Source organism: Eleutherodactylus coqui, chromosome 3 (assembly GCF_035609145.1).
Source record: "Eleutherodactylus coqui strain aEleCoq1 chromosome 3, aEleCoq1.hap1, whole genome shotgun sequence".
In the NCBI taxonomy this organism is placed as follows: Eukaryota; Metazoa; Chordata; class Amphibia; order Anura; family Eleutherodactylidae; genus Eleutherodactylus; species Eleutherodactylus coqui.
This window is the reverse complement of record NC_089839.1, coordinates 253,663,152-253,774,374: the sequence shown is the minus strand read 5'-3', so window position 1 is coordinate 253,774,374 and position 111,223 is coordinate 253,663,152. Positions and strand designations below refer to the sequence as shown.

The 111,223-nt window shown below is 44.8% G+C and overlaps 1 protein-coding gene across 1 annotated transcript; it reads right to left on the bottom strand.

Annotated features, from left to right (window-relative positions):
* Window positions 1-27,682: 27,682 nt before the first annotated feature.
* Window positions 27,683-105,965, bottom strand: LOC136620004 (calcium-activated chloride channel regulator 1-like). The gene is made up of 14 exons (XM_066594736.1): window positions 105,807-105,965; window positions 86,487-86,627; window positions 84,172-84,322; window positions 82,025-82,133; window positions 81,301-81,469; window positions 74,573-74,797; window positions 71,122-71,346; window positions 61,820-62,003; window positions 58,147-58,253; window positions 52,879-53,100; window positions 51,303-51,573; window positions 36,736-36,900; window positions 29,776-30,006; window positions 27,683-28,125 (listed from the first exon to the last, which is right to left on the bottom strand). Exons 1-14 carry the CDS (start codon window positions 105,963-105,965, stop codon window positions 27,683-27,685), a joined length of 2,802 nt encoding a protein of 933 aa, XP_066450833.1.
* Window positions 105,966-111,223: the final 5,258 nt, after the last annotated feature.

Sequence of the window (111,223 nt, the reverse complement as noted above, 5' to 3'; positions counted from 1 at the left end):
TAAATGGGCAGTGGTTTCAGCGCTGCTAAAAATGTAGCACAAGTTGGTACCACGTTTTTGGCAGCACTAGCCTCACTACCTAAAAAAAAAATCAATACTCACCTAGTTGGCACCTTCCAGGTCCCTGCTGCTGCTCTTTAGTGCTGCAGGCAGGCTGCCGGGCACTTGTCATCGCCAACAATGCATCTTTTGCTAGTGACGAGGTTTAAAGACCCTGCCTCCAGCAAGAGATTGCTCTGATTGGTTCCTTGAGCGCTGGCTGAGTCAATCAGAGCCAGCACTCAATGTACCAATCCCAGCCGTTCAATGAATGGCTGTGATTAGTGCATCCAGCGCTGGCTATGATTGGCAAAGCCCGCTGACTTAGCAGGCTCAGCCAATCAGAGCAATGTCTTGCTGGAGGCAGGGTCTTCAAACTCCGTCAGTAACAAAACATCCTCTGTCGGCAATGACAAGTGCCCGGAGCTCCAGAAAGCAGCGGCGGGGACCCAGACGGCGCAAGCTAGGTGAGTATGCAGCAACTTCTATTTTACCACATATTAGGTCTGTAAGAGCCCTATTGTTCACTATAAGTGCATACGAAACACTGTACATATGCAATCTACATTGTGTATTTGCAGCGTTTTTATGCAACATTGTTAAGGCCATGGTCAGACGAGGGATTTTTTTTGTACATGTATAGGTGCAATAAAAAATTGGCTCTACTAGAACCAATGCTTTCTAATGAAAGCAGTCACATGTACGATTTTTACAAGCGCAAAAAAAAAATCACACCTGCAAAAGATAGGACATGCGATTTTTTTACACACAATGTGCGAATTTTTTTTCCGCGCACCTATTTATGCATGAAAAAAACTCTTGTCTGACCGAGCCCTGAGAGACAATAGAAGAAAAGTAAAAAGAAACCTGGAAGACGTCCTTCTGTATTTCCATACTGCAATAAAAAGATTAGCTGTTTTTTAACACTGATGCTATAACTAACAGAAATAAATACCGTATTACAGTGAATTAGAATTTGAAGCTTAGCTTTAATATATGACCTTGTGAATAGTGTTATATATCTTAAGCTCCCTGCTCCCTGCTTCTTTTCCTATTGCTTTCTTTGGTATGTGACCCAAGACCTAAGTAAAAAAAAGAATCACATCAAAACAGTAACATCTCCTCTAGTAGTGCTAAATATCATGGTCAGACACAGAAAAGTTCTCAGGAATACTTTCCAATAGGAGTGCAAATATACTGCAAATGTATCACTATTTGGCTGAACGCTAACCATACCTCAGTAGATCTGATAAAGTACTACTGCTATATAATGCAAATATTGTGTAGGGTTGAAATACAGTATACGTGTAAAACTGCTGTAATAATGCCGATATGATTTACAAAGTCAGTAAGCAATGAGCAGATCCACCAAACACTTCCTGTAGCTGTAAATAAGATTTCACAGGGTAGAGGGGGAAGTTTAAACAATTCCTCCCTGCGAATATGTTTCAGTTCATATATATGGTGATGATTTTTGGTGCCTTTAGTGGCTGTGTATCTCCACCTGTCCCTGTAAATTCAATACCACTTCCTCTCTGTATTGTTCTACTTCCCTCTGTGTTGCCTGCTTCCTACCCTTAGGTTTTCCCTGATATATCACGAATCAACCCATTTTTCGGGGTGCAGGAGTGTACATAATTTCCCAAATCCTTTCCAGTTGCCCTCATCTGACTGGCCCTATTTCCTTTCCACCTGACTGTGCTGCCTGTCCCTGAGTGCTGATTGTCGATACAGCGATATATCTCTAATGAGCCCCTTTTTATAACCCTCAAGTTCTTCCTACAGATGTAGAACCGTTTAAACTGTGGGGATGGTAATTTTTTGCAACAAGTTATCTTATCTTAACCCGTTCCAATCCAATTTTGGATTCAGGGTTTCCTAAAAGGCTTTCTCTTTTTGCTGTTATACAACGGTGCCATCTGCTGGCTAAAGCCAGTGTGTGCACGCCAGAGAGGCTCCGACAGCAGAGTGGCTGGCAATAGATGGTAAAAATACCCTGTCGGACGTCTTTTGACATTGGAGCTGTACAAGCCTCAATCAGAATTTAGGAAGACGTCAGACAGTGGATTAGAAAGAGCTAAGCCACTGAAAAGCTACTATCTTAACACAACCAAGATAATTGAAAGGGCAAATAAACTGTGTAACAGGAAGTTATCTTAACTCATTGAGTCTCAAGTTAAACTTTGTAACATCCCTAACTGCCCTGCACACACGTCCCATATCCCCCATCCCTCTTAGGGTGAACACCCACTTGCGTTTTTCTTACGTGTTTTTTTGCTCGCGATATCGCAGCATTTTTTTAATGCGATTATCAATGGGACTTTCTAATGTTAAAAACGCATCGCACAAAATCGCAAAGCACAAACTTGTGATGCGTTTTTAATAGAGATTAGCGAGCACCAAAATGCTCGGGTGCTCGTTACTCGGGACGAAAATTTTGCGATGCTCGAGGGTTCGTTTCGAATAACGAACCCTATTGAAGTCAATGGGCGACCCGAGCATTTTTGTATATCGCCGATGCTCCCTAAGGTTTCCATTTGTGAAAATCTGGGCAATTCAAGAAAGTGATGGGAACGACACAGCAACGGATAGGGCAGGCGAGGGGCTACATGTTGGGCTGCATCTCAAGTTCCCAGGTCCCACTATTAAGCCACAATAGCGGCAAGAGTAGCCCCCCCCCCACCCCCCAACAATTTTTACTTCTGAAAAGCCCTCATTAGCAATGCATACCTTAGCTAAGCACCACACTACCTCCAACAAAGCACAATCACTGCCTGCATGACACTCCGCTGCCACTTCTCCTGCGTTACATGCTGCCCAACCCCCCCTCCCCCCCGGATGACCCAGTGTCCACAGCACACACCAAAGTGTCCCTGCGCAGCCTTCAGCTGCCCTCATGCCACAGCACCCTCATGTCTATTTATAAGTGCGTCTGCCATGAGGAGGAACCGCAGGCAGACACTGCAGAGGGTTGGCACGGCTAGGCAGCGACCCTCTTTAAAAGGGGCGGGGCGATAGCCCACAATGCTGTACAGAAGCAATGAGAAATCCAATCCAGTGCCACCTCCATCTGGAGCTGCACACGTGGGCATAGCAATGGGGAACCTATGTGCCACACACTATTCATTCTGTCAAGGTGTCTGCATGCCCCAGTCAGACCGCGTTTTTTTATAAATAGTCACAGGCAGGTACAACTCTGCAATGGGAATTCCGTGTGCACCCACAGCATGGGTGGCTCCCTGGAATCCAGCGGCTGTACATAAATGTATCCCATTGCAGTGCCCTGGACAGCAGACCTAACGTCAGATTAAATGCAGGTGGGCTTCGGCCCACACTGCATGCCCCAACCTGACCGGGGTTTTTAATTCATAGACACAGGCAGGTACAACTCCCAATTGTGAAGTCCCTGTGGACCGACAGCATGGGTGGGTGCCAGGAAGCCACCGGCGGTACATAAATATATCCCACTGCAGTGCCCAGCACAGCTGAGGTAATGTCATGTTTAATGCAGGTGGGCTTCGGCCCACACTGCATGCCCCAGTCAGACTGGGGTTCTATAGAAGTGGACACATGCAGTTACAACTCCGTGTGGACCGACAGCACGGGTGGCTCCCTGGAACCCACCGGCGGTACATAAATATATCCCATTGCATTGCCCAGCACAGCTGAAGTAATGTCATGTTTAATGCAGGTGGGCTTCGGCCCACACTGCATACCCCAGTCAGACTGGGGTTCTTTAGAAGTGGACACATGCAGTTACAACTCCGTGTGGACCGACAGCATGGGTGGCTCCCTGGAACCCACCGGCGGTACATAAATATATCCCATTGCATTGCCCAGCACAGCTGAAGTAATGTCATGTTTAATGCAGGTGGGCTTCGGCCCACACTGCATGCCCCAGTCAGACTGGGGTTCTTTAGAAGTGGACACATGCAGTTACAACTCCGTGTGGACCGACAGCATGGGTGGATGCCAGGAAGCCACCGGCGGTACATAAATATATCCCATTGCAGTGCCCAGCACAGCTGAGGTAATGTCATGTTTAATGCAGGTGGGCTTTGGCCCACACTGCATGCCCCAGTCAGACTGGGGTTCTTTAGAAGTGGACACATGCAGTTACAACTCCGTGTGGACCGACAGCATGGGTGGGTGCCAGGAAGCCACCGGCGGTACATAAATATATCCCATTGCAGTGCCCAGCACAGCTGAGGTAATGTCATGTTTAATGTAGGTGGGCTTCGGCCCACACTGCATGCCCCAGTCAGACTGGGGTTCTTTAGAAGTGGACACATGCAGTTACAACTCCCTGTGGACCGACAGCATGGGTGGGTGCCAGGAAGCCACCGGCGGTACATAAATATATCCCATTGCAGTGCCCAGCACAGCTGAGGTAATGTCATGTTTAATGCAGGTGGGCTTCGGCCCACACTGCATGCCCCAGTCAGACTGGGGTTCTTTAGAAGTGGACACATGCAGTTACAACTCCCTGTGGACCGACAGCATGGGTGGGTGCCAGGAAGCCACCGGCGGTACATAAATATATCCCACTGCAGTGCCCAGCACAGCTGAGGTAATGTCATGTTTAATGCAGGTGGCCTTTGGCCCACACTGCATGCCCCAGTCAGACTGGGGTTCTTTAGAAGTGGACACATGCAGTTACAACTCTGTGTGGACCGACAGCATGGGTGGGTGCCAGGAAGCCACCGGCGGTACATAAATATATCCCATGGCAGTGCCCAGCACAGCTGATGTAATGTCAGCTTTAATGCAGGTGGGCAAAAAATTAATTGGATTACACTGTAGGCGAGGGCCCAAAAAAATTGGTGTACCAACAGTACTAATGTACCTCAGAAAAATTGCCCATGCCCAACCAAGAGGGTAGGTGAAACCCATTAATCGCTTTGGTTAATGTGGCTTAATTTGTAACTAGGCCTGGAGGCAGCCCAGTTAAAATAAAAATTGGTTGAGGTGCAAGTTTCAACGCTTTAATGAGCATTGAAACGTATAAAAATTGTTTACAAAAATTATATGAGTGAGCCTTGTGGGCCTAAGAAAAATTGCCCGTTCGGCGTCATTACGTGAGGTTTCAGGAGGAGGAGCAGGAGCAGGAGGAGGAGGATGAATAGAATACACAGATTGATGAAGCTAAAAGGTCCCCGTTTTTGATGGTGATAGAGAATGATGCTTCCATCCGCGGGTGCAGCCTACGTATTGCTTAGATATCGCTGATGTCCGCTGGTGGAGAAGAGAAGTCTGGGGAAATCCAGGCTTTGTTCATCTTGATGAGTGTAAGCCTGTCAGCACTGTCGATTGACAGGCGGGTATGCTTATCTGTGATGATTCCCCCAGCCGCACTAAACACCCTCTCTGACAAGACGCTAGCCGCAGGACAAGCAAGCACCTCCAGGGCATACAGTGCGAGTTCAGGCCACGTGTCCAGCTTCGACACCCAGTAGTTGTAGGGGGCAGAGGCGTCACGGAGGACGGTCGTGCGATCGGCTACGTACTCCCTCACCATCCTTTTACAGTGCTCCCGCCGACTCAGCCTTGACTGGGGAGCGGTGACACAGTCTTGCTGGGGAGCCAGAAAGCTGTCAAAGGCCTTAGAGAGTGTTACCCTGCCTGTGCTGTACATGCTGCCTGATCTCCGCGCCTCCCCTGCAACCTGGCCCTCGGAACTGCACCTTCTGCCACTAGCGCTGTCGGATGGGAATTTTACCATCAGCTTGTCCGCCAGGGTCCTGTGGTATAGCATCACTCTTGAACCCCTTTCCTCTTCGGGTATGAGAGTGCAAAGGTTCTCCTTATACCGTGGGTCAAGCAGTATGTACACCCAGTAATCCGTAGTGGCCAGAATGCGTGTAACGCGAGGGTCACGAGAAAGGCATCCTAACATGAAGTCAGCCATGTGTGCCAGGGTACCTGTACGCAACACATGGCTGTCCTCATCAGAAGATCACTTTCAGGATCCTCCTCCTCCTCCTCAGGCCATACACGCTGAAAGGATGACAGGCAAGCAGCATGGGTACCCTCAGCAGTGGGCCAAGCTGTCTCTTCACCCTCCTCCTCATTCTCCTCCACCTCCTCCTCCTCCTCAATGCGCTGAGATATAGACAGGAGGGTACTCTGACTATCCAGCGACATACTGTCTTCCCCCGCCTCTGCTTCTGAGCGCAAAGCATCTGCCTTTATGCTTTGCAGGGAACTTCTCAAGAGGCATAGCAGAGGAATGGTGACGCTAATGATTGCAGCATCCCCGCTCACCATCTGGGTAGACTCCTCAAAGTTTCCAAGGACCTGGCAGATGTCTGCCAACCAGGCCCACTCTTCTGTAATGAATTGAGGAGGCTGACTCCCACTGCGCCGCCCATGTTGGAGTTGGTATTCCACTATAGCTCTACGCTGCTCATAGAGCCTGGCCAACATGTGGAGCGTAGAGTTCCACCGTGTTGGCACGTCGCACAGCAGTCGGTGCACTGGCAGATTAAACCGATGTTGCAGGGTGCGCAGGGTGGCAGCGTCCGTGTGGGACTTGCGGAAATGTGCGCAGAGCCGGCGCACCTTTCCGAGCAGGTCTGACAAGCGTGGGTAGCTTTTCAGAAACCGCTGAACCACCAAATTAAAGACGTGGGCCAGGCATGGCACGTGCGTGAGGCTGCCGTGCTGCAGAACCACCACCAGGTTACGTCCATTGTCACACACAACCATGCCTGGTTGCAGGCTCAGCGGCGCAAGCCAGCGGTCGGTCTGCTCTGTCAGACCCTGCAGCAGTTCGTGGGCCGTGTGCCTCTTCTCTCCTAAGCTGAGTAGTTTCAGCACGGCCTGCTGACGCTTGCCCACCGCTGTGCTGCCACGCCGCGCGACACCGACTGCTGCCGACGTGCTGCTGCTGACACATCTTGATTGCGAGACAGAGGTTGCGTAGGAGGAGGAGGAGGAGGAGGAGGAGGAGGGTGGTTTAGTGGAGGAAGCATACACCGCCGCAGATACCAGCACCGAGCTGGGGCCCGCAATTCTGGGGGTGGGTAGGACGTGAGCGGTCCCAGGCTCTGACTCTGTCCCAGCCTCCACTAAATTCACCCAATGTGCCGTCAGGGAGATATAGTGGCCCTGCCCGCCTGTGCTTGTCCACGTGTCCGTTGTTAAGTGGACCTTGGCAGTAACCGCGTTGGTGAGGGCGCGTACAATGTTGCAGGAGACGTGGTCGTGCAGGGCTGGGACGGCACATCGGGAAAAGTAGTGGCGACTGGGAAACGAGTAGCGCGGGGCCGCCGCCGCCATCCTATGTTTGAAAGCCTCCGTTTCCACAAGCCTATACGGCAGCATCTCCAGGCTTATCAATTTGGCTATGTGCACGTTTAATGCTTGAGCGTGCGGGTGTGTGGCGGCGTACTTGCGCTTGTGCTCTAACACTTGTGCTAGCGACGGCTGGACGGTGCGCTGAGAGACATTGGTGGATGGGGCCGAGGACAGCGGAGGTGAGGGTGTGGGTGCAGGCCAGGAGACGGTAGTGCCTGTGTCCTGAGAGGGGGGTTGGATCTCAGTGGCAGGTTGGGGCACAGGGGGAGAGGCAGTGGTGCAAACCGGAGGCGATGAACGGCCTTCGTCCCACCTTGTGGGGTGCTTGGCCATCATATGTCTGCGCATGCTGGTGGTGGTGAGGCTGGTGGTGGTGGCTCCCCGGCTGATCTTGGCGCGACAAAGGTTGCACACCACTGTTCATCGGTCGTCTGCACTCTCAGTGAAAAACTGCCAGACCTTTGAGCATCTCGGCCTCTGCAGGGTGGCATAGCGCGAGGGGGCGCTTTGGGAAACAGTTGGTGGTCTGACCCTGCCTCTACCCCTGGACACCGCACTGCCTCTTGCAACCTGCCCTGCTGCTGCCCTTGCCTCCCCCTCTGAAGACCTGTCCTCAGTAGGCGTAGCAAACCAGGTGGGGTCAGTCACCTCATCGTCCTGCTGCTCTTCCTCCGAATCCTCTGTGCGCTCGTTCCTTGGACTTACTCCAATTACTACTACCTGAGTGATAGACAACTGTGTCTCATCGTTATCGTCCTCCTCACCCACTGAAAGCTCTTGAGACAGTTGCCGGAAGTCCCCAGCCTCATCCCCCGGACCCCGGGAACTTTCCAAAGGTTGGGCATCGGTCACGACAAACTCCTCCAGTGGAAGAGGATTCGGAACCATTGCTGCCCATTCTGGGCAGGGGCCCGAGAACAGTTCCTGGGAGTCTGCCTGCTCCTCAGAATGTGTCATTGTAATGGAGTGAGGAGGCTGGGAGGAAGGAGGAGCAGCAGCCAGAGGATTCAGAGTTGCAGCAGTGGACGGCGCAGAACTCTGGGTGGTCGATAGATTGCTGGATGCACTTTCTGCCATCCACGACAGGACCTGCTCACACTACTCATTTTCTAATAAAGGTCTACCGCGTGGACCCATTAATTGTGAGATGAATGTGGGGAGGCCAGAAACGTGCCTCTCTCCTAATCCCGCAGCAGTCGGCTGTGATACACCTGGATCAAGAGCTCGGCCTGTGCCCACACCCTGACTTGGGCCTCCGCGTCCTCGCCCGCGTCCACGTCCTCTAGGCCTACCCCTACCCCTCAGCATGGTGTATTACCAGTAGTGCAGAAACAGAACGCTGTAATTAAATTGTGCCGCTTATTGGCCTGTGGTTGGAGGCTGACTTCGCTTACGGAACGCACAGCAGAGCCAGGAAAGAATTTTGCGCAAGCCTGCTGTAACACTTAGCTGGCTGCGTATAAATTAGGACTACTACCCCCAGCAGAGATGCAGTACACTCAGGACGGTCACAGGCAGCCCAAATAGAATGTTTTTTCCAAAATTTTTTTGGGAAAGCCCACTGCCTATATAGACAGTATATCTCTTTCACTGTCCCTGCCTCACCACTACTGGCCCTGGACTATGTAAAATTACTGCAGACTGTTTTCCTCTGGACAGGATGACAGCGGTGATGTGACGGGCAATGCAGAGCCAGGAAAGAATTTTGCGCAAGCCTGCTGTAACACTTAGCTGGCTGCGTATTAATTAGGACTACTACCCCCAGCAGAGACGCAGTACACTCAGGACGGTCACCGGCAGCCCAAATAGAATGTTTTTTCCCAAATTTTTTTAGAAAAGCCCACTGCCTATATAGACAGTATATCTCTTTCACTGTCCCTGCCTCACCACTACTGACCCTGGACTATGTAAAATTACTGCAGACTGTTTCCCTCTGGACAGGATAACAGCGGTGATGTGACGGGCAACGCAGAGCCAGGAAAGAATTTTGCGCAAGGCTGCTGTAACACTTAGCTGGCTGCGTATTAATTAGGACTACTACCCCCAGCAGAGACGCAGTACACTCAGGACGGTCACAGGCAGCCCAAATAGAATGTTTTTTCCCAATTTTTTTTTGGAAAAGCCCACTGCCTATATAGACAGTATATCTCTTTCACTGTCCCTGCCTCACCACTACTGACCCTGGACTATGTAAAATTACTGCAGACTGAGGACGCAATGCTCTGCACGGCCGATATACAAAAAGAAAAAAAAATGTGCAACACTGCAAAAAGCAGCCTCAACAGTACTGCACACGGTCAGATGTGGCCCTAAGAAGGACCGTTGGGGTTCTTGAAGCCTAAAATAACTCCTAACACTCTCCCTATAGCAACTCCAGCAAGACAGCACTTTCCCTGAACTATGTCAGAATGCATCTGTGGCGAGCCGCGGGAGGGGCCGATTTATATACTCGGGTGACACCTGATCTCGCCAGCCACTCACTGCAGGGGGGTGGTATAGGGCTTGAACGTCGCAGGGGGAAGTTGTAATGCCTTCCCTGTCTTTCTATTGGCCAGAAAAGCGCGCTAACGTCTCACAGATGAAAGTGAAAGTAACTCGAACATCGCGTGGTGTTCGCCTCTAGTAACGAGCATCTCGAACATGCTAATACTCGAACGAGTATCAAGCTCAGACGAGTACGTTCGCTCATCTCTAGTTTTTAACATTAGAAAGTCTCATTGACATTCGCGTTAAAAAAACGCAGCAATATTGCAGGGTTAAAAAAACGCAAGTGGGTAGGGGCCCTAACTGTGCTGCTGCCCATCAGTGCTGATCAATGATTAGCATCTATTTTTTATTTGTCTTGGAGTGTTTTTCTTTTACTTATTTATTTTTCACACCAACAAGCTCTCCTTGTATAACTACTGAGGCCACTAATCTTCTAGAAGTGACACTTATCAATAATCAGCATCTGTGCTCATTTTTTATCTTTTTTTTCTTACTATAATTGCTCATCCACACGGGCATGAGTGTATTTTGGTCCGTGAATATGCAGCGTATTCACAGACCAAAAAACCATTTATTCCCTGTGTATTTTACTGATTTTTTGCTCACATGAATGGCAGCATAACAGGACAAAACGAAACCAATGATTTCAATGGTTTCATTTTCACTAGCCGGATTCTCACCCGTTAATAGTATGGATGAGAAATTATAGGACTCGCCCTATCTTTCCCGCATGTTGTTAATACAACATGCAGGAAAGATAGGGCAAGACCTATCTTCCCGCAGTTTTTTTCAAACTCTTGCAATATGGCGTGGAGTTAGAACGGCCAATGAAAAAAAACATTCATGTGCAACTACACTCTGTAGCGGCAAGAGTAGTTGTGCATACAGCCATGTGAAACCGCCCTTCCACGCACAGAAAAAATATGCAGAAGGGCCTATTGTTTTTATGCACAAATATGCAATGAATATGCATGTTTCATGCATATTCACTGTGTATTCCTGCTAGCCCATTCACTTCTATGGCATGGTTCAATACATAAACATACCACTGTAGACATGTGGCAGAAGTACTAGAAGGGGTGTATATTTCACCCAGATGCCTAAGCTTGGTGAAATAAGCAAACTTAGGCTGCTGAGCCATTATTTAAGTGTTTTACGAGCTAGATTTTTATTGGAGTGATGGGTAGGTTGGTAGTGGAGATCCTTCCCTCCCTCTCCCAGTCCAATATGGGACTTTCCAGGTTACCCAATTAGTTCAGCTTTCGCGATTTTTGTGCGATTCGATTTTAACATTAGAAAGTCCCATTGAAAAAAATTGCAGCGTTTAAAAAAAACTCTACTGGGCAAAAGCCCTGAAAGCGAAAAAATTAGCCTTTACCTGAATTTAAAGAAGACAAAAATCATGACAACTGCAAAAAATGTCAAAATTCAAATCAAAGCGTGCGAGACTTCATAGTAACATAGTATGTTAGGCTGAAAGATAACAATGTCCGTCCAGTTCAGCCTGTTTCTTCCCCCTCCCTTGTTGATCCAGAGGAAGGCAAAAAAAAAAAAAGCCCCAATGAGGCAGAAGCCAATTAAGCCCATTGTGGGGGGAAAAAAAATCCTTCCCGACTCCATAATGGCAGTCAGAATAATCCCTGGATCATCTTCCTTGGTTCAAAAATTGACCAGGATTGAAAATCTATGCCACAGATAAAACGTAGGATAGCATTTGGGTGAAGCACAATGCTAAACCTGGACAAGATCTGGAAAAGTAGGGATATCGGCATAGCAACTAAACGCAGGATAGTGCAAACCATTGTTTTCCCCATAGCCATGTATGGATGGGAAATCTGGACTGCGAAGAAAACTGATAGAAGGAGGATTGATGCGTTCGAGTTGTGGTGCTGGCGAAAGCTGCTGCATATACCCTGGACGGCGAGAGTAACAAACAGAGAAGTCCTGAATCGTATAAGACCCGATATATCACTGGAGGACAAGATAGATGGGCTCAGGCTCACGGATTTTGGCCATATAATGTGAGCAGAGTTGCTAGAAAAATCAGTAATACTTAGACAGATCAGTGGCAAAAGAAGACCCGGCCGCCAAAGAACACGATGGCTGATACTGGCATGGATATCACACAACTGAAAGAAGGACTGCAAAACCAAAAAGCAAGGAGGGAGCTCACATTTACGGTTGCTGAAGGTCATGAACGACTAAACGGCTAACAACAACAATTGTTGGGTGAGTGAAGCACTGTTTAGCTAGTGCCCAGCCGGACAGGCGTTTCATTTCTGTTTATTACACAACGTTTATATGCTTCAAGTGTCTGTTTCTCCGCTGATCTTCTGCTACTTATATAAAATAAAGCTGGATGGACTTTATGTGGACTGTGTGAGTAACCATGTCCTTGTTGAACCTCGCCCCCAATGCAGACATTGCTACATCACCAAAATTGGACATGCTGAGTATTTTTTCACACAAACGGAAATTGTGTGAAAAATATGCAGATGTGAATAAACTTATTGAAATCAATGGGTTTTATTCACTGTGTATTATGCGTGAAAAATTGTGAAAGAGTTTTTAAAATTTTGATTAAAATAGTAGTTAGGGAAGCTCCCATTCATTTTTTTTAACTGAAGTTCATTCAGAGTTAAAATTTTTCTAGCTGTATTGTGATTTTTTTTTACTGAGGGTTATTCATTAACTTTTATATAGTCAAGCTGTGATTTTATTTGTTGTGTAAATTTACTGTAGTAATTTTTTTTTTTACTGGTGTTTTTTTCTTGTAAATGTTTTATTGTCGTTTTTAGCTTCTCTTTTTTGTTCTTTTGTTCTTTTCTTTTTATAATCTATTTGTACCCCACACGTACCACTGTGTAAAAAGAAATGGGATTACATTACGTGTACAAACGCCTGTGTAAATAATAATAGTTTCCAAAACATTTTAATAGTCTCAAAGGCTCTACTCAGTTCACAATAGCCACTGACACTGATAAGGCAAGTAAGCTAAAAAAGGAAGATAACTCATTCTGCTATTACTCCTCCTATATGGTGATCAGGAACCCCCACAAAGGTGCGCCAGGCACTCCCCACCTTGACCCTTTCCAGTCCGATGTCGGGCCTGCCCTGACATCATCATTTTCCTCCACAGCTCCAATGTCGGGGCAGGCCCGACACTGCAGTGCAGGAGTGCATCTGCACCCGATCGGCAGACACATTGGGTGCAGATACACTTGTGCACTGGTCCCCATCGAGGACCCCCTAGGAGAAGGCAGAGAGGGTTTTTAACCCTTTCTGCCTTCTCCTTTACACATTACATAGCGCTCAATTAGCGCTATGTAATGCATAGAGATTCCGGCCGACCGGCGATCATGTGACCGCCGGTGTTACCTGACCCCCGGCGGTCACATGAATGCCGAGCCGGGAGCCTGCACTGTGGGACCTGCTTACCTGACCGGCATCTTGCGCGTTCTCCTTCTGTCTCCCGGCCCGGCGATCATGTGACCACCATGTGCCACCTGACCCCAGCGGTCACATGATCGCCGAGCCGGGAGGCAGAAGGAGAATGCGGAAGACGCCTGACAGGTAAGCAGGTCCCCCCCCCCCCCACACACAGTGCAGTGAGCACCTGCACCCTCTGAACTCTGTCAGTTCAGGAGGGTGCAGGGAAAATGTATTTTTTTCTCACCCATTTTCCCCAGCTCCAATTTATTTGGAGCTGGGGAGAATGGGTGAGAAAAAATAAATGGATTGGAAAGGGTTAAGCCTTAAGTTCCTGATGTCATACACAGCTCAGGAATCAAGTTTGAGTTTGCAAGTCTAAGGCTTCATTCACATGAGCGCATATATGGCATGTTTTTATGGCCGACTGATATATGCAATCATCTGAGGCATGGGTTTCCAATGCATTCGTTCACATGGGCTGTCAAGACTCTTCAGTCTTACAGAACACCAGCCATTCCCACTAATACATGTAGGGACAAATGACACTGCAAAAAAGGATCTTGCAACTATCTGCAGAGACTTTAAAGACCTCAGAAAGAAAGTGAAGGAACTAGGAGCACAAGTGGTCTTCTCATGCATCCTCCCAGTGGATGGCCATGGAATAAGAAGATGGAACAGGATTCTAGAGGTGAACAACTGCCTACGTCAATAATGCAGTCAGCAAAGATTTGGATTTCTAGATCATAGAGTAAATTACCTATATGATGGACTGCTTGCAAGAGATGGGTTTCGCCTTACAAAAACAGGTATGCATATATTTGGTGGATGCCTTGCTTCACTCATTAGGAGAGCTTTAAACTAGAATAGGGGAAGGGAAGTGAAAGGCCAGGTAAAAATATACAGCTCATTAATACATTTGAGAACCTTGCTATTATAAGTAGAAACAAAGAACAAAGACAAAAATTTCTGAAGGAAAATAGAGAAGCAAGAGACACCGATCTCAAACTAAAATGTATTTACACAAATACACAGAGCATGGGAAACAAAGAAGGAGAATTGGAGCTCCTAACACAGGAAGAGAAATATGATGTCATAGGCATCACGGAAACTTGGTGGAATGATACACATGATTGGAATACAAGTCTTGAAGGATACAAACTTATTTATAAAAATCAGACATAGAAAAAGAAAAGGAGGTATTGGGTTGTATGTTAGGAAAACATTCATCTCCACAGAGATTCAAGCTTCAGAGCATGGTAGTTCTGTAGAAACTGTTTGGGTAAAAATACAAGCAGAGAACAACAGAAAGGACACCATTGTAGGCATTTACTATAGCCTGCCTGGGCAAACAGAAGATATTGATGAACGTTCTCTACATCAGATGGCCAAGCTCTCAAAAAGGCATGACATAGTGATTATGGGAGATTTTAACCATCCAGGCATTTGTTGGGAATCTCTCTCAGGTAAAAGTAATGGATCCAACAAATTCTTATCCGCTCTTGCTGACATATTTATCTTCCAAAAGGTAGAAGAGAAAACAAGGGGATCTGCTATTTTGGACCTAATTCTTACCAGCAGGGAGGGAATGGTTGAGGAAGTAAGGGTGTCTGGACCTTAGGAGGCAGTCCTTGAATTTTGCATAAAAAGGGGAGGAAGACCTTAGAAAACTCAGACCTCAAGGTTGGATTTCAGAAAGGCAGATTTTAATGAACTCAGAAAAAGGGTAGGAAGAATCCAATGACTGGATGTTCTTAAGGACAGAAATGTCCAAGAAGGTTGAGAAACATTGTGAAATGAGATTCTCGAAGCACAATCGGTAACAATCCCTAAAAAAAGAAAGAATGAGAAGCATTTAGAGACCAGGATGGATGAACACAGAACTTGCACACATGTTAAAAAGGAAGAAAAATATTTTTATCAAATGGAAAATGGGGGGAATATCTAAAGAAGAATATAATGTGGTCTGCAGAAACTGTAGGGCAAGTGTCAGAAAAACTAAAGCTAATAAGGAATTGAGGCTTGCAACAGAGGACAAAAGCAATAAAAAGGATTTTCGGAGTATGTCAAAAGAAAAAGTAAAGTCAAAGACACTATTGGATGCTTACAAGATGAAAAAGGTGAATTGGTTAAGAAAGATGTTGAGAAGGCCAAACTTTTAAATTCCTATATTGTATCTTTTTTGTCTCCGAAAGTAATTGTAACATCAACTGATCTTCTCTGTGCTATTGGGGGATTAAAGGAATGCAGACTATCTATAAGCAGAGAGATGGTGAGGGAACACATGGCTAACTTAAATGAATTCAAGTCTCAAGGTCCAGATGAATTACATCCTAAGATACTAAAGTAAGCAGCAGAGGTAGTTGTTGAAGCACTCGCCATAATCTTTGAAAATTCCTGGAGAACGGGAGAAGTCCCAGAAAATTGGAAAAAGTGCAAATGTTGTCCCTATCTTCAAAAAAGGGAAGAAGGTGCATCTAGGAAACTACAGGCTTGTGAGCCAGACTTCTATACCAGGAAAGGTCTTTTTACAAATTTATTAAACAGCATCAATGCAAGTACTTAAATAAAATGTAAGTAAGTAATTAACCAGAGCCAGCAAGGGTTGGTAACAAACAAGTCATGTCAGACAAATCTAATTTCCTTCTATGACAGAAACACTGACTAGGTTGATCAGGGAAAAGCAGTGGATATAGTATATCTTGACTTTAGTAAGCATTTGACAAAGTATCTCATACCATACTTATTGAAAAAATGACCAAATATGGGATTGACAAGGCAACTGTTAGGTGGATTCACAACTAGTTGAATGATCATACTCAAAGAGTGGTCATAAATGGCTGCACATCCAAGTGGAAGAATGTAACAAGTGGCCACAAGGCTCTGTCCTAGATCCAGTGTTGTTAAACATTTTTATAAATGATCTGGAGGAGGGAATTGATGGGAAACTGATCAAATTTACCAACTACACAAAGCTAGGAGGGATAGCTAATGCTAGGGATGAGAGAGAGAGAGAGTATTCAAAAAGATCTAGCAAAGCTTGAACAGTGGGTGGCAACTAACATAATGGTTTTTAACAAGGAGAAATGCAAAGTCCTACATCTGGGCAAGAAAATAAAAACACATACAGAATGGGAGGAATTGGGCTAAGCAGCAGCACATGTGAAAAAGACTTGGGTATACTAATAGATCACAGATTGAACATGAGTCAACAATGTGATGAAGCAGCCAAAAAGGCAAATGCAATTCTGGGATGTATTAAGAGAGGTATAGAGTCTAGATCACGTGAGGTAATTATCCCCCTCTATTCTTCCTTGGTCAGACCTCATCTAGAATATTGTGTCCAGTTCTTTAAAAAAGACATAAACAAACTGAAGCAAGTTGGAGGAGTTACCAAGATGGTGAGCGGTCTGCAAATCATGTCCTTTGAGGAAGGGTTAAAGGATCTAGGAATGTTTATCTAGCAAAAAAGAAGGCTGAGAGGAGACTTAATAGCTGTCTAGAAACATTTGAAGGGCTGTCACAGTGCAGAGGCATCAGCCCTATTCTCATTTACAGAAGGAAAGACTAGAAGCAATGAGATGAAACTGAGGCCTCAGTCACAAGGGCATTTTGACGCACAAATCTTTGAACGCATCAGTTATGACGGAAACGGCAGAAACAACGCTGCTGTTTCACCTTTAGTCAGCTGCATCGGCCCCATTAACATACAGAGAACATCGCGATCCTCTGCTACAGCTATGACAGCTGTGGCGGAGGATTTCTTTATCCCCGCGGGGAGTCCCATTGTCACGGGACACTGTGACAGCAGCTGCAGACAGGTGAGTATATATATATATATTTTAATTTTTTACACATTTTTGAATTGGTTTTCAGGGAAGGGCTTATATTTGAAGCCCTTCCCTGAAAATCACTGCAGCGCTTGCCGGCAGCTCATTACTTTCAATGGAACCGGCTGTATTGCCGACTCCATTGACTTCAATGGGAGAACATCGCTGTGACAGCTGTGGCAGAGGATCGCGATCTTCACCATATGTTCTCAATGGCATTGGCGCTGAGGCCGCCGGCCCCATTGAGCACAAGGTGAAACCCCTGGATGCAACAGCATCGAGGGGTTTCACATACACAGAAAACCGGTTTGCTGCAGAACGCAGTTCTGCGAACCGGTGTCCTATGATTTTCGCCGCAGGCGGTTTTCCACATGTAACATTTGCATATGTGACCGCTGCTATTGAAAAGCACTGGTTCTATCTAGTACGAATTTTTTGACGTGCGGAAAACGCCCATTACAAACACCGGTGTGACTGAGCCCTGAAAGGGAGGAAACACAAATTAGATATTAGAAAAAACTTTTTGACACTGAGGTTGATCAATGAGTGGAACAGGTTACAACGGGAGGGGGTGAGTTCTTCTTCAATGGAAATTTTTAAGCAAAGGCTGGACAAATATCTGTCTGGGATGATTTAGTGAATCCTGCACTGAGCAGGGGGTTGGACCAAACTACCCTGGAGGTCCCTTCCAACTCTACCTATTCTATGAATATACTTCGCACAAATAGGTTGCACCATGAAAAATTGAACATACGAGATTGAAATTCGACGGCGCATATACGATGAGAAAAAAGGTAGTTCTGGAACTTGTTTTTTAATATCCTATGGGAGCTGAAAAAAAAGGGGAGGAGGAGGCATTTTAGCAGCATCCAACGCTGCGAAAGCTTACAGGTGCCTCTATTTAAGTTTTTGAAGGCATCCCGAGGATTTATGCCGAGCGAGGATTTTCTGGGGTGCGACGTATTTTTTCCATAAAAACGTCACTCACAGTCTGGTGAATGGACAAGAAACGGTTAATCCGTGATCGCAGAAAATCATTCATTCATGCGAATATACGGTGCGGATAAGAAAAGGTGAAAACGCATACGCCCGTGTGAAATAGCCCCAACATAAATAGACTTTTATAAAGTATTTTCTTCTGATGGCTTTGGATCTGGAATGGAGTCTGGTTTAATGTTTGTGGCTGGTCTGGGGTCTATATTTAGTTTAGCATCTGCCCTAGGTTTAAATTAATAATAATGCTTTCCCAAAAACCCCAATAGTCTCAATTGCTCTGTTCAGCTCACAACTGCCTCTGACACTGTTCTCCCTTGGAGAATATCAGCAGTAATCAGTCAGCATTGCAGGCATCTACTTTCCTTCATACCATTTTTCAATTGCCTGTATGTCCTGATAAAATCTTTAACCATGCTCATCTGATAAGTCACAGTATTAAGGCTTATTCAGACAGGCGTATATTGGCGAGGTTTCATTACCGGCTGATATACGCTGTCCCTCTCTGCAAGGGGAAGATGCGGGCCTGGCCAGGAGCTAGTGCACTGAGCTTCCGCCCCTTCTCCACCCTCTCTCCGCCCCTTGCCGCTTTTTGCAATGGAATCTTGGCTCCGCCTCCTCCCATTGCAAGCAGTGGCGAGGGCAAGAGAGAGGGCAGGAGCTCAGTGAACTAGCTCCCGGCCAGGCTTGCCTCCTCCCCTTGCAGACAGGAACAGCGTATATCGTCCGAGCGTGAAAACCCGGCCAATATACGCCTGTCTGAATAAGCCCTAAGTCATAGCATGATAAGATAGACAGTTTTGATAAATGAGGCCCATGTTTTTAATGGTCAATAAACTGTAACAAAATGGTACGATATTGAACATCCTACTTTCTTATGGTGTCCATAGCTTCATTGTCTTCCTGAGAAACAATTTTGGTTGCCATATTTGGATTCAGCACCCTGAAAACAGGTAAGAAAGCTGATTTTTATACAGGAAAATATCCCCTTATAACACAATGTTATAATTAAATCTGTTGAGCTTTGGTGGCCACATTCCCCAGACAAGTCCCACCCTCTTTTAGCATAAGTAGTATGAGCCACGTACAATGTAAAAAAGTCTACATTTTTGCTCAATCAGTTTGATTTAATAAATGAATGAATGGAGGCTGGAAGCAAGAGGACAGAGAGGATACTAGCAACAACCAGTGCACTGGAGGAGCAGGAAGCTGCTAACTTTTAGTCTATAGTATTCAGGTCAAAACTTGCATTTGGGTTGTACGCTAGTAACGGCGTTCTACTTAAAGGGGTTATCGTACCAGAAATTCCAAAAAATTGTTAGAGAAAGCCTTGGTATCTTTTGCACGGACTTTCTGTTCACTTTGGTTTGTGCACTAAGCACCAATGGTACTTTGGATTTCACTTGTGCCAGTCTGTATAGACACGCCCTTCACAATCAGAGTGTTTCAAACTTATACTATGTGTTCAGTGAACCTTATACTATGTGTTCAGTGAACCTTATATTATGTGTTCAGTGAACCTTATATTATGTGTTCAGTGAACCTTATACTATGTGTTTCCTGATACACAGGAACTTATTTTTGAAGAGGTATTTATAGCCCATTTATTGTTAATTGGAAACTGGATATCTGCCCCTTATCAGAGGTTCATGCTTTACCCCAGACTACTCTATTCTGATTAACTGCAGTATCTTCATTTTGACGTCTTACCTCCAGTATCTTTACAGCTTAATGATATATAGTTTCCCCAGAAGTCTTCTAGTGTTTTACTTCGTACATGGAAGCAGCCCAACCTAGAGGCAGAGTACATCATGAATTGCCCTGCTCTGAAAAACAAAATGTTTCCTTGTTCCTTAAGGCCCCCTGTCCACGGGCGTTACGATATCCCACGGCGGATCTCCGGCGCGGGAGCCCACGCTCAGGAGCAGGAGCCAGCAGATGGATCTCCACCAGTCAGCCTATCTGACAGATGCTGCAATTCAAACCTGCCCATTGACAGGCAGCTAACATTTTTTCTGACATTATCAAAACACTGTAAGGGTGCCTGTCCACGGGCAGGTTTGAATTACGCTCCCCGCGGCGATAATCCGGCCGCGGGAAATGCAGTGACAGCGTTGCTATGGAGAGCGCGTTTCCCCCCGTCCACGAGCGGAGAATAATTGCGATTCTCCGCTCGCGGGCGGCAAACCGCAGCATGCTGTGATTTGCCGCGATTCTCCGCGGTCAGCCTATCTTTCAGATAGGCTGACAGCGGAGATGCGTCTGCCGACTCCTGCTCCTGGGTGGCAGATCTCCACTGTGGGATACCGCAACGCCAGTGGACAGGCAGACTAACATTGTTCTGATCTTGCAATTTAAGTAAATAATGAAAACTGTTTAAAGTAAACAATACTTTGCATATTACATAAAAATTTTCAGCATTTTTGCTTTAAAAGTGTTGTGCCAAGATGCACCACCCCTTTAGCCCCTCAATGACGCGGCCCCTTTTTCTTTTTCCATTTTCATTTTTTCCTCCCCCCTTCAAAAAAATCGTATCTCCTTTATTTATCAATCAACGTCGCTGTATGAGGACTTGTTTTTTGCGGGACGAGTTGTATTTTTCAATGGTGCTATTTAAAGTTCCATATAATGTACTGAAAAACTTTTAAAAAATTCTAAGTGGAGTAAAATGAAAAAAAAACAACACATTTCGCCATTTTCAGTGCATCTTGCTTCTACGGCGCACAAACGTCAACAAAAGCAACATGATAACTTTATTCTACGGGTCGGTACAATTACTATAATAGCAAACTTGTATAGGGTTTTTTTTACTGTACTACTCTTTTTTTTCAAAGACATTTAATTTTTTTCAATTATTTTCTGCGGTCATTTTGTGCGCGCAATAACTTTTTTATTTTTCTGTCGACGTAGTTCAACGAGGGCTGATTTTTTGCAGGATGTCCTGTAGTTTCCGATAGTATCAATTTGGAATACATACGACTTTTTGATCGCTTTTTTATTGCGTTTTTTCTGGGAGACAGGGAAACTGAAAAAATGCATTTCTGGTGTTCTTTCTTTTTTTTTCGGATGACGTTCACCGTGCGGGAAAAATAATGCACTACTTTGATAGATCGGACTTTTACAGACGCGGCGATACCAAATACAAATTTTTTTATTTTATGATTTAGATTTTATGAATAATAGATATGGCAAAAGGGGGGTGATTTAAACTTTTATAACTTTTTTCTTTTTTTTACAATTAAAAAAGCTTTATTGATTTTTTTTACTTTACTTTGCTTTGATCGCTCCTGCAGTATGACGTAATGCTATAGCATTACGTCATACTGCCATTTAACAGGCAGTCTATCAAGCCACTCCACGTGGATGGCTTGATAGGCAGTCTGGTAAGGCAGCCCTGGGGCCTTTCAGAAGGCCCCCGGCTGCCATGACACCTGCACGGCTCCCCTGAACTCACCACGCGGGGGGGGGGGGGGCGTACAGGACCCCCAAACATCATTTGGGGGATTTAAATGCCGCTGTCAGAATCGACTGCGGCATTTAAATACTTCATAGCCACGAACAGCCGATAGAGGCTATTGCCAGTGGGTGTCAGCTGTAACAAACAGCTGACGCCCGCACTGTATGAAGAGAGGTTGCCCCGAGAGGGAAGGGGTTAAAGGGACACTCCAGCGAAAACATGTTAGTCTCCTCTGTGTATTCCAGCCACTTCCATGTAGTGCAGACCCTGTCTTGCTTGACACCACAGCAGCAAAGGCATTGCATATGGTGATCTTAGGTTTGTGTAGAGGTGGTCGACCATGGAAAACCATCTCATGCTGCTCCTTTAACAGTTCTTGTACGCAGAGATATTGCATGAAAAAAATGCGCAAGAAAAACGCAAATGTGGAAGAGCCCTTAGAGTTGACCAGAACAGATTTAGCAGATAAGGTATTTCACCAACTCACTTGTAGCCAAGGTAGCACCCTATAGGCCACCTTCACACAAAGTGGTAATTCCCACAGTGGTTTTTGCTGCGCAAATTCCGGAGCAATTACACTGCAAGCCGTGTGCAGGAGAGTTTAAAAATCCTCTTCATGTAGACCAGATATTCTCTACAATGAATCCGCAGTGTTTTTTAAAAGCGCTGTAGTTTTTAAATCAGCAGCATTCTTATGTTTGCAGTGGATTTCTTTTATGGATTTCAATCCTTGAAATACGAGCATTAAAATTCACAGCAGATCTGCAAGAAAAACCTCAGCAAAATCCACATTGTTTAGGTGCAGATGTGACCACTGCAGATTTGCTTCAGGTTTACCACTGTGTAGATTCTGTAGTATATACATGCCATGTTAAAGCAGCCTTAAGGCCTTATTCACACAAACGTTTTATCGCAGCTATATTGCCGCGATAAAACGTTGGCCAAACATCGCGACCATCTTAAGCATTGGATTCAAATGCATTAGTTCAGATGGGTGATTTTCCACGTGTAAAATTGGCTAGCCAGAAAAGATAGCTCATGCAATGATGATACCGGCCGCCTGCAATCAGCCAGCAGTTTCCATAGAGGAAAAAGGGAGGGGGAGGGACTTCGGCACAGCTAGCGCTGCTAAGCTCCCTCCCCTTCTCTTTGCCAGGAGCTCCCATAGGCTTCTATGGGAGCTTCTATTGCTGCGATCAGCTGACAAAGGGAGGGGGAGTAAGCTACAGTACTGCAGGTAAAGTTTGACTAAAATTCAGCTGGATGGGAAGCGTATTAGTTTAATGTAAATAACATGGTCAAAATATATGGAGATCCATCTATTATTTAGAAATTGGCTTATCGACGTCTTAGGGCGCCCACCCACTGGCGATTTTTTTCCCTGCGAAATTCGCAGCATTTTTTTCTCTGCAGGGGTCTATGGGACTTGTAATGTTAAAATCGCGATCGCGCAAAATCGCGATTTCGCGGTAAATTGCGATTTTGCGCGATCGCGATTTTAACATTACAAGTCCCATAGACCCCTGCAGAGAAAAAAATGCTGCGAATTTCGCAGGGAAAAAAAATCGCCAGTGGGTGGGCGCCCTTATTCTAAAACCATATGCATTGTCTAAAGGTGTTTTTTCTGTGACCCTCCTGACAATACTTGGCTTTATACACAGTGATTATACGGCTCCATAAAAAAACTAATAGATGAAGGTACTAAGAAACGTTTTCGTTTTGTAGTTGTTGCTTCTTGTGACAGTGTAAAGTATTGTGTAATTCATGTTTCCCAATGAACATAGTTGACCAAGGTAACTCAGGACAAACACGTGGCAAACATAACACTGCTATATTGCAGTCTCTGAATTCTTTGTTACAGCCAATTTTACTGCTGGCTGTTTATGGACATTACTAAATTATAAATGTTATGTACTCATGAGCAATAGGTGTGATTAAATTTCCAAAATCACTAGTTATATGGGAAAGCTAGATACTTATTGCAATTAAAGAGACTCTGTCACCAAATTGATGAGACCCTCTCCGAGACCACCATAAGGTAGTGACAGACATGTTGATTTCAGCATTGTGTCTGTTATCTCTGCTTGTGGTGTACGTCTTGTGAAATGTACAGTTTAGTAGTTGTAGCACTTGCATTGTGCTGTGAGCTTGGAGTTCTTGGTATTCTTGGACGCCGTGCTCACTCCGCTTACCCCTGACTTCCCTGCGCTGATTGACAGAATAGCGCTGGCAGGCATTCTATTAGGCCCTGCCTCTTCATATTCCTAATATGTGTTCTAAGATAGCAGAGCTGGGGGCTCTAGCAACCCATTGGCATCCTATAATTGCATCAGAGGTTTATGGAATAACAGAGGGAGCCCGTTTAAGGGGTTAAATACCAACAATCAGAGTTTTCTTCAATCCCAGGCATTGCAGCATAGTGTCAGCTACAATATACTTACAGTAGAACACATGACAGAAATTAACCTCTCGCATGCCACCTGCATAACAACTAACAGCACTGCTGCAAACTATGTAAGCAGTAAATACAGTATTTATTGGGGATGTATTAATACAGTGAAGACAAGATAGTAAAATAGTATGTAAGGCCGAATGAAGACAATGTCCACCTAGTTCAGCCTGTTTAACCTCCTTGTTGATCCAGAGGAAGGCAATATACTCCAAGAGGCAGAAGCCAATTAGCCCTTTGAGGGGAAACATTCCTTCCCGACTCCCTAATGGCAGTCAGACTAATCCCTGGATCAACCTCTAGTAGTTCCTACCTGTCTGTGTACCAGGATCAACAACCCGCTGATCACCTAAAATTTATATTCTGTAATATCCTTCCCCTCTAGAAAGACATCAAGTCCCCTTTTAAACTCCTCTATGGATGTTGCCATCACCACATCCTCAGGCAGAGGGTTCCACAGTCTCACTGCTCTTACAGTAAATAACCCTTTTCTGTGTGGGCGATGAAACCTGCTTTATTCTAGACGTAGCAGATGCCCTCTTGTTACAGTCGCAGTCCTGGGTATAAACAGATCCTGGGAGAGATCCTTGTATTGTCCCCTCATGTACTTATACATGGTTATTTGATCACCCCTTAACCTTCTTTTTTCCAGAGTAAATAGTCCCAATTTGGATATCCTCTCTGGGTATTCCAGTCCCATCATTCCATGTATTAGTTTAGTTGCCCTTCTTTGAACCCCCTCAAGCACTGTAACAAGCTGGATAGTGTTACAGTATTTATAGACTGACATTAGACTGATGGGTTGGAATATTTTATTAGCTAATCCACAACAGAGCGTTTAAGAAGTTGGGGATCAGAAAACATAGCGAAACTATAATACTGTCCATAAAAAGAACTGATGCACAAAAGGGCTGTAAGACAAGGCACGGCACGTGGAAAAGGTTGCTCACATCTTCTTTCTTCAATATTGGTAAAATATAGATGGTAATAATTAAAAATAATCTACAGCTGTAACAAAGTTTAGCTTAAAGTGTAACTGTACTTTCTAAAAAGTTTAAAAATGTCATAGGGACTGGTCAAAGGTTTTGATCGATGGGGGTTCGGGTGCTGAAAACCTCTCCGACCCTTAGGCCTCAGTCACACAAGCACTGTTTTCGCACATTAGAGGAGCGTGAAAAGGGCGCCTCTATATGAACTAATGCTTTTCTATAGAAGCATTCACATGAAGGAATTTAAGACGTGCTAAATTCTCCCACCAACCAAAGATAGGACATGCGACTGCAAAGCTCACATCTAAGGTCTGTGGTGTGAGAAAAGATTGGACTTGACCTATCTTTGGTGCGTGCTTTCCATAGACTTCTATGGGAGGAGGAGTCTATGGAAACTCCTGAACAGGAAAATGAGATTACATATCTCATTAGGAGGATTTCTGCCAAGAAGCCCTATAACCTAGCCCCTCTCTCTAGCCCCACTCACTCTCCCTGCACTATGGGGATATCCAGGGGCGTACCTAAAGACTCAGGGGCCTCGGGTGCAAAAGTTCCCTGCCTGTAGTTTCCCACAGCTTGGGTGCCTGGCTCTGTCCTGACGTCATCTTGCATGTGCGGCGCGTCATGTGATCGGAACACAGTGTGTTCCCTGAGTAGCCGGTATGCATTTGTGTATTGTATTTCAATTCAAAATAGGGCCTGTAGTGACTATAATGTAATAAACCCCTTCCATGGCTCCATAGTGAGCATGCAGAGTACTTTGCTGGCGTTTCTTCTGGTCTCATGACCTGGAGGGGTGGGTCTTTTTGGATGATGGGACTCATTGTGCATTCCATATAATGCTAAGTATAGGGGAGTTTGTATAAGTGGGAGAGAGAGAGTGGAACTATGGGTAAATCCCCCATCACGTGAATAGGCAGCTGCTCACTGGAGCAGCTGCCCTAAAAAAAAGATCAGCTGCTCTAGGAGGGGAGAGAGAAGAAACTCTGCAGGTCTTTGGGATTTCCCCATAGCAGGGAGAGAGAGCGGGGCTATGGAGGATTAACCCATAGCAGGGAGAGACAGAGTAGGGCTATAGGTTAATTCCCCATAGCACCACTCTCTCTCCCTGCTATGGGGAAATCCCAAAGCCCTGCAGGGCTTCTTCTCTCTCCTACTGGCGCGGCTGCTTTTTTTTTAGGACAGCTGCTCCAGTGAGTGACAGCTAGCTGAGATCTTGGAAATTCTGAGATAAATAATTTGATTACAATTGATGAAGTTTATTGCATAAGCATAATTTTTAATTACATTGTGTAGCAAACTTTTTGTTCCAAATTTGTAACAATTAGTTTCTGATGTCTTATGTCACAAACATTTAGAAAATATCTATCAGTACCTTAAAACTTTGTGTTTGTCACCCGAAAAACGATTTATACAAAAAATTCCTACTATGCAATAAAACATGTGTTTTTTCCTTATTAGTGTTTGCATAAAATCAGTAAACGTACTGCCAATCAAGTAACAACATTTATTCATATACAAATAAGACAAGGCATCAAAAAATATATATTTTTAGTTCTTTGGAAAAAAACGCTGTGCTTGCTATGTCACATGTAACTGATAATGAACTTTTATTGAGTAATAACTATGGTATTCTACCAATTGTGACATGTCATTGTGCACTGCAGGTGCAGACTTTGCAAGTCTGCACCTACCAACAGAAAGTATGCCTCAGATTTCCAGGCAGTTCTAGACTAGCAAAACAAACTGATGCATTGATCGTGAGCAATTACATATCTGCTTGCAATCTGCCATGATTGGGTGTGATACATGCAGTGATATGTTGCATTGGATATAAGGCCAGCTAAAATGCTGGCTCAATTGGTACAAAACCAAACTTCTAACTCAATAAAAACACATTACAACTTAAAGGCTTATTCAGACGGGTGTATATCGGTTGTGAGGGGCAAAGAGAGGGTTGGAGAGGGGCGAGAGCTCAATGCACTAGCTCCCAGCCTATCCTCCCTTCTCCCCTTCCACAGAGGGGCAGCGTATATCGGCAAGGCGTGAAAACCCGACTGATATACGCCCGTCTAAATAAGCCCTAAATGTTATACGAGCAACACAAAATTGACATTAAATTCCTGGTAACAAAAAAATATGTTTTTGATACTTAGTGTTGTTTGTGTATAAATAAATGTTATTCTTACTTGATTTGGATTAGGTGTACGGATTTTGTTTTTGTTACCTGGTGTTATACAATGAATAAGTTTTATTTGCTAAAGGAAGAATACCACTTTAAGTGGAGTTTAAAGGCTTATTTTCATCTCAGGCAATTATGGCCAAATTCTAAATGCCCATGTGTATGAGGAGGCTAGATGTGGCCAGGATAACGGAAGCAGCTAAGCTGTAACTCTCATAAAAATTAATGGGAGTTATGGAAGCCATGTAGCACCGCAAGGTACATTCTTTCCATAGCTTCAGAGTTACAGTCACAGCATGGCTATTGGTGCTACACTGTTTTCCTAATGCCCATTAACTTCTATGAGAATTACAGATAATGAGTAGCACAGCCAGCTTGGCTGTTTCCACAGTCCGGTCCACCTCTGGAAGCTACATACAGACAGGTTTTCCCAATTCACTCATTATTATCTGAGCTGAGAATAACCCTTTACTATGGGAGTTACAATGTAATGTTTATTCCCTACTAGCAAATACAATGCTTATGTTCTCATACTCTTATTTGCGGATTCTTCTTTCTTTGGCTGCTGACAATGCAGGTAGTGATACTTATAATGATGCAGATAATAATTACCGATGAACATACTATCAGTGTAAGTGTAGTTATATTCAGCTGATCTGAACTGGCACTTGTAGGTCCCGGTGTGGGAGCCGGGGTGGGAGCAGCTGTGGGAGCTGGTGTTGGTGGAATGATGAGAGCGGCCTGGGCTATATTAGAGACATCTGAACTTTTAGCAGCTTTATCAATAGCTACCAAAGCAAAGAATAAAATGGTTCCATTTTCTATAACAACATTTTCTGGCACGAATGAGAATGTTTCTCTGTTTCCTGCTTCTTGTGGGGAGATACCAGAAATGTTTACTTGAGTTGATCCAACAAAGTTGTCTCGAAGGTCTTTAGGGTTAATGCTCATCCGTAAGTCATAGCTCTTAGCTGGTGACAGAAATGTAAAAATATATCAGGTCAATCATTCAAATAACCACAAAAACTTTTTATTTTAGGATAAGCAAGTCATATTGAAGTAGAAACTTTCTAAAACACATGAAAGACCTATCCATGTCGGAAATAATGAGGAAATCACAAGACTAAACTTTTTTTTACATTAAAAATTATTGTGGTTTTGTCAGAGATTAAAGAAAATATATTCTTATCTGGATCGTCATAGTTATAGGAGAAGAAAAGTTACCTCAAAAGCAAAATATTGTCCACTTTAGACATTCTAGACTTATTAGAAGGGTGTCCTGATGACCTCTCATAGAATCTACCATGATCAGCTGTTATCGGGGAACCATGAAGCATTTGACAGTTCTCATTAAAGGGAATCTGTGAACACTTTTACGTAGTGCTCCCTGATGGCAGCATAAGACAGTGACAGGCATGCTGATTACACTGATATGTCTGTTTTATGAATCTATGAAGAAGTATGTCATGAATTTAAAATGTATCTGTAATAACAGACAGAGGACTACAGGAAGTAGTCCTTGAAATTAATGAGCTGATGGCTAGAAACTGGCCACACCACCTTTTAACCACTGATTGTCAGCTGTCTTCTTATTACTGTGCCTAGGGAGATACAGTAGCTGTCAATCAGTGGCTGGAGGATGGGATTGGCTGATGCTAGTCTGTAGATCATGAATATTCGGGACTACTTCCTGTACTTCTCTATGTATATGCTGCTACTGATAAATTGTAAATTTATTACAGCATAAAGGTAATGACTGATTTTCTTTTAATCAGTGGTTTGTGATGTAATGAATGGATATGTTCAATACATCAGAGAAAGATGGTATCTGTAGCTTCTCTTACAGTAGCTCTGGCTAAGGCGACCCATACACATTAGCTATAGATAGGCTGAACTCATCAATTTTGGTGGAGCCAGCCAATCATCTAATGTGCATGACTATGGCAGGTTCCCAACTCTTCCATGATAACAGATGTCAGGCAAGATAAGGATTGAGTAGTTGGATTTCAATTTTCAATCCTTTTGTTCTTTGGACATAAGAAGCTGCCATAGGTGTCTGGCCAAGGTTTCTCCCCTCACTGCACATGTATGCTTGGCTGAGCGTGCTTGTGTATAGAAGGGATCAGCTGTCAGTTGAAGAAGTGTCCAGCCAATAGCTATACAATGTGTATGGACAGCCTAAAGGATGGAGGTTGTGAATAGGAAACGCCTCCAACTACAATCACAGAATTTCCTGATTTCAAAATGGTTGCTAAACCCGACAACCTGTTAAAAAGGATACAAAAATTTCTTCTTCCATCTACATGTGGTTGTTTAACTAGTTCCATGAAATAAACACTTCTAATTCTTCTAAGATTAGTTTTTTGTCATTACCAAAGCTCTACATATTGATTTGTGTAGGTTAATCATCCTCACAGCGAAAGTTTGTGGTGAAAATATTTTTCTAGAGTTGTGGTTGGTGACCAAGATCACCCATTCTTCTAAATAAAGCTTGATGTATTTCACCATAAATGAGTGATTTTTATTTCCCTTGGCAAGCCAATGTATGAATACAGAAGGATGGTAATGCCAATACACTGGTCATCTTCGCTTGAAAACTATATTGCATAGAAATGTCTCACCAGTTCCCTGGTCCAGTTCATCCCCGGTGGCTGTCCAGGATAAAACAATACTTTCATTCACTATCTTTGCCTCTAAGTCAGTTATTTTATCTGGGTTATAAATGTCTGTTGGGCGTACAGCCGGTACATTAGTTATCTCAAAAGATCCCCCAGAAGCAGTTCTGCTAAACGTGTCCACAACAAGTTGTTCTTCATTGACTACAGGTCTTGGTGGATTCATGGCGACCACCCCTAAATAAATGAAAGAATACATATACGTGTTAAATTGATTTTTTGGTGTGTATCATCTTTAGTTTGTGTTAATTCCTCCTTTAAACACATATTAGTAATAGTCAATGCAATTCAATTATTTGCTGCACCATTCTGCTATCATTGCGGAATTCCTTGTAAATGTAAAATGTAACGTTTAATAAATGATAAATAAAAATGTCTCTAAGGACAAACAACATCCAACAAACACTACTTCTCGCCTGGTTACCCAGATGGAATAGCTGAAGTAGTAAGAACTAAAGAAATCTTCAAGAGCGGCACAAAATAGGCAGCCTATGTTGACAAACAGCCACACCAAATGTATGTACCCTCAGTGTAATCAAGTCTGTTCGGTCAGAAACGATAGGTAAGTATTGTTTAGGTGAGGTGCAGTAATTCCACCAACACCTATTACTCCGTACTGTAATGTACTCCATGATAATTCCCTGCCTTTCAATATTATTCTCTAAAGGCAGAAACTCTTTTGTAACAACCGGTTCATTCGTAACAACTGGTTTGACGCGTTTCTGCCGTGTGACCGGCTCTTAAGGAACCAAGACAAACCTATCTATCAATTCGTAGTGCTAACCGAAAGATAGCGAAGGACCTTTAACCCCTTGAGTGGTACGCCCGGAAATTTTCCGGGACCAGCTCCACTGCCCATAGCAATATAGCCCGGAAGATTTCCAGGCTGCTTCACTATGGGAGCTGCAGAACACACTTCCATAAGCTGTGGCAGTGTGCTCTGCCTGTACAGACCCACACAGAGCAGTGCAGGACTTTGAAAAACAGAAGCAGGAAGATATTGCCGATCTGCCGTCAATCTCCTGCTTCTATTTTCAAAGTCCTGCACTGCTTTGTTTACAGGTTGCCATAGAGACCATCGGCTTGTCAGAAGCCAGCTGATGGTCTCTGTGGCAGGGAGAGCTGGTGCTTGGCTGTCAGAGGATAGCCAGGCACCATCTCTACACAGCAGAGAATGGAGAAAACCTCAGATCTCTGCTGTGTTAAACCTTTACATGCCGTGGTCTATACGACCACAGCAAGTAAAGGGCTGACAGAGGGAGGGGGCTCCCTCTGTCAGAGGATAGCTGGGCACCAGCTCTTACACAGCAGAGAATGGAGAAAACCTCCGATCTCTGTTGTGTTAACCCTTGAAATGCTGCGGTCTATGCGACTGCAGCATGTAAAAGACTGTCACCATCGGACCCCCGGAATGTGATCAGGGGGTCCTGATGGTTCTCTGTGGAAGTCCCCTAAAGGGACAAAAAAAAGAAAAAGAGTTAAAAAAAAAAAAAGTTAAAAAAATTGTTAAAAAAATAAAAACACTTGTCTGCCTTTACTTTGTAAAAAAATAAAAACAATATTACACATGTGGTATCCCTGCATCGTAATGACCCAGAGGAGGAAGTTAGTACATTATTTAACCCCTTAATGACACGGACCCTTTTTTTCCTTTTTCCCCTTTTCTTTTTTTCCTCCCCCATTTAAAAAATCATAACTCCTTTATTTATTCATCGACGTCGCTGTATGAGAGCTTGTTTTTTGTGGGACAAGTTGTATTTTTCAATGGTGCTATTTAAAGTTCCATATAATGTACTGAAAAACTTTTACAAAATTCTAAGTGGAGTAAAATGAAAAAAATGACATTCCGCCATCGTTCAGTGTGTTTTGTTTCCACAGCACACAAACTGCAACAAAAATGACCTGATAACTTTATTCTATGGGTCAGTACAATTACTATGATACCAAATTTGTATAGTTTTTTTTTTTGCTGTAGTACTTGTATTTTTTTTCAAAGACATTTAATTTTTTAAAATTTTCTGCTGCATCTTCTGTGCGCAATAACCTTTTTATTTTCTCATCGATGTACTTGAGCAAGGGCTCATTTTTTGCGAGATGTCCTGTAGTTTACGTTAGTACCAATTCGGAATACATATGACTTTTTGATTGCTTTTTATTGAATTTTTCAGGGAGACAGGGTGACTGAAAAAGTGCATTTGTGGCGTTTCTTATTTTTTTTTCGGACTACGTTCACCGTGTGGGGTAAATAATGCACTACTTTGATAGATCGGACTTTTACGGACGTGGTGATATGAAATATGTATTTTTCTTTTATGATTTAGATTTTTTTATTATAGATACGGCAAAAGGAAGGTGATTTAAACTTTTATTACTTTTTTTTTTTTAACTGTGAAAAAGTTGCGAAAAAGAAAAAAACTATTACAATGTGGTATTGGCATAATCGTACTGGCCTGTAGGATGATTTTAATATATTATTTATACTGCTCAGAGAATGCAGTGAAAAATAAAAATAAAAAACATGCCAGAATTACAGATTTTGTTAATCTTGCCACAAGAAAAAATGGAATAGAAAGCGATTAAAATTTTACATGTTCCAAAAAATTGGATAAATGAAGACTAGAGTTCATCACGCAAAAAACAAGGCCTTCTAGAACTCTGGCAATGGGAAAATAAAATGATATGGGTATCGGACACATGAGCGCTTTTTATGCGCTCGTCCGATAAATTATAGAACAAAAAATCGCAGATCGCACCTATCTGCGATCTGCGATTCCTGTTCGCTTCTGTATATGCGCTCAATGGGGCCAGCGGCAGCAGCGCCGACCCCATTGAGAACATATAGAAGACAAATCATTCTTCTCTGCCACAGCTGTAACAGCTGTGGCAGAGAAGAACGATGTTTGCCCATTGAATTCAATGGAGCGGCAATACAGCCGCTCCATTGAAAGCAATGGGCTGCCGGCGTGCGCGGGGTGAATTGTCGGGAAGGGGTTAAATATATAAACCCTTCCCTGCAATTCATTCTAAAATGTGTTAAAATAAAAAAAAATTGTATACTCACCTTTCCGCTGCAGCCGGAGTCCAGCCGCGGCCGCTGTCAGTTCTCCTGAACTGCTTCTCTGCACTATTCAGCCGGCGGGGCTTTAAAATCCCCGCCTGCTGAATGATCTGCCTCTGATTGGTCACAGCCTGACCAATCAGAGGCCGGTTTCACTCACACACCCATTCATGAATTCATGAATGGGTGAGTGACTGCTGCCTCTCAGCGCTGAGCCAATCAGGGGCAGGTCTGACTCACATCCATTCATGAATTCATGAATGGGTGTGAGTGAGGCATGCCTCTGATTGGCTCAGCGCTGAGCCAATCAGGGGGCAGGTCTGACTCACACCCCCTTCACACCCACTGCAGGACGGCCGCTCGGAGCTGCCGGCAGAATGTGAGTATGCAATTTTTTTTTATTTTAACACATTTTAGGATGAATTGCAGGTAAGGGCTTATATATTTAAGCCCTTACCGACAATTTATCCCGGGCTCGCCCGCAGCGCATTGCTTTCAATGGAGACGGCTGTATTGCCATCTCCATTGAATGCAATGCGCTGGACAGCTCCGGCCCGTTTCTAATGAAACGCGGCTAGGAGCAGATTTTCGGGCGATTTGCGGGCGACTTGCGCGCACCGGTCACGCGATTTGTGGATGCGCATCCGTCATGCGATCCGCAAATCGCGGCAAAAAACGCCCGTCTGACTAAGCCCTAAATGTACAAAAATAGCAAACCATAAAAAACTGTATAAACTCGGTATCGCCGGGATCATGCCAACTCAGAGAATAATGTTATCACACTATTTATTCTGCACGCTGAATGCCGTAAAAATGAAATCCAAAAAACAAATGGCAGAATTTCTTTTTTTTCCCCCAATCTTCCTACAATTTTTTCTACAAAAGCTATGCAATACATTATATATACCCAAAAATTACGCCATCAAAACGTACAACTTGTCCCGCAAAAAATAAGCCCTCATATGGCCGTGTCAATGAAAAAATGAAGAAGTTATGGCTCTTGGAACGTGACTGCAAAATTAGTTGAAATTAAATTAGACCATTTAAAAAACCGGCCCTGGTGGGTCTGACAGGGTGGTAAGAAACCCGCCACTCAAGGGCTTAAGGGAGGTAAAGGAGTCACTAAAAGTACCCCACATACAGAAGAGCTGCGTTAGAGCTCCTGCACACTTGCGTTTTTCTTGCGCGTTTTTTTCACGCGATATCGCTGCATTTTTTTCAGGCGATTGTCAATGGGACTTCCTAATGTTAAAAACGCATGGCACAAAAATTGCAAAGCACAAACTTGCGATGCGTTTTTAACATTAGAAAGTCCAATTGACAATCGTGTGAAAAAAAACGCAGCGATATCTCGTGAAAAAAACGCGCAAAAAAAACGGAAGTGGATATTCACCCTTAAGTAGGGATTATGGCTATATAGTAAATTGGAGGTATACCCCCATTGAATTGGATTAGTTCACACCCAAATTGGGCAGCCCTCCAATGCTAGCCATGATGATCTTTCCAAAATGAAGGGCTAGATCATCATATGGAAACTTAATAATCTATATACTGATGTCAATAGATACTGTATATGAGCCTGCAAAGCCGAGTAATATAGCCTAGAGTAATGCCCTAAAGGTTGAGTGGTGCTACATCTATCCCTATACTGCTATCAAAATACAAGGGACAGGCTGAGTAACAAAAATTGGAAAAGGTTGGGGTGAGGTACACCAAAATAATAAAGCAGCAGACAAAGCCTGTAGCCTCCAGTCTTGATGGTAGACCAGTCTGCTACAATCATTATGCAAGCAACATCTCTTTATGATGGTTTAGGGGTTTGGAGTGTATGATCAAACTATAACCAACTCCAAATGAATTGCTAAATGAAGATGCATGAAGAAGACTACTTCAGCTCAACCCCTTAATGAGATGGCCTATTTTGGGCTTAAAGGGGTTGTCCCGCGGCAGAAATGTAAATTTTTTCTCTTCCCAGTCCCCCTTCTAAAGCAAACATACTACACTACCCCTGGAAAGCGTTTTTAAAAAGCGTTTCTACTCACCATTAGCTCGTTTCGTGAACTTATAAAAATTCTTCTTTCAAGATGGCCGCCGGTCCTTTCCCAAGGTGCACCGCGGTTTTCTCCCATGGTGCACTGCGGGTCTTCTCCCATGGTGCACTGTGGATGTTCTTCAGCTGTCTGAGCTCCATTGCCGATTCCAGCCACCTCATTGGCTAATCGGCACCATGTGACGGGGGCGGAGCTACGCGATGACGCTGAGAAGGGGGAGGAGCCAGGACGCAGCTCGTGAGAAAGGACCTTACAGAAGGGGATTCCTGTCTGCGCAAGCCCGACTGTTCGTGCGACCAGACAAGCAGTTTGCTCGTCGCCATGGAGATGGGGACGCCAGCACCAGGAGGGCGTAAGTGTATAACTTCTGTATGGCCAATATTTAATGCATGATGTATATTACAAAGTGCATTAATATGGCCATACAGAAGTCCTTAACGCCACTTGCTTCTGCGGGACAACACCTTTAAGGCCACAACGATTTTTGGCGGATTTCATCTCCATTATTCAAAAGTCATAACTTTTTTACTTTTCTGTCGATGCGGTCGTATAAGGGCTTGTTTTTTGCGTGGCGAACTGTAGTTTTTGGTGCCATTTTTGGGTACATAGACTATATTGTAAAACTTTTATTATTTCTTTTATGATAACAGGGAGAGAAAACGCATCAATTCTTCCATAGATTTTTGGGTAGTTTTTTCAGCGTTAATCATGCAGCATAAATGGCAGAATCTATTTTTTTCTGCAGGGCGGTGCGATTACAATGATACCAAAATTCTCACTTTTTGTGTTTTTTTTCCACTTTTCTGCAATAAAAACCTTTTTTTTGGAATTTTATTTTTTTCTAAATCTCTGCATTCAAAGTCCTGTAACTTTTTTATTTTTCTATGTACGTAGCTCTGTGAGGGCTTGTTTTTTGCAGGACGAGTTGTAGCTTTTATTGGTACCATTTTGGGGTACATATGGCTTTTTGATCACTTTTATTGCGTTTTTAGAGAGGCAAAACGCTTAAAATTTGCATTTTGCCTCAGTTTTTTAAGCGTTTTTTTACGCTTTTTTGTGCAGAATAAAAAGCATGTGCAACTTATTGTACACGTCGTTACGAATGTGACAATACCATATATGTGGGATTTTAATTTTTTTTTTTTACTTTTTTTAATGCTAATATGAGAAAAAACATTTTTTCTTTTTTGTACATTTTTATTGCCTTTTTTTACACTATTTGTGTCCCTCTGGGGGACTTACAGCACTGATGATCGCTGTGATAAGGCATTGCAGGACTACTGTCCTGTAATCCCTTATCGCTTATACAGCAATCACAGGCTCTGGCAATACAGGACGCCAGTATCTGCCATCCTGTTGCCATGAAAAGCAGCCAGGCTCTCTGCGATAACATCGCGAGAGCCCGGCAACTTAACAGAGGGATTGCGCTCCCTCTGTGAACCCTTTCCGTGCCGCGATCTACATGGGAAAGGGTTAACAGCAGGGGCGCATCCCCGCTGCTACAGCAGGAGGCCAGCTATCACTGACAGCCGGCTCCCGCTGCTGGATAGTACAAGATCTATTATGATCTCGTGCTATCCCCAGGACGTAAGTGTACGCCCTGTTGCGGGAAGTACCCTGCTGCCAGGACGTAAACGTATGCCCTGGAGCAGGGAGGGGTTAATTCCATGTTACACTTGTTCTCCAGTAAATATTGTAATTTTGAATGGAAGACAGTGAGCAATAAGAATATAAAATATAACAATACAATACATAACTGAACATCTAAAACGCAGCAGTAATGATATGTTTTCCTACCATTCTCCACATAGCCTGGTACATAAAGAGCTCGGTTTCGGGGAAGTATCAAACGACTCTTTTTTTGGCTGCTTTCTACATGCACTTTTAAGTTGTATCTTCCATTAAGTGAGAAGGATGTAAAGTATCTTGAGTAGATCCCATCATTCATTGCAATATCAGCACCTTGGAGAGAACATAAAATATCTTCAATAGTACAAAAAATGAAAGTACACAAATGTTCATTGAAGGGGTACTTCATGTAAATGTTGAAAGTTGGCGCATCTACAATTCCCATGTTTGGAAACAAAAATTAAATTACAAATATTTATTGTATCTCTCTAAATATAAGACTCACTTTTAAAAGAAACGGGCTTGTTTGTAGCAATTTGTCTTATTGCTTCAGTGCATTTAACATGAAAAGAATGGGCACAGCTGCACCCACCCCTGAATAATAGTGGGGTGTTCAGCAAATATATATCATACAGGTTATACAAATATCATCTAATCTGTCCATTCAACTACACTATTAACCCCTTCAAAACAGCTTGTTTGTGCCTTATGACCAGGCCAAATTTTGGTAATCTAGTATGGGTCACTTTAACAGATAATAAATGTTTTACACATTCAAGTAATCCTGAAATTGTTTGTTTTTCATCACATAATGTACTTTATTTAGGTGGTGAAAGTAGACTGACACAATGTGAATATATTTCTTAAAAAAAACACCAAAAGTGTATTTTTTGCATAGTTTCAACTGCCTGTCTGCAGGTCTGCAAAAAAAAATAATTTAAGAGCTGTTTTGGTTATTCCAGTTAATCTTTATATTTTCAGTATGCTGAATTCGAAAATGACCTCCGTTTTTTCATAGGACATCACGTTTCCAGCGAGCATTGCCTTTAGCGAGTACCTGCCCGCTCGAGACCAAAGGTTCGGGTGCCGGCGCGGGGGAGCGGTAAGTAGCGGCAGTCAGCAGGAGGGATCGGGGTCTCGAATGGGCAGGTACTCGCAAAAGGCAATGCTCGCTCGAGCAATTGCCTTTAGCGAGTATACTCGCTCATCTCTATTCTTTAGCTCTCACCATATCATAGGAATCCCATAACGGAAAACCTTTTTCTTACCCTTGAACCAAGTTCAGAGGTCCTCAACACACTGTTTGAACACTTTATGAGGCGCCCAAACTTTATCTTGATCCCCAAGTTTTAGTCCGAAGTATGCGAAGTATACTTTTTTCACAAAGTCTGTAATATTCAGCTGTTGCTTCAACACTATATATTCACCACATATGAAATAGAAACTGTTATGCGAATTAATACACTTCCGCGGAGCCATAACGCTAACTTGGGGAAACACGATTTAAGAATGACGAGCTAACACAAAGAGATTGTGGGAGTTACTCCTTCTCTTTCCGTTTATCAGCGGCCGCAGCAGCAGGGAGCCGGTGTCACTGGCAGTGGCGGCAGACACTGAGCGGGGGAGAGAGATGTCAGCAGCCACAGCAGCAGAGACGGCGTCTGGGACAGAGTTGAGAGGCGGCACAGCAGCACAGACACGTCTGCGGAGGGAGCTATGAGGGAGCAGATAGCCAGAGGAGATGCTCTGCGGCTTCGTAGGTCACAGCCCAAGGGCTTCACCAGGGGAGATGGGAGGACACAGCCTCACAGCAGGGGGATTCCTAGAGCGGCTGCAGTATCACACTGTCAGCGCAGGTGCCGCCTAGCAGTTCGCAACGGGGAGAAGGAAGGGGGATGGCTGCTCCAGGGAGAGTGATTGCTACGGTGTGCTAGGACCTTGCTCATGGTAGCCAATCAGTTTTTCTTCCTGTCTTACATTAAGGCCGGTTGCAGACGGCCGAGTTGTATCCCTCTGCGAGAATTCTCACAGCAGGACCCAACCCGAGCCCCTGCAGGGAGCAGTGCTGTGTTCACCTCTCCCGTGGCTCCAGCTCTTTGATGTGTCGGCTGCCGGCCAGCTGGCGCATGCACAGAGCGGAGCCGGAAGCCCGAGAGTGACATTTCTGTGCAGGCCTCTGCGAGACCCGCACAGAAATAGAGTATGCCGCGATTTGTTTTCCGTGTGTGATTACACGCGGACAAATTGCGGCCGTCTGCCAGGGATTTTTTATGCAATCCTATGGCAGCTTCCACGGGCAGAAATTCTGCAGGAAATCCCGCCACAGAATTTCCGCCCGTGTGCAGGGGGCCTAACAGTAGAGTTGGAGACAGACTGAATTGGCAAGAAAGTTTCTTACTACAACAAACTTTTCTGGTCAGCGTTACGAGCAGCAGTCACTCTGATGACATCATTGAGACCTAAGCAAATCAGGTCCTGATGACGGTACCTGAGCCACAGACTGTTAGTAACAGCCTGTTTCAGGGAATTCACCCACTCAGGGGGACACGATTGCCCGCTGAGAGAAGAATATAAATTTACATCGCTGCTGCACAGAGCCCGGCAAGCAGCAATGTAAATTTACGGTGGGCGGTCATGAAGTGGTTAACGTAACAGAGGGTAAATGTGAACTCCAATGCATTGGAAAAACCACAAAGACATTGCCTGGTAGTATGAATGTACACCTTTCTAGCATAAATGCTGCATTTTTAAACATTATGTTCCTAGGTGTGCACTGGTCCATATTGAAGAACCAAACAGCATCAACATTAAGGCTTTTACCCACTAGCGTTTTTTTAACGCTGCGATATAGCTGCGTTTTTTTCAATGGGACTTTCTAATATGAAAATCACATTGCACAAAAAACGAACGTTTGTGCATTTGCGATTTTTGTGTGATGCGATTTTAACATTAAAAAGTCCCATAAAAAAAAAATGCAGCAATATCGCAGTGTTAAAAAAAGTGCTAGTAGGTAAAAGCCCTTGGGGCTCAGTCAGACGAGCAGATATACACGTGTTTTTCCGCCTGTGCGGACAAAAATTCGCACCTGTCGGAGAAAGAACATATGGGTGGCAATGGACTTGGTCATGCAGCCTTTTGTCCGCACATGCGGTGCGTTTTTTTCCGCGTGGAAAAACGCGCGTATATCCACTTGTGTGACTGAGCTCTTATAGCAATTGTTCACATTCTGCATATAGTTTATAACTAGAGATGAGCGAGCACCCAAGTGCTCGGGTCCTCGTTATTCAAGTCGAGCTTTTCGTAAAATTCGAGAGCTCTACTCGAGTAACGAACCCCATTGACTTCAATGGGAGATTTGAGCATTTTTGTACGTGGGCCGCCGGGTGGCGAGCTTTTTTTTTTTTTTGATTCGTGATGCTCGCTCGAGTAACGAGCACCATCGAGTATGCTAATACTCGAACGGGCATCAAGCTCGGAAGAGTATGTTCGCTCAACTCTATTTATAACAGGTCTGAAATACTTAATAAAAAGCAGTCTTCCGCATGTAGCAACCAGATTGAATAAATATCTGAAAATATCATAAAATAAAGGAAAAAAATAATATAGTGACATCTAGTGGCCAAATCACACAATTACAGGCTGAAAATGGTTTGTACAAGACCATAGGAAAAACCTGAAACAGTGACATCCTATGGTGAACTGAAATATTACACTGAAAATGGTCTATACTTTTCTTTGTAAACAGCTTTTTCTCCCTCCTGGACTTTTGAGGTTGTTTACTATGTGCAGCCCTATTCCAATTAATATTGCTACATTGCGTAAGTTGAATGTTACCAAGTAGTGTTCATCTTAACCCAATAACGACCAAGCACTGTAAATTTACGGCGCTTGGTCCCGGTCTTAAAACCCAGCCATATGTAAAATTACGGCGGGGATTAAAGCCTCTTGCTTCTGCAATCAATTAGAAGCAGGTTGGGTTGTCAGCTGCTAGTCACAGCTGATAACCCAGAGGAGAAGGGAGAAGTGGTTTTTAACCCTTTCTGCCTTCTTCTTTTCCAGGTACATAGCACTCAATGAGCGATATGTACTAAAAAAGTGAAAGTGGAAGTATAACCCACTACACGAGCCGGCAGTCACGTGACTGACGCGATTCCCTGCTACAGCAGAGCTACAAGGTCCCAGGAGATCCTGATCAGTTCTGCCAGTGACTAATGGCACTACAGGGAATGTTTCTCCTTGTAACTGAGGCTCCTAGGAATGCCTCAGCTATGAAGGGGAAAATGTCAAATACAAAAAAAAACAAAAACATGTGAATGTCCCCCAGAGGTCTTATATGACATCATGGGGGACATAAATAGTAAAAAACATAATTCCATACATAAGTAAAACAAAATTGCAGAATAAGAAAGAAAATAACCCAAAGCTGACGCCAACCAAAATCATCGCTATATGCACCCTGTAGTCCAAAACCATACATATTATATATCAAAACGTCCGAAACAAAATGAGAAACCCATTCCTATACTTTATTTTAGCGTAAATATACTAATTTAAAAAAAAATAACGATAGACGTTAAAATAATAAGTTTTTTAGCTTTTTATGCCCAATAAAAAACTGGAAAAAAAAGTCAATGAAAAAGATATTTAAAAAATAGCCCTATATGTCATGGGTAATAAAAGGCAGCTAAAGGAAAAATAATAGGACAGTAAAACCACCACATGGGTATAACCCCTAAAAAGTGTCTGGTCTCTAAGGTACAAAACAGCCTGGTTCTTCAGGGGTTAAAGTAAATTTGTCACCATTTCTCTGCAGCTCTGAGGGCAGTATAAGGTAGTGATGAGCACACTGATTACCGTGATATGTCTTCTGTATGTATCTGTAGTGACTTCCATATATTAATGTATCTCTAAAAATATAGTTGCATTGAATTACTGGATGCCTTTTTATTATATAGCACTCGAAGGCCTCGTTCAGACAATCTTGCCGCTATCAGCACTAAAAAAGCGCTTGAACGGGCAGCTGGCTCTTTCTCTCCCTGCTCTGGGAATCCTCGAGGGATATCCCCATAGCATGGAGAAAGAGGGCGGGGCTATAGGGCCTCTCATAGAGAACCCCCATAGCAATTATATAGGGGGTTCGATTAGGGTGCAGGATCCCTCTAGCTATGCCCTTCTCTCCCACGCTCTCTGGGGAAGCCCTGTAACCCGGCTCCCGTCTCTTTCCACGCTATAGGAAAAATCCCTTGGGGAGAGATCTGGTGGGAGTCCCTTACTGCCCCCTCCCCCCACTTCTGGGCGGGAGGAATAACTTGCTACTTCAAGCAGGGCATTTAAAAAGTGCAGCCGAGAAGCACATTATGAATGTCCTGTTGTAAACTATTGTTAGTCCCCACAGGGATTAAGGGAACCCCCAGGAGGTCCTCTCATCCGCGAGGGGACTAACAGACGTTTACAGCGGGACATTTAAAATGTGCTTCCGGGCAGCATTTAAACTCCCTTATGTAAGCAGATGAGAATCTATTCCCTGCGCAGGAGTTTCCATAAACTCCTGCTCCTATATGAGTCTATGGAAACACTTGCACAGCGCACAGCAGGGACATGCAATGCGGGCATTGTAGCCATGTATGTTCTATCTTTGTTAGATGTGCTAATTTAGCTTGTCTAACAATCGTCCACATGAACACTTCTATAGGAACTAGAGATGAGCGAACGCGTTCGTCCGAGCTTGATATTCGTGCGAATATTAGGGTGTTCGGGATGTTCGTTATTCGTAACGAACACCATGCGTTGTTCGGGTTACTTTCACTTCCTTCCCTGAGACGTTAGCGCGCTTTTCTGGCCAATTGAAAGACAGGGAAGGCATTACAACTTCCCCCTGCAACGTTTAAGCCCTATACCACCCCCCTGCTGTGAGTGGCTGGCGAGATCAGGTGTTCGCCTAATATAAAAGTCGGCCCCTCCCGCGGCTCGCCTCAGATGCGGTGTGAGTTAGATGAGGGACAGTGCTGTTTATACCGGAGCTGCTGTAGGGAAAGAATTGGTAGTTAGTGTAGGCTTCAAGACCCCCCAAAGGTCCTTATTAGGGCCACTGATAGCTGTGTGTTGGCTGCTGTTAGCAGTGGGATTTTTTTTTTTCTCAAAATCGCCTCTGCAGACCGTTGCACCTGGCATTAGGGACAGAAGTGCTGCATAGGCAGGGAGAGTGTTAGGAGTGAGTGTAGCCTTCAAGAACCTCAACGGTCCTTTCTAGGGCCATATTTATCCGTGTGCAGTACTGTCCAGGCTGCTGTTAGCTGTGCTGCATTTTTTTGGGGCTTCTCAAAATCGCCTCTGCAGAGCATTCCACCCTCCATTGATTCTGCAGGGAAAGAATTGTATAGGCAGGGCCACAACACAGTTATTATTCATAGAATATACGCAGTGCTGCCTTTTGGTGGAAAAAAACTGAAAACAAATCTATTTGTCCAGCCTCTGTCCGTCCTTACGGGCGGTGGACACGTGTGAGCTGCGTGAAAAACATTGCTAAATCATATGCACCCAGCTACGCTTTACTGCTGGCTTCGCCATTTGCTTTCCTTAATTGGGAAAAAAAATACCTGCTCTGCCAGAGTTATAATAACTCTGCTACCCTCACGTTCTGTGACACATAAGCAGGGACACAGCACAGTTATTAAACTTCTCATGTTCATAGAATATACGCAGTGCTGCCTGTTGGTGGGAAAAAACTGAAAACAAATCTATTTGTCCAGCCTCTGTCCGTCCTAACGCCTGTGGACACGTGTGAGCTGCGTGAAAAACATTGCTAAATCATACGCAGCCAGCTACGCTTTACTGCTGGCTTCGCCATTTGCTTTCCTTAATTGGGAAAAAAATACCTGCTCTGCCAGAGTTATAATAACTCTGCTACCCTCACGTTCTGTGACACATAAGCAGGGACACAGCACAGTTATTAAACTTCTCATGTTCATTGAATATACGCAGTGCTGCCTGTTGGTGGGAAAAAACTGAAAACAAATCTATTTGTCCAGCCTCTGTCCGTCCTTACGCCTGTGGAGACGTGTGAGCTGCGTGAAAAACATTGCTAAATCATACGCACCCAGCTACGCTTTACTGCTGGCTTCGCCATTTGCTTTCCTTAATTGGGAAAAAAATACCTGCTCTGCCAGAGTTATAATAACTCTGCTACCCTCACGTTCTGTGACACATAAGCAGGGACACAGCACAGTTATTAAACTTCTCATGTTCATTGAATATACGCAGTGCTGCCTGTTGGTGGGAAAAAACTGAAAACAAATCTATTTGTCCAGCCTCTGTCCGTCCTTACGCCTGTGGAGACGTGTGAGCTGCGTGAAAAACATTGCTAAATCATACGCACCCAGCTACGCTTTACTGCTGGCTTCGCCATTTGCTTTCCTTAATTGGGAAAAAAATACCTGCTCTGCCAGAGTTATAATAACTCTGCTACCCTCACGTTCTGTGACACATAAGCAGGGACACAGCACAGTTATTAAACTTCTCATGTTCATTGAATATACGCAGTGCTGCCTGTTGGTGGGAAAAAACTGAAAACAAATCTATTTGTCCAGCCTCTGTCCGTCCTTACGCCTGTGGAGACGTGTGAGCTGCGTGAAAAACATTGCTAAATCATACGCACCCAGCTACGCTTTACTGCTGGCTTCGCCATTTGCTTTCCTTAATTGGGAAAAAAATACCTGCTCTCCAAGAGTTATAATAACTCTGCTACCCTCACGTTCTGTGACACATAAGCAGGGACACAGCACAGTTATTAAACTTCTCATGTTCATTGAATATACGCAGTGCTGCCTGTTGGTGGGAAAAAACTGAAAACAAATCTATTTGTCCAGCCTCTGTCCGTCCTTACGCCTGTGGAGATGTGTGAGCTGCGTGAAAAACATTGCTAAATCATACGCACCCAGCTACGCTTTACTGCTGGCTTCGCCATTTGCTTTCCTTAATTGGGAAAAAAATACCTGCTCTCCAAGAGTTATAATAACTCTGCTACCCTCACGTTCTGTGACACATAAGCAGGGACACAGCACAGTTATTAAACTTAGATAATTCATTCACTAGAGGCAGTGGGGCCTTTCGTTTTCCAAAAAGGGCAAAAATTATATTTGGCCTGCAGTCTTGCGCCAATTTATTTCCTGCCTGTGAAATCAAATCACTGGTAATACAGCATGCTGAGGGGTAGGGGTAGGCCTAGAGGACGTGGACGCGGCCGAGGACGCGGAGGGCCAAGTCAGGGTGTGGGCACAGGCCAAGCTCCTGATCCAGGTGTGTCGCAGCCGACTACTGCGCGATTAGGAGAGAGGCACGTTTCTGGCGTCCCCACATTCATCGCCCAATTAATGGGTCCACGCGGGAGACGGTTATTAGAAAATGAGCAGTGTGAGCAGGTCCTGTCCTGGATGGCAGAAAGTGCTTCGAGCAACCTATCGTCTACCCGCAGTTCTGCGCCGTCCACTGCTGCCAATCCGAATCCTCTGTCTGCTGCTCCTCCTTCCTCCCAGCCTCCTCACTCCACTACAATAACACCTGCTCAGGAGCGGGAGCACTCCCAGGAACTGTTCTCGGGCCCCTGCTTAGATTGGGCAGCAGCGGTTCCTCTCCCACCAGAGGAGTTTATCGTCACTGATGCCCAACCATTCGAAAGTTCCCGGGGTCCGGGGGAAGAGGCTGGGGACTTCCGCCAACTGTCTCAACAACTTTCTGTGGGTCAGGAGGACGATGACGATCAGACACAGTTGTCTTGCAGTGAGGTAGTAGTAAGGGCAGTAAGTCCCAGGGAGCAGCGCACAGAGGATTCGGAGGAAGAGCAGCAGGACGATGAGGTGACTGACCCCACCTGGTGTGCAACGCTTACTCAGGAGGACAGGTCTTCAGAGGGGGAGTCAAGGGCATCAGCAGGGCAGGTTGCAAGAGGCAGTGCGGTGTCCAGGGCCAGGGGTAGAGGCAGGGCCAGACCGAATAATCCACCAAGTGTTTCCCAAAGCGCCCCCTCGCGCCATGCCACCCTGCGGAGGCCGAGGTGCTCTAAGGTCTGGCAGTTTTTCACAGAGACGCCTGACGACCGACGAACAGTGGTGTGCAACCTTTGTCGCGCAAAGCTCAGCCGGGGAGCCAACACCAACAGCCTCACCACCACCACCATGCGCAGACATATGATGGCCAAGCACCCCGCAAGGTGGGACAAAGGCCGTTCACCGCCTCCGGTTTGCACCCCTGCCTCTCCCCCTGTGCCCCAACCTGCCACTGAGATGCAACCCCCCTCTCAGGACACAGGCACTACCGCCTCATGGCCTGCACCCACACCCTCATCTCCGCTGTCCTCGGCCCCATCCAGCAGTGTAGTTCAGCGCACCGTTCAGCCGTCGCTTGCGCAAGTGTTCGAGCGCAAGCGCAAGTACGCCGCCACGCACCCGCACGCTCAAACGTTAACCGTCCGCATCGCAAAATTCATCAGCCTTGAGATGCTGCCGTATAGGGTTGTGGAAACGGAGTCCTTCAAAAGTATCATGGAGGCGGCGGCCCCGCGCTACTCAGTTCCCAGTCGCCACTACTTTTCCCGATGTGCCGTCCCAGCCCTGCACGACCACGTCTCCCGCAACATTGTGCGCGCCCTCACCAACGCGGTTACTGCCACGGTCCACTTAACTACGGACACGTGGACAAGCACAGGCGGGCAGGGCCACTACATCTCCCTGACGGCACATTGGGTGAATTTAGTGGAGGCTGGGACAGAGTCAGAGCCTGGGACCGCTCACGTCCTACCCACCCCCAGAATTGCGGGCCCCAGCTCGGTGCTGGTATCTGCGGAGGTGTATGCTTCCTCCACTAAAGCACCCTCCTCCTCCTCCTCCTCTGTCTCACAATCAAGATGTGTTAGCAGCAGCATGTCGCCAGCAGTCGGTGTCGCGCGGTGTGGCAGCACAGCGGTGGGCAAGCGTCAGCAGGCCGTGCTGAAACTACTCAGCTTAGGCGATAAGAGGCACACGGCCCACGAACTGCTGCAGGGTCTGACACAGCAGACCGACCGCTGGCTTGCGCCGCTGAGCCTCCAACCGGGCATGGTCGTGTGTGACAACGGCCGTAACCTGGTGGCGGCTCTGCAGCTCGGCAGCCTCACGCACGTGCCATGCCTGGCCCACGTCTTTAATTTGGTGGTTCAGCGCTTTCTGAAAAGCTACCCACGCTTGTCAGACCTGCTCGTAAAGGCGCGCCGGCTCTGCGCACATTTCCGCAAGTCCCACACGGACGCTGCCACCCTGCGCACCCTGCAACATCACTTTAAGCTGCCAGTGCACCGACTGCTGTGCGACGTGCCCACACGGTGGAACTCTACGCTCCACATGTTGGCCAGGCTCTATGAACAGCGTAGAGCTATAGTCGAATACCAACTCCAACATGGGCGGCGCAGTGGGAGTCAGCCTCCTCAATTCCTTTCAGAAGAGTGGGCCTGGTTGGCAGACATCTGCCATGTCCTTGGTAATTTTGAGGAGTCTACCCAGGTGGTGAGCGGCGATGCTACAATCATTAGCGTCACCATTCCTCTGCTATGCATCTTGAGAAATTCCCTGCAAACCATAAAGGCAGCTGCTTTGCGCTCGGAAACGGGGGCGGGGGAAGACAGTATGCCGCTGGATAGTCAGGGCACCCTCCTGTCTATTTCTCAGCGCGTACAGGAGGAGGAGGAGGAGCATGAGGAGGATGAGGAGGAGGGGGAAGAGACAGCTTGGGCCGCTGCTGACGGTACACCGGCTGATTGCCTGTCATCCTTTCAGCGTGTATGGCCTGAGGAGGAGGAGGAGGAGGAGGAGGAGGAGGAGGAGGATCCTGAAAGTGATCTTCCTAGTGAAGACAGCCATGTGTTGCGTACAGGTACCCTGGCACACATGGCTGACTTCATGTTAGGATGCCTTTCTCGTGACCCTCGCGTTGCACGCATTCTGGCCACTACGGATTACTGGGTGTACACACTGCTCGATCCACGGTATAAGGAGAACCTGCCCACTCTGATTCCCGAAGAGGAAAGGGGTTCGAGAGTGTTGCTATACCACAGGACCCTTGCGGACAAGCTGATGGTAAAATTCCCAGCCGACAGCGCTAGTGGCAGAAGGCGCAGTTCCGAGGGCCATGTTGCAGGGGATGTGCGTAGATCGAGCAGCATGTACATCCCAGGCAGTGCAACAGTCTTTAAGGGCCTGGCCAGCTTTATGGCTCCCCACCAAGACTGTGTCACCGCTCCCCAGTCACGGCTGAGTCGGCGGGAGCACTGCAAAAGGATGGTGAGGGAGTACGTAGCGGATCGCACGACCATCCTTGGTGACGCCTCTGCCCCCTACAACTACTGGGTGTCGAAGCTGGACACGTGGCCTGAACTAGCCCTGTATGCCCTTGAGGTGCTTGCTTGTCCTGCGGCTAGCGTGTTGTCGGAGAGGGTGTTTAGTGCGGCTGGGGGAATCATCACAGATAAGCGTAGCCGCTTGTCAACCGACAGTGCCGACAGGCTAACACTCATCAAGATGAACAAAGGCTGGATTTCCCCAGACTTCTGTTCTCCACCAGCGGACAGCAGCGATACGTAAGCAATACGTAGGCTGCACCCGCGGATGGAAGCTACGTTCTCTCTCACCATCCAAAACGGGGACATTTCTGCTTCATCAATCTGTGTCTAATATTCCTCCTCCTCCTCCTCCTGCTCCTCCTCCTGAAACCTCACGTAATCACGCTGAACGGGCAATTTTTCTTAGGGCCACAAGGCTCACTCAAATAATTTTTTTTTGCGCTTAAAAGCATTGGAACTTTAACTTGAACCAATTTTTCGTTACACTGGGCTGCCTCCAGGCCTAGTTACCACTTAAGCCACATTAACCAAAGCGATTAATGGGTTTCACCTGCCCTCTTGGCTGGCCATGGCCAATTTTTGGGATGTACATTAGTACTGTTGATACAGCAATTTTTGTGGGCCCTCGCCTACAGTGTAATCAAATTAATTTTTAGCCCACCTGCATTACAGCTGACGTTACCTCAGCTGTGTTGGGCAATGCAATGGGATATTTCTATGTACCGCCGGTGGCTTCCTGGCACCCACCCAGGCAGTGGGTCCACAGGGAGTTAAACCTACATGTGTCCACTTGTAAAGAACCCCAGTCTGACTGGGGCATGCAGTGTGGGCCGAAGCCCACCTGTATTACGCACGACATTACTACCTCAGCTGTGTTGGGCAATGCAATGGGATATTTTTGTGTACCGCCGGTGGGTTCCAGGGAGCCACCCATGCTGTAGGTGCACACTGAGTTTTTAATACATCTGTACACTTCTAAAGAACCCGTCTGACTGGGGCATGCAGTGTGGGCCGAAGCCCACCTGTATTACGCACGACATTACTACCTCAGCTGTGTTGGGCAATGCAATGGGATATTTCTATGTACCGCCGGTGGCTTCCTGGCACCCACCCAGGCAGTGGGTCCACAGGGAGTTAAACCTACATGTGTCCACTTGTAAAGAACCCCAGTCTGACTGGAGCATGCAGTGTGGGCCGAAACCCACCTGCATTAACCCTTTCCAGTCCACTGTGTGACCTGTGAAGACATTAGGGTTTAAGGCTGTACAGCTCCGTTGTTGGTAGACGTCCGTCGGGGTTCTCTTACTGTATATCGCCAGCCTCTCTGCTGTCGGAGCCTATCCTACGTGTCAGCTCATGCAGTACTGGCTTTAGCCAGCATATAGCGCCGTTGTATAACGGCAGAAAAAGAGTAAGCCCCCTAGGAAAACCATATACAAATTGGATTGGAAAGGGTTAAGCACAACATTACTACCTCAGCTGTGTTGGGCAATGCAATGGGATATTTCTATGTACCGCCGGTGGCTTCCTGGCACCCACCCATGCTGTAGGTGCACACGGAGTTTTTACTACATCTGTACACTTATAAAGAACCCCAGTCAGACTGGGGCATGCAGTGTGGGCCGAAGCCCACCTGCATTAAGCACGACATTACTACCTCAGCTGTGTTGGGCAATGCAATGGGATATTTCTGTGTACCGCCGGTGGGTTCCAGGGAGCCACCCATGATGTGGGTCGACAGGGACTTCACAATAGGGAGTTGTACCTGCCTGTGTCTATGAATTAAAAAGCCCGGTCTGACTGGGGCATGCAGACACCTTGACAGAATGAATAGTGTGTGGCACATAGGTTCCCCATTGCTATGCCCACGTGTGCAGCTCCTGATGGCGGTGGCACAGGATTCTATTTCTCATTGCTTCTGTACAGCATTGTGGGCTATCGCCCCGCCCCTTTTAAAGAGGTCGCTGCCTAGCCGTGCCAACCTCTGCAGTGTGTGCCTGCGGTCCCTCGTCATGGCAGACGCAATTCTAAATAGACATGAGCGTGGTGTGGCATGAGGGCAGCTGAAGGCTGCGCAGGGACACTTTGGTGTGCGCTGTGGGGGGGAGGGGGGGCGGTTGGGCAGCATGTAACCCAGGAGAAGTGTCAGTGGAGTGTCATGCAGGCAGTGATTGTGCTTTGTTGGAGGTAGTGTGGTGCTTAGCAAAGGTATGCCATGCTAATGAGGGCTTTTCAGAAGTAAAAGTTGTTGGGAGGGGGGGGGCCCACTCTTGCCGGTATTGTGGCTTAATAGTGGGACCTGGGAACTTGAGATGCAGCCCAACATGTAGCCCCTCGCCTGCCCTATCCGTCACTGTGTCATTCCCATCACTTTCCTGAATTGCCCAGATTTTCACACATGAAAACCTTAGCGAGCATCGGCGAAATACAAAAATGTTCTGGTCGCCCATTGACTTCAATGGGGTTCGTTGTTCGAAACGAACCCTCGAGCATCACGGGAAGTTCGTTACGAATAACGAACACCCGAACATTTTGGTGTTCGCTCATCTCTAATAGGAACCTAAAAACACGCTCGTCTGAATGAGATCTAAATCCAAGAATGTTTGCGCCCCAGCAGCTTTTTCTGTGTTCTTGCCCCTCATCAGTGCACAATAGTGTTTTGGTTGACCTGATAAGAAGACATTAATGTAGGCCAGGGAGTTAATGTTTCTCCTTGTGGAGAATACCACACTGTTGTAGTGAGTCTTATAAGCCATACAATGCTCTTGGGATAAAAAACTATGCAAACGAGTGTTGGAATAAAACGTCCACAGTGTCAGCTGTTGGAAGGTAGCTACTAGAGATGGGCAGATACTTGAGCGAATATCGTCCTTTTTGAGTTCCTGCCTGCTCGTCAGAAAAGATTCGGGTGCCGGCGGGGGGCGGCGGGAGGGAACGGGGGGGGGGGGAGATCTATCTCTCTCCCCCGCTCACCCCTGCTCACTCTCGCAACCCTCCGCTCACCCCCGCCGGCGCCCGAATCTTTTCTCACGAGCGGGCAGGTACTCGCAAAGGACGATACCCGCTCGAGTATCTGCCCATAACGAGTATGCTCGCTCATCTCTAGTAGCTACCCTATGTTGATCATAACAATATCTGTCTATACCTCAATCACAAACTATACGAACTACGCCAATTTATAAAAAAATCATGGGACAAAAATCTAAATTCCTGGCAATCCTAATAATAACTTTAAAAGGTTAAAGCTTATGAATTACACTGTTAGATAATTTTCATGAATTTACATTACTTTGTAGGTATTTGCTTTCACTTTGACATTCAACAGTACATTTCTTCTGAACTATATATATGTTTTTCATTACAATATTACCTGCTCCATTGTCTAGAAGTTCCAAGGTCTCTGAATTTCCATTGGTTGCCTCGATGATGGCGGTAACTTTTACATTAATCACGGGTAGTAGACCTTGACTAACAGTGGCATACACTACTATTGGATTTGGATAGTTAATAGTGTCTTGATTCATATGGGCAATTACAGCAACAGGGGGAACATTTGCATCCGCAGCCTTGGAGGTTACAGTTATTCCTATTGCTTCAGGTGATGACCAACCATTACAAAGACTGTACTGCCAGGGTCCTCTCTAGAAGTGAACATTAAGCACGTTAACATTTTAATGTGTTTTTAAAAGTTTTAGTCAAAGTTGACATCGCAGAAATAAGCCATCGCCATACAAGGTAACACAGTTCTGAATTTTTCATTACAGTTAGTAATGTCTTTATGCTTGAAAAGTGACCCTCCGGTTTCAGGACAAAATTTTGACTTGGGACAAAAGAGGGCACGAGGGTACATTATCTGCAGTTGTATTTTTCTGCCGCTGCTCCAATCCACCGGTTTTGGACTTTGTTTTCAGCCATGCAAGTTGGCTGCAGCAATTTTCTAACCAACTACCTAATGCACACTATGCACTGCTCTCTGATTGGCCAGTGCTGATCATGTGAATAACACTGGCCAATTAGAGAGTAGGTATAGTGCATTGGTAGTCTAACATTACTAGCCTTCTTGGATGTACGAAAACATAACCTAGAATCGATGAATCGGAGGTCCCAGGACAGAATTTTGTATATCATTTCAATGAAAAAAAGAAAATATTAGCTTCATTTCCACTTTTGCAACCACATTTTTTTAATTTCTCAGTGTATCTACAGGGGTGGACCAAAATATGGAAACACTTTTTAATCATTAGACCTGAGCTGTCCTTTTGATCCCCGCTTGACTGAGAGCTTTCCACCAAATTTGCATTTACTTCACCTCTTGCCCTGCTCTGTGTGGTTTTGGGAGCCAGCTGGTAACAGCAGCTGAGTGGCTCAAACCCCTGACTAATGGTACCCTGTTGCTCGAGCAGATGTTCACATCATTTTGACATATGATTTATAATCCAATGTAATTTAAGGCATTCATTTCGTATGGTGTTTCCATATTTTTGTCCACCCACTGTATTTGCAATAATTTAAGAACAGATGAAAGAGAGCATGACTTGTGTTTTAACTTGGAGAGACATTCTGCAAAGGATCTGTAGATATAGAATAATAGAATATTTTAACCCTTTCCAATCCAATTTGTATCCTGGTTTTCCTAGGGGGCTTACTCTTTTTCTGCCGTTATACAGCGGCGCTATCTGCTGGCTAAAGCCAGTACTGCATGAGGTGACACATTGGAAAGGCTCCGACAGCAGAGTGGCTGGCAATATACAGTAAGAGAACCCTGGCGGACGTCTTCCAATATCGGAGCTGTACAGCCTTAAATCATAATGTCTTTATACGTCAGACAATGGATTGGAAAGGGTTAATCATAACCTATTTAGATACATTGGGGGTAGAAAACGAAAAATATGCCTGCAGAGCTGGACATGACTTATAGCTATTCAACACAGTCACAACTGGCTTACCTCAGCTGTTCCTGGGATTACAAGTCTGGAGGATTTGGTAGTCTGATCAGTAATAAAATTTGTTTCTGTATACTTTTGTCCTTTTGGGTCCTGCAGAATAATTTTAGGCACTGAAAGCTGCCAAGTGACCAGGAAGAAGGTGTCATTCCCCACAGTTTTATCAATGAACACTGTGCCTTTTAAACAATCACTGCTTGCAACTGTTGATGCTGTACTCTCAAGCTGTTTGTGGATTGAAACAATTAGTCCAAGTTATTAGATTGATTTAAGTTGTACAAATACATCAAACATTAAACATAATGAATGAGCTTTAACAGTTAAACTTCCAAACCCTAAAAAATGCAGACAAGGAGGATAAGACCATCTAAAATTTCTATTCTTTATTCATATCATATTAAGGGCTTAGGGTGGCTGCACCATAGTGAATGCATGCATTGTCTTCAATGGAGCTAAGTTCCGCCCCCGTCCCTCCCATCCCTTTGCAAATAGTAGCGAGGGGCGGAGAGGGGGAGGCAGCTCAGTGCACTGCTCCCGTCCCACCTCCTCCCCTTGCAGAGAGGAACAGCGTATATCAGCCGGGCATGAAAACCAGACCGATATACGCCCATCTGAATGAGCCCTAAAATCATAAATATAGCTTATCAATTAACAAGATGTACAAAATGCATCTTAACCCCTTAAACACACTGCCAATTTTGGGCTTAAGGTCGCAATGATTTTTGGCAGATTTTCATCTCCATTTTTCAAAAGCCATAACTTCCCTATTTTTCCACCGACACGGCTGTATAGGGGCTTGTTGTTTTACATTATGAACTGTAGTTTTTATTTGTGCCATTTTTGGGTACATAGACTATATTGTAAACTTTTATTAATTTTTTTATGATAGCGGGGAGAGAAAACACAGCGTTAATCAAACAGCATAAATGACACAATACATTTTTTCTGCATGTTGGTACGATTACAACGATATCAAAATTCTTATTTTTTAGGTTTTTCCACTTTTCCGCAATAAAAACTTATTTTTTAAATGATTTTTTTTCTAAATCGCTGCATTCAAAGTCCTAGAACTTTTTTGTTTTTCCATTGACAGAGCTCTGTGAGGACTTATTTTCTGCGAGACGAGCTGTAGTTTTTATTGGTACCATTTTGAAGTACATACGGCTTTTTTGACCACTTTTATTGCGTTTTTTTGGGAGGCAAAATGAAAAAACTAAGCATTTTCCCTCAGTTTTTTAGTTTTTTTACGCTTTTTGCCATGCAGGATAAAAAATGTGTTCAATGTATTGTACGCAGCGTTAGGGATGCGATGATACCAAATGTGTGGGATTTTAATTTTTAAAAACTTTTTTATGGTAATATGGGAAGAAGCACAAAAAAGTTGTTTTTTTTCTTGTTTTTTTACATTTTTCTTTTTTTTACTTTATTTTTATCTCTTTGCTACACTTCTTATGGCCTTGTAGGGGACTTGTACAATCACACATATGATCGCTATGATAAAGCATTACAGGACTTCTTTTCTGCAATGCCTTATCGCTTGTATTAGCAATCACAGGCACTGGCAATGTAGGACGCCTGTAGCTGGCATCAAGTTGCCATAGCAACCCATTGTGCTCTCCGGGATTACATCATGAGAGTCCATTGACGTCACAAATGAAGCGCCTCTGTGAACTCTTTACATGCCGCAATCTACATAGAATGGGGTTAACAGCGGGGATTGCTGTCCCGATGCACCCCTGCTGCTGCAGCAGGAGGCTGGCTATCAGTGACAGCCAGTTCCCGCTGATGGACAGTGCGAGATCTCTTATGATCTCGTGCTATCCCCAGGGCGTAACTGTAAGTCCTGTTGCGTTAAGTACCCCTCTGCCAGGATGTACAGTTACGCCCTGTGGCTGGAAGTGCTTAAATATTTAATAGCATATATAGCCTATATAAATCACCAAAATGTATATATGTACACTGTTTGTAAAAAGAAAAATTCACCAAGAAGGAGTTGACTTTTTCTACAAAACTTGGGAATGGTATTCTTTCTCCTTAAGGAGAGCGCCTAGAAGGTGTGTGAGGAGAAATATGCAAATAAAGACGATGGAACAACAGCAGAGGTATTGTTCAATCTTCCTTATTTGCCTATTTCCCAGAGGAGCATGGATGGCCTTATAAGTTTCCTCACTGACCTCCTAGGTGTCTCCTCACACACCTTCTAAGTGCTCTCCGTAAGGAGAAAGGATACCCTCTACAACCCACATCATAGACCTCTCACTAGCCAAGCCAAAAACCCACTCTATACTTAGGAAGGGCAAAAACTCCAAAACAGCTGTCTGTGTGTGCTATCCTGGCTTTGGTTTTCAATGACCAGTCAGTGTTATAAAGCTTATATAAAAAGTCTAACATTGACTTGCAGAAATGCTGTTTTCCAATAGGTGGCACTACAGAGGTATTGTTCCTTCTCCCTTAGCTGCAAAACTCAGCATGCAGTTACATCTCAGACAGATATGCAAATAATTAATGTTGTAGTATGATTAGATAAATGGTCTTGCCACCTGAGGCCCTAAAAGTGGTCCCTCTCATCGCCTATAAAAAGGCTCGCAGAGGCTTACTTGTGTGTAGTGGATCTCTTTATCCGCTTGTGTAGAGCTTGTTGACCACTAAGCATGCCTCTACAATGCAATCAAAGAGATTTCACAGAGTTAACAGAGTTCGAGGGGGGCACATTATTGGAATGCAGGAAGCTAGATGGTCGTATCGATGAATCGCCCGCCACCTGGGTCGTTCTGACCAGACTGTTATGAGTTGTTGGAACCAGTGGTCACAATGTGACCGGGCTCAGGACGCCTTTGATAGACCACCAGTAAAGAGGATCATCTAATCAGCCGACAAGTACGAGCAGCTCCAACTGTTTCGTTATCCAGAGACAGGTGGCACCATCGTTACAGGCCCCTACATCTGTCAGAACCATTTCCAGATGATTAGCTGAAGAACATTTGGTCTCACGACTCCCATTTTGTGTACTGCTTTTGACTCCTGCCCACCGTCATCTCCATTTGCTGTGGTGTCATGAATGACAAAACAAGACTGCTACAGAGTGGAACTGGGTTGTCTTGAGTGATGAATCCAGGTTTAGGTTGGGCACTGACAATGGCTGTGTTCATGCCTGGAAAGCTAAGACCGAGCGCCTCTATCTTGCCTTTGCTGTGGAGCAGCACACTGCCCCCTGGTAGTGTGGTGGTCTGGGGGTCATCGCATACAACAGTCGGTCAACCCTAGTAGTGGTATGAGGGACAATGACAGCTCAGCGATATGCTCAGGACATCCTGCAGCCACATGTGTTCCTCTCATGGCGGCTTCCGAGAGGCATTTTCCAGCAGGATAATGTTCGGCCGCACACAGCAAGGGTGTCACAGGAACGCCTCCACAACATTGCCACACTTCCTTCGCCTGCCCGCTCACTAGTTTATTACCAATAAAACATGTATGGGATTATCTGGCACACCAACTTCGACAGTCCACGAGTTTGCCCGATCTAGAGGCTCAGTTACAGCAAATCTGGACCGCTATGCCACAGGATATCATATGGAATCTGTATGCCTCCATGCACACCTGTATCACATCTTGTATCCAAGCTAGAGGGGGCCCAACAGGATACTAGAGCCTCTATGCGCACCTGTATCACATCTTGTATCCAAGCTAGAGGCAGTACAACAGGATACTAGAGCCTTCATGCCCACCTGTATCACATCTTGTATTCAAGCTTGAGGCAGCCCAAAAAGATACTAGAATCTCCCTTTTCAGTTTTCCACAATGAATTATCCTTTTGCTCTGTTATTGGACTCACTTACTTATATCAACCTTACAATCACACAGAGAAAGTTTTGTTTGATTCCGACAACTCCTTCTAGGTGCTTTATGTTTTTCACAATGAGTGTATATGACAAACCCATAAGTCTGTCATCACAGATCCAAAATATCACATACTTACTATTTAGTCGATACGCAGCACCTTTGTATTTGACAAGTGGCATAGCAATTACAGTTGTGGAGTTTCTCACTCTGGAAGACGCAGCATGCGTATGCATTCAATGGACAGCCCATTGATTTCATTAAGCACAATGTATGCTTTTTTGTTCTGCACTAGAGACGAGCGAATATACTAGTTTTGAGTAATTACTCGATCGAGCACCGCGATTTTCGAATACTTCCGTACTCGGTTGAAAAGATTCGGGGGGCGCCGGGGGGCGGGGGAGGCGTGGCGGAGCGGGGGGTAGCAGCGGGGAACAGGGGGGGAGCCCTCTCCCTCTCCCCCCCACTCCCTGCTGCAACCCCCCCCCCCCCCACTCACCCACGGCGCCCCCCGAATCTTTTCGCCCGAGTACGGAAGTACTCGAAAATCGCGGCACTCGGGGGAAAAAGGGGCGTGTCCGAGTAGGCTCGCTCATCTCTATTCTGCAGTGACAACAGAATACTTTCTACCAGATTTCCAAGGATTATAGTTCATCGCTGGAGGCCCAATAATGGGACATCCTGTGATCCCCTGATCATTGGGAACCTCTCTAAAAAAATTGTTAGCCCAAATCCTAAAATTAAAGGAATTGTACGACTTATATTTTATTAAAGTAAAATAACAATATGAGGTAATGCACACCTCTCCTGCTTCAGCGTATGTCCCCAGCCGGCAGCTCTGCGTCTATGCTCTGTCATATTGTTTGCAGGCTGTAGGACTCTGCGTAAGGGATGTCACAGGTTGCTGCAGCCAATGACAGACCTCAGTGATCAATTGCGAAGCTGGGAGAGGTGAGTATTACCTTATTTGTTATTTTATTCTATGGGAAAGCTGCACAGCTGCTAAAATAACAAGTCCAGCAGTACTTACCTGTCCTCAGCCCCAGCGATTCAGTGCTGCAGCCCCGCTGATCTCCCACTCTTTGTTGTGAAATGGACACCACATAGCCACTGCAGTCAATTGCCCATTCTCCTGGCAGCCAGTGGTCACTTCCTGGGTGCCATGATGCCAGGAGCTCGAAATGGTGATGCTGCGGCATCTCATTAGCTGCAGTGGTCACAGGGTGTTCGTTTCACTACAAAGACCAGGAGTACAGCAGGGCTGCAGCGCTGGATCACCAGGGCTTAGTACAGGTAAGTATCACTAGATTTGTTATTTCTTATATTAACCACAAAATCCCTTTAAGACAATACATGCATAATGTCTAATGTCTAATAAAGTCTCATTTGCCACAACCGAACAGTGCATACCATATCTAATAAATAATACAATACCTGAATAGTCTGTTTCCCGATGTCCCCACTTCCAGATGAGATTGAAGTAAAAGCATCAATCAAACCATTTGCATTAAAGCTGTCTGTAGCAAAAAATCTTAAGCCACCTGAAAGATATACCGTAAGTTCAATTTAATATAGGGCCATCAATAATATTGCAGTGAAAAAATGTGTTAAACTGTCAGACTAATGTTTTTATCACCCTGTGACATTTATAATACTGGAGTCTTCCTATATGGCACAAGGGTCCTCAGGCTCCCTTAAGGACAAGCGTCTGACGCAACAGTCCTTCTCCCTCTATAAATACATCCCTCAAGAGTGTGAACAAAAATCACAGGGTTCCAAAGTAGAAGTCAGAAGGAAGTAGTACAGCTTTGCACACTGTTCACTTCAATGGGCTGAGCTTGCAGTACCATTCCTGGTTGCTGCACAATAAGAAGTATTGTATTGAAAAGAGGGGTCTCTGGATGGTGTTTGAGCCTTCCTATAGGTTGGGGGATGAGGGTCTTAAGGCCCTCTTACACGCAACAATTATCGTTAAAATGACTGCACAATTTTATAAATAAAATTACACGTACAGATAATGGCTTTTAATCATCTGCATTTCCTCTACGAGTTGTTTGCTCAGCTGGGCATGTGTTTATGCCAGCCAGAATTATCTGGCAGGCAGAATTTCTTTGTTCTCCTCCAGCCAGAGTAAATAGCGTACTCATTATGTATGCAAACCAAACACAATAAGTACACTGTTAAGAATGTCTTTTGAACATCCAAGCACTGGGTTTTATGTGGGCTAAAAACCAACGCTAAATGACAACTGAACGAAAAGTGCATGACTGCCCACGTTTACATGTAACGATTATCGCTCACTTTTGGATGTTTAAATAAATTTTGAGCGATAATCATTGCATGTAAAAGGGCCTTAAAGGGGTTGTCTCGCGGCAGCAAGTGGGGTTATACACTTCTGTATGGCCATATTAATGCACTTTGTAATATACATCGTGCATTAATTATGAGCCATACAGAAGTTATTCACTTACCTGCTCCGTTGCTGGCGTCCCCGTTGCCATGGTGCCGTCTAACTTCAGTGTCTTCTTGCTTTTTTAGACGCGCTTGCGCAGATGGATCTTCTCCCTTCGGCTGGTCTCGGAAGCATCGGCGTTTTGGCTCCGCCCCCTTGACGCATCATCACGTAGCTCCGCCCCCATCACGTGCCGATTCCAGCCAATCAGGAGACTGGAACCGGCACACGTCATGGGGCGGAGCTACGCGATGCCGCGACAAGGGGGCGGAGCCAAAACGCCGATGCTTCCGAGACCAGCCGAAGGGAGAAGATCCATCTGCGCAAGCGCATCTAAAAAAGCAAGAAGACACTGAAGTTAGACGGCACCATGGCGACGGGGACGCCAGCAACGGAGCAGGTAAGTGAATAACTTCTGTATGGCTCATAATTAATGCACGATGTATATTACAAAGTGCATTAATATGGCCATACAGAAGTGTATAACCCCACTTGCTGCCGCGAGACAACCCCTTTAACTGAAAAAATGTTGTTGTTATTTGGAAAGCTGACAGGTATTGCCAGATGGGAAAAGAGGCTCCTCTCTTCCCAGGGCGTGAGCTCAGGCACCACCACTCATTCTTTAGACTTGGGAACATATTTGGTCCCACCCTTGCAACATGGCGGAGAGCAGTTTATGCCATAAAGGAATGCTTGAGCCAGCAATATTGCTGCAACAACTAGTTTAATGAACAGAAGACCAATTATGCGACTTTTGCGTCCGGGATGATCAGAGGCAATTAGGTTTAAACATTTCTATAACACAAAGTCCCTTTTGTTACTGCCCGAGAAACTGAATATAACAGTGCCCATATAAACCATTTACATGGTTATTTATATGTCAATCCAAGCTAACAGAGTCAAATCCTTGGTATTGAGTTCAATAAGGTCGGCAATAGGGAGCCATGAGTATGGTCACGACACTTGCGGTGGATCCTGTATTAGCAGACAGTGTGAAGATACCCTAAGAGGTCCCCTACACAGCGTTCTTTCTCATTAGGCCAGAAGCTGTATCACACTGGGCCATGCCAAGGGGCCTGGTATAGGTCGTTAACCGTCAGCCATCTTTATATAAAAAAAAAGCTGGAGTAAACTGCGTTCTTACATATATACATGCACCTTTTATAGCACCAGTCTGTCGCAAGCATCCCAACGCCCCTCGTGACCACTGCAGCCAATCATATAGCTCCGGTAGGAAACTATATAACAGAATACAGAAAGTGACCGCCATCATTGAACAATCAACGAACATAATATCAAGAGCCTGTTATGTTCACAGACCGCAGGCAATGAAATCACAACAGAACGCTTTTTTAATACGTTAGCACAAACTTTAGACCTAGAAATAAAATGCTGTTTAGCATTGGAACAATACTTAGAGATAGAATTAACATCTATGGGTTGTACAGACTCAAAAACAAAGCACCTACCTTTTGAGTATTATACTGTATAATTAATAAAAATATAGAAATAAACGAGACACATTGAGGCCTTAGTCACACGGGCGTTTTTTCACGCGATTTGCGGATCGCATGACGGATGCGCATCCACAAATCGCGTGACCGGTGCGCGCAAGTCGCCCGCAAATCACCCGAAAATGTGCTCTTAGCCGCGTTTCATTAGAAACGGGCAGGAGCTGTCCAGCGCATTGCATTCAATGGAGACGGCAATAGAGCCGGCTCCATTTAAAGCAATGCGCTGCGGGCGAGCCCGGGATGAATTGTCGGGAAGGGCTTAGATATATAAGCCCTTCCCTGCAATTCATCCTAAAATGTGTAAAAATAAAAAATATATATATACTCACCTTCTCCCGGCAGCCGGAGCTCCGCGCGGCCATCCTGCAGTGGGTGTGAAGGGGGTGTGAGTCAGACCTGCCCCCTGATTGGCTCAGCGCTGAGCCAATCAGAGGCATGTCTCACTCACACCCATTCATGAATTCATGAATGGATGTGAGTCAGACCTGCCCCTGATTGGCTCAGCGCTGAGAGGCAGCAGTCACTCACCCATTCATGAATTCATGAATGGGTGTGTGAGTGAAACCTGCCTCTGATTGGTCAGGGCTGTGACCAATCAGAGGCAGATCATTCAGCAGGCGGGGATTTTAAAGCCCCGCCGGCTGAATAGTGCAGAGAAGCAGTTCAGGAGAACTGACAGCGGCCGCGGCTGGACTCCGGCTGCAGCGGAAAGGTGAGTATACAATTTTTTTAAATTTTAACACATTTTAGGATGAATTGCAGGGAAGGGCTTATATATTTAAGCCCTTCCCGACAATTCACCCCGCGCACGCCGGCAGCCCATTGCTTTCAATGGAGCGGCTGTATTGCCGGCTCCATTGAATTCAATGGGCAAACATCGTTCTTGTCTTCTATATGTTCTCAATGGGGTCGGCGCTGCTTCCGCCGGCCCCATTGAGCGCATATAGAGAAGAGAACAGGAATCGCAGATCGCAGATAGGTGCGATCTGCGATTTCTGTTCTATATTTGTTCTATAATGTGTCCGATACGATTGCAAAGCAATGGTTTTATAAAATCGCCGGACGCATGCGCATGCGCAAATCGCGGCAAAAAACGCCCGTCTGACTAAGGCCTTAGGGATTACACTTTTATACAACCTACCTGTTTCTAATGCTATTTTTTCAAGGCCCGCTGCTGCATTAGGTCCAAGAGCGATTACATGAATGATTGCTCCACTGCTTATTATGTCCTTATAGCAAGCTGATGGAAAACTGCTATCTTCTCCATCTGATAGTAATACTATTTCAGTGCCATATGTGGATTTATCCTTAGATCCTCTGTTTACCTGGAATACACCATATGTTTCATGATCGATGTACAAGGGATAATTTCTAACCTTTCAATGCAGAGTATGTATATTCTTCAACTAAGCCACAAGGAGTACCATAGATACTTGAGTATAAGGGCGCCCACCCACTGGCGATTTTTTTTTCTTTGCGTTTTGCGTTTTTTCTCAAGAGCAATTAGAATTGAATGTACTCCTGTCCACTGGCGTTTTTTTTGCGTTGCGTTGCGTTTTTTAACATAGGAACTGTCAGTTGCATATGTGTCCTTATTTTTCTCCTAATGCACCCATGAAAGTCAATGGAAATTAATGGAAAAGCCACGAAAACGCCGCGAAAACGCGGCGTTTTTCACGCACGAAAATCGCAAACGCCAGTGGGTGGGCGCCCTAAGTCTAGTTTTTCAGCACATTTTTTAATGCTGAAAAAGCCCCCCTCGGCTTATACTCCAGTGAGGTAAAAAAAAAAAAAAAAAAACACCCCGAAATACTTACCTCTCAGCCCGTGTCTGTTTCACCGGCGTGATGGTCTCCCTGGCGGTGCGGCAAGCTGCTTGAGAATTCTCACCGCTGTCATTTCCATGCTCAGCTTTGAATTCCCCCACCGTCAGCGCTGTGTAGGTAAGCGCTGTGATTGGATTGAGGGCCAGCCAATCATAACCTACGCTCGATCATTCACAGCCATTCAGTGGATGACATCACTGAATGGCTGTGATTGGTTTATCGAGCGCCGGCTGTGATTTGGCTGGCACTCGATCCAATCACAGCGCTTACTTACACAGGGCTGACAGTGGGGGAATTCAAAGCTGAGCAGGGAGATGACAGTGGGGAGAATTCTCAAGCAGCTTGCCGCACCGCTGGGGAAACCATCATGTCGGGGACACAGACGCCGGAGTATTGCATTTTTTCTTTACCTAGTATATACTTGAGTATAGCTCGGCTTATATTCGAGTCAATAAGTTTTACCAGTTTTTTGTGGTAAAACTTATTGACTCGGCTTATACTCGGGTCGGCTAATACTCGAGTATATACGGTAATTTTGCAGAATATGCAAGTATACAGTGAAATGCAAATGAATAGAGTTTAATGGAACTGAAGTCACATGCTACGAAAAAACTACAAAAGAGACAGTCAGGACTAGGCAAGATATATAGGGTCATATCCAGAGTTCAGGCACTTTTAGTGTGCATGCCTTTGGTGTGCCAAGCTAGTCTCACTCCCCTCCCTAATCAAATCGAAAGCTCTTGGCTTGGTTATGGACCTTTTACTCAGCCCAATTGTCAGGCACAAGAATAAGCGAATGCTCATTCATTGGCTAATTGTTGAAATTTGCAATCGAAGGGGGCAGGACAGGGGCAGAGCTAAGTTTCGAAACATAGCTCTGCCCCCTCCCATTACAAATAGTGGCGGGGGGCGGAGAGCAGGCGGGAGCTCTGTGCATTGCTCTTCCAGCCTCCTCCCCCTGTAGAAAGGGATGTTGTATATCGGCCGGACGTGAGAACCCGGCCAATATACGGTCGTCTGAAGGCGCCCTAAAACCAATGATCGTTTATCCCCATAAGCGATTCTCGTCCCATGAAAGAAAAAATAAATGACGTTTGTCAATTGGTGCTTATTACATCACATTGAGAAATTGACCTTTGTAGAACCCCCCTTAGGGCTCCTTCACATAGGCACAATTGTGTGTGCAAAACTTGCGCACAAAATATGCAGAAAACAAAACCCCTTGATTTAAACGGATTTTTTTCTTGCTTTGTGTTTTTGTGCAAGATTTTCGCTCACGGCAAAAAAGAATCGCAGCATGTTCTACTTTTGTCCACATTTGCATACCAAAGTTCACCACAGACGTCTATGGGGGTGTGCAAATGCACATGAATTTCGCAACACGCTGCACAATTCCGTGAGAAAAGGCACACATCTGGAACTCATTAGGCTAAAGAGCTATTAAAATCAGGGAACGGTTGTGTGCAAAAAACCTTGCTCTGAGAGCGCAAAACGCACAGTAAAATATGTTCATGCGTGCGCAAAAAAGACTCATTCATAATGCAAATACATTGCGCTGAGTTGCGTGCAATTGAGCATACTCTCGTGGGAAAGAACTCTTTGTCTCACCCTCCTTTCTATTAAATCGCCACAGTGGACTGGTTTTTCGATCCCCAAACCCACCAAATAAGATCAAAAAATCCAAGTTGAACTCAGCCACTAACTAACACATCTAACTAATAACGCAATACGGTACTAATAAATATTTCCACCACCTCACACTCATAAATAGAGATGAGCGAGCATACTCGATAAGGTAAACTACTCGAGCGAGTAGTGCCTTATTCGAGTACCTGCCCGCTCGTCTCTAAAGATTCGGCTGCCAGCGCGGGTGACAGGTGAGTTGCGGAAGTGAGCAGGGGGAGCGGGGGGGGGGGGGGGAGAGAGATCTCCCCTCCCTTCCTCCCCACTCTCCGCCGCTGCTCCCCGCCCCCTGCCGACACATAAGTAATACCACCATCCTCTACACTTAGATAATGTCACCATTCAGTACTAATAAATAATGCCCTTCAATGATGAGGCAGTTTTTTCCATTTTTTTTTTCAGTCGCCAAGAACCATAACATTTTAATTTTTTGGGCCATCTCGCTATATTAGAGCTTGTTTTGAAGGCTTGTTTTCAGCGGTACAAGCTGTATTTTTAATGACAGCACTTTGGGATACATATAATGTATTATCTAACTTTTATTACATTTTCTTGGATGAGGGAAGACAGAAAAAAAAAACTGAAATTCCACTGTTGTTTTTTTTGTTACAATTTTCACCATACAGTATAACTGATGTTTGTTATTGTCAATGCAATTACTGCAATACCAAATTTATATAGTTGAACAAAAAACAGCAATGCTAGCACTGTTTTTTTGCACTTAATTACTTTTATTTTCTTAACGGCGCTCATCGTGTGTTATAAATAATAACCTTTTTGTTTAGGGCAATACAATTACGGCAATAGGAAATTTATATATTTAAATTGTGTACTACTTTTCCACAAAACAAAAACACTTAAAAAATTATATTCGCATTGCCAGATTTCACAACCCCTAAAATTTTAATTTTTTTGCCATATGAGCTGTATGAATTCTTGTCTAGGGCAAGACGAGTGTTAGTTTTTATTGTTAACATTTTGTGGTGCATGAAGCTTTTTGATTGCTTTTTATTGTGTTTTTTTTGTGGACTATGAATGACAAATAGTAATTCTGGCATTGTTTTTTATAATGTTTTAATGCCATTCAGTGTCCAGGATAACAGACATAATACTTATATTCAAGTGTGGTAGTACCTAATAGAAATCACATAGGTTCTAGCAGAGACTACTGTGAGGGCTCAGTCACACGGGCGCATTGGCGCCCGTGTTACTGCAGTTAGAAGACGGCCGTACCTGAAGACGGACGTCTCTCTGCAGCGCTGGAGGAAAGAACATGTGATCGGCTTCATTGCCGGTCATGTGTTCTTTCACAAGCGCTGCAGAGAGACGTCCGTCTTCAGGTATGGCCGTCTTCTAACTGTCAGTCACACGGGTGCATCGGCGCCGGTGTATGGGTGCCGATGCGCCCGTGTGACTGAGCCCTCATGGAAAGGAAAATCTAAAACGTTGCTTTTATCGATATTGGATTAAAAAGAAAGAGAAGGCACCATTGACAATGTGAATAAGCTACACTGAATAATGTCAGCAAACTAAAAAAAGCTCATAATCAGGGAGGTTACTGCAGTAGACGGCTCGCTCACTTAGGGCTCAGTCACATGGTCGTTTTTATGTGCGTATAGAAACACTCTTTTCTCCTTAGGGAGAGCAACTATATACTATAAACTAAGTGAGGAGACTCAAATGGCCACGCACGCTCCTCTGGGTAATATGCAAATAAGGGAGATGGAATAACTCCTCCACAGTGCCACCTATTGAAAGGCAGCATTCCTTCAAGTCAAAGGCCGACTTTTTATACAAGTCTTCTTACAATGACTGGGAATTAAAAGCAAAGCCAGACCCCATGTACATACAGCTGTTTCCGGGTTATTGCCCATCATCAGTGTACAGTAGGAGTCTGGCTTTTGCTAGTGAGAGGCCTGGGACGGGGGTCAGAAACACTCTTTTCTCCTTAGGGAGAGCAACTATATACTATAAACTAAGTGAGGAGACTCAAATGGCCACACACGCTCCTCTGGGTAATATGCAAATAAGGGAGATGGAATAACTCCTCCACAGTGCCACCTATTGAAAGGCAGCATTCCTTCAAGTCAAAGGCCGACTTTTTATACAAGTCTTCTTACAATGACTGGGAATTAAAAGCAAAGCCAGACCCCATGTACATACAGCTGTTTCCGGGTTATTGCCCATCATCAGTGTACAGTAGGAGTCTGGCTTTTGCTAGTGAGAGGCCTGGGACGGGGGTCAGAAACACTCTTTTCTCCTTAGGGAGAGCAACTATATACTATAAACTAAGTGAGGAGACTCAAATGGCCACGCACGCTCCTCTGGGTAATATGCAAATAAGGGAGATGGAATAACTCCTCCACAGTGCCACCTATTGAAAGGCAGCATTCCTTCAAGTCAAAGGCCGACTGTATGTACATGGGGTCTGGCTTTGCTTTTAATTCCCAGTCATTGTAAGAAGACTTGTATAAAAAGTCGGCCTTTGACTTGAAGGAATGCTGCCTTTCAATAGGTGGCACTGTGGAGGAGTTATTCCATCTCCCTTATTTGCATATTACCCAGAGGAGCGTGCGTGGCCATTTGAGTCTCCTCACTTAGTTTATAGTATATAGTTGCTCTCCCTAAGGAGAAAAGAGTGTTTCTGACCCCCGTCCCAGGCCTCTCACTAGCAAAAGCCAGACTCCTACTGTACACTGATGATGGGCAATAACCCGGAAACAGCTGTATGTACATGGGGTCTGGCTTTGCTTTTAATTCCCAGTCATTGTAAGAAGACTTGTATAAAAAGTCGGCCTTTGACTTGAAGGAATGCTGCCTTTCAATAGGTGGCACTGTGGAGGAGTTATTCCATCTCCCTTATTTGTATGTGCGTATATACGCATATAAACGTTCATACTGCGTTCGTCAAAAAAAAAAAGATCACACCTACAAATGATAGAACATATGTGTGGCAATGGACATGGTCACGCGTTTTTTTTACGCGCGTATAAACGCCCGTGTGACTGAGCCCTTAGGGTAATGCTAATCCAAACACCATCAGAACACTTCTATTTTTCACAGCAACTGGCACCTCAATATAACTGTTTGCATCAAGGACTAATAAGTCACATTCATCTCTGTGTGTATATTAGAGAGAAATGTTTCTGTGTATCACTGGAGCCGAATGTCTCATCTGACCAACTGACTAATTATTGTGTTCCGTTGGTCTTGTGATTAACATTGAAATAATCAATGTTGTTTTCACTCACATAGTGTGAATGTATTTTTATATCTACCAATACTCTATACGAGTGGTGGCGCACCTATGGCACGCGTGCCAGAGGCGGCACGCAGAGCTCTCCCTACTGGCACGTGCCGGCATCGGCCGCCCACCACTTGTAAATACCGGCAGGGGCCACGGCTCCCCTGCCGGCATTCACTCAGCTGCTGTGCTGACATCGTCGATCCCCGGCGCACACTGTGACGTCAGTGTGCAGCCAGGATCGGACGGCACTGGAAGTATTATGTCACCACAGGAAGTAAGGGGTGGCGACATAATACACCTGTCAGAGAACTGGTTCACGCCCCCAGCTTCTGATTGGCTGGGGGCGGAGGACTGCTCGAGCCTGAGAGCTGCGGACCCGAGGCTGGGGGAGCTGGCACGGGCAGTGCAGGGCCCGGCCAGCGGCCCCAGCATGGAGAACAGCAGTGAGGCAGGGAGCGCCAGGACAGAGGACAGCGTTGACCCTGGGAGCTGCGGCAGAGGTTGAGACGCAGGAGGAGAGCACACCACAACTGAGGTGAGTGAGTGGGGGAGGGCGCAATGAGATGTCACTATTGCTCTGGGGGACACTATGGGATGTCACTATTAGGCTGTGGGCCGCTGTGGGCCGCTGTGGGATGTCGCTTATACGCTGGGGGATGTCACTATTATGCTTGGGGGCCTCTGTGAGATGTTGCTATTATGCTTTGGGCGCTACTGTGGGATGTTGCTTTTATGCTTTGGGCGCCGCTGTGGGATGTCGCTTTTATGCTTTAGGGGCAGCTGTGGGGTGTCGCTGTTGTACTGGTGGCCGCTGTGGGGTGTCGCTGTTGTGCTGGGGGCGGCTGTAGGGTGTCGCTGTTGTGCTGAGGGCCGCTATGGGGTGTCGCTGTTACGCTGGGGGCCGCTGTGGGGTGTCGCTGTTACGCTAGGAGCCGCTGTGGGGTGTCGCTGTTACGCTGGGTTGGGGGTCATTATGATCGCTGGGGTGGGGGTCATTATTATCGCTGGGGTGGGGGTCACTATTACTGCTGGGGGGCGGGTTACAATTACCGCTGGCATATGATTACATTTGGCATTTGGCAGAAATGGGCAGGGCCGCTTCAAAATAGACAGGGTGCAGATTTTGACTGCTTTTTGGATGCGGAAATGCTGCAGAATTTGCAACAGAAATTTCTGTTGAGGACATTCTGCAGTATTTCCGCATCCAAAAAGCAGTTAAAATCTGCACTCTGTCTATTTTGAAGCGGCCCTGTCCTTTTTAGAACGACGGAGATAAAATCATATGTCGTGATAAGCCCTGGTTAGCACTTTGCGATAAATGTGTGGGTTTTGGATTGCAGTTTGGGCACTCGGGCTCTAAAAGGTTCGCCATCACTGCTCTATACCGTTCACAATCTGTGGGTGAAACTTGATTCACACTTAGGCCTTAGTCACACGGGCGTAAATACGCGCATAAAAACCCACGGGCGTATTTACGCGCGTAAAAACGCACCTACAAAAGATAGAACATATTGGTGGCAATGGACATGGTCACGCGTTTTTTTTACGCGCGTATATACGCGCATATTTACGCCCGTGTGACTAAGGCCTTACCCTGTATATCCATGGGTTTGATGTATTGTAGTTTAATGCAGCTATGTGTTCTTTCTTTTTAATCCAATACCAATAAAAGTTAAGTTCTTAAGTTCTTCTTTCTGTTGTCTATGTCTCCATAAAAAAAGAGCATTTTGCAGGGAAATTTTTTTTTTGGCAAACTTTATTTCACTTTTTTATATATTTTTTGTCTTTCAAGGAAACTTGAAGATGCAATCACTCAATTGCTAATATAAGTGCAATAATATAATCCCTTTGCATGTATGCTATTGTGGCATATAGACATTGTATCAGCCTGAGGGTGCGTTCACACGAGCGTGTTTTTGTGCATACATACGCACGCACAAAAACACGCTTCTATTTGCAGCAATTCATTCCCTATGGTGTGTGCACATGTCCGTACTTTGCAGGTGAGTGCCTGCAAAGATAGGACATGCGTGCACCATAGGGAATGCACTCATTGTTTTCAATGGAGCCGCGGCTGCTGCCGGCCACCTGTGTTCTTTTTCAGGGAAGGGCTTTACATTTTAGTGTAAAAAAAAAATCCAATCATTCACTTGATCGGAGCCGCTGCCGCTGCTGGCGGCTCCATTGAAGACAATGGTCTGCTGGCACACCTGAATTGTTTTTCAGGGACTTCTGTGCTTCAGTCAATCACAATCAGAGCTACCAGCAGGCGGGGATTTAAAATCCCCGGCTGCTGATAGCTCATAACTACGGCAGCTGAAGGGAGGTGAGTTTGGTTTTTTTTTAATACACTTTTTCAAATGGCTTTTCAGGGAAGTGCTTATGAAGTCCTTCCCTGAAAAGCCATTGAGGCGATGCCAGCAGCAGGATTCTCTACCGCAGCTGTCATGTGTTACAGCTGCGGTTGAGAATTGAAGAATTCCCTTTGCTGTGGCAGATGTAACAGCAGGGAATTCTTTTAACTAGCGGGGGTGCAGGACACATCTGCCGCATGCGGCAGATGTGTTCTTCATGCCCGCGGGGGTCACGGCAGCAGCGGAGAGGTAAGTTTTTTTATTTATTTTTTTTTTTGCACTAAAATGTTTCTTTTTTAGGGAAGGGCTTGTATGTAAAGCCCTTCCCTGAAAAAAAAAATGCAGAGGGCCGGCAGAGCATTGTTTTCAATGGAGACGCCGGCAGCAGCTGCGGCTCCATTGACAACAAGTACACAGCTGTGTTTACGCCTGTTTTTGCTCGTACCTAGGTGCGGACGTATGTATGCACCTAAGTACGCACAAAAACACGCTCGTGTGAACACACCCTGAGTTGAGATCTACCGTGTTTCCCCAAAAATAAGTCCTACCCCGATAATAAGAACTACTGAGTATTTGGGAGAGGCTTGAAATATAAGGCCTCCCTCAAAAATAAGACCTAGCTATTATGCCCCTCCCCAAAAAATCAATACTCACTTCGTCTGCAGTGTCCCGATGGTCTCCGGCAGTGCTGCAGCAAACTGCTGACTCCTCCCTGTCTGCTATCTCACAGTGATGTCCTTCACTAAATGGCTGTGATTCGCTCATCGAGCGCTGGCTGTGATTGGCTGATGGCGCTCGATTAGCCAATCACAGCACTCGTTTTGCTGAAGGGGGGGGGTATTCAAAGCCCCATCACCAGGAAGAAGCTCAGCTGTGAGACAAGGAGGATGCAGTTTACCGCAGCACCGATGAAGACCATCGGGACGCCGCGGACTGGCTGAGTATAAGGTACCCCCCCCCCAAAAAAAAAGACACTGTGCCTTTTTTGGGGCAAAAATTAATATAAGACAGTGTCTTATTTTAAGGGTAACACGGTACTAACAAAGAGCAGTTCTTATTCTGATGTACTTGGTCAGCTATGTATTATAATCTTCAAGTAATATTACATTTCCCTGCAATGAAATGTCAGAGGTAAACCAGTTGCCTACTACATTCATCTAGATGGAAACTGTGCTATAGAATTTAAAGAAATTTGAGTTCTCTTAGCAATTCTGGTCTTATCACCACTACTCATAATAGCAAATAGTCTAAAGGGTAATGTACTGAACGTTACACAAAACTACTTCAAAAAAGTGTAAATACACTTTATCTGTAAAAATATATTGTTAATTACCTCAAGACCTTTCCGAATGCCGTCACATATATTTGTTCCTCCATCCGCTTTCTTTTTAAGGAGAGCTTTTAGTTGCTGACGCTGGGCATCACTGAAAACTTGCACCAGGTTTGAAATGATTGTAGCAGCACCATGAAACTCCACAAGTCCAACATATGATCCGTCTTCAACTATCTGCATGATAAATACTTCTGCAGCCTGTACCAGTCTTAAATCTCGTTCACTCTGTGAATTTAGCAATTATTGGAAAGTTTTAACAAAAGCAATAAAGATATAGAAGAAATAATGCAAGAGGAAAATTAGGGTAAAATACATTGTGCAAGTCCAAAATGGTTGGCGGAATAATAGTTAAGTAGAACTATATATATAAAGTGTTAACAAACTGGGATGACACCAAATCCATAAATGTGGTTGCGGTTAATAGTTAAAGAAATAGAAAACTAATTAGGAAAAAAAAAACTGTAAAGCTTTATGCAAGAATTAGTAGACATGGTGTAAGGGTGCATTCACATGGGCAAGAGTGAGCCGTGCCCGACATTCTCAGACGCAACTCACATCGCAAGAATATCGATCGGCTGTGTAAATATGGCCTTAGCGATTTACGTTTCAGATTCATAACTGAAGCTGAAATCACACGTGTAGATTTTGATGCCTTTTGAGGTGAAGGTTTTTATGCAAATTTTTAAAACAAAGCCAGAAGCGGATCTAACAGGAAAGTAAAGTAAATTCCTTTATATTTCCACATTTTTTTAATACACTTTGGATTTTGCTCAAAAAACTGCCACAAAAACTGCATTATGATTCCAGGCTACCTGCGCAAGAAAAAGTCAATAAATCCTTTGCAATTACCTTGACTGATGCATTGACTACTAATAAATATGGTCTGATTGGTATCTAAGTCACAATGATTGACAAATGCAATGTAACAAACTAATAACACATAACAGTTGTACCATTCACGTCTTTCATTGAGCATATTGAGCACATATCTATAGTGTAAGGAGAAAAAGTATATAAACTCTGGAGTTTAATAACTTGAAGATCATCCTTCTGCAGTAATCCCCTCCACCAAACATTTCCTGTAGTTGCAAATAAGATTTGCACAATGTTGACGTGGAACTTTGTATCATTCCTTCCTGCAGATGTGTTCGTCAATAGTTCTAGGATGTCTAGTGTGCACAGCCATCATCAGGTGAGCATCAGCATCTCGATAGGGTTAAGGTCAGGACTCTGACTTGACCGTTTTAAACCACAAATCTGCTTTTTAAACCATTCTTCAGTTGATTTACTTGTATGCTTTGGGTCATTGTCTTGTTGCATCATCCAACATCTCTTCAGCTTGAGATCATGGGCTTCTGCCCTTACATTCTCCAGCAAAATGTTTTGATATACCTTAGAATTCATTGTCCCTTCACTGATTGCAAGTTGTCGAGACCCTAAGGCAACTAGGCAGGCCCAAACCATGATGCTCTCTCCACCATACTTCGCAGTTGGGATGAGGTATACATGTTCTGTACTGTTCTTTTTCTTTCAAACACAGCATTTTGCACTTGTGTTAAAAACGTCCGCTTTTGTCTTGTCTGACCTCAGAACTTTTCCCAAAAGAATTATGTATCATTCACATGATCACATGATCATCCAGATTCACCGCAGAGGATTGAACTGTGGCGTCACAAGTGACAAAGAACTGTAAGATTACCCCTGGTTTGCTTTCCCTGTGATCTCCCCCAGTAGTAACTTGGACGGGTCCGAAGCTACCCCCAAGGAAGGAGATGGTAGAGCCACCGTGACATAGTTATCCTTATCTACCCTACCATCTCCTTGGTTGCCGGCCTGCTCCTCGGATGCTGCATCAGCATGACCACAAGATGATTGCATAATGGTTTATTTTGTTCTGTAGAAGGTAAACTTCGTGATAACATCTCTGGGCTTACCATCTGCCCTTTTTGGAACTATTGATTGGGGATTCTATGCATTTCCAGGCGTTCAATGCAAATGGAGGGAATGGATGGTTAAGCAGAAATAAAAAGAGGGTAGAAAGTCCTTCTAACAGAACATTATAATGGCAGCCCATCTATTATAGCTCACTTCTAAATCTGCAGATAAAGCTCCCATAGGAATGCAGGAGGTAATGGGGCAGACTCAACCAGTGATGTAGAAAGATGGCGCTAGCCTCCTTGTTGATGTAAGCCATCAGGCACCACAGGGAGCACTCAAGGCAGTCTCTAGTAGGCTTTTCTCTATCTTCCAATATTCGGTGGGTGAATGCTTATCACCGTTGAGCACAGGATCCTGCAGGTTAGTGCTCACATGGTGGAGAATGGTAGTAGTGGTTTTGTTCTGATTTTCCACACAGTCTTTTTTAACACCAGTAGCTTCTTCTATAGTGTCCTTCCATGAACACTTTAGCAATTCCTTTGTAGCCTTTTCCAGCTTCATGCATCTCTATGACCCATTTTCTGAGGTCCCCTGAAAGCCGTTTGCATTGAGACATGGTTCACATTAACCAATCATTCTTGAGACGAACAGATTTGTGAGTAACCATGCTTTGTGTGCCTTTATTTAATGAGCAAGGCACCTGTGAAACCCACACTTCCAATCTCATCTCCTTAAAGGAGTTGTCCGAGTTGAATGATTTTTAAAAAAGTAGCTCCCCATGCACTAACATAACAAATCAACATATACTCACCTCTTTCCGCTGTGTCCCGTGCTGGTGCTCAGCCCTCATCTCCGGTGCTTGTTTATAGGCTGCAGTCCTGTCCAATTTACGGGACATCACAGACACTGCAGCCAATAACAGAGCTCAGTGTTCAATCACTAAGCTCTACCATTGGCTGTAGAGCCTGTAGATGTCCCGTAAACAGGCTGAGGAAGCCTGTAAACATGACATCAGATGGGAAACTCACAGTGGCAGTGCGGGAAACAGCGGTGGGTTGAGAAGAGTATATGCTGATTTGTTATATTGGTGCATGCGGAGCTGCTTTTTCAAAAATCATACAACTCAAAAATTGAAACACTGGACAGAAAATTAGAAGCACTGAAAAAAATTGTGTTTAACGGTACACTCCTATGCTGACTTATTCCATAATCTTTGCAATACACATAAACAGAGGCATCAAAAAAGCTCCAAATCAGAGATCATTTAATACACCCATTTCAGCTCACACAGAGCTTTTCTCAAACAGCTTGAAAAAAAAGCTTAAGAAAAGCTCTGTGTGAACTTAAACATTGCATGTGTGTATTAAAGGATCTCTTGATTGGAAATGGGAACATTTGCACCTCTGTTTGGGACCAACTCCTAGTTGTGGTTGACAAATGCTGATGCAAAATGCAGACCAAAATACTGCCAAATGCAGGAGACCTAAATGAGATAAAGAGAAAAGTGCAGGAAGGTTAGGTTGATAAGACACTAAAATATGACATAGAGAATAAGGTCGTTCCAAACACTTACCGCGCTCATACTTCCTGAAACATCAGACACTAAGGTGACAACCCTGTCTGACACCTGATGAAGAGTTATGGTGGGTTCAGGAACATTTGTGTTAGATGTTTCTGGTGTAGTTTTAATATCAGTTGAGTTCATGATGACATCCCATGTACTGCGATAGTTGCACATTCTATTTTGTAAATTTGGAGCTTCGGTATTATGACTCTGAGCATCACAAAATTCAGATACCTGAGAATATAAACATTTTCTTAACATACAGCAGAATTTATTAAATTAGATTTATCACCCTAAATCCCACCAATTCCTACATTCATAGGCCACGGGACTCTAATGTACCCAAATACATTCAAGCATAGTAGATTAAGATGACAGGAAATCTCTGACACAGTTCTCATTCTTTTACACCACTGAAATCACATGGAGCAACTTCAATAGGTTTTTGGGTTTCCCATTTCACCCCTTAAGGACCACCCTCTTTTTTTCTCCGTTTTTTCAGTTATGGTTTCTCCTCCCCACTTTAAAAAAATCACAACTCTTATTTATCTACCGACGTAGCTGTGTGAGGGCTTGTTATTTGCAGGGCGAGTTGCATTTTTTAATTATACTATTTATTGTACCATATAATGTACTGAAAAACTTTAAAAAAATTTCTAAGTGGAGTGAAAAAAATATGAAATTCTGCCATCTTGGGGAGGTCTTGTTTCTATAGGGTACGCACTGCAGCAAAAATGACGTGATAACTTTATTCTATTGGTACGATTAAGACGACTCTAAATTTATATTGTTTTTTTTTTTTGCTGCACTACTTTTTTTAAAAATATATCTTTGGAAAAACATCATTGCCCCCATCTTCTGACAGCCATGAGTTTTTTATTTTTCTGTGTTGTATGAAAGCTTAGTTTTTGCAGGACATTCTGCAGTTTCTATTGGTATCATTTTGGAGTACATGCGACTTTTTGATCGATTTTCATTACATTTTTTCTTGGACAAGAGGTGACCAAAAAGCGCAATTCTGGCATTGTTTATCTGTGCAGGATAAATAATGTGTTTCTTTGATAGATTGGACTTTTACGGATTTTGCGATTTTTATACCGTTTATTTTTCTAATAAATAATAAAACTTTTTAAAGCTATTTTTTACATTTTTTTGTCACAATAGGGGACTTGAACTTGCAATTGTTTGATTGCTCCTGCAGTGTAACTACACACTGGGGTATGAAGCAGAAGCTGCTTCTCCAACCCCTGTGTAGTGTGTGATGCTTGTAACTACAGGCACAGCTCTCATTAAAACCAATGACAACTCAAGAGAGTTTAGTTGTTATTGGGAAGAAGAGAGCACGTGAGAAGGAAGAAAGAGATAGGGCTCAGTCAGACAAGCGACTTTTTTAGCGCATGAATAGACGCGCGCAAAAAAAAATGCTGGTCGCATATCCGCAAATCGCGTGAACAGGCAAATTTTCTTTGCACAGAAGATCCAAGCTTCATGCATCTGAAAATCAGCTATTCCCTGGAGCAGCTGCGCTTGGAGAAGCGCAGCTGCTCCAGGAGGAGAGAGAGAAGAAGCCCCGCAGGGCTTCGGGATTTCCCCAGAGCAGGGAGAGAGAACTGACCTATGGGGGATTTCCCCATAGCAGGGAGAGATGGAGCAGGAATATGGGTTAATTCCTTGCTATGAGGAAATTCCCCATAGGTCCATTCTATCTCCCTGCTATGGGGAAATCCACCATAGCTCTCCTCTATTTCCCTGCTGTGGGGATATCTTGAGGGATATTCCCATAGTACAGATAGTGTGGGTGGGGCTTGAAGTAGTGGGCTGGGCTATAGGGATTCTCACAGAGATTCCTTATAGTAAACCATAGAGGCTGTGGTGCTAGAGGAGTGGTGCTAGGTGGAGGATCTCTCTAGTCACTACCCTCCTCTCACACTCTCAGGAGAAGCCCTTTAACTCCACCCCCTCTCTCTCCTAGCTATAGGGAATTCCCTTGGGGAGAAAGGGGGAGGGAGTCCCCTACTGCCCCCATTGCTGGGCAATTGCCAAGAATACCCCGCTACTTACAGCATGGAATTTAAAAGTTGTTGCCCAGAAGCACTTTTTAAATGTCCCATTGTAAATTCTTGTTAGTCCACGCGGAGATTAAGGAAACCCTTGGGGAGTCACCTCATCCTCGCGGGGACTAACAGGAGTTTACAGCAGGACTTTTGAAATGTGCTTTTGGGCAGGACGTTTTAAATGCTCTCCTGTAAGCTGCGAAGAATCTATTCCAAGCGCAGGAGTTATGGGAACTCCTGGACAGCGAGCAGCATGGACCTGCGTTTTGGCATTGTAGCCACGCTGTCCTATCTTTGTCACGTGTGCTCAGTTTAGCGCACCTACATTCTCTCATGTGAGTGCTTCCATAGGAACCCATTGCTTCTTTTAGAAGCGCCCTTTTTGCCCATGCAACAAAAAACGCTCGTCTAACTGAGCCCTTAAAGTGCATAACTAAGAAATGCAGTAAGAAGGAAAAGTGTGGTTAAGAACAAGAAAAGATTAGAATACGAAAAGTAAAAGAAATGTAGAGAAAATTCTAAAAGAAAGATCTAAGACCTCATGCAGACAAGCGTTTTTTTTTCCGCTCATATAGCCGCGCAAAAAGATCACGTCTATTAGAATGAATGGTTTCCTATTGAAGCGTTCACATGAATGATTTTTTATAGACGTGAAAAATACTCGCACCTGCAAAAGATAGCGCATGCGTGGCTACAATGCATGCATCTAAGGTGCGTCCTGCGAGAAAAGATAAGACTTGACCTATCTTTGGTGCGTGTTGCGCAGGAGTTGCCAATGACTCCTATGGGAGCTGGATTAACAAGCAGCATGCACCTTGGATCGTGTGAACGAGCAAATTACATGCAAATGTAGATCACGCCTTCTGCTTCATTCACGTGATTTTTCCACACGTGAGCGGCAATCTTTTTGCGCAGCTATTTGTGTGCAAAAAACACGTTTGTCTGAACGGGGCCTAAAGAAGAGCTGGAAGACAGGACTGGTTGACACATAGCCATTCCCCACATCTGAGAGAAGGTGCCAGCTACGACGCAAGTATAGAGAGTGGTATCTCAAGTGATAGATACGACAAATTCTTCCAAGGGAGGTTTCTCCGGTCACCAAACTCCAGATTGCTGTAGATTGGAATTGAACCTGAATTGGATGTTGTTGCATTTTCCTCACTCTACAAATAGAAGGGAGTTTCACCTTTTACACCCTTTATCCTGACTCTTGGCATCACAAACTACTACCACCATCATCCCTTGTTTCCTATTTTACACTTTTATCACTTGTAGCTGAGCATTTGGGAATCAGGCTGTGTGGTAATTTTGAACACAAGCTGACACCAGACATCCCGCTCGCTGCAAAAGAAGTATATTAAGCACCTTACAATTTTTAAATCAGTCCCTGAAGTATAGGACATTGAGCATAGGTGTATCATCAGGGGTCGCAATGGCAACCCAAACCCTGCACTGAGGGGGCCCAGTCGCTGCCCTCCACCATATACAAGTGCACATGCAGTGCATTCCCAGCTGGTCACACAGCCGGACGGCCAGCCATGTGATTTTTGTGGTGCGGCAAAGAGAGCAAACAGCCGAAGCACAGGAGAAGGAGGGGGAGGAGGGAAGCAGATGGCAGATGCACAGCAAGGCAAGGCAGGGAGCTGAGCAGGGTAATGTCATCACCCTGCTGCTAATAGAGACACAGTGTACAGCGGCCTTTGCCCTGCTGCTCTCCTCACACAGAGAAGTGGTCCGGCGTATGTATGTATCTGTCTGTCTGTCTATCTCTCTCATCTATGTATCTGTCTGTCTATCTATCTCTTTCATTTGTCTGCCTGTCTCTCTAATCTATCTGTCAGTCTATCTCTCTCATCTATCTATCTCTCTCATCTGTCTGTCTATCTTATCTCTCTTATCTATCTCTTTCATCTATCTATCAATCTCTTTCACCTATCTATCTGTCTCTCTCATCTATCTATCTCTCTCTCATCTATATATCTATCTATATATGTCTCTTTCTTATCTACCTATCTGTATATAATGTATATAATTGCACACTTTACACACAATTAAAAAACGCATCTAAACCACATGCGGTTTTTAATAGCCTATGCAGTTTCTTTAAAACGTATGTGGTCTTTGAATACCGCATGCAGTTTTTAAATGTGTTTTTCTTAATTGTGGTTCAAAAGTTCAACAAAAAACATGAACGCACCCTAAGGCCACTCTCACACGTGTTCAGAAAACGCAGCTAGAAATCGTGGCATTTTTACCACAATTTTGAATGGTGGTTTTGAACACATGGTACAGAGTTTGACAGCGCTTTTTAATGCATCCCATCATTGTGTTGGGTGAAGAGGTGCGTTAAAAATGCGAAAAAACAAAAATAGAACAGACAGCTCTCAAAAATCCCGGCGTTAGAAACATTGCATTTGAGCGCAGGTATGAGTAACACCATTAAAATCAATAATAGCATTGTAGCACGGTTAGAACCATGCTCAAGACGCCACGCTAAGAGCATTAAAAAGTGGTGTGTGTGTGTATGAGAGTGGCCTACGGGGCTACAAACAAATTTTCATGTAGTGCAGTAAAAGAGTCATCTTTGCAAAGATTACGTCACGGGGCCAGATCGTATATGGAAATTTGGTTGCAGCTGTATGCAGCACGGTTTAGGTATGGGTACGGGTGGGTGGCCCTGCGCTGAACTTTTGCACCCGGGCCCCTGAGCCTTTAGGTACGCCCCAGACATTGAGCATTAGAGTACTGTATGTCCAGATGTTGTGGAATTATTGTATGTTCCATACCAAAAATCTACTTCAATTTACAGTACATGTGGATATAGTATTTAAAAGTCAATCCACACATAGCAGAACAAAATCAGTGCAAAGTTTAGGGAACGCTGCAAATTGATATAATTAAAGCTGTGTCGCTTCCAGTCGGCATTGTACTTATCACCAGCATCATGGTCAAGGCAGCTGTAAAGACCCTCAAAAATAGCAGGGCTGCTGGTACTGATGACATCAGGCAAGAATTATTAAAGCTTGCCAATCCAACCTTGATTAATGCCCTCACCTCCTTCTTCAATGCCTGCTGGACAAGTAGCCGAGTCTCAAGAGATTGGACAAGAGGGATGACCTTTCATAACTGTAACAATTGGCATAGCATTACACTTGTATCTGTCCCAGGCAAGGTACTCTGTAATGTCCTGTTGCAACGCCTTTCAAGAGTGGCTGATGAGTGACTAGATGAAGAGCAAGCAGGATTTTGAAAAGGACCGTCATGTATCGGACAGATATTCACACTTTGAAACATCACTGAACAGAGCCTTGAGTTCCAGTAGAAGCTGTGTGAGTTTTATTGATTTTAAGAAAGTGTTCAACTGCCTCCACCGAGACACCCTATGGTAGATCAATAAACTCTATGGCATACCTGACCAGTTCACTAACATCTTTCACACGCTGTACTCCAACTCTAGTTGCTGCATTCAAACCAATACAGGGACTACAGATTTCATCAACATTGACAGAGGTGTAAGACAAGGCTGTTTCCTGGTCGCCATTCTTTTTCAACCTTGCGTTCAAACACATCATGAAATGAGCAATCAAGTCGAATATAGTTGGCACTGTATGGCGTAACCCACTACATTGATTTACTGACTGGGACTTTGCAGATGATATAGCTCTCCTCGCACCATTAATCCCAAACTCCAACAAGCAGTTCTAGAACAAGAAGCAGCGATTGTTGGTTTATGGATTAACGACGAGAAGACACAGATTATGCAAATTGGATATGTCCCATCCACAAATGCCTCAATCACCATCAAACAACAGCAGCGGTTGCAAGAGGTTTGTCTACAATCACCAATGATGGGGATGCTGAACATGATGTCCAGTATCGTATCGGGAAAGTGTGGGCAACTATCTATCTATGCCCTATATGAGCTACTGCCTCACTCCCATTACAAACAAAGATATGACTTCTGAACACTATTGTGATCCCGACGGCACAGTACGCATCTCAAACATGGAAATCAACCACACATATCAACCAGTGACTTAATGTTGTCTAACAATGATGCCTTCATTGCCTGTTTAAGGTCACTTACCATGATTGGGTTCTGAATGAAGAAATCCACTACTACTCTTCTACGAAGCCACTTCATTACTAAGTCACCAAGGGGGCTGGACACACATTCTATGCCTCCCTGAGACTGTCAAGAAGCGCTATCTCATGGAATCCAAAAAATGAGAAGTGTCATCGGAGAAGGTAAAAGATTATCCGGCGACACACATTTATAGAAGACTTGTGTACGATCAACCTTTCATTGGATGATGCACAAATTGCTGCCTTTGAACGTCAATGATGACATTCTTTGGCCACTGAAAGTGCCGAAAGGTGTGGGAGGAACTAAGCCTAAATCAGAGTTTTAATTGTGGAACAGCCGCAATTAAAAACCACAACAAAAAGCACCCCGTGTGAACACAGCCTAAGAAAAAGCTTTGCATTATGTATAGTACCACATCTGAAAGCTGTTGTTAGCTTGTTGAAGGTTTTTGGTCTGCAGCATTTTTGATTGAGCACTTTACTTGTTTCTAATATTTTTTTATAAATGACCCCCTGTGCTGCTGTTTGGCTGGATGCTATGCAGATATAGTCATAAAAATAAGATTGTACTTATCATAGGTGATAAATATAACTTACCGTAGGTAAAGCCTGCAGATACATTATGGATTGTTTGGAAGCATCACTTTTGTCAGGAACAAATCTGCAGCCATCTTCATACAGTCCAGTGTCCAGGTCTTTTTTGCATTCACATTTATTTCCTGAACATTTTTCCATAATATAAGCACCTTTTAGTCCAACAGGACACCTGACAGAAGAGAAGAAAACAGATCGTCTATCTATATGTGTCTATTTGCCTATGCCATGTACAGGATTGTTAAACAACACATCCCCCATCAGGTCAGGCTAAGCCAAAGTACCAGAGAATCCTCTCCTGGGCCCGTCATCTCATACAATACTGGGCTCCTGAGTTCCAACATAAAACAAGTCCATTTGGAGTTTACTTTGGAGTTTACTTTGCAATCCACGGGCCAGGAAAAAAATCACATCCGCATGCATTTATTTGCCCTGCGGATGCTAATGCATCCCTATGGGCTTCTGGATCTGCCGCACGGAAAACACGCTCGGATTTTTTAATTAAAATCCGCTCGTGAACATTGAGCTTAAGCATTTCTGCTTTTTTATAAAAATAAAATTTAGTCATTACAGCAGAATAAAAAACTCTACACTTATATTTTAGGAAGGAAGTAACCATCCAGTGAAGTACTTCTAGAGTTGAATTTTGATTTATCTGCTACACGAACTTATAGTTTCAACAGAACTAATTATTATACCTGCTGAAATGCAAAATAGCTTTCCATACCTTGTAGCTTCTACGTCATGGCTATTAGCAATGTAGAATGGTGATAATGAATTGTACTCATCAAAGACCCCCCATCTGAGGTGAGCCCATTCATGGACAAAAACTCTTCCTATAATCACAAATTAAGATTCATGAAAATTTGGTAAACACATACAGAAAAATGACATTTCAGTGTCCTGGATATTATATACAGATCTAGAAATACTTAACTAATATTCCAAGAAGACATTAACATTAAAGGGGTTTTCTGGGACTAAACTATTGATGGCCTATTCTCAGGATAGATCATCAATAGTTGATCATTAGAGGTCTGCTGCCCTAGATTTGCACTGATCAACTTATTGAAGTAACAGCGGTGTTTCGGTGAGCGCCACTGCTCCTTCAGTCCATACTAGGCACAGCGCCATACATTGTATAGAGGTTGTGTCTGGTATAGCAGCTCAATCCCATTTACTGGAATGGGATTGAGCTGCTCTCAGGCCATGTGGCCGATGAACATGATATCACATGCACCCAAGTGCTGCAGCCTCTTCAGTCAGCTGATTGGTGGGGATCTCGAGCGATATTTTTAAGTGCCTAAAAATCGCTTCTCTGAATGAATACATTGGAATCCAATGCCTTAGATGGTCATGATTTTTTAACATAGCTAAATTAGGTGTATATATATGGTCGTCTGAATAACGCCTTATACACCCTTTGGCTCTGATTGTCTTCTCTAACATCCTGGTACTCACCCCTTGCATGTTCATTTCACCAGCCAGTGGCTACTCTGGGTATTCAACCTGGGAATAATAGCAACAAAGGCCATATCCATCAAAAGGGGGTTAAAGGGTAAAAACCTGTGGTCCCTTAGTGCTGCTAACCAGAGCATGGGCATGCATTTGCTGGACAGGCTATTCCTCCCTTAAAGGGATTCTGTCATTCTGTCAGTTTGACTCAGAGCTGATCTCCCCGACCGCATCATGCAGACTAACAAATCTCTCCTTTTGTGTATAGAGTTAAAGCTGTCATACTGCCTCCTGTGGCTGTGGAGAGGCCATTGTGGCTTGCCTCCATGACTCAGAGCTCAGCTCCGAGTCAAACTTCATGGACCTGGTCACAGAATCACTTTAATAGAAAAAATAACATGTCAGTATTTAGGATTTTATGATGGTGTTACTGCAGCAATATATGGCACTGTTTTCTTGGCATTATGTGGGTGGTCCTAAAAGTTTTCCTAGATAAATATTTTCTTTAAAATCAGGTCCCCCAAGTGAAAAAATAATAAACTAGCTCATACTCTCCCCATTCTCCACAAGTCCCCTGTTGATGGCTCCGGGTCTCCAATCTAACATATTGTTTACATGCTGCAGCAGCCTGTGCTTGATTGCTGACCTTTGCCATTTGCTGTCGTGGCCTGTGACGTCCAGTACAAGCGCTGCTGCAGCCTGTAAACAATACAATAGAGTGGAGACCCTGAGCCATTGGCGGGGTACTTGCAGGGAGAGGTGAGTATAAGCTGGTTTATTCTTTTTTCACGTAAGAGCCCTAAATTTAAAGGAAATACTATTTTTTGCGTTTTTGGAAATCAAAGGGTTCTATTCTCTGTGTATTGCGTGTGCAAATACACGTGCAAACACTGTCGTGTGAATCCGCCCTAAGGGCTTATTCTGATGTCTGTAAGCGCAACTATGCTTGTCGGCACAGGGAATAGCTGCACCTGAATGAGGGGAAGATCTTCCTCTTCGCCGGCTTTTTAAACTTCGCACCAGAGCTAAGGAGTTTGGAAAAGAAAACAGGAAGATAGGTGCTGCCCAATCTTTCCCGATCGTAGTCCTATCATCTCTTAGCCATACAATTAATGGATGAGAATTCTAATAGTGAAAACTAAACCACTGAAATCTATTGATATCAGTGGCTTCATTCTGTTCCGTTATGCAGCCGTGATTGTCACAGAGAGAAATTTGCGCTCATCTGATTCCACCCTCAGGGACAACTTTTTTGATTCACTTTTGCATTGTGAATTAGGCAAGAAAATGTCAAATCAAAATATATTTTACCCCCAAGTTAAGATTCTTTCTATACGCTGCACAGGCAATGCATTTAGTGAACCTGTTTAGGCCTATTTTGCTAGTAATATAACACATTTAAAAATATTAACTTTTTACCTCTGGGTCCATATACTGACAGTAGTTTATCATTTAGCAGGAAATCTGGGGTAAAATGAATATATATGCCTTTTTCCCCACACTGGCCATACTGTAAAGTATATGGGTCATCTCCATTTTTCAAGTGTGGTGTAGCAATAATGACATCTGCCTAAATTTGCAAAATATAAAAATAAAGAGTGAAATGTGAACTGTCCATATTATTCCATATAGAAGTTTCTCTAAAACATTACATGAAATCATGTTTCCTTGTTAACATTATTGTCCGCCTCGAAAAATAAAAATTGGTAGCCTAAGGGCTCCTACCCAATTGTGTTTTTTAACACTGCGTTTTTTTTAATGCAAATGTCAATGGGACTTTCTAATGTTAAAAACGCATCGCACAAAAATCGCAAAGCACAAACTTGCGATGCGTTCTTAAAAAGTCCCACTGACATTCTGGTTAAAAAAACGTAGCGTTAACGCATCGTCAAAAAAACGCAAGTCTGTGGGAGCCCTAAGAAATGAATTAAAAAGACCCATTCAAGAATACGTTATTAATATCTTATTCCAAAAGGTGCTATTTTGTTCTGCAGTTAAGGCTCAAAAGACCCCTGATCTTACAAGGCTTAAGGAGGCACTCTATTTTGTATTTGGGTAAATCCATCACAATATCAGTGATCTCTGCTGTGAAGAATCTATTTCTGTAATTCTCTCAAGGCCGGTCACATGACCAGGACTCTGACAACCATGAAGCAAAACTATATTACTTGCACCTAACCACCAATGACAAACATTTTGTATTCTGTTCTTCAAAATGAAAGCTGCGCTGTGATGGATTGCTATGAGGAAGACAGTTTCTCTTTATGGTAATGGATATAAATTTGCCCCATTAACTGCAGGGCACAGAGTGTTGTCAGAGTGCAGGTCATATGACCTGGAGGCCAAAAGTAAAGTGCAGAATGCACAACCTGGAAAGGACAAACTACGGAACTGGATTCTTCACAGCAGTGGTCAGTGATACATCTAATATAAATAAGCCTACAGGCTTTTTACTGCACCACACTTTCATCCTTTTGTCTGACCTTTGGTGGATGATTTTGGTGTCATTAGATTAGTGACAATCTCACCACCTCCATAAAATCCTAAAATTGGAGTTTGGTACAGCGAGTGACCTGTGAGGGCAGCCCAAAGTTTTTATGTTAAGTGTATGGGCGTATGCCTGGGGACAGTGAAGCGTTGCTAAACGAGCGCAAGCGGGAGGTACTGAAGCAGAGCGGCCGATACTGAATGACAGTGGCCAGTGCTGACTGAGAGCGGCCACTACTGAAGGGCAATGGGCAGTGCTCCACAGGAGCGGGCGAGACTGAAGGGGAGCAGCCGGTACTGAAGGGCAGCGGGCAGTACTGTAACAGAGCGGCTGGTACTGATTAATAGCGTCCGGTGCTGACTGGGAGCGATCGCGAACGGGAGCAGGTGGTGCTAAAGGGACAGCAGGCAGTGCTGGGGGAGACTGGGCGGCGCTGTAGGAGAGATGGTGGTGCTGAAGGAGAGCAGGTGGTGCTGAAGGACAGCAGATGGTACTGAAGGGACAGCAGTGGGCACTGCTGAAGGACAGTGGGCGGTGCTGAAGGACAGTGGTGGTGGTGCTAAAGGACATCGGAGGCGGTGCTGAGGACAGCGAGTGTTGCTGAAGGGACAGCTGGCGGCATTGAATGAAAGCAGGCGGTGCTGAAGTAATAGTGAGGTGATGCTACACAGGAGTGAGCGGTGCCAAAGGTGAGCGTGCGATGGCTGTGATTGGTACATCCTTTCAATGCAGCGCTGGATAACCAATCACGACGATCGTGTCGTGGTAGTGGCATTTATGAATTGAGCCGCCACTCAAAAATCCTGTTCATCCAGCGCTACTCAATCGCGACTCCTGAGAACAGAGGCAGCTCCCGGGACAAAAGCATGGAAGGGGGCGTGGTGGCCCATCATCGGCTGACACTCCCCTCTGAGCCACCAATCACAGCCAGAGACAGAAGACAAAGAGAGAGCAAACAGAAATGACAGGCAGACAAAAGACAGGCGCAGACAAGGAGAAAGCAACACACAGACACAGCAAGACACACAGAGGCAGACACAGCCAGAGATACAGGCACAGAAACAGAGAGGAGAGAGGCAGAGAAAGACAGACACAGGCAGAGACAGAAAAATAGGCAAAGAAACACAAAAAAGATTTTCCAAACATTTGCTGTTCGCATAGCGCACATCGGGTCAATCTAGTACCTCAAATGTATGTACATTTAGTATAGTATTTCTTTTTCAGTAGAGTATGTTGAGTTTCCTACCTTATCATATGTTTCAGTTCTTGTTTTGCTATAGTTGTTGTTTTTTTTCCAAGTAACTGGAATTAGGATCTTGGCACTCTTTATGTGTAGCCTGTTCTTCGTGGCAGAGAACAAGTAACTTGTGGCATCTTTTATCATAATCTATTTAAGACAAAAAGAATGGTTAACGTGTATACAGCCATGAGTTTGTACAGTATACTACATTATAGGGTGTTCATTTAGGTTTTCCAACATGTCCTGTTCACAGGAGAGGATAGGAGGTGGAGGAGTGGAGGAGAATGCTTACAGCACACTCACAAACAGAGGAGAAGCAGATGTACTACAGATAAGTACTATACAAATCAAACATAAGTGATCATGCCCGGCTGTCCTCTAACTGTATTGTCTTCTAAAGTGTTCTGTCAGAAAAAGGGAAGATAGGCTCTGGATCCAATCCAGTCCTATTATAATCAAAATCAAAACACTCCTGCCATAAGCAATACCGAGGAATTGGATCCCTTTGAAATATAACTTTTATGAAATAACACAAAGATTGCACATAAAAACGCAAATATTTAAATATAGGGGGTAAGCTTCTATATTCTCCTGAAGATGCCACTTAGGTAGTGAAACATATTGGAAGAGCTCTGTTTCATCTTTTGATATCAGTATTAGACCGCAGGCACTGCTATCCTATGCTATTAACCCTTTGGGGCATTGCTATCACTCAGAATATAACTACATAGTCATGCAGTTTCCCTCCATGTTAAATGCTGGAGGATGGTGTGGTAGGTTCTGACGATCAGATCATTTAATCAGATACTATAGGCAGTGTTCTGGAGGCGTCCCTGTACCCCCAGCTAGGGGAAGTTATTTTGTAATATTGGTCTCTATAGGGAATGCGCGCCTATTTGTTTTTTTTTGACCATTTTATCATCCCCTCCAGTACTGACCTGCTGAATTACAAATGCAAATATAACTATATCCATAGACTGACAGCTATCAGAATATGGCATAGCGTTGACAATGTGGTTAGCAATAAACCACAATATTAAATATATATGTCTGCAGCATATCGTATAGTATTTCATAGTATATAGTATAGGCTTTTAAATATTTGTGTTTCTATGTACAATCTGTGTTATTTAATAGAAGATGTATTTCAAAGGGATCCAATTCCTAGGTATCGCTTCTAGCAAGAACACTTTTGATTTTGATTCCAAAGTGGACTGTGTCTTAAGTGTGTGACTTGACATTAGTGGATTTGCTGAGTCATCTTTCCCTATTCTATTTGCATTTGTGTATTTGTGTTTTATATCAAGTCATAGTAATCTTTTAGAGAATACATTGTGCTATATTGTCTCTTTCCTAGAGGTTAAACACATTGTATTTGGGGGGGTATATCAGGGGGTTAGATTGTTAAATATTGTGTTACATTTAATAAACACATAGTCTGCCTATGGGTTTCAGTCTTCATTGCTTTGCACAGGTGTGTTATTGGGGCGGGGATACTCAATAAGGTAAATCCAAAAGGAGAAAAAAAGGCTGCTTATGATAGAAAGTCTTCTCCTTTATTAGATAAAAGCGCCTATGTTACAGAGCTGAAGGATGAATTTTGGTCCAGTGTGGACCTTGGTCACCTGAGTTTGTACTGTATGTCAGCCATCACTTCCTTAAAAGCTAAAAGTAATTAAAAACATCAAAGGCAGCTGAAAATTAACTCTCGCTGTGCCGATAGCCTGCAACTCCTATGTCATACAAGAGGAGTTCAGAGCTGGTGGATAATAATACGAATGTGACTGCCTCAGAAAAATAGTTAATGAATACATATGCAGTCATACCAGGACAATAATATATGAGAAACATACACTCAATGTGAAATCAATACCATTGAAATGCAAACAAGTTAATAACATAATAAACCATTAACATATCAAATAAGGGATACTCAATAAGAGTGTAAAATAAATTGTGTCTGTTGAACTTTCTGTGTTCTTTCCAAATAGAGGAGGAGCAGAAGTATTACAGATAAGTGCTATATAAATTAAAACATAAGTGAATATGCAAGCTGAGTGAGCGTGGCTGCATTGTAAGTGCCATGTGTCATAAGTGTGTTACTTCGGATTAGTGAATTTGGATTCAAGGAATTTGGATGAATTACTTATATTTAGAGATGAGCGAACGTGTTCTTCCGAGCTTGATATTCGTGCGAATATTAGGGTGTTCGGGATGTTCGTTATTCGTAACGAACACCATGCGGTGTTCTGGTTATTTTCACTTCCTTCCCTGAGACGTTACCGCGCTTTTCTGGCCAATTGAAAGACAGGAAAGGCATTACAACTTCCCCCTGTGACGTTCAAGCCCTATACCACCCCCCTGCTGTGAGTGGCTGGGAAGATCAGGTGTCCGCCTAATATAAAAGTCGGCCCCTCCCGCGGCTCGCCTCAGATGCCGTGTGAGTTAGATGAGGGACAGTGCTGTTTGTACCGGAGCTGCTGTAGGGAAAGAATTGGTAGTTAGTGTAGGCTTCAAGACCCCCCAAAGGTCCTTATTAGGGCCACTGATAGCTGTGTGTTGGCTGCTGTTAGCAGTGGCAAATTTTTTTTTCTCAAAATCGCCTCTGCAGAGCGTTGCACCTGGCATTAGGGACAGAAGTGCTGCATAGGCAGGGAGAGTGTTAGGAGTGAGTGTAGCCTTCAAGAACCTCAACGGTCCTTTCTAGGGCCATATTTATCCGTGTGCAGTACTGTCCAGGCTGCTGTTAGCTGTGCTGCATTTTTTTTTGCTTCTCAAAATCGCCTCTGCAGACCATTGCACCCTCCATTGATACTGCAGGGAAAGAATTGTATAGGCAGGGCCACAACACAGTTATTATTCATAGAATATACGCAGTGCTGCCTTTTGGTGGAAAAAAACTGAAAACAAATCTATTTGTCCAGCCTCTGTCCGTCCTAAGGGCGGTGGACACATGTGAGCTGCTTGAATAACATTGCTAAATCAGACGCACCCAGCTACGCTTTACTGCTGGCTTCGCCATTTGCTTTCCTTAATTGGGAAAAAAATACCTGCTCTCCAAGAGTTATAATAACTCTGCTACCCTCACGTTCTGTGACACATAAGCAGGGACACAGCACAGTTATTAAACTGCTCATGTTCATTGAATATACGCAGTGCTGCCTTTTGGTGGAAAAAAACTGAAAACAAATCTATTTGTCCAGCCTCTGTCCGTCCTAAGGGCGGTGGACACGTGTGAGCTGCGTGAACAACATTGCTAAATCAGACGCACCCAGCTACGCTTTACTGCTGGCGTCGCCATTTGCTTTCCTTAATTGGGAAAAAAATACCTGCTCTCCAAGAGTTATAATAACTCTGCTACCCTCACGTTCTGTGACACATAAGCAGGGACACAGCACAGTTATTAAACTTCTCATGTTCATTGAATATACGCAGTGCTGCCTTTTGGTGGAAAAAAACTGAAAACAAATCTATTTGTCCAGCCTCTGTCCGTCCTTACGGGCGGTGGACACGTGTGAGCTGCGTGAACAACATTGCTAAATCAGACGCACCCAGCTACGCTTTACTGCTGGCGTCGCCATTTGCTTTCCTTAATTGGGAAAAAAATACCTGCTCTCCAAGAGTTATAATAACTCTGCTACCCTCACGTTCTGTGACACATAAGCAGGGACACAGCACAGTTATTAAACTTCTCATGTTCATTGAATATACGCAGTGCTGCCTTTTGGTGGAAAAAAACTGAAAACAAATCTATTTGTCCAGCCTCTGTCCGTCCTAAGGGCGGTGGACACGTGTGAGCTGCGTGAACAACATTGCTAAATCAGACGCACCCAGCTACGCTTTACTGCTGGCGTCGCCATTTGCTTTCCTTAATTGGGAAAAAAATACCTGCTCTCCAAGAGTTATAATAACTCTGCTACCCTCACGTTCTGTGACACATAAGCAGGGACACAGCACAGTTATTAAACTTCTCATGTTCATTGAATATACGCAGTGCTGCCTTTTGGTGGAAAAAAACTGAAAACAAATCTATTTGTCCAGCCTCTGTCCGTCCTAAAGGCGGTGGACACGTGTGAGCTGCGTGAACAACATTGCTAAATCAGACGCACCCAGCTACGCTTTACTGCTGGCGTCGCCATTTGCTTTCCTTAATTGGGAAAAAAATACCTGCTCTCCAAGAGTTATAATAACTCTGCTACCTTCACGTTCTGTGACACATTAGCAGGGACACAGCACAGTTATTAAACTTAGATAATTCATTCACTAGAGGCAGTGGGGCCTTTCGTTTTCCAAAAAGGGCAAAAATTATATTTGGCCTGCAGTCTTGCGCCAATTTATTTCCTGCCTGTGAAATCAAATCACTGGTAATACAGCATGCTGAGGGGTAGGGGTAGGCCTAGAGGACGTGGACGCGGCCGAGGACGCGGAGGGCCAAGTCAGGGTGTGGGCACAGCCCGAGCTCCTGATCCCGGTGTGTCGCAGCCGACTGCTGCGCGATTAGGAGAGAGGCACGTTTCTGGCGTCCCCACATTCATCGCCCAATTAATGGGTCCACGCGGGAGACGGTTATTAGAAAATGAGCAGTGTGAGCAGGTCCTGTCCTGGATGGCAGAAAGTGCTTCGAGCAACCTATCGTCTACCCGCAGTTCTGCGCCGTCCACTGCTGCCAATCCGAATCCTCTGTCTGCTGCTCCTCCTTCCTCCCAGCCTCCTCACTCCACTACAATAACACCTGCTCAGGAGCGGGAACACTCCCAGGAACTGTTCTCGGGCCCCTGCTTAGATTGGGCAGCAGCGGTTCCTCTCCCACCAGAGGAGTTTATCGTCACTGATGCCCAACCATTCGAAAGTTCCCGGGGTCCGGGGGAAGAGGCTGGGGACTTCCGCCAACTGTCTCAACAACTTTCTGTGGGTGAGGAGGACGATGACGATCAGACACAGTTGTCTTGCAGTGAGGTAGTAGTAAGGGCAGTAAGTCCGAGGGAGCAGCGCACAGAGGATTCGGAGGAAGAGCAGCAGGACGATGAGGTGACTGACCCCACCTGGTGTGCAACGCTTACTCAGGAGGACAGGTCTTCAGAGGGGGAGTCAAGGGCATCAGCAGGGCAGGTTGCAAGAGGCAGTGCGGTGGCCAGGGCCAGGGGTAGAGGCAGGGCCAGACCGAATAATCCACCAAGTGTTTCCCAAAGCGCCCCCTCGCGCCATGCCACCCTGCAGAGGCCGAGGTGCTCTAAGGTCTGGCAGTTTTTCACAGAGACACCTGACGACCGACGAACAGTGGTGTGCAACCTTTGTCGCGCAAAGCTCAGCCGGGGAGCCAACACCAACAGCCTCACCACCACCACCATGCGCAGACATATGATGGCCAAGCACCCCGCAAGGTGGGACGAAGGCCGTTCAGCACCTCCGGTTTGCACCCCTGCCTCTCCCCCTGTGCCCCAACCTGCCACTGAGATGCAACCCCCCTCTCAGGACACAGGCACTACCGTCTCCTGGCCTGCACCCACACCCTCACCTCCGCTGTCCTCGGCCCCATCCAGCAGTGTAGTTCAGCGCACCGTCCAGCCGTCGCTTGCGCAACTGTTGGAGCGCAAGCTCAAGTACGCCGCCACGCACCCGCACGCTCAAACGTTAACCGTCCGCATAGCAAAATTCATCAGCCTTGAGATGCTGCCGTATAGGGTTGTGGAAACGGAGTCCTTCAAAAGTATCATGGAGGCGGCGGCCCCGCGCTACTCAGTTCCCAGTCGCCACTACTTTTCCCGATGTGCCGTCCCAGCCCTGCACGACCACGTCTCCCGCAACATTGTGCGCGCCCTCACCAACGCGGTTACTGCCACGGTCCACTTAACTACGGACACGTGGACAAGCACAGGCGGGCAGGGCCACTACATCTCCCTGACGGCACATTGGGTGAATTTAGTGGAGGCTGGGACAGAGTCAGAGCCTGGGACCGCTCACGTCCTACCCACCCCCAGAATTGCGGGCCCCAGCTCGGTGCTGGTATCTGCGGAGGTGTATGCTTCCTCCACTAAAGCACCCTCCTCCTCCTCCTCCTCCTCCTCTGTCTCGCAATCAAGATGTGTTAGCAGCAGCATGTCGCCAGCAGTCGGTGTCGCGCGGTGTGGCAGCACAGCGGTGGGCAAGCGTCAGCAAGCCGTGCTGAAACTACTCAGCTTAGGCGATAAGAGGCACACGGCCCACGAACTGCTGCAGGGTCTGACACAGCAGACCGACCGCTGGCTTGCGCCGCTGAGCCTCCAACCGGGCATGGTCGTGTGTGACAACGGGCGTAACCTGGTGGCGGCTCTGCAGCTCGGCAGCCTCACGCACGTGCCATGCCTGGCCCACGTCTTTAATTTGGTGGTTCAGCGGTTTCTGAAAAGCTACCCACGCTTGTCAGACCTGCTCGTAAAGGCGCGCCGGCTCTGCGCACATTTCCGCAAGTCCCACACGGACGCTGCCACCCTGTGCACCCTGCAACATCACTTTAAGCTGCCAGTGCACCGACTGCTGTGCGACGTGCCCACACGGTGGAACTCTACGCTCCACATGTTGGCCAGGCTCTATGAACAACGTAGAGCTATAGTCGAATACCAACTCCAACATGGGCGGCGCAGTGGGAGTCAGCCTCCTCAATTCCTTTCAGAAGAGTGGGCCTGGTTGGCAGACATCTGCCATGTCCTTGGTAATTTTGAGGAGTCTACCCAGGTGGTGAGCGGCGATGCTACAATCATTAGCGTCACCATTCCTCTGCTATGCATCTTGAGAAATTCCCTGCAAACCATAAAGGCAGCTGCTTTGCGCTCGGAAACGGGGGCGGGGGAAGACAGTATGCCGCTGGATAGTCAGGGCACCCTCCTGTCTATTTCTCAGCGCGTACAGGAGGAGGAGGAGGAGCATGAGGAGGATGAGGAGGAGGGGGAAGAGACAGCTTGGGCCGCTGCTGACGGTACACCGGCTGATTGCCTGTCATCCTTTCAGCGTGTATGGCCTGAGGAGAAGGAGGAGGAGGAGGAGGATCCTGAAAGTGATCTTCCTAGTGAAGACAGCCATGTGTTGCGTACAGGTACCCTGGCACACATGACTGACTTCATGTTAGGATGCCTTTCTCGTGACCCTCGCGTTGCACGCATTCTGGCCACGACGGATTACTGGGTGTACACACTGCTCGATCCACGGTATAAGGAGAACCTGCCCACTCTGATTCCCGAAGAGGAAAGGGGTTCGAGAGTGTTGCTATACCACAGGACCCTTGCGGACAAGCTGATGGTAAAATTCCCAGCCGACAGCGCTAGTGGCAGAAGGCGCAGTACCGAGGGCAAGGTAGCAGGGGATGTGCGTAGATCGAGCAGCATGTACATCCCAGGCAGTGCAACAGTCTTTAAGGGCCTGGCCAGCTTTATGGCTCCCCACCAAGACTGTGTCACCGCTCCCCAGTCAAGGCTGAGTCGGCGGGAGCACTGTAAAAGGATGGTGAGGGAGTACGTAGCGGATCGCACGACCATCCTTGGTGACGCCTCTGCCCCCTACAACTACTGGGTGTCGAAGCTGGACACGTGGCCTGAACTAGCGCTGTATGCCCTGGAGGTGCTTGCTTGTCCTGCGGCTAGCGTCTTGTCGGAGAGGGTGTTTAGTGCGGCTGGGGGAATCATCACAGATAAGCGTAGCCGCTTGTCAACCGACAGTGCCGACAGGCTAACACTCATTAAGATGAACAAAGGCTGGATTTCCCCAGACTTCTGTTCTCCACCAGCGGACAGCAGCGATACGTAAGCAATACGTAGGCTGCACCCGCGGATGGAAGCTACGTTCTCTCTCACCATCCAAAACGGGGACATTTCTGTTTCATCAATCTGTGTCTAATATTCCTCCTCCTCCTCCTCCTGCTCCTCCTCCTGAAACCTCACGTAATCACGCTGAACGGGCAATTTTTCTTAGGGCCACAAGGCTCACTCAAATAATTTTTCAGAACAATTTTTATAAGTTTCAATGCGCTTAAAAGCGTTGGAACTTTAACTTGAACCAATTTTTCGTTACACTGGGCTGCCTCCAGGCCTAGTTACCACTTAAGCCACATTAACCAAAGCGATTCACCTGCCATCTTGGTTGGGCATGGCCAATTTTTACTGAGGTACATTAGTACTGTTGGTACACCAATTTTTTGGGGCCCTCACCTACAGTGTAATCATAGTAATTTCTATGTTCTTCGCCTGCACTCATGGTACAGAAAGGTGTGTGGGGTTGGCCTACAGTTTAGCTACATAAATGTAACTTGTGCCTTGGCTATACTAAGGCTACTGAAATGGAACGAAGACTGCGCTCCCGCTATACTGCTGCTTCAGAATTGTTAATGGGGCCTGTCCTGAGTGCTACTATTGCTTACATGGAACGAAGACTGCGCTCCCGCTATACTGCTGCTTCAGAATTGTTAATGGGGCCTGTCCTGAGTGCTACTATTGCTTACATGGAACGAAGACTGCGCTCCCGCTATACTGCTGCTTCAGAATTGTTAGTGGGGCCTGTCCTGAGTGCTACTATTGCTGACATGGAACGGACACGTGGAGAGGACACGTAGTGCCTCAAAAACATCCCCCTCCAACAGGGAAAGCATTGTTGGCAAATGCCTTTGCATTGGTTCGTCTGGTGGCAGTCCAAGAATTTCACCTTTACCGACACAACAAGAGAGCCCCCACACCATCCCCCCGCCACGGCCCACTTAATCCTGGCCACATTCCGAAAACCAACAAAATACAACCGTGCTACTAGGTCCGCAGTCACCACCACATTACCACCAACGCGGTTACTGTTAAGGTGCATATAACCACGGACACGTGGAGAGGACACGTAGTGCCTCAAAAACATCCCCCTCCAACAGGGAAAACATTGTTGGCAAATGCCTTTGCATTGGTTCGTCTGGTGGCAGTCCAAGAATTTCACCTTTACCGACACAACAAGAGAGCCCCCACACCATCCCCCCGCCACGGCCCACTTAATCCTGGCCACATTCCGAAAACCAACAAAATACAACCGTGCTACTAGGTCCGCAGTCACCACCACATTACCACCAACGCGGTTACTGTTAAGGTGCATATAACCAGTCTGACTGGGGCATGCAGACACCTTGACAGAATGAATAGTGTGTGGCACATAGCTTCCCCATTGCTATGCCCACGTGTGCAGCTCCTGATGGCGGTGGCACAGGATTCTATTTCTCATTGCTTCTGTACAGCATTGTGGGCTATCGCCCCGCCCCTATTAAAGAGGGTCGCTGCCTAGCCGTGCCAACCCTCTGCAGTGTGTGCCTGCGGTTTCTCCTCATGGCAGACGCACTTCTAAATAGACATGAGTGTGGCGTGGCATGAGGGCAGCTGAAGGCTGCGCAGGGACACTTTGGTGTGCGCTGTGGGGGGGAGGGGGGGCGGTTGGGCAGCATGTAACCCAGGAGAAGTGGCAGCGGAGTGTCATCCAGGCAGTGATTGTGCTTTGTTGTAGCTAGTGTGGTGCTTGGCAAAGGTATGCCATGCTAATGAGGGCTTTTCAGAAGTAAAAGTTGTTGGGAGGGGGGGGGGGCACTCTTGCCGGTATTGTGGCTTAATAGTGGGACCTGTGAACTTGAGATGCAGCCCAACATGTAGCCCCTCGCCTGCCCTATCCGTTTCTGTGTCATTCCCATCACTTTGTTGAATTGCCCAGATTTTCACACATGAAAACCTTAGCGAGCATCGGCGAAATACAAAAATGCTCTGGTCGCCCATTGACTTCAATGGGGTTCGTTGTTCGAAACGAACCCTCGAGCATCGCGGGAAGTTCGTTCCGAATAACGAACACCCGAACATTTTGGTGTTCGCTCATCTCTACTTATATTTAATTACTGTTTTGATTTTTTTTTTGTAAATATTACCTTAATCGAATCTATCTGTACAATCCGCATTTAGAATGTGCTCCATGATTGACAATGCCATCCAGTGTACATCTTGTGCCATATATGTAGTCCTTGACAGCCTATTGTACGAGATGTGAGCGTGTTGCACATTTGGAAGCCTAGATCCTGGATCTAAATGAGCAGCTTGTAACACTGAAATCTGTTTGCATCATGGAAAAGAGTTTGCTGCTCACTGAGCAGGAACTTGCTGCGGTAGATGTGGGGTTGGATGGTAGTATGGGAGAGAAGGATGAGCAGGCAGCAAGCATATAGAAGGAGGGATAGAGGGAAAAGATCTACGGAGGCTAGTCCTGAACTGGCACACCCCAACAAGGTTGCAAAGTTGTCAGATGAGGGGAATGCCATACCAGGATTAGCACTACTGCAGAACAATATGGCTTCAGACTACCAGGGAAATGTCTGCTTCAGTAAGAAGGGGAATAGGAGTGCAGGGAAGGCTAAACAGGTCGTGGGAGTGGGGGACTCAATTATTAGAGGGACAAACAGGGCAATCTGCCACAAAGACCAAGATCGTCAAATGGTGTGTTGTCTTCTTGGTGTTCGAGTTTGACCCATCGCAGATCAGGTTGACTGATTACTGGGAGGGGCTGGTGAGGATCCAGCAGTCATAGTACACATTGGCACCAATGACAATGTTAGAGGTAGGTGGAAGGTCCTTAAAAACAATTTCAGGGAACTAGGATTTAAGCTTATAGTGAGGACCTCCAAAGTAGTATTTTCTGAAAAACGACCTGTGCAACATGCCACACCAGAAAGGTAAAGGGAGATTAGGGAGGCAAACAAGTGGCTCAAGAGTTGGTGTAGGAAGGAGGGTTTTGTGTTCTTGGAGAACTGGACAACTTTGCTATAGGCTACAGGTTCTACAATAGGGATGGGCTGCATCTCAATGGGTAGGATGCAGCTGTACTGGAGGGGAAGATGGCTAGAAGGTTGGAGGAGTGTTTAAACTAGGAACTGGGGAGGGGAAACCAAAGAAATAGAGGAGTAGATAGTGTAGACAGTGACCTGGGACTGAAACGATGCCCAACACTCATCCCCATGTATACTCACTCCCGTACTGTTACTCACATCGCATTCAGCAGGGAGGCGGAGCAGCTGGAGGAAAGTTCTCTTCCCGCTCTCCACCCACCCCTCTCCATTCACTGTAATAAGCGGCAGCTGTTTACACCAAACGACGACATGTAATTCGTTTTTTTAAGCATGCTTAAAACTTAACGACTCTCATCCAGTAGTTCAGTTTCTACATGCTTTTACACAGGATGATTATAGGTGAAAACCCCACACAAGAGCAGTGTTTTGAACAACCATAACGATAATAACCTGTGTAAAAGGCTTTAAGTAGCAGAAATGGGGGTGGAGCAGTGGGAGGGGTTAGTACAGTTAGAACTGGCAGGATAGTTAATAGGGATACATCAAATATAAAAAATAACCAAAATCTTCTTATCTGTATGGTAACTAATGCTAGGAGTCTGACCAAGAAAGTTGACAAACTGGAAGCAATAATATCTGAGGAAAACTACAACATAGCAGAATTAACAGAGATCTGGTTGAATGAAAGCTGTGACTGGGTTCTGAATCTATGGCATTACAGTCTGTTCAGAAGGGATCATAAAAAGCAGAAAGGGGCAGGGGTTTATCTTTATGTAAAATCCTGTTTAAAGCCCACGCTACTGGCAGAGGGAGATGGACATGTGGAGTATCTATAGGTAGAGATACATGGAGGAAAAAACAATAATAAAATCCTCATAGGGGTTCTCTATAGGCCACCAAATATAAGAGAAGCCACTGAAAATCCATTACTGAGGCAAATAGATGAAGCAACAAATCATGATGAGGTAATTATTATGGGGGACTATAATTTGACGGATATAAACTGGGAAGCCATGTTGGTCTTAATATTAACCCCTTAGTGACCAAGCCTGTTTGCGCCTTAATGACCAGGCCAAATTTTGCAAATCTGACATGTGTCACTTTAACATGGAAAAACACCAGAAAGGTTTTGCATATCCACGCGATTCTGACATTGTTTTTTCGCCACATGTTGTGCTTCATTTAGGCGGAAAAAATAGACCGATAGAAATTGTGTTTATTTATTAAAAGCGCCAAAATTGGGAAAATTTTGAAAAAATCGTCATTTTTTCACATTTCCAACTGCAATATCTTAAATATGTGCAAACATAATATAGAAATTTTTGCTAAGATTTATATTTCCACCCGTTTACTTTATTTTGGGCGCACATTGGAAAAACTTTCGTTTTTTTTTAACTATTTAGGAGACGTACAAATTTAACATTACTTTTTAGCATTTTGAGGAACACTTTGTTTTCCTATACCAAGCCGAGATTGGAAAGGCTCATGAGTGTCAGAATAATAGATACCCCCCAAATGACCTCATTTTAAAAACTACACCCCTTAATGTATTCACTGAGGGGTGTCATGAGTATTTTGACCCCACAGTTTTTTTTCAGGAATTAATTCAATTTAGAGGAGAAAAAGTAAAATTTCATATTTTTGCAAATCTGTCATTTTAAAGACATATTTTTTTCCTATAGTTTACATGAAAATCAGGATTTACACCCCAAAATGGATACCCCTATTTCTGCCGTGTTCAGAAATATACCTATTGTGGCCCTATTGTTATATCTGAGTCCACAACGGGGCCCAAAATGAAAGGAGTAGTCAGTGTCTTTCAAAACAGAAATTTTGCTTGAAGTCCTTTTAGGCCCCATAGCACACATGTAGAGTTCTTGAGCGCCCAAAACCATAGAAAACCCCCACAAATGACCCCATTTTGAAAACTAGACCCCTTAAGGAATTTATCTAGGGGTGTACTGCATATTTTGACCCCACAGTTTTTGAATGAATTCAAACCAAGCAAAAGGAAAAAAATTGTGATTTTCGTTTTTTCGGCAATTCTGTCATTTTAAAAACAGCTTTTTTTGTACAGCACACATATGAAGGAAGACTTGCACCCAAAAATGGATACCCCTGTTTGTCCCGTGTTCAGAGACATACCCATTGTGGCTCTAATCTTATGTCTGGATACACAACGGAGCCCAAAATGAAAGGAGCGACCGGTGGCTTTCGGAACACAAATTTTGCTTGAAGTCCTTTTAGGCCCCATTGCCCACTTGTAGAGTTCTTGAGCGCCCAAAACCATAGAGAACCCCCACAAATGACCCCATTTTGAAAACTAGACTCCTTAACGAATTTATCTAGGGGTGTACTGCGCATTTTGACCCCACAGTTTTTGAATAAATTCAAGCAAAGCAAAAGGAAAAAATTTGGATTTTTGTTTTTTTGGCAATTCTGTCATTTTAAAAACAGCTTTTTTTGTACAGCACACATATGAAGGAAGACTTACACCCCAAAATGGATACCCCTGTTTGTGCTGTTTTCAGAAATATACCCATTGTGGCCCTAATCTTATGTCCGCATGCACAACGGGGCCCAAAATAAAAGGAGTAATCGGTGGCTTTCAGAACATAGATTTTGCTTGAAGTCCTTTTAGGCCCCATTGCCCATTTGTAGAGTTCTTGAGCGCCCAAAACCATATAGAACCCCCACAAATGACCCCATTTTGAAAACCAGACCCCTTAACGAATTTATCTAGGGATGTACTGCATATTTTGACCCCACAGTTTTTGAATAAATTTAAGCAAAGCAAAAGGAAAAAAATAGGATTTTCATTTTTTGGGCTATTGTGTCAATTTAAAAACAGTTTTTTTTGTACAGCACACATATAAATGAAGGCTTTCACCCCAAAATGGATACCCCTGTTTGTCCCGTGTTCAGAAACATACCCATTGTGGCCCTAATAGACTTACAGGACCCATGGCTAGGCCTACAATGAAAGGAATACCCGTTGGATTTCAGGGTACCACTGAATAAATTTCAGGCCCCATTGCCCACTTATAGAGCCATTGAGCGGCCAAAACTATAAAGAACCCCCTCAAATGACCCCATTTTGAAAACTAGACCCCTTAACGAATTCATCTAGGGGTGTACTGCGTATTTTGACCCCACAGTATTTGAATGAATCTAAGCAAAGCAGAAGGAAAAAGTTACGATTTTCAATTTTTTTGGCAATTTTTTCAATTTAAAAACAGTTTTTTTGTACAGTGCACATAGGAATGAAGACGTTCACCCCAAAATGGATACCCCCGTTTGTCCCGAGTTCAGAAACATACCCATTGTGGCCCTAATCTACTTACAGGATGCATGGCAAGGCCTATAAAGGACGGAACACCTGTTGGATTTTAGGGCACAACTGAATAAATTCCAGGCCCCATTGCTTATTTGTACAGAATAAAGATTGACTCCCTAAAAATTCCCCCCCTCCCCCTCCGCGCTCTTTTTGGCGTTCGCAAATCTTAGATAAAAGTAAAAATGTGAACTGTGTAGTATTTCCGAAGACAGGGGTAATTACGGAGGCTGGTTGGAATGGGCCCATGGGGCAATAAAACCGGGTATCCCCCCCCCCTCCTCTCATGCTTTTTGGGGGTATTTCATGACCTCAGTGGCGGGTATGGGGTGTAAAAAGTGGCGTTCCGTGAGTCTCCGTAAGCTTGATGAGGTGCGGCAGTATCACACAGAAGGCGCTCAACAAGGTGCTCCTGGAACTGCAGGAAAGCGAGCGTTCCCGGGGCTTCTTGTAAAATACGTATCACAGGTAGCGGTTTGAATAACGCCGGGCTCACGCGGGTGCAGGCGGAATCCGCTTGCGGAGGCCCACAGCGGATCCCATCTGTGAGCCCGGCTGTGACCCTGCGTACGGCTGCGTAATGTACTGCGCATAACTGCGTACTCACACAGGCGGTCATGCACAGTACACCTTTGTTTGTATTTCCTGCACCATCGCTTAGCGATGACGCGGGTACCCGCAGCCCGTACACAATGTAGTTGCGTATGGACTGTGGGTATATCCGCGACCATGGAGCACAATGGGCTCTATGTTGCCGATATCCGCAGTAAAATAGAACCTGCTGCGTTCTCCTTTCTGCGAGTGGATTACGCAATTCCAACCCGCTAATGTGAGCGGAATTGTGTAATCCAATGCGATTGATCTGCGTATTACCACGGATCAGACGCATGCGGAATCCGTCATTCCTATCCGGTCATGTGAGACCGGCCTAAGGTAGATCGCTACCTTTTTATCACGTGACCGGGGACCGCTCAACGAGGCCACCCGTCACTGCTCCAGGCTCTCGGCGACCGTTGGTCGCTGGGAGCAAGGAGATTTTAAATTTCCTGGGCTCCCCGACTGCTGCGCATGTGTCCGGCTTTTTGCCGGCAATCGCATGTGCAGAATCCTGGAAGGTCCACGGAGGAAGATCGCGTCGGGATTCAAATACGGAGGCCTCCGGTAAAAAGATTCATCTCCTCTCACCGATCGCATCAGTGAGGGGAGATGAAACTTCAAATTTTTTTTTTACTTTTACGTGATCGCCATTATTGGATAATGGCGAACACGTGACCAGGAACCGCTCACCGCGGACCCCCATTAAATCTCCATGCTCTTGGCTACGTTTTGTAGCCAGGAGCAGGGAGAATTTAAATTATCCTGGCAATCCACAGCTTTTGCGCATGCGCCCGCCATTTTGGCGACGGGCGCGTGTGCAGAAGCTGTGGTAAGGTCCGCGGATAAATCTGGGGGCCTTAGGTACGTACTTTCATCCTCCCTCACGGATATGATCCATGAGGGGAGATGAAACGTACGCTTTTTAAACTTTTAAAAACTTTTTTTAACTTTTTTTTTTTTTACTTTTTTACACTTTTTTCTCACTTTACATGATCACTGTCATCCATTGGATGACAGTGATCATGTCCCCGGTATAATCTCTCTGCTCCTAGCTACACATGGCAGCCAGAAGCAGAGGGATTTTAAATTTCCCGGGGCTCGAGCCCGTCTGTTCACGCGCCCGATGTCAATCATCGGGCGCGCATGCGCAGACGGGGATTCTGGTCCCGGGACATCGGGACACCGCTGAGGACTGGGGGTGAGTATTTTCACCTCCCCTCATGGATCCGATCCATGAGGGGAGGTGAAACTGACTTTTTTAAAACTTTTTTTTAACTTTTTCGCGATCGCCGCTAACCATTGGATAACGGCGATCGCGGGTACCGGGGACCGCTCACCGCAGTCCCCGCTGACATCTCCTGCCTCCCGGCTACCTACAGGAGCCGGGAGCCAGGAGATTTTAAATCTCCCGCGCCGCCGGGCCTTCTGCGCATGCGGCTGACGTAATGCCGCCTGGCGCGCATGCGCAGAAGACCGGCTTCGGGCCCTGGAGCGGCAGGAGAGCGGGGAGCAGCGTGCCAGACCTCGGTGAGTAATTTCAGCTGCTCCGATGGATCCGATCCATCAGAGCAGCTGAATCTTTAACTTTTATGTACTTTTATTTACTTTTTTTGCGATCGGCGCTATCCATTGCATAGCGCCGATCGCAATGCCGGGGGGGGGCTCCGAACAGCCCGGGATGACAGCTCCATGCTGTCAGCTACCTGCGGACACCGACAGCATGGAGCTGTCACGTCCACAGCCCGAGGGGCACTATTCTCTGCAGGAAGCATGTTTTTACGTCCTCAGAGAATAGAGCCCACTTCGGGAGGACGTAAAAACACTATGGGCTGGTCGTTAAGGGGTTAACCAACAGACCTGGCAGAATAACAGAGGTGAATTTGGGGGGGGGGGGGCACCTGGGCAATAATGATCATAATATAATACATTTCAACTTGCCTTTTAAGAGAGAGTTTTATAGGGAAGCTACAAAAATACTAAACTTTAGCAAGGCAAAGTTCAATCAGCTCAGAGATGCCCTTGACCTTATTAATTGGGACAATGTCCTCAAAAATAAGAGTACGGACAATAAATGGGAAATGTTTAAAAATACTTACTGTGAGCGATTCATACATTACAGGAATAAAAGGGTTAGGAATAGGAGAAAACCAGTGTGGCCCAATAAAGATGTAGATTGGGCAATAAACAACAAAAAGAAAGTGTTTAAACTACTAAAACGGGAAGCCAACAAAGAGGCAGTAAAAACCTATAAGGAAAAAATAAATTATGCAAAAACAGATAAAAGCTGCAAAGGTGGAGACAGAAAAATGTATTGCCAAGGAGAGTAAAAGCTAGGGTGGTTTCACACCCGCGTTTGGAGTCCTTTTAAAACTGATCCGTTTTAAACTGAATTCGGACTGATTACAAACTGAAGCAAAACTGATGCATACATGCCTTTTTTGGAGTAGAGTAGGTGATTATTACATATGGACATCATTGCACACTCCACAAGTTTCACTCTAGGAGGTCTGCCAGAGCTCTTCCTCCAAATCATCACAATGCACACAATACACACTCCTGGCTGGTGGGTGGTGGCGGGGATTCGCTGATTTTTTCCACACCCCTCCCTTTCCTTCTGAGGTCACCTATTGTTTTGCTTTGCAGGGTAGTGATAAAACAAATCCATTCCACACTGAAAGCAGACAGAAGCCCTACAGTTTGCTTACCTCTGTCATTGACTTTAATGCAAACAACAAAATGTAAAGGTGCTTTCTGTTAGCTTTCCGCTTTTTTTGAATGGCAACAATAACACTGCAAGCTGTGCTTTTTTTTCTATTCTGGAACGGAGTCAAACTGAATCCAAACTGAGAGCAAAAAAAAATCTATTGAGTCCAGTTTGCTTCAGTTAAAAAAAAAAAAAAAACTAAAAACAAAAACTGAGGAACAGACACAGACATGAAGCTACTCTAATCCTAAACTGTTCTTACATTATATAAATAGTAAAAAAATAAATATTGATAAATATTGAAACAATTATAGAGGATAATGAGAAAGCAAATCTATTAAATAGTTTTTTTCTCCAATATATTCACAGAGGAAAACTAAATGTCAGATGATATGCCGAAGGATAAAGTAAACTCTCCACTGAATGTTTAACTCTGAAAGAAGCCATCTTAAAATGATTAAAATAGACAAATCACGGGGTCCTGATGGCATACACCCCGGGTTTCAAGGGAATTAAATAATGTGACAGATCTTTGTTTCTTATATTTAAGGACTGTATAATGACAGGGTCTGTTTCAATTGATTGGTGCATAGCCAATATAGGGCCAATATTTAAAATTGGGTCAAAAAGTTAACATGGGAACTGAAGGCCAGTAAGTCTTACTACTATTGTGGGTAAAATGTTTGAAGGGTTTTTAAGAGATGCTATCCTGGAGTAGCTCAAGGAAAAGAGCTGTATAACTTCATATCAGCATGGGTTTATGAGAGGTCACTCCTGTCAAACTAATCTAATCCGCTTCTATGAGAAGGTAAGTTCTAGACTGGACTAGGGAGAGTTTTTGGATCTTGCGTATCTGGATTTTTCAAAAGCATTTGATACTGTGCCGCATATAAAATGAGAAGGCTTGGTCTAGGTGAGAATGTGTGTGAGTGGGTAAGTATGTAATTGGCTCAATGATAGAAAGCAGAGGGTGGTTATTAATGGTACATACTCTAATTGGATCGCTGTTACTACCACAGAGTCAGTATTGAGCCCTATTCATTTCAATATATTTAGTAATGACCTAGTAAAAGGATTACACAGTAAAATTGCAATATTTGCTTATGATACAAAACTGATGTTGATGATAAAAAAATTATTAAAGGGGTTGTCTCACGCCGAAACGGGTTTTTTTTTATTCAATAGGCCCCCCGTTCGGCGCGAGACAAACCCGATGCATGTGTTAAAAAAAAAAACCGGGTAGTACTTACCCGAATCCCCGCGCTGCGGCGACTTCTTCCTTCTTCTTACTTACCTTAGTAAGATGGCCGCCGGGATCTTCACTGTGAGGTCCATTGCCGATTCCAGCCTCCTGATTGGCTGGAATCGGCACACGTTATGGGGCGGAGCTACAAGGAGCAGCTCTCCGGCACGAGCGGCCCCATTCAGAAGGGAGAATACCGCACAGCGGAAGCGCGTCTAAAATCGCCAGAAGAGGCGATTTTAGACGGATCCATGGAGACGAGGACGCCAGCAACGGAACAGGTAAGTTAATAACTTCTGTATGGCTCATAATTAATGCACGATGTACATTACAAAGTGCATTAATATGGCCATACAGAAGTGCATAACCCCACTTGCTTTCATGAGACAACCCCTTTAACACAAGAGAGAACAGAATGCACTTGCACATGGATCTGGAGAAGTTGAGGGCTGGGCCAGAAAAGTGGCAAATGAGGTTTAACGCTGATAAATGTAAATTAGGTAGTTGGACGTGTTGAAATCTGCAGGAAAATCATGATGATATGATGCAGGTCATGGACCAATAAAAGAGGGTCCTAGCAGGAAAGGGTAAAAAATCAATAGTAGACATTCCACAATTTTTAAAATTCTTACCTGTAAATTCTCAATGATTTTGGGATTTTCAGGTATTCCTGGATGGATTGCCATAACAATATCCTGGTAACCTCCATTATTAAGCGTTACTAGAGAACTGCTGGTCTTAGAAAACACATGGAAGAGTAAAAGTAAGTATAAAATGATCCGGGTTGCCATCTTCCTCTTTTTACACTCAATGCTTAAAAGCTAAGTGATCTTAAGAAACTTTATATATACTGCTCTTTTTATCAGATTCTCTATATGGACTTTGTTACTCTAGTGGGTAAAACTGTGCTTTGTAACTCATTAATGACAGTGTGTCAGCAGGGTGTAATAAGGAAATGAAAAAAGAGTAGGAAAATGTATTTCTGTTAGAAGTAACATGCTAGTTAGGGAAACCAAAAATTAAAAACAATCACAGAAAATGGCCGTTACTTACTGGGTGAGGAGTGCATATAGATGCATCCTCCTCTCACCATGCAGGTAGCTGACTACCAAATGGAGGAGCCAATAACACCTGTGAGGGCACCGATAAAACACCCACTCACACTGCCTCCTGATAATGAGGGGGGTGGATGCTTGGTGTACACTCCCACACATACTGGATACAGGGTGCCAGAGCATTCTGATATATGTAGTTCACCATGCAGACCAGCAACCTATTAATGACGCCATGATAATTCGGCGGGTTGCCCTGCATATCCATCAGTGAACCACATTGGTACTGCCACCCTGGGCTCCCGCTGGAGTCTTTAAGCCACACTGCATGTGAATGATAGATAATAAATGCAACGCATTGGTTGGATGTTGGCCAAGATACATGAGCCCACTAACCACTTCATGGTTCCTTGCGTTGTAGTGGGTCCCTACACTAATATAAATGCGTCACAGAAGGGGAAACAAAAAATTAAAAACTTGTATCTGTGATTGTTTTTAACAGGCTAGTTAGAAGCTTTGGTTTCCTTACCTTGCTCCCATAGCTATGCCTATATTACCAAACCTGGCCATTGCAATGTGGACTGAGCTGTCTTTTTCCAGCTCCGTCCACACTGACAATGGGCGCCATGAACAGTTGAAGGGAACCAGTCATGGGCATCATGAACCCAGGACAGGTAGGTACAATGTACCTATGTATGTCTTATTGTCAAATGCTCGGCATTTCAGAAAAAAAATACTTTAAAGTTTCATTTCAAATGGAGCTCTGAGTCATGGGGGCAAGACCAGGTTGGTCTATCCCTGCCCATGTCATCTAGAGTGACAGCTCTCTCTCTATTTGAGTACAGTGTCACTGTAGATTTTGTGATTGGGGAGAAGCCAATGTGGCACCACCCATAGGACTCAGAGCCCACTTTGGAATTAATCCTTATAGCATCTTTATTCTGAATCAATGGAGCGTTCCAGAATACATTGTACATGGGTGCGCTATACATACCTATACCAGGTTCATGCTACCATGTTTCCATAGATTGAACCTGGTGACAGGTTCACTTTAAGTCCCAGAAAACCATTTTAATCAAATCCAACACTATGTTATTATTAATTGTGATAATTGCTTTTTTTGTACTCTTTTTGCTGGGTTCACAAAGGGTGGATTTGCTGCCGGGTTTCTGCACAGTTTGCACATGTAAATTCTGCAAACGAAATCCGTAACAAAGTTAAAATGTGTATCAATGCGGATATAAACGTATTTTCCACACTGAATTTCTGCAACAGAAATGAGCATTTATATCCACAACTGCATTTATACATTTACTGCATTTTACTACGGTGGATTTTGTACTGGGCAATAAAATAGTACAAAACAGTGAAAAACATAGCACTTCCTCTTGTGATATAATATATCTTTGCCCACTGTGTCTTTTCATGTGGTTCAGAGCAGAGGCATAACTTGAAGCTCCTGGGCCCCAATGCAAAACCTGGAAAGGGGCCCCCAACTATAATGCTTTATTCATAGTGTTGAGCTTCCTATATGGAGAAGAGAGGCCTTATGGGCCCCCTAAGGTTCCTGGGCCCGGGTGCAACCGCATTCCCTGCATCCTCTATAGTTACGCCCCTGGTTCAGAGTGTTAAGGCAGCAGAAATGCAGCCCTAAGCTCTCACTCACGACCTGAAGGTTGTGATTTCAATCCCCACATGGTTCAGCTAGCCGCCTCAAGGTTGACCATCCTTCTGAGGTTGGTAAAACGATTACCTAGCTTGGTGGTGGGGGGTAATAACTAAATTATCTGGAAGCGCTGCAGAATAAGTTGGTGCTATACAAGTAACAAGATTCATTTATCTACAGCAGCCACTTATTTTGAACAGAGAAAACGTCTGCTGTATTTAGGCCAAATGGATACAATTGCGCAGCCAGTGCGTCTTAGAAGACATTATTTTAGAAGAAGGTTGGAACTTATTGTATTGTTGGAACGTGAAAGACAGAATCAGGTTTCCGCACAAAATTAGCACACTTGGTTGTTTAGTGCAGGAAACGTTGATTTTTTTTCATTGTTTTCCCTTTTTTCTCATTTTTAACATGGCCTTCTGTATTATAGGTGCTGTGTTATTCACAGCAACCATAGATAACGTTGAAAGCCTTTTTGTAGTAGGCAGCAAACTTACAGCAATGTGCTGGTTCTTGTAAAAGCCCAAAAATACAGATACTGACGTACAAGAATCATCATGTTGAGTATGTAAAAACTGATGAGAGGGGATTGTTACCTAAAGCTAATTTCACACGGGCGAGTGCGATATCAGACAGTGAAACTCGGCCCGATACTGCGCTTAGGAACGTGCGATTCCCCTGTGGATGTGAGGTGTTTTTGTGTCAAAAATGCCTTGCATCACTTCAGAGAAGAAGCTTTTAGCCGTAGCGGAGTATGGCAGAGTGTTTACCATTGTTTTAATGGGAAATCTCGCATCGCATCGCACTTGTGTGTACCTCGCATGCCGTGTGATGCTCTGCTGCCAGCCCCATTGAAAACAGTGGGCAAGGCGAAGTAACACCCAAAGATAGGACATGCCGCGATTATTTCCTGCACCATGATGAGTGAAAAAAAAATCTTGCGCCAGTTTCTCACCCTCAGGCCTTAGTCACACGGGCGTTTTTTCACGCGATTTGCGGATCGCATGACGGATGCGCATCCGCAAATCGCGTGACCGGTGCGCGCAAGTCGCCCGCAAATCGCCCGAAAATCTGCTCCTAGCCGCGTTTCATTAGAAACGGGCCGGAGCTGTCCAGCGCATTGCATTCAATGGAGACGGCAATAGAGCCGGCTCCATTTAAAGCAATGCGCTGCGGGCGAGCCCGGGATGAATTGTCGGGAAGGGCTTAAATATATAAGCCCTTCCCTGCAATTCATCCTAAAATGTGTAAAAATAAAAAATATATATATACTCACCTGCTCCCGGCAGCCGGAGCTCCACGCGGCCGTCCTGCAGTGGGTGTGAAGGGGGTGTGAGTCAGACCTGCCCCCTGATTGGCTCAGCGCTGAGCCAATCAGAGGCATGTCTCACTCACACCCATTCATGAATTCATGAATGGATGTGAGTCAGACCTGCCCCTGATTGGCTCAGCGCTGAGAGGCAGCAGTCACTCACCCATTCATGAATTCATGAATGGGTGTGTGAGTGAAACCTGCCTCTGATTGGTCAGGGCTGTGACCAATCAGAGGCAGATCATTCAGCAGGCGGGGATTTTAAAGCCCTGCCCGCTGAATAGTGCCGAGAAGCAGTTCAGGAGAACTGACAGCGGCCGCGGCTGGACTCCGGCTGCAGCGGAAAGGTGAGTATACAATTTTTTTTTATTTTAACACATTTTACGATGAATTGCAGGGAAGGGCTTATATATTTAAGCCCTTCCCGACAATTGACCCTGCGCACGCCGGCAGCCCATTGCTTTCAATGGAGCGGCTGTATTGCCGGCTCCATTGAATTCAATGGGCAAACATCGTTCTTCTCTGTCACAGCTGTTACAGCTGTGGCAGAGAAGAATGATTTGTCTCCTATATGTTCTCAATGGGGTCGGCGCTGCTGCCGCCGGCCCCATTGAGCGCATATAGAGAAAAGAACAGGAATCGCAGATCGCAGATAGGTGCGATCTGCGATTTCTGTTCTATAATTTATCGGACGAGCGCATAAAAAGCGCTCATGTGTCCGATACCATTGCAAAGCAATGGTTTTATAAAATCGTCAGACGCATGCGCATGCGCAAATCGCGGCTAAAAACGCCCGTCTGACTAAGGCCTCACTGTGTCAGCAGGGTGTACTTTTAATAAGGAAAGGACAACTTAAAGAGTAAGAAAATGTATTTCTGTTAGAAGTAACAGGCTAGTTAGAAGCTTTGGTTTCCTTACCTTGCTCCCATAGCTATGCCTATGTAAGGGGGGTCACAAGGGGACCCGTCAGCTGATGCTGTCTGCTTCCCAATCAATTAAACATGCGAGTATACTCGAAGGGGATCAATGGACACCACACCGTATGTGCTAACCAAAGAAATGCCCGTTTAATGTACAATGTAGTCAATCTTTATACAGTTCTTACGGAGCAAGTGGCTTTATGCCAGATACAATTAAAATTAATAAGCACATATATTGATTTAAAAACATCTCGGCCTCTTATCAGTATGTCCTCCTCAGGTGGGTGTTATCGGGAGGCACATTCTTGTGAGCTTCAGCTAAAATTGCTTACAGATGAGAACAGGACAGGAAGCTAGTGTTTATCCAATTAATATTTCCAGGTGGGTCATTATAATTGGGATCTAACATCTTTCTCAAGTGAAAGTTGAAATTAATACAGATATATATATATGTATTAAAGCAGACAAGCGGAAGAGACAAAATGGAGTCTCTGTAGTCTATTTTTAAAGCGTCAGCCCTTACACGTATAAGCTTAACCCCTTAGTGACGAAGCCTGTTTGCGCCTTAGTGACGGAGCCAAATTTTGGAAATCTGACATGCGTCGTTCAACGTAGCATAACTCCATAAAGGCTTTACATATCCAAGTGATTCTGACATTGTTTTTTCGCCACATGGTGTACTTCATTTAGGTTGTAAAAAGAGACCGATATAATTTGTGTATATTTATTAAAAGTACCAATATTGGAAAAATTTTGAAAAAATTGTCATTTTTTCACATTTTCAACCGTAATAGCTCAAATATGTCCAAACATACTGTACAAATTTTTGATAAGATATATATTTCCATCTGTTTACTTTATTCTGAATGCACACTTGAAAAACTTTTGTGTTTTTTTTAACCATTTAGAGGACATACAAATTTCACATTACTTTTCAGCATTTTGAGGAACACTTTGCTTTCCTGCACCAAACCAAGTTTGCAAAGGCTCATAAGTGTCAGAATAATAGATACCCCCTCAAATGACCCCATTTTAAAAACTACACCCCTTAATGTATTCACTGAGGGGTGTCATGAGTATTTTTACCCCACCAGTTTTT

Bases quoted from the DNA above. Each gene is read 5' to 3' on its own strand.
- LOC136620004 (XM_066594736.1), bottom strand. From the start codon at position 105,965: ATGGCAACCCGGATCATTTTATACTTACTTTTACTCTTCCATGTGTTT. The intron at 86,628-105,806 runs GTAAGAATTTTA...TGTCTTAAATAG, and splicing joins AAATCATTGAGAATTTACAG to ATTATGATAAAAGATGCCAC. The intron at 81,470-82,024 runs GTATGGAAAGCT...CTCTTCTGTCAG, and splicing joins CATGACGTAGAAGCTACAAG to GTGTCCTGTTGGACTAAAAG.